General features: G+C 36.7%; 7 protein-coding genes across 24 annotated transcripts; 3 read left to right on the top strand and 4 right to left on the bottom strand.

The window, feature by feature from the left end:
* Positions 1-23481: 23481 nt before the first annotated feature.
* On the bottom strand, positions 23482-33021 carry klf5a (Kruppel like factor 5a). The gene is made up of 4 exons (XM_079813453.1): positions 32599-33021; positions 29089-29983; positions 27782-27841; positions 23482-24948 (listed from the first exon to the last, which is right to left on the bottom strand). The coding sequence occupies exons 1-4, from the start codon at positions 32767-32769 to the stop codon at positions 24770-24772; spliced, it is 1305 nt and encodes a 434-aa protein (XP_079669579.1). The 5' UTR covers positions 32770-33021; the 3' UTR covers positions 23482-24769.
* Positions 33022-34379: 1358 nt separating this feature from the next.
* Positions 34380-80948, bottom strand: pibf1 (progesterone immunomodulatory binding factor 1). 2 transcript variants are annotated; one of them, XM_079813451.1, is made up of 18 exons: positions 80887-80945; positions 80336-80665; positions 80105-80205; positions 78019-78217; positions 77729-77848; positions 72830-72963; positions 72458-72566; positions 69766-69947; positions 69331-69456; positions 67190-67288; positions 62409-62574; positions 58959-59109; positions 57424-57514; positions 57207-57309; positions 48540-48670; positions 41245-41329; positions 34869-35033; positions 34380-34597 (listed from the first exon to the last, which is right to left on the bottom strand). In XM_079813451.1, exons 2-18 carry the CDS (start codon positions 80582-80584, stop codon positions 34544-34546), a joined length of 2265 nt encoding a protein of 754 aa, XP_079669577.1. In that variant the 5' UTR covers positions 80585-80665; positions 80887-80945; the 3' UTR covers positions 34380-34543. The 2 variants fall into 2 exon arrangements, with proteins under 2 accessions (XP_079669577.1, XP_079669576.1); XM_079813450.1 differs by having other exon boundaries at positions 80336-80948.
* A 112-nt stretch (positions 80949-81060) lies between these two features.
* gpalpp1 (GPALPP motifs containing 1) lies at positions 81061-85901 on the top strand. 6 transcript variants are annotated; one of them, XM_079813454.1, is made up of 8 exons: positions 81061-81245; positions 81444-81573; positions 82260-82406; positions 82516-82668; positions 82778-83042; positions 83656-83820; positions 83973-84074; positions 85200-85901. In XM_079813454.1, exons 1-8 carry the CDS (start codon positions 81164-81166, stop codon positions 85416-85418), a joined length of 1263 nt encoding a protein of 420 aa, XP_079669580.1. In that variant the 5' UTR covers positions 81061-81163; the 3' UTR covers positions 85419-85901. The 6 variants fall into 6 exon arrangements, with proteins under 6 accessions (XP_079669580.1, XP_079669582.1, XP_079669585.1 ...); XM_079813456.1 differs by having other exon boundaries at positions 81063-81239; XM_079813459.1 differs by having other exon boundaries at positions 81066-81245; positions 81444-81589.
* Positions 85902-86699: 798 nt separating this feature from the next.
* On the top strand, positions 86700-99161 carry gtf2f2a (general transcription factor IIF, polypeptide 2a). 5 transcript variants are annotated; one of them, XM_079813460.1, is made up of 9 exons: positions 86735-86909; positions 87075-87148; positions 87252-87270; positions 87358-87502; positions 94434-94481; positions 94792-94873; positions 98044-98143; positions 98235-98378; positions 98587-99128. In XM_079813460.1, the coding sequence occupies exons 1-9, from the start codon at positions 86844-86846 to the stop codon at positions 98704-98706; spliced, it is 798 nt and encodes a 265-aa protein (XP_079669586.1). In that variant the 5' UTR covers positions 86735-86843; the 3' UTR covers positions 98707-99128. The 5 variants fall into 5 exon arrangements, with proteins under 5 accessions (XP_079669587.1, XP_079669588.1, XP_079669590.1 ...); XM_079813461.1 differs by lacking the exon at positions 87252-87270 and having other exon boundaries at positions 86700-86909; positions 87075-87167; positions 98587-99160; XM_079813462.1 differs by lacking the exon at positions 87252-87270 and having other exon boundaries at positions 86700-86909; positions 87075-87167; positions 94443-94481.
* Positions 99162-101661: 2500 nt separating this feature from the next.
* Positions 101662-105891, bottom strand: tpt1 (tumor protein, translationally-controlled 1). The gene is made up of 6 exons (XM_079812688.1): positions 105759-105891; positions 104416-104489; positions 103947-104134; positions 103505-103610; positions 102460-102576; positions 101662-102124 (listed from the first exon to the last, which is right to left on the bottom strand). Exons 1-6 carry the CDS (start codon positions 105784-105786, stop codon positions 102122-102124), a joined length of 516 nt encoding a protein of 171 aa, XP_079668814.1. The 5' UTR covers positions 105787-105891; the 3' UTR covers positions 101662-102121.
* A 13932-nt stretch (positions 105892-119823) lies between these two features.
* Positions 119824-137597, top strand: LOC307123892 (nectin-1). 4 transcript variants are annotated; one of them, XM_079812691.1, is made up of 9 exons: positions 119898-120012; positions 121317-121380; positions 121873-121948; positions 123508-123840; positions 124500-124531; positions 124724-124829; positions 128960-129241; positions 129359-129464; positions 135668-137597. In XM_079812691.1, the coding sequence occupies exons 2-8, from the start codon at positions 121345-121347 to the stop codon at positions 129445-129447; spliced, it is 954 nt and encodes a 317-aa protein (XP_079668817.1). In that variant the 5' UTR covers positions 119898-120012; positions 121317-121344; the 3' UTR covers positions 129448-129464; positions 135668-137597. The 4 variants fall into 4 exon arrangements, with proteins under 4 accessions (XP_079668815.1, XP_079668817.1, XP_079668818.1 ...); XM_079812692.1 differs by lacking the exon at positions 135668-137597 and adding an exon at positions 129599-130916; XM_079812689.1 differs by having other exon boundaries at positions 119824-120012; positions 124500-124829.
* On the bottom strand, positions 136705-140781 carry LOC307123893 (B- and T-lymphocyte attenuator-like). 5 transcript variants are annotated; one of them, XM_079812694.1, is made up of 7 exons: positions 140570-140753; positions 140371-140467; positions 138132-138455; positions 137984-138031; positions 137709-137831; positions 137555-137595; positions 136705-137077 (listed from the first exon to the last, which is right to left on the bottom strand). In XM_079812694.1, the coding sequence occupies exons 1-7, from the start codon at positions 140570-140572 to the stop codon at positions 136985-136987; spliced, it is 729 nt and encodes a 242-aa protein (XP_079668820.1). In that variant the 5' UTR covers positions 140573-140753; the 3' UTR covers positions 136705-136984. The 5 variants fall into 5 exon arrangements, with proteins under 5 accessions (XP_079668820.1, XP_079668822.1, XP_079668823.1 ...); XM_079812695.1 differs by having other exon boundaries at positions 136706-137077; positions 140371-140434; positions 140570-140781; XM_079812696.1 differs by lacking the exon at positions 137984-138031.
* Positions 140782-144179: the final 3398 nt, after the last annotated feature.

The following is a 144179-nucleotide window of genomic DNA, read 5'->3' on the forward strand; positions in this document are numbered from 1 at the left end:
GCTGGTTGATTCTGGAACTGCACTATTCTATTTCTTTATGGTTATATTTTGTTATTTTACAGTACGTGTACTTACAGTGTAGTTACCCAAGAAAGTACTGGTAATATAAGGTAACTACATGGGTTAAGGTTAGATTTAGGGATAGGTTCAGGGGTAGTACCTAGTTATAACCAGTGTTTGAAAGGTTACTTTGTAAATGTAATAGGTTACAAATTACAAGTTACCCTATTTAAAATGTAATAAGTAGCATAACTATTTCAATTACTTTATTAAAGTATTGTAACTGATTACATTTTATTACTTTTCAACACATTTTTATTACTCGCCATGGTGGCAAATCTTAGAGAGATTGTAGCCTAAAGATTTCAGAGGTAATGTGGATCGGCAAACAGGCAAAGCAACAAATTAATATTATTCAACATAGTCCAAGGGTTCTAAGTGGTCCCCAGAAAATTGCAGAGAATAAAAAGACAAAGCAAAAATGGATAAAGTCTATCGAACATTCTGACTGTTTCAGTTCTAAATATTTCTCTTCTTTTCTTGCCGTATATAGGCTATACTTTCCAGAATTATATATGTTTGCTTTGTATCTTTCTAGTGAGTTTTTCTCACTATAGTCCCTTTTGTCTTGCTCACTGGGGTTGTAAGGGAGTATTCTTAACGCAGTACATAAGCTGCTTACATACATTTATTGTGAAAGTTGCTTATACAAATAGTTTTTAATTGAAAACGTTCTTCTGAAGAAAACACATGCAAATAGAAAAAAACCCAGCAAATAAAGAAAATATCTTCATCAGTTGGACAACACATGCGCTGCAAAAGTTCACAACACCTGCAAATACAGAAACGCGCTGCAAAAGTTCACAAATGCAAATACAGAAACGCGCTGCAAATACTCACAACACATGCAAATACAGAAACGCGCTGCAAAAGTGCAAAACATTTTTTGCATGTGTTGTGAACTTTTGCAGCACACGTGTTGTCAAACTGATGAAGATGTTTTCTTTATGGTGTTTTTTCTATTTGCATGTGTTTTCTTAATTTGCAGCGCATTGAGCTCTCTCGGCCACCATATTTCTTCAGGTTTAGATCTAACATTAAAGGGTTAGTTCACCCAAAAATGAAAATTCTGTCATTAATGACTTACCCTCATGTCGTTCGACACCCGTAAGACCTCCGTTCATCTTCAGAACACAAATGAATATATTTTAGTTGAAATCCGATGGCTCAGAAAGGCCTCCATTGGCACAATTCACTGTATACTCTCAAGACCCATAAAAGGACTAAAGACGTCGTTACAAAGTCCATCTCACTACAGGGGTTCTACAATAACTTTATGAATCGACGAAAATAGTTTTTGTGCGCAAAAAAAAAACTAAATAACGACTTATAGTGATGACCAATTTCAAAACACAGCATCATGAAGCTTCGAAGCGTTATGAATCAGCGAGTCGATTCAGCGGTTTGGATCGGCAAAGTCACGTGATTTCAGCAGTTTGGCGGTTTGACACGCGACCCGAATCATGATTCGTAAGACGGAGGTCTTACGGGTGTCGAACGACATGAGGGTAAGTCATTAATGACAGAATTTTCATTTTTGGGGGAACTAACCCTTTAAGCATAGCCAAGTTTGGAAACAATATGTTGAATTTATAATGTCACACTTACTATTTATCTAACAGTTTAAATGTTTTTCCATACATAAATATATAGATGGATTTTAGGAAGGGAGTCCCTCATAAAAGGTTCATCATATTTGGGGGTCCTTGGCATCATAAAGTTTCAAAGCCCCTTACAGAAAATATTCAGAAGTAACCCCCTTTGAAATCGTTAACATTTTCATATGTAACTAATTTAATTACAGATTTTTTTCTCAGTAACTGTAACTGATTACAGTTACATTTACATTGTAATTAAATTGCGTAACTCTGTTACATGTAACTAGTTACTCCCCAACACTGGTTATAACCCAGTTATTGTAATTGCTATAATAAGTACATTGTACATACGGAAGAGGACTATAAAATAAAGTGCTACCTACTTTATCGAAAGCCATTCAGAAGTAACAGAGTATTCCAAAAATGATTTTATTTTTGCAAGCAATATATAAATGACACATATTTTATTATATTACATGTTGTCAATAACAACTTTTTGAAGGGCTCAAAAAAGCTTGAAATGGACTTATTGTTGCCTCTGTATACTGCCAACTAACTCTGAGGCAGCATTTTTCATTTTTGAACCCAGCAAGTGGCCATGAGTGCCTAGTCACATACTTTTAATGCCAGCCGAGCAGCTGCCAATGAGAATGCTAACCTTTCCTCAGGTTAGCCTAGACTTCCTGGATCCACTGTATGATAGTATAAAAGTTTATTTATATAAAATGCATTTATATTGCCTACATTGTCCATATTTCCTATATTTGGCCAGGATTTTGCTTTAAATATTCAGTATATATGCGTGTGTGTGTGTGTGTGTGTGTGTGTGTGTGTGTGTGTGTGTGTGTGTGTGTGTGTGTGTGTGTGTGTGTGTGTGTGTGTGTGTGTGTGTGTGTGTGTGTGTGTGTGTGTGTGTGTGTGTGTGTGTGTGTGTGTGTGTGTGTGTGTGTGTGTGTGTGTGTGTGTGTGTGTGTGTGTGTGTGTGTGTGTGTTTGGGCATGTTTTTGTGAAATATCAGGACACAAATGTGTATAATGACATATGACATAGGTATTACAAAAAGAGGGTGAAATATGAGGACGTTCCCCATGTCCTCACTTTTCAAAATGCTTATAAATCATACAGAACAAGGTTTTTTTTCACAGAAAGTGAACTGCACAGTCTCCTGTGAGGGTTAGGTTTAGGGGCAGGGGCAGTGTAAGGGGATAGAAAATACGGTTTGTACGGTATAAAAACCATTACGTGTGTGTGTGTGTGTGTGTGTGTGTGTGTGTGTGTGTGTGTGTGTGTGTGTGTGTGTGTGTGTGTGTGTGTGTGTGTGTGTGTGTGTGTGTGTGTGTGTGTGTGTGTGTGTGTGTGTGTGTGTGTGTGTGTGTGTGTGTGTGTGTGTGTGTGTGTGTGTGTGTGTGTGTACTTCTTCAAATTGACCACAAGGGCGCAGCAGTAGCCTACACTAGACAGTCAACTTGTCAGGCATACACTGGACCTCACCATGCAGGCCAGTTCATGACACTCGATTTAACCTTTACCCTGACGAGCATTTTAACGAAAAAATGCCACCCGTTTTCCTTGTCAGTTTACGTTAAGTGATGATAAAATAGCCTACCTTTCGTTACTAACGTGCTTTTGTTATTAGTGAAGGTGCGCGTGGGTTAAATCACCAATGAGGGATGTCTTCATATTTTCTCCTCGTGACTGCACTTATCTGAGACTGGCTCATAACATTAACAAGATAAGAGTATGCTTGACAGACCAGTGTTTTAGATTTGCATATTGGCACAAATTATTTTCATTAGAGATGCCAAAATGTTTCAGCCCCACAATAAATGGTCAAATTTTCTAAACATCTGAATAAAACCTCCTTTTGCGAATGTCCTCAACGATAAAAAGTTATCAATAGGCCTAATCAAATAAATATTTAATGGGTAAATTAATAATCTATTGGCTATATTTAGATTTGAATGGACATCATAACAGACCTACCCTTAATTAAAAAATAAATAAAAAAAAACTCATCATTTTGACCATCATTTCAGGATGGGAAATCTTTAAAAGTGCCTCTTCCTCATTATGTGTTTGGTTTTGGTATATCCCAAAATATAATAGAAATTATTAATTTAGCTTAAAATGGCACGATGCAATTTATTACAACTTTTAATAGGACATCTCTTTATCTGATTAAGAAAAAAACACGTTTCCAAAATGTAGTTTAGTAATGTCTAATTTATCATCTTAAGAAAACAAAAAGTGTGTTTGTTCTGCTGCGGTATGCTAGAGATGACCTTTAAATGTTAAGACCAGAGTAAGACCGGTTTCTCAGAATTTGATTTGAATGAAAACGATGATGTTCCTGCTATCATTGATTTTTACTCCGTTTTGTTAGTTAAAACAAATTATTTTAGCTCTTTCTTGAAAATAAATATATGCTACATTAATGGGAAAAGGCCAGTTCATAGCTGCAGCTTCATAATGCTGTTTTACATCAAGATAAGGGCCAGTGTCACACTTCCACAACCGTCAGGAAGAGAGGTGGACACACAGAGTTTGTTTGTGTTAGTTGGAAATAGATCCTGCATGTATCAATCAGTCACCTCTCTCTGATCTGAGAGGATGAGAAACACCTTATGAAAATATTGTTTATCTGACAGTAAAAACAGCAGTAAAGCTTGTTGTTCCCCTTTCCTCTGCCTCATAATCCAAACAAAAGAATCTCTGTCATAACACAACCGCTGAGCACTCTTCAAAACAGAAAGAGAGAGAGAGAGAGAGATCGAGCATGTATGTGTATGCGGAGAAAAGAAAGAGAGATAGAGAGAGAGAATGTGGAGGCAGGATGTTCATATTTTAGTTGGCACAGGTTTTGCTCACTTGTCTTGCTTTTGCTCTTTCTTTTTCCTGCTTTATCTCTTCAGGAAAAAAATGTTATAATTTTGGCTCTTGACAAATGATTCAAAACTCAAATTCCAACGCTGAACCTTTGAAGACATTGTCTAGGGCCTATGCCTTTTAAAGTTTGTGCAACAGTGATCAAAAGGCGCACTTACGTAAGTCACATTACAACAAAACCGATGTCAACGGCACGCAGATGCAAATGCACACGGTTTAATGAAGCATTTGCAGGTTTGAGCAAGAATCAGGTGTCCATACAAATCTCTGGTGCAATGCTACAGGTTTCACAACAGACCCCAGGGCATTAGGAGAGTGCCAAGTGAACACAACGTGATTGCAGTACTTGCACTGCAGGCTGCCCGACTCCACAAAGTCTCTGTCATGTTTTAGTCACAATTATACTGGTGCCATTATAGCTAAATTACAGGTTCAAAGGCTAAACTGATAATTGTAAAGGTGTGCTTTTTATAACCACCCTATGAGTCATTTTTTTGTTACTGCACAATGCTGGTACATGAACAAACATGAAGGTTTTATCGAGAGAGAGAGAGAGAGAGAGAGAGAGAGAGAGAGAGAGAGAGAGAGAGAGAGAGAGAGAGAGAGAGAGAGAGAGAGAGAGAGAGAGAGAGAGAGAGAGAGAGAGTAAATGTTTGAGAAAGTCAAAGAATGTTTTTGAAGTTATATCATAATCTGAAGTTTCTGCACTAAAGACCTTTAGATCCATATTCCACACAATAGCGTATGAAGTCTTGTGTGTCAAGCCTGCACGCTAGTTTACAGTGAGCCTGTTTTTACTAAATACTGGAGAAATGACACATAAGGACACAATGCACCTTTTAACTGCAGTGTGTCACTCGCTTTTTTTTTTTGTCTCTGGGATTTGCAAAACCCTCCCAGTAACTGACTAACTGAACGAAACCATGTACAAGCAGGAACTGAATTCTGTGATTGTGACGAAATGTTCCAAAGACACTGTCTTCTGGGTAACCGCAGAGCAGCTAAACAAATGCAGTCACTTAATTGTTTACTTCCCATTTACTCCCATTACAGGCTGCTCTGAGACTGCATTTATAATACAGATAATTGACCTTGGGGGATGGGAGTTCTGGTAAATATTTGGCAATTCCTCTTTATGTCAGGAACAAGGCTTATAATATAGTTATATCAGAGGAAGCTGCTGTTATTTAATATTGAATATTTTTGGCACAGTGAGAGTTTGTTACGCCACAGGTGAAATGATCCACAGCAAATGATAGTTGACAAGGTGAGGAAATGTGAGGGGCGGTTGTGTCTGGATACTGTTTTTGTTTTCTTTTTCTTTCATGCCTCTCTCCTCTTTTTTCTGTCTTTTTTTCACTTTCCTTATTGAGTCATGAATGTTCCCACGGAAGTGAGGGAATCCCTGTGATCTTGCCCAGGACAGAAGGTGTCTGTCTACAGTGAGATGCCACATATCTCTGCCTTCTTTCCTATGTGTACATGCATCATTCTTGTTGACTCACTCATCCACCTCCATGCTGCCTTTTCTAGATGAGCAGGTTATTCCATGCTATTCAGCTACAGGCTTAAGACCCGAATCCTTAACGAACTTTTTTGGAAAAGGGTGGGTTCATTTACCAGCCATAAACAGTTCATACTGTCCTTTTCAATAATAAATATGTTAATACGTTCCAATATTATTATAAAATAATATAAGATATTATATTTGCATATTGTATTTATAATTATTTTTCATTTTACTATCAATATTTTGATTACATTGTGGGTTGTTATTGCTTTTTTACTCAGATATTTCTTATATATATATATATATATAAAAAAATATACCTTATAAATATAATATGATTAGTAAAATCATATAGGAGATTATCTAAGTAAACACAATGCACCTATCACAAAAACACAAAAATATGTTTATATTATAATTCATTATATTTTTTTTGTGGCTTAATGCAATAAATATGTTATTTCAATGAGTACTGATAAAAAGGGTAACATTTGTACATAAATGTTTGAATGTATATTTTTACAACAAATGTCAAAGTTGGCTGAATTTTTGGGGTCAGTAAGGAAACATTTATCAAAAGTGACAGAAAACACGTTAAAATATTTATATTTCATATAAATTCTTTTTTTTTTACTTTTGTTGATCAAAGAACAACTTATTTTTAGAATTTTAATAATAAGAAATGTTTCTGGTGTATCATAATAGCATATTAGATTGATTTCTGAGAGATCATGTGACAGTGAAGACTGGAGTCTACTAATGATGCTGAAAATACAAATTTACCATCACAGGAATAAATTAGGTTTTAAAATATATATTAAAATAGAAAACTTTATATATGTAGCCTATATAAATATATTCAAATATAATCAAAATATTACTGTATTTATGATCAAATAAATACTGTTAGCATAAGAGACTTCTTTCAAAAACATTCCAAACTATAAACGGAAGTGTAAATCTATAAGAGCACTATATTGCCAAAAGTTTTGGGAAGTCTGCCTTTACGTGCACATGAACTTTAATGACATCCCATTCTTAATCCATATAGGGTTTAAAATGGAGTTGGCCCACACTTTGCAGCGATAACACCTTCAACTCTTCTGGGAAGACTTTCCACAAGGTTTAGGAGTGTGTTTATGGGAATTTTTGACCATTCTTCTAGAAGCGCATTTGTGAGGTCAGAGACGAGAAGGCCTCCACTCTAATTCATCCCAAAGGTGTTCTGTCGGGTTGAGGTCAGGACTCTGTGCAGGCCAGTCAAGTTCCTCCACACCAGACTCGCTCATCTATGTCTTTATGGACCTTGTTTTGTGCACTGGTGCGCAGTCATGTTGGAAAAGGAAGGGGCCATCCCAAAATTGTTCCCACAAAGTTAGAAGCATAAAATTGTCCAATTTGGTTTGCTGAACCATTAAGAGTTCCTTTCATTCGAACTAAGGGGCCAAGCCCAACCCCTGAAAAACAACTCCACACCATAATCTCCCTCCACCAAACTTTCCACTTTCCACAATGGAGTCAGACAAGTACCGTTCTCCTGGTAACTGGCAAACCCAGATTCGTCCATCAGATTGCCAGACAGAGAAGCGCCATTCGTCTCTCCAGAGAACTCCACTGCTCTAGAGTCCAGTGGCGGTGTGCTTTACACCACTGCATCCGACGCTTTGCATTGCACTTGGTGATGTAAGGTTTGGATGCAACTGCTCGGCCATGGAAACCCATTCCATGAAGCTCTCTACGTACTATAGGGCTTGGGCGTCGTGACGTCATTACTTGGCGTGGCGGCCATGTTGATGGCCTCCTTTACTGCTACTCGGACTACTACGCGCTGTTTATAGACGTACTCCCTCTCAGTCGTGTGTCTTAATTTGATTAATTTGGCGTCGAAAATGTATTAACTTTCCACCGCTTTCCTGCTTGGAGGCGCAACCACGGAGACCAAGTATCCGAGGTAACAAAGAGTCGTCGGCTTTCACAAAAGAACGCTGTCAGCTGGATGCAAGAGATGTGGAGAGCACAAGAAAAAATGCCCACCTCCGAATTCACGTGGAAAGGGTGATTGGAACCGTCCGCAACAAGTACACTATTTTGTCAGATAAAGTACAGATTCACATGGTGTTGCCAAGCAAGGATGAAGACATGACATTCCTCGATAAGATTGTGTTTGTATGTTGTGCTCTGACAAACATGAGCCCTAGTGTTGTGCTGAAATAAATGTGCATTAAATACAGCCATAAGTGTCTGTTGCATTCATACCCACAATCTTCACAACAAATATACTTAAATGAAATGCATGTGTCTTATAAACAAGACGCAATGACAGTATAATGTGCAAAAGCAAGAAGTGCCACACAATCAGATGTTTTTCAGTGTTTATTTGCAAGTAGTGCAACCTGAGAACACAGAACGGTGCAGAATGCTTCATTGTAAAAGGTTAACGTTACATAGGCTTAATGATCTGCAGCTCCTGAACCCATCCATTTGTGAACTGCACATTTCATATGGATCCAAACCGTTAATAGTTCCGCTTTTGTCCATATACCGGTCCCTGGCTTCCCTATTTAACGTATCCCTGTAAATTCCACATCCTTTTCGTGATTTTAACATAGTTTTTCTTTCTCCCAACTCTGCTTCTCCTCGTTCGATTTGCTGTATGTTTACATTCGCGAGGCCATCAACAAAGCCCTATTCTTGAGCTAATCTGAAGGCCACACAGTTTGGAGGTCTGTAGCTATTGACTTCTGTGCACCTCAGCATGCGCTGACCCCGCTCTGTGATTTTACGTGGCCTACCAGTTCGTGGCTGAGTTGCTGTTGTTCCCAATTCACCCTTCGCCGCAAGTTTGATTGACAGGCGATCTGACCGATCACATCGCCGAATCTGCCGTTTTGTCCGACAAAGCAGTCAGGAGAGTTAGTAGATTAATTTCGGCGGATTTAAAGTTGGAAAAACGGTGTGTATTGACGTCTTTCTGCGGTTGAAACAACATTTCTTTTAGTGTTCATTCATGTTTATTTCATGCTTATCAATGAACTATAAGGAAGAGATGATCGGTTCACGAGCAGCTTTAACTGAGGCGCTACAGCGATCACGACACATTAAAGAGCCACAAAACGGTAATTGTTGTTGAAATTTCTTTAAAAAATTAACATTTCAAAGTTGAGACTTTGTTTCATATCAAAATTAACTTGCTCTGTCCTGTCTGTCGGTGTGTTGTCAGTGTCCTCTTTGCTCTGTGATGTATTTTCTCAACGTGAGAACATGTGTTTGGTGTGAGAGCGCCATGGCTTGTCGGACATATAGTAACTAAATGGGGCGGGTCTTTGCGAACGGTCAGTTGCTTCCACTTTGTTATAATAACAGTTGAACATGGAATATTTAGTAGTGAGGAAATTCTACGAATGGACTTATTGCACAGGTGAAAACCTATCATTGTACCACGCTTGAATTCACTGAGCTCCTGCATGCCTCAGTGCTTGATTTTATACACCTGTGGCCATGGAAGTGATGGAAAACACCAGAATTCAATGATGTGAAGGGATGTCCCAATACTTTTGGCAATATAGTGTATTATGTTGCGGTTCCTTTTAAAGTTGCTGAAAAAACCTGCAAATATTTATTTTTTTACTTGTCTATGGCATTTTTTACTTGCATTTGCCACTTGTATTCAAGTGTTCATTTTGAACCATGCTTATGGCCAACCAGTCAAACTCAAAATACATGCTGAACAACATGTAGCTATCATTTACCATGAGGCATAATTCCCATGCAAGAGGACAGATATGGATTAAGATATGTCAGATATGCCTGTTCAGCTGTGACGGACCATAAGGACATTCTATGAATTGTGACGTTAAGCCTGATCTGGCCAGTGATCCTGATGGAAGTGATTGAGGAACATCTGCAGTCTTTCTTCTGTGGTATGAGCTAAGGAGCTTCATCCCACTCAGGTCAGTAAGTCAGTGAATGTGTGCGTGAGGGTGGGAGGTAAGGGTTCAGGGGTTGGTAGCAGAATTCTGTTTAGTGTTTTTTATGCTATTGTGTCTAAGGTCCCTAACGTACCATTAGAAAAGGGAGTTTAGAAGGCTGTTTTCCATCAACACTGGACACAATGTGGACAGTGAAAATGCGACAGCTGTGCGCAAAGGGGAGCGAAAGAAAATTGGAGAAATTTGCAGCCGTCTGATCCATCAAGTAGACATGCAGACTACATTTGTGTGGTGTTTGTGTGTGCAAGAGTTCTCATCCACGTGTGTATCGTGTGTGTGCGTGTGTATTAAAAATGAGAGCTTCCAAGAGCATGGGAAAATGAGAGCGGTCAGTTCATATTAGGGAGCCCCCAGGAGAAGAGTGAGGGGGAAGAGCAATTCACTCTGAAAGTTTCGGAATGGCTGTCCGCCCGCGCACACAAATTGCCTCGCCACCTTTGAGACATATATGCATACCATAAACTAACAGAAAATAAATGTCTTGGGACTTTGAAAGTCAAACAGTCCTTTCTTACATCCCTACCACCCACACAAGCCCAGCTTGCTGGAGTTCCGGTTGGATAAAGTGAACATTGCAATATTTTTTTAGATTTTTTTATTTATAGAGATGGAAAGCATTTACAGGGCTTCAAGCACATTGTTTATGCCTCATCAATCCATCTAAATGTCCTTCACAATGGGTTTAATGTTACAATTTTCAACCTCCCTATTAATACAAATGTAGTACCAGAAATCAGGTCTTGGTGCATAATGACCTAAAAATGTGCATATATACAGTGTGTGTGTGTGTGTGTGTGTGTGTGTGTGTGTGTGTGTGTGTGTGTGTGTGTGTGTGTGTGTGTGTGTGTGTGTGTGTGTGTGTGTGTGTGTGTGTGTGTGTGTGTGTGTGTGTGTGTGTGTGTGTGTGTGTGTGTGTGTGTGTGTGTGTGTGTGTGTGTGTGTGTGTGTGTATACTGCCTTAAATTTCTAAGTACAATCAACTTGATGTTTAAGTCATTTCAACTTAAAGTACATTAAACCTCTTTAATAAAAAAAAGTTGAAAATTGATTAACTTATTTTGATGAGTTAAAGAAATTGAAAACCATATGTTGTCATAACTTATTGATCATATAATTGTTTACAGTATATATATATATATATATATATATATATATATATATATATATATATATATATATATATATATATATATATATATATATATATATATATATATATATATATATATATATATATATATATATATATATATATATATATATATATATATATATATATATATATATATATATATATATATATATATAAATCTTAATTTTCTAGTGACTGATCACATCTACATTTTTCAGCTGGCCAAATTGAATTTCTGTGAATTGATGCAATTTAATTCACAGAAATTCAATTTGGCCAACTAAAAAAATTAGATGTGATCAGTCACTAGAACATTTTCAATTGGAGACCTGTTTTTTTTTTTACAATGTCTTTACATAACAGCTTCAACTCTTCTGGGAAAACTTTCCACAAGGTTTAGGAGTCTGTTTATGGGAATTTTCGACCACTCTTCGAGAAGCGCATTTGTGAGGTCAGACACAGAAGTTGGACGAGAAGGCCTGGCTCACAGCCTCCACTCTAATTCATCATGATCAGGTCAGGACTCTGTGCAGGCCAGTCAAGTTCCTTCGCTCATCTATGTCTTTATGGACCTTGCTTTGTGCACTGGTGCACAGTCATGTTGAAACAGGAAGGGGCCATCTCCAAACTGTTCCCACAAAGTTGGGAGCATGAAATTGTCCAAAATGTATTGGTATGCTGAAGCATTAAGAGTTCCTTTCACCGGAACTTAGTGGCCAAGCCAAACCCCTGAAAAACAACCCCACACCATAATACCCCCTCCACCAAACTTTACACTTGGCACAATGCAGTCATAAGTACCGTTCTCCTGGTAACTGGTGATTCGTGATTTGTCACTCTAGAGAACACGTTTCCACTGCTCTAGAGTCCATATACTGTATATGGACTGTATATAGTGTATATACTGTAAAAAAAATAAAAAAAATTATATATATATATATATATATATATATATATATATATATATATATATAGATATATATAGATATATATAGATATATACTGTATTTATATATATATATATATATATATATATATATATATATATATATATATATATATATATATATATACTGTATTTATATATATATATATATATAGATAGATATATCAAACAGAAAAATTCCAGATTCTTATAAACACAAGCTACGCCCAGGTCTGTTTCTTTTCAGGTTGAGTAAATAAAGGGAAGAATCTGAAGAAGTAGCTTCTCTGCTGCCCTGTGGCAGGGTCACTGACATCCAGTCGCGTCCATTTCACTCAAACATGCATATATCTATTAACAAAACACATCTAACCTATTTCTTAGCAGAGACACCTTGTGCATCTGTTTTCTATAAACAAAAAGGAGGGGGGGCAGAGAACTTGTTTGTGGGCATTACACGAACGTTTAAATCTTTAAAAAAGAGTCAACACCTTTAACCTTTGCTGTGTGTGTGTGTGTGTGTGTGGGTCTGTGTGCATGCTTTATGGCAGGTGTGTGGTCACTAGCCGATAGTGAGGGTGCTCACCTTACATAGAGATTACACACATAAATGAATAAAATCATTATGAGAACCCATTAGCTTCAATTATCTGTTGTCGTGGGAGCTTGGGCTGCTGCCAATCATCATAAGGATTACTCATTAATAGAACTTAGCTATTCAAGATAAACTTTTTTGTTGTGTTTTTTTTTTTTTAAGCAAGAAAGATGGACTGGTTGAACTTATGTGTCAAGTGTGACAAATCTTGAGAAGTTTACTATTTACGTGACATTTGCTTGCCATTTGCTTGTCTATTGTGCATGATTGTGCATTTTAAACTATCTTTGCTTTGGTGTTCTTTTTTCAAAAACTCCTTAATACCCAGAGAATGTATGCCTAGCCTATAAATAACCCATTGTAACTGATGCTTAAATGCTTTAAATATAACAAATAAGATCTGCAAAACATTTAGACATACTGAAGAATGAATAGTTCCATCTGTAAAACATTAATATGTGTGGGTTGCATTCTGATTATCATATAGGCGATGTACAGTAGACAGTTGCATGGGAACCGGAAAGTTTCTTTTTGACGTAATGAAAACTTTGTTTTCTGTTTAAAGGGGGGGGGGGGGTAGCTTCATCCAACAAAGAGCTATTGAAAGCCCTCAGTTATGAAATTTATGGGGTTTTGGCTTAAACTACCCTTTCACCTCAAACTAATCTAATATCTGAATCACAAGCATTAATCATGTATGTGTGCTGCAGGTAGTGAGTGGGCTGTTTACAGAAGGAGGAGGTCTCCTGTTCTCTGTGACTCCCTGTTCTACATTTGATAAGTGTTCATTGAGAAAATCCGTCAGGTTTATGGCACATGTGTGTCTATGTGTGTGAGACAGTGGATAGTAAATCAGTAAATGCTCTTATTCATGTCTTGATTTTCTGTAGCTGTGCAGTGTTTGCAGGCAATGTTTCTTTCTTTCTTAAGAACACTCAAGAGGGTCTTCACCTTAGTTTTATATTTACATAAACATTAACAGATAAAATGGTAACTTATTAGAGTGTACTTTGAGCAAAAACCTATAGAAATCAATGTAGAATGATGGTTGAATAATTATTAATGGAGTTTTGGGAGAAAAATTATGTCACCCACCTCAACAAACTGCAAAACATACCGGTACTGACATGTAATAACTTTCGGTGAGCAATAACTATGAGGTGAATTGTCACAATGAGAAACCTGCATGCTAAAACAACATCTTATAGGCTTTCATTTACTTATAGTGAAACAGCCAAAACATAAAAGGAATTCAGCTTTAGGGCTGTAACCACCACAGGTAATAACCTTTTTTTGTTTTTGTTTGTTTTTTTGCTAAACCAATCTGTGCACATTTGATTTGAACACACAAAATGTAATTACTCTCTTGCACCAAACATCACTATTGGACTGCATTCATAGATAGTTAGTTAGTCCAAGCTGAACATTGTTGTTTTAGGTTCCAGAAATGATAAAAGCACTGAAGCACTGCCCTGAAACAGTGCCATGTTTGATGTGATTTGAAATTTTAGTTTAGTGGGGTTTCACCAAGGTTATTATAGTTTAAAACTAAAACCATAAAATAGCATGGTTTTTGTACTTGAAATAAAATAATCAAAATAAAATGTTATATATAATTACATAAATACATATTACATTATTTCAGCTGGTTGCCAAGGAAACATTTCTCAATTTTTCATTTAGTTTAGCTAAATCTTTTATTAATAATAATAAAAATGACAATAAATGTTACCTTTACCTTTATGTGACCTATTGTCAGAGATCAGCCAGGCTCCACCATCACCCAATCACAGCGTTCAATGTCACCTGAGTTCTAATCACCCGCACCTGCACCTCATCTCACCATCAGCACAGATTTATATAAGCACACTCCTCACACACCTCACACAGTCACATTGTTTGGTATCATTCATGAGTAAGGACTCACCTGACTGATTCTACCTACCTGATTCCTGCGAAGATTACCTTTCTCCATTGTGTCTCCTGTTCCTCCATGTCTTCGTCGTCTCCCTGGTCCTCCGTGTCTGATCAACGTCTCCATTTCCAAACCAGTCTTCAGTTCCTTCACCGAGGTGTGTGCACCCGCTTCCATCTTCACCACCATCCACGACCTCCTCATCTTCAACAACAAAGACTGTCCCATTCTCCATTCATCTATACCAACCATCTCATCTGATATACTCACCATCCTGTATACGAATCCTTCTGCTGTTAATAAACTAGTTTTTATATTACTCCATTCTGGTTGTGAGTCTCTGCTCCGTAACACTTACAGTGGCATGAAAAAGTATGTGAACTACTTGCAGAATCTGTGAAAATGGGAATAATTTTAACTAAATAAGAGGGATCATACAAAATGCATGTTATTTTTTTATTTAGTACTGTCCTGAATAAGATATTTTATATAAAAAATGTTTACATATAGTCCACAAGACAAAAAAATTGCTGAATTTATTAAAATAACCCTGATAAAAAATTTCTGAACCATTGATTCTCAGTGCTGTGTGTCGTTCCCTGGATGATCCACGGCTGTTTTTTTTGTTTTGTGATGGTTGTTCAAGAGTCCCTTGTTTTTCCTGAGCAGTTAAACTGCCCAATGTTCTTCAGAAAAATCCTCCAGGTGCTGCACATTCTTCAGTTTTCAAGCCTCTTTTTCATATTTGAACCCTCTCCAGCAATGACTGTATGATTTTAAGATCCATCTTTTCACACTGAGGACAATTGAGGGACTCAAACACAACTATTAAAAAAGGTTCAAACATTCCATAATGCTCCAGAAGGAAATTATGCATTAAGAGCCAAGGGGTCATAAACTTTTTTTATCAGGGTTATTTTAATATATTCAGCAATTTTTTTGTCTTGTGGACTATATGTAAAAAAATTCTGCAGATTCTGCAAGCGGTTCACATACTTTTTCATGCCACTGTATGCCTCCAAACCCACACTGTAAAAAAAAAAAAAAAAAAAAAAAAATTATATATATATATTTGTATGATTTGTTATCACAACTTGTTTTCTTTTGTCAAATCAACTTGGATAATGTGGTTCAGATAACATAATATTTTTAATTTCTATATATTAAACCAATCTCCTTCATTGTATTAACTCAAATTTTTCATTTCAATGAAAGGGCAACCAGGTAACTTACTTTTTTTAGTTAAACCAACAATAATTTGTGAGGTTTTCTCATAGTGTTGTTGTTTTATAACAGCTCAGACAACATTTATGCTTATCACTTTTAGCTGTGGTTTATGTAACTTCAAAGGGTTTCCTTTAAAATGACACCAGAATTGTGTATTTAGACCACTGTATGTGGGTATGGAAAGCTTTTCAATTTAGGTAGGCCAAATCCAGGCGGAAATCCACCCAAAATGGTCCCAGAGCATAATGTGAATGATTCCCTATCATTTAATTGAATTATCATTGAATTTACAAGTCTCATTTCACTCTTTTTGGGCACTCTTTAGTTAAGGTCCAATGCTAAGCTTTTGCCTAATAAACTCCTAATTAGCTTATTAATAGTTAGTAAGATAGTTGTTGAGTTTAGGTATTGGGTAGGATTAAGGGATGTAGTCAATCAAACCATCTATAAATAATCTGGACCGTCCCTACGACTTTGATGGCTCTTGAATAAGATCCTGCTCATTACACAGAGGACTAATTTAAGTGTATTTAATAAACAAAGAGTCAGAATTAACAAAGCGGTCACCCCATGTGAATGTGTTTCCGCCATGACACAATCGAACAACTGAGGCTATGAAGCGTTCCCATGCCGCAGCTGTTTTAGTACATCAGCTCATGAGATTGCCTCTCAAACTCGCAGAGTTTCATGGTTCGCCGTCTGCCATTTTGTTTTCCTCACGTTGAGGTGTGAGAGTACCGAGAGACTGAATCACGGACACGGACCCTGCAGGCCACTGAATCACCCTCTGTTTAACACATAGATGCGTACCAGCGTCCAAGCTGTCTTCTGGAAGCTTAAGTTTGTCTTCAGCTATGGCAAACAAATGTCAAGATTAGCCATGAGCAACCCACACCCCCCTGAACCCCCCCTCAGGAGCAGCACTGTTGATGTTTAAGAGGGGAAAGTACCCATTTGAAACCACTGTCCATTAAGGTATTAAGAACATGATTAGAACCATAAGCTCAAGCTCCCATGTGTTCATTCAATGCTTATTATGTTTCCACAGTGTGTTGGGAACAGGTCCTCCTTTCTGTGTGGGTGGTCTGTAAAGCTACACTGGAAAAATTGCACCAAAAGCAGCATGCTGTATCGGCCTGCGGCCAGAAGCCCAGATGTGACATTAATTGTTTTTAATCTGCTCATTGAGCCAGTAGTCCTTTTCACACTCAGTAAATATAAGGTGCACGTGTAAGTTAAACAATATAACTTCATATTTACGTTCCATAAAGATGAACAGGAAATTGTAATATTTTTGAAGTAATTCAACCAGATGGTTACACGACTTTCTGCTTTCAAGAAAAGACCGCTCAGCTGTGCTCATGGCCCAAATTGACATGCTATTCTTTAGAAGAATAAAGTTTGTTTTTTATGTTTTGTTTTGGGATTAAACTATTGTGACTGTGTTTATCTCCTCATTTAAATATACTTATACATGTATATATAATGTCCACATTATCATCTACGGCAAGTAAATTGAGAAAATATAGGGTAAACATACATACTGCATATCCCATCAGCCAAGAAACTGAATTGTGTGTTTTTTTAATATTGTTTGTCTTTTAAATTTGTCACAAACAGCATAGTTACATTCATTCATTAACACTTATCTAAAGTGAATTAGAGCACCACAGGAAGAAAAAAAAAAGAGAAAAAGGCTGTTTCTTCAGAATACATTATGACACATCATTTTGGTAGCATAATGCGAGGATCGACACATGGAGCTCTAGAGAAGCCTAGGCAAACATCGTAGGATAAACCTTCTACAAGTTTGAGTTAGATGTTTTCCTTGATAGACAGTTTGCATGTGTTTGATTTGAATGTATTATATTTCTATTCGTGATAAACTTACCAGACAACTGGCGAGTACAGTTTTGGCATGTTAGCTTTGAACCCTGACTATTGTTCTCTCATTATATTAATTTGACCAAAATGCAGAATTATGTCATTTATGATTTCATGCTATTGCAGATGTACTTAAAAGGAGAACTTAGTAATTTATCCAAAAGAGTGTGTGTCCAGGAAACTCCCTCTCGCTTGCTGAACATTTACCCTGACCATCCAGTTGCATGATTAGTGCTTGAGGGAAGATGTAAAAGTTGGGTGATATGTGGAGTGCTGTAAATCAGACTGGCATTTCTACCCCAAAAACTGACACCTTGACTGCTTGAACTTTACTGACTTATATAAAGGCCAAAATAATCGTCACTTTTGCTTGATTGGTCTAAAGTGAAGCTGAATGTCTTTAACATGTCTTTGACCTTTCCCAGTCCGAATAACTACAAACTTCAAACCTTCAAGTGTTAGTGTTGGGATTGATTATGCTAACTTGTTGGATTAACATGATTTAATCTTGTACATTGGTTCCACGTGAATCAATTTAAACATAATTTACATCGTTAAACATAATTTTTTCATGTAACTTCAACTTCAAGTCATTTTGTGACCCAATTTTCTAAGTGAATTTTATATGGCTCCCTGACATGATTTAGGCATTCTATTTCATATATTCGTTCATCCAATTCAATTTCATATATTTTAGTGTCACACAACTGAATAATAAGACTGTAGCTAGTTAACAACCCTTTAGCTAGCAATAGCATACATTAGCATCATAAATGCGAAGCATTAAATGCTCCTTCAGCGAAGCAATTATGAAATTAACTATATCAGTCCACACCCCAAGCAAATGCTCCACTTTTCGACACAATTTTACTTTACTTTTCTCTGAAGTTTTCAACGCTCTAGCGGTTAATAAACAGAAGGAAGAACATATAGCCGGAGCTACTTTTCTCTGTTTATGTCTATGACGAGTCACACAGGTACTGTGCTACTCCGCAGTGGTGAAAAAACGTATTATATATGTGATGTAGTTATTCAGGATAAGACAAAAACATGGTTTGGAAAATGGATTCATGATGTACTTGCTTATTAAATACATTTTGAACACACAAAAAGTTACAGACTGCAGATTTAAACATTACACAATATTAAGTTCCCCCCTTTTCTCATCTTGCTTAAAAACACATAAAATAACAATTAATATCAACATTTACTCTCTCTTGATTCAGCCATGTGTAAAGCATGCTGGGACCTAACAAGCACCGTCTTGTTTCAGTTAATGCAACACAAATCATTCATGTAATCCGAACACAAACGGATTAAGTACATTTCAATTTGATATATTTCAGTGGATTGAACACAATCTAATTAAGTTAGGACAAAATGTATAGAAATTGTGTTGCTTTAGCTCATTTGAATTCAGCAAATTGAACAAGCAGCAAAAATCAAACCATTTTTGGATCCTCAAAGAACCTTTCAGTGATCAGGGGCCCATTTCAATAAGGAGGTTCAACCAACTCTGAGTTTAAACCTGAACTCTGAGTTGACTTACTCTGAGATGGGAAACTCTGAGTTTTGGGTTTCAGAACAGCTGAATTGAGGTAGTTCAATCAACTCTGAGTAGACTGGCTCTGAGTTAAGTACATGCACCCCAACTATGAAAAGCCACAATCAATGGAGCTCTGAAATTACGATTCACCATGGCAACAGCACCCGACAAAAAGACGTTTACATACTTCTGGGTCAAGTTTAATTCTTAATTAGTTTAAGTTTAATTTTCATGGTATCCAAAAGGCAAAAAAAGAATGTGGCAGCAGCTAAAAATAAAACACGTAATTCGATCAGGTAAATCTTTAAGCATGAAATGTTCATGGGTGTAGGTTTAATGACTTAACAAACATTTGACATATTAAATAAACATCATTCAGTGTCCATTGTGCAGCAGCTTTTCCCACATAGACCCTTTTCACAGACTTTGACCGTTTTAACGGTCATCAATATCGTAAATCCTGCAACGTTTTTTGTATTTTTATAATGTATGTACATTTGTAACACTAATACTTTGTATTCTATTACATTTGCATCAAATTACAAAAAACAAGTTACCGCTGCTGTAAGGGTGTTTCTAATACAGCGTCTTTTGGAGTGATGGTGAAAAATAATATCTTTCTCTCTTTTCACTTCCGTTATCAATCTCACTCTATTTTTTCCCTTTTTTTGAAAGTTGTGAAAGCACTATTGTGGCGTTTTTCTTTTGCTATTTGAGCAAATGGGGACAAAAAATATATTATTATATTATATTCTCTCATTCACCACTATAAAAGTTAACCCAACTATGACGACTTCCACTCTGAGAAACCCGGAAATGTGAAAAGGGCCTATGTTCTCTGATCCCACCTGTTACATTTATTAATTATGGTAATGACATTAACATTTTACTAAGATGACCATAAAGATGGTGGTGGTTATGGCATATATCTCGTACTACCATCTGACAGCATTTTGATATTTGTACTTGAAATATGACAAAATACTACAAAAAAAAGCATTTGTGCTGTTTGAATGAATGAATAAAGTATTTAAACACTGCTGGCGCTTTAAAAAGAGAGAGGAGACCGAAAGAAACTCTGGGTTTACCAAAGAAAACCTGCTCCTGACCAGGTTAGGTTCACAGAGTAAGTTACCCTGGTAACTGACTCTGAGTATAAGTTACCTCTCTTTTAGAAACGGGCTTGACTTGCCCAGCTTTCTCAGGTTTGACATTCCTCCCATTCTGAAACAGAAAACCCAGAGTTTCCCTAATTTCAGGGTTAACATACTCAGAGTTTTCACTTAACCTCCTTTCTGAAACGGGCCCCAGTTCTTAAACTAACATTTTTTCCACTATAAACAACCTTCTATGAATGTTAAAAGTTCTTCGTAGAACCATCAAGGCCAACATATAACCTTTATTTTTAAGGTTGATGCCCGTCCATGTTAGCCCTGTCTGGCACTATCCAGATCATAACGTATAAATCTGTGAGAAATAAAGCTGTTTCCTTTGTCTTTGGCACTTTTGTTTGTTTACAGCACAGGGAGACTCATTTGTATTGATCTGGCTGGGACAGGTTATGAGAAAGTGCAGCTTATGATGTTTTGAGGGCTAAAAAGTGAAGAAAAAACTAGGGGCCCTATGCATTAGAGAAATAATGTTCACCCTGGGGGTTTAAAACCTCCATGTAGGCTACGGAAAGGGGGAGGTAGGAGAGGAAGAAAGAGTGGAGGAGAGAAGAGGACTTGTAGGAGTTACAATTCTCAGGAGGAACCTTGAAGAACCTCCTGATTGGGTCCAGTGGAGCTCCCATTGTTTGCCTGTCTTTGACATCTGAAGTTCATTACGTCCAGGGGCTGAGGTTTGTCCGAGAAATCAAACTAAGAACATATGTAGAAGAGAGGGAGAAATTCCCCTTCTCTTTAAAAGCAATGAAAGCATTTATTTTCCTTTGTGGTGTTTCCTGATCTCATATCAAAAGCTGTATTGTTTCTTTGCTCACAGGGGTCCCCAACGTTTTGGCAGCTTGTAATTCAGTTGCACCCCAAGAAACCGCTGATGCCTCTTAAAGCAAACAATGTCCATCCACTCTGATTGTTTCAGGGTCTGAGATTTTGAACATTACAGATTTTTTTATTTATTCCAAATACTGGTTGAGAATCTGAAAAAATAATCTTAATTCCAGAATTATTGTGAAGAGGTTCAATCTGAGACATATATAGGATGTTTTCAGTCGCATTGGACTCTGGACGGGATCTATGAGCCTGTGAGCAAAGCAATCATCTGTTCCGGCAGTGATACCATTGAGATTCCAGTGATAAGATTGATTTTGAAAGGCTCCAATCTTGAGTTTGTGATGTTTGTGGGATCTGTCCTGAACATGAGCTGCGCACCAGCTATTAAGTAACAGTCTTGCCTATATTAAAAATAGAAATCTTGAATTACAATCAAATTACTTTTAAGGAACTAAATTTCAACACTTAAATTTTTTATGGGTCACCAAGGCCGTCTGGAATCTCTGAATAACATCAAAATATCAATTATTATGTAGTGCGTTCAACCAAAAATGAAAATTCTTTCATCATGTTGCTCCAAACCCGTTTCATTCTTCTGTGGAACACAAAAGAAGGTCTTCTGAAGAATGTTTGTAACCAAACATCGGATTGCCGTTGACTTCCACTCTGGATCAATGCATCTCAAAACAGACAATTCTTAAAATATCTTACAGGTCATACGGGTTTGGAACAACATGATGGCAAGTAGGCTAAATGGAACAGAATTTATTTCTTTTTTTTGGGGGGGGGGGGGGGGGGTTTAATGTTTTAGTGGGCAAGGTGTAAAAATCTAAATGGGTTGCACTGGACAATAAAAAAAACATAACATTGAGGTATTGCGCTGTTACATCACTCACTCTTATTTTTGACATTTGTTGACATAAAAAGGAATTCCCATTAATTTTCCTTTTCAGAGCTTGAGGGTTTGTTTGAGTTGTGAAAAATGGTTCCTTTACGATGTCAACCATCAGATAAGAGCACATTCAAAGTTTGTGGCATGGGTCCAAGTGATCTTTGAAACGCAACTTTCTGCTTTGATTTTATCTTTACTTCTTTGTAGTATTTTTTTCCTTGAACCTTAGAAACATCAACAAATAGAAATTGGTCAACTACTTTATAGTGACTCTAAAGGGAGTGAACAGGAAACAATCGGCATACAACAATGTAAACTATAGAAATGTAGTTGATCTGCTTTGAGGGAGGATGATTAATGACATTATATTCCACCAGTGTAGTAATAGCCCCTAAAGGGCCTTAATATACAGACCGTCACACGTGCACATGAATGTTAGTCAATCGCACGTGAAAGGCTGTATATTTTTTTGTATGTATATTGGACTTCGCAAAGAAACTTTTAGCATATAGTGCGACCGAGAAAGTGGTGCTTCAAGTCGAACACATCTAAGGCCCTGTTTACACCTGGTATTAAGATGCGTTTTGGTTGATCGGATCACAAGTGGACTACGCTAAACTCAGGTATAAACAGGGTCTAAAACGCTTTGAGCTTGTGCACCACATCCACAGGTAGAAAATGCATTCGACCGGATTGCTTTCGTAGTGTAAACGCTCATGTGGTTGAATGTGTTGGGACACCACAAAAGACTGCTTACTGCCAGACAGGATTTAAACTTTGTCGGCTGGAGACCCAAGTTTGGTTTGAAGACGAAAAACGTACCGATGTTCTTTCACCATTCCTGATTTCTAACACACACTCACAGCGTTCAGTGTGATCTTGCGGCTATCAAATAAGCGAAAACTGATGTTCTCCGTATGTTTTTTTTCCCATCGCATTCTGTCGTGTTCATATGTAAATCTTATTTTATTCATTAGATTTAAAGATCTGAAAAATCCCATACATATACCCGCCAATAGACCCTCCCCTCAAAGAAATCATGACAGTGGTCAAAAGATATGGATTAAAGTACCAGGTGTAAACGGGTGTCTCTCTCGTTCTACTTGTGATCCGATTGACCAAAACGCATCTTAATATCAGGCGTAAACATGGCTTTAAATCTGCAGCGGCCACCTGGTACAAATATTTCTCGTACGTGCAGAAAGTCCAAAAGTCCCCTTAGGGGCTCCGTAAGTAATAACTCACTTGGAAACACATTATTATAATCTTGTAAATAAATGAATACAGTAGAAATTTAACACAGAAGAAAACGTGTAAGGGAAGTTCAGTTTGTAAAAAGCATTATGAAGTTGATTTTATTAGAATTCATTTCAATCAGTAGACAAAAAATGTTTGTCATGAGGACAACTAATTTAGAAATATAATCTACAAAATAAGTTTAAGTGAAATATAAAAAAATTCAAAGAAACAAAAATAGTCACACAGCCAGTATCCAGAGCAATATGATGCCCTCCTTTTCAAAAAAGAAAAGAAAACAAAAAATTCAAAATAATATTTACAATAAAATGTCATAGTATTTACATTAAGGCATTTCAATTACACAAAACTTGTCAAATTCCACTTCACAAAGCCAATGCAATAAATACATCGATTTTACAAGAAAGATCCAGGTGATACTTTAACCCTCTCTGAAACGTATGAAAGGCAGCCGAATCGCGGTAATAGTGAAATAATGGTAATCTGCTGCATTTTTATTGAACAAGAAGTCCTAGCTGCTGATAAAAAACAAACATGAAAAGGCACTTTAAGATGAAATGTGATCCAAAGGCATTATTTCAAAAGAACAGTCACTGTGGTCTCGTACATTCATATGAGCTTATGCATCAATGACAGTAGGAAAACAAATGGTCGGCATGCTTCTGTGTGTGTATAAAGGGGACTGTACAAATCACACAGCTGTCTAAAGCCCTTTTCCACTTCTCATTGCTTTTCTATACCATCGTTTAATAATTCATGAAATAATTGCTGTTCAGTAGCAGCACATTATCATCCAAAGCTATAAATACTTCAGCAACTAAAAAGAGGGAATCGCAGTATAAGCTGTGTACTTGAAACCCCAGTATGAGCAGTAACTATTCCAGTGATATATATATATATATTAAAAGTATTTATCATACATAGATATTCATCTTTTCCAGTCGAATTCAAGTGCAAAGTAAAAATGGGAGATGTGTCTTAGTGCTTTGCAGATGTACAAGAACGAATCCTGTATATTTTACAGTTCCATTTCATTAAAAACATTTCATTTTCCAATTAGAGGATGAGAGCCAAGTCTCGTGTACAATAATGACACATAAGGCTCTTAACAGAAATGTGATCTTTACAACCAAAAGAGAGAGGAAAAAGGAACGGGCATCATGATAGGTACCACAAGAAATTGGCTTTCATGGCAATATCAAAGTTTTTTTTTTTCAGTTTATAGTCGACAGCTCAACGCTCTCGACAGGTCAGAGAGAGAAGATTACCCTAAACATTATAAGGTTCGTCGCGGCGTAGAGAAAGAAATAAGTTGTTCTGTTATCACTTCATGTGCATAATAATAAGCATGTGTGTCTAATTCTGGTGCCTCTTCATATGCAGGGCGAGATGATCGGAGCGAGAGAAGCTGCGGCTGCACACGGCACACTGGAAGGGTTTGGCTCCGGTGTGCTTCCTGAAGTGACGCGTCAGCTCATCGGAACGTGCGAACCGCCAGTCGCAGCCCTCCCACGTGCACCTATACGGCTTCTCACCTGAACACAGGGCACAATGGACACCAAGTTAGGTTAAGGTGAAGCACATGGCGTCACGACTAGAACGTGGAAGGAACTATAGCATTCAAAACAGGTTTCTTTTCACTAATACGTTAGTAATACTCTAAATGAGTAATCTGTGTGGGTAGTGTTTCTCTTTCTGTCATTGCTAGTAACCATAACAAATATACCGAGAGGTGTGGAGCTACCTCATAGACTTCACTTAACTAAGATTAAAGTATTTCAGGATTTTGGTATGTTTGTGGAGGCTGACAAGACTAAACTCATAGTCGGTCATAAATAGCAGCACGATGTTTGCCTTTCCAGAACTCAGATTTAGATGCTTTAAAGTGTGTTTTTCAAAAGACGACACGGTTATTTCTTCCTCCCGAATTCAAGTCGTTTTGTTAATCCCTTTGGAAAATCCTGCCAGCTCAACGCATGCATTACAACCCTTTCAAAGCTTTACATTTGGATAGTTGATGACAGATGCAAATCTTATATTTAGACTACTTAAAGGATGATTTACCAAGCATTTTGTGTCCTATAATAGATAACATAATAGATAAAACGGATAATTCACTCAAAAATTGTAATCATGTTGTTCCAAACCCGTATGACTTTCTTTATTCTATGGGACACAAAAGAAGATATTTCGAAGAATGATTTAACTCCATACAGTGAAAGTCAACGGGGTCCAAAACAACATTGGACCACATTGACTTAACGGACAAAAATAAAGAACAACAAACTGCATACAGGTTCGGAATCGCATGAAGCTGAATAAATTATGACAATTATTTGTAGTTTTTGAGCTGTGCATTGTAAACATTAAGCGCTTTAAGCATTTGAATTATTATTCGATTATTTGAAATATCAGCGCAAATGATATCAAACTGAAAACATCATCACAATGTTATCATTCAACTGGGCTATTGCCTTTTAAGTAATAGAAAATGGGAGCCGAAGGACTATAAAGAGTGATACTGCAGGTTCAGCTGTTTCAACCTCATGCAGTAGGTGTGGCGCACAAAAACAATTAACTAGCAAAACGTCAGAACATGTGCCGGTCTTGAGCTTTAACGTTTGTGAGGAGAGCCCTGAACAGGGATCCTGTAATGACTTGTTTGGATTGCGCATATCATGCGTTGTGTGCCTGAGGCTCCTCTCTTCTCTCCAGGGACTGGTTGGATTGGGTTTTATCTTGAGTGGTTATCTGGACACGGTGTGGTTTTCTCTTTATATTTATATATATATAATTGAATAAATATATTTCAATTAAATGAATACTTTTATTCAGCAAGGATGCATTAAATTGAAGGAAATAAAAAAAGGATTTCAAAAGATTTCAGTAACACTTTACAATAAAGTACATTTGTTAATATGACCTAACCATGAAAAACACTTCTAAAGCATTTATTAATCGCAGTTCATGTTAATTTGAACATTTACTAATACATTATTAAAATCAAAAGTTGAATCTGTTAATATTATTTAATGGACCTGAGCTGACATTAACTAACAATGAACACCTACTGTAACAAATGCATTACTCATTGTTAGTTAATGCATTAACTAGCGTTAAGTAATGAGACCTTATTGTAAAGTCATACCAAGATTTCTATTTCAAATGCTGTTCTTTTAAACTTTCTATTCATCAATCCTGAATAAATATGCATCATAATTACAACAAAAAAAGCAGCACAACTGTTTTTAACATTTTTAATATTAATAAATATTTCTTGAGCACCAAAACATCACAGGAATAAAGTACATTTTAAACATATGAAAATAGAAAGCAGTTATTTTAAATTGTAATAATATTACTATTTTACAATATTACTGTTTTTACTGTGTTTTTTTTATCAAATAAATGCAGCCTTTGTGAGTATGAGAGACTCCTTTTTAACAAAAGACAATATTTTAAGTGTGAATAAAATAAAATATCCTTTTTGTAGGAAACTTCCATTTTATTTAGTAAACGCTGTATAAATATTATATGATTTAGATTTGTCTGTGTGTGTGTGTGTGTGTTAAACTGACCCACCTGTTCTCAAGAAAAAACAAGGGGAAAAAAACAGTTGTCTACTAAAAGTAATTATGAATTTGAAAGTAGCACCTGCACTGTAATTGTAAATCTCACTCTGACATGATGTTTATTCAAATACAGCAACACTGTCAAAAGACTAAATCATGCCACGTCAGGACTTACAGAAAAGAGTGGGTGTTGTTATCTTATCATAATAATGCTTTACAACCAGTATAAGCAAGTAATACAGCTCAGGACTTTGGTGACATAAAATATAAATCTATAGATGGAAAAATCTCAATCTTTTGATGGCCTGATAAGTACAATAGTTTATCAGTTTGGAATGTATGAATATTCACTACTCTGGGTCAAGTGAGGTCTGCTCTTTTCTGTTTACTTCCAGATGCTAAATGTGTATCTCCAAATATATATATAGATATATATATATATATATATATATATATATATATATAGAGAGAGAGAGAGCATAACACTGAACAATGAAAATTGTTTTCTACTGATATTTTCAAATGTTGCCAAGAAGTAATTCATATATCGGGCAGTAAAATTTGATATGGAAAAAGGAAGTCGAAAAGGCTGTTCCTGCTGATGTATTTGGGCATGGTTTTGGTGCAATCTCATATTAGGAAGCGACGCGGGATAGCTTTCAGGCATCGTGCAAGAATGAACGCATGTGCATGCCAACAACGCACTTCTGCCCGGCAACATGACAGTAAAGTGCCAAAATAGGAGGACAGCTTTATCGAGCATAAATAAAACCATTTTTAATTGGAGAACTCTTACCAGTGTGTGTCCTCAAGTGAGCTTTCAGGTGGGACGACTTGGTGTAAACTTTCTTGCAACCTAAAAAAAGACAACAGCTTTTGTTACTCACAACAGTAAAGTACGGTGTTTAAAAAATTATAAAATAATTATAAACGCTTAAAGGATACATTATAAGAATTAAAAAGGCAATTATTATATCTGACGCATACACAGTATGGCAAGCGTATTTTAAGGCTGTAAACATTGTTGTGGGGCTATTAATAAAAATGATAATTATTAAAATAATTATACATTAAATATTTAAATGATAAATATTAAAAACAATGCAATTATTATGTTGGATGCATTAACAGCATGACAAGAGCATTTTCATTATGTTAGGAGGCTATTGAAAACGCAACATACATCAATTATAAATATTGTACATTTTTAAGTATTTAAATGATAAATTATAAGTGTTAAGTACAATGCGATTATTTTGATTGCATTTGCAAAAAAAAAAAACTGATAAAAAATATTATTAATGTTATTATAAATGATTAAATATTTAAATTATAAGCATTAAAAAAAACTATGTAATTATTATGCTTGACGCATGAATAGTATGAAAAGAATGCTTTCATTTTCTTGAGAGATAAAAATGTTGGGAGGCTATTTATAAAGGGGAAACTATTTAAAAAAAAGTTAAAGAGATAAAACATGCTGGGAGGCTTTTGATAAAAAGAATTATTCAGTTATAAATTATAAAACCAAACAATGACATTTTAATGTTTGATGCATCAACAGTACGACAAGAGAGCAATTTATTCTTTTAAGTCACCAACAGAGAAATCGGTTGGTTCACTCCTCACCACAGTCACAAATAAGAGCATCCTGTTATTTGGTTTCAGTATGCTTTCTTTTCCAATTAGGAATCCAAAGCCCATCTCATGTCGTTAGCAGTAAAACCCCACTCAGTGAAGAAAAGCAGTGATGGGTTCTTAATTGCGAAGCACGTCGCTTCAGACATGCAGCTTCTTAGCGTAAATGCACTATTAATGGCACTGTGAGGCTTGTCCGTTTTACAATTTGCCCAGTCAATTTGATGCAACAGGATTCAATAACAATTAGCCTGACGTCAACTCTTTGGCATTCGTTTTGAGCACTGGTTAAAAGGCTTTGCCCGTCTCTGAATTATTTAACAGTGGATTCAAGCGTGTGAGTAAGAAAGCAGCGTTGTGCTCCAGAAAACACAAGAGCATCTTGTGAATTTGGCTATATGCTTTTTAGCTTGCCACAATTTACTTACTTAAGTTCAGCGGAAACAATTTGTTTATTCTCTGTACCTGGAAAATCACAGTGGTGTATCCGTCTTTTCTCGAGGTCTGGGTTTGTCCTTCGGTTGTAACGGACAGGCATGGACCCATTGGCCGCGGAAGGTCGTGCCGAGGTGGGGGTCGGGTGACTGGGCACATGGACAGCCATTTTGGAGGCGATAGTGGCGGCGTAAGATGGTGGTGGTGTCAGATTGTGAAGCAGTTCCTTCTGTCTGTCAGGACTGCCAGGTTCCGAAGTGGGAGGCGTAGGGGGAAGATAGGGCATTTTGAGCTGCGAGTGAGCCTGACCCTGAGGATGGACAAAGTGACCTGGGCCGAGAGGGTACCCGGCGGAGGGCATGCCACAGTATGACTTGGAAGCAGTCTGTTGGCTCGCTAAGTGCAGGTCGTGGAAAGTGGCCATCTGTGAGGGCACAGAGTGAGCGTGAGAGTGAGAATCGGCTTGATGGGGGACGTCCAGCTCTGAGTTGAGGAGCTGGAAGAGTGGCCCATCCTGCGGGATGTCAAAGCCTTGCATCTCCTGCTTGACAAAGACCCCAGTGTTATCGTCCATGGTGTCCATTCCAGAGCCCGAAGTGGAATTCGAGTTAAAGATGCTGGTGAAATCTGGTAGCGTGGATGGAGCGGAGCCGGTTGTGCTAACTGGACACTCTGGGTGAGAGAAAGGCGCCGCTACAGGTTCAGTTTTGACCTGGCAGGAGACCGAAGGCCGTGCCGGCCGGCACAAGCCCGTTCTTAGATACGCAATGTCGGGCAGGAAGACATTCATGTTGATGCTGTATGGGGAACAGTGGTCGTCTCCGAAAAACTGGTCCATTACGGAGATGCTCTCTCGTCTTGACTTCTTTAGGTCGGGGAGAGCCACAGGTTGTGGAGACAGATATTTATCCATCTCTAATTTAGCCTAGGGAGCAAAAGAGAGAAGCACCAAATTGTAAATGCAGTTGTAAAGGCCATTAAATGCAAACAAGGTAAACAGATTTCAGAATAATAACTACTGGAATATTGCATACGCTGCTTTTGTCAGCAAAGCTGGCAGGATCTCCCGGGACTGCTTGTGTTGGCAGAGTACAAACACAGTATACATAAAAATTTTAGAAAAGCTTGCAAGAATGCAAATGTTCACTTACTCTTACAACAATGGCCAACCTGCCTGCTTACTCAGCTAAGCTAACCTGGCTCTGAGTACAAATATATGGACTGCTCAACGTGGTAGACACTTACAATATAAATATATTAAGCATTATGTTTAAAAAAAAACAAACATACATTTTAGCATGTATTCTTCAGGACACTTGTGCTATGTGATTATTTGCTAATCTGTGTTATGAAATAATGCATTATTTAATTGTCCCTCATATGAATAGACAAGCATGTTGGAGCAAGTAAAAATAAACTGACAAACCAATTTATTGGCCAGGCGGAGTAATTGGCTGATATTTATTTCCTTCCTCTTTAATTGAGGACACTTTGACTTCTTGAAATCTTGAACAATGACGAATTATTATTATTATAATTTTTTTTGTATTTGGAGAAAACAGGATGAGCATTGGACTTGCTAACACAACAAGTTAACTAGCAGTCAATGAACCTAGAACGTGTAATAATACAAAGAAACTTAAATTTCTTATATAAAAAGGCAAGCATGTTGGATCTATATGGAAATATGGCATGTACATCTATAGTGATGGCCAGACTGAGGAATTGGTATTTTGATGTAACCGATAACCATGTCAATGCTGGCCGATTAGGTTACTTGCCCTTTTTGCCAATCTTTAAATCTTATCAATTAATAATATATCATTTCAATTTTTTTTCTCTCTCTGTAAATTTTGAGCAAATATTGTATAAAATCTAATTTAATTTGCCCTTATTATGTTTATAGTATAACAGTATTACCTACATGAGATGATCGCATGAAAGTATAAAAATGATACCACCAATTTTACTAGAAATGTGCAGGTAAAGGTATTTTACCTGCAAATGCTTTGTGTGAAACCTAAAAACCAGCACTTGAGGTTAACACCTGATCTGTGATCATGAAGTGGCTGTGTTTCTGTATGGAGCAGTCAGAGGTAAAGCATTTATCAAGTCTTCTTCAATATGTCTCTGCTACATTCCGCCTAAGACTGTAAAACAGCGCTCATACCACAAGCTCAAAACAGACTTTGCTGACAGGTGGAAAGCATGCTGGAGAGATTGCTCAGCCTTTCCAAATAAATGCCACCCAATTATCATAAAATCTTAATCAGCAGAAAAGAATAAATCAAGACTCGTTCATTACTCCCTCCTGAGTGTAACATCTATAGAGTCACTAGAGGAATAAACACGAGGGGAAAATAAAAACACTCACTCACACACATACGTAGTAGCCTGCATACATAGCCTACACACACGGAATGCCAGAGCTCTTTAAGTGCTCTTTACGCGGCTGCTACGCATAGCTATTTCTGGATTTAGATCTTCCAGCTGTTCGCCGGACATGTATCTCTTTCACAAGTTTTCAGATTGAGGCTCGGCGTTGCTGGGAAGTTTCAGTTCGGAGCGCGAGAGCAGCGCGCGTGGGTGAGTAGGGAGGGGGAGTCAGTTGTTGACGGTTCGGTAGCCAAGAAACCAACTGCAAGCAACTGACACGAGTCTGTGCGCTGTCCGACCCAGCCCAAACTCTCCCCTGCATTACAGCCACGGGGAAATCCCCCCATCCCAAAAAAAAAAAAACATCACCAAAATCATTTTGAAGAAGCAATGACAGATTATTCAAATTGAGGACGCTTTGGAGTTGGACAACGACGATTCTTCAAAGCTATACGTTAGGCCTATGTTATGAGTGACGGTAATGACTGCTATGGTAATGTTTTTTGTTTGTTTTTACATTTGGAGAACACGGAATAAGCACTGAATTTGCGAAGTTAACTATACATTAATTAACTTTCAAATAACAACCTACACTTTGGATGTAGCACCTAGAAAACTCAACTTAAAATTGTAACTTTGCCTGATGTAAATAACATTTTCGAGAGAACCAGAAAGTCAGGTGAAATGAGCAGAATATGTTTTGTTCTCTCTAAAGAACTTGGTTTGATAGTAATGACAATGACAATGAAAAAATAAAGATAAACACACAATTAACTAATTCAGTGAAATATGTTCAAGTTCTTATGGTAGGCTAAACGTGCAAAGTAAAATTGTCCTGCGTCCATTGAAAATGGGAGGTTTAAAAATCTGGATGAGGGACAACATACTATTCTTAATTTCTATTATTTCAACTTAAATGTATAATATACATTTATTTGAGGGAAGAAAAAAATTATCTACGAAATAGAAAAGTTCCTCAAATGAAAGAATCGCTTAACGCGTTTTATGAGGCATGATGCTGATGGGACTGCAGGCGTGCAGCGTGCCGCATCATCTACAATGGCCCACCTTTCACACGACTGATGCATATGATCTTTAATTCACGCAGTGATACAGTCATATCTTCTCGAGCACCATGCAGAGGAACTGATAAAAACAATTTACCTGAGAATAGTCGTTTGATATGCCCCTTTCCGTATCGGGGTTCTTGACTTCAAAGGAAAACAGAGAGGAGTCTTCCTGAAAGCCGTCGGATAGTGAGGGTTTGAGAAGCGAGAGAAAGTCATCTTGTCCCGGTGCGAGCGCAGCGCTCATCGTAAGAAGCGTAGCGGCCATAAACCCGTGGATGTGACGGAGAGAGCGTCCGCGAAATGTGTTTTGATAGACGTTGAGGAAGGGGAAGTCAGTGTATGGTGCATGGAATGACACCCGTGCGTGTATGTGTGCGCGCGGTCGGTAGTAATATCCCGTTTTGTCTCGCTCCGTTCCTGGAGCTCCGGGATATATGTAGCCTATAATCGCCGAAAGGGCGGGGCCCGACTCTGTCAGGGACAGAGAAAGTGAGACGGCTACACCTTTACTACTGCTGATACTACACAGCGGAACAAACCCGTCAAAACAGACGGAGTTAAATCTGTCCAGCCTTACGTGTTCCCCTTAGCATTTAAATAATGACGGCAGTGCAGAATAGCCTACTTAATATAAAAATCACAACAGACTATAAACAGCAATAATGTGTTCTGCAGGGTAGCCTTTTTATTATTTTTATAGGCCAATTAAGTTAATTCAAAGTTCATTTTGTTTTGAAAACATTCTTTTTTATTTAGTTCTGTCAAAATAACTATAACAGAGAGTGAAGAGTTCATAACAAGGAAACCTGTTCGTATTCAGTCGATTCTCGAGCGAATGACTCGTGTGAACCGGTTCTTTTAAGTGATTCAACAACATACATTAATCGTGGTCAGGGTAGTCTGATTCCCGACTCTTATGAGACGGTTCTTTTAGTGAATCAAACACTTTATGAATGGATTTGTGAATCAGTTACTCACTCACAGAATGCAAATACCACTATGTTATGCTGTAGATGACGTGTAGTTAAAGATAGGCCATACATTATAACATTTGCTATAATAAGTAGCCTACTATTTAAAAAATAATAAGTGCTATTTAAAAAAAAAATAAGTTATAAAAATTATTGTTTTTTACATTGGCACTTGTTTGGTAGCCTGCTTGTATTAATGCATAGGCCTATGCTATATATTCGATCGCATTATGCCACCTCTAATAATACATTCTGTGCAGGAACATATTTCTGATTTGATAGGCCAATATCTGGTTTATTAATCTGAAATGGTCTCGTTATTTAGCAACTGACTGTAAGGGAAATGCAAATAGAATACTTTCTTAAATAATAGTTAATGGAACTGGAATCCTCAACGAGGTACAAATGCTACCAAAATATGTCTGCCAGCGCTTCCCGTTTATAAAGCTGGGAAACAAAGGCTTATTTACAGACGGTAGGCTATGATCCGTAAGTAAATAAATGTTTACCATAATTTTAAAAGCAACACAACACGGCAAATAAAAAATATCCATCTCAAGCAGACTGAATCAATGAAATTAATCAATAACTTGCAGATCACTGCCACCCCGCTGTTCTTGTTGGACATTCAAGCCTGTGGTGCATAACATTAAGATGACACAAATAAGCGCGCGATGCTGCTGCGATTAAGGTATGCATGCGCTCGTCTATTTATATCAACAGCTTGTCTCGCGTGTTACGAATCAAACGGAAGGATAGAGATGTATATACCATCAACTGATATAGATATGTTTTATAGATTTTACAGATACTGTATGCAGGTTTAAACATCCGGAACTACTAAAAACTGATATACTTTTTAAAATTAAAAATACAATTCAATAAAAAAATTCACACACCTATTAGACTACATAAAATGATTTATTACCATTTAAAAAAGGTTCACATTGTTCATAACAAACCTGTGTAACTAGTTATGTAATAAGTCTTCTACAACTTAAACAGACCTTTATCCGTGATTGCATAACATGGAGCATCCTAAAACTCTTAAACAAGTTAAACAAGTCCCTACTTAGTTTTCCGTTTGAGTTTTCTATACCATTCTGGAGCTTCTTTATTGGTCTGTTAAAAGAAAAAGAAAAAGAAAAACATCAGTGTTAAATATCATTGACCATTTCTTTGGACTTTACTTTGAGTAAAACATTTTATAAATCTTGTAAAAGTTCATGTGAAAGTAAATATCAGCCCCAACGGCAAGCTCAATAAAAAAAAAGTTCATTCAATTTATCAGCAGTTCAAAATAACTTTAAAACATGTCCCTTTTTGGTTCCCAGAGAAGATATTATTTGCCCTTTTGAAAGGCTCTCTTCATGTATATACGAGTAAAACTTACAAACACTGTGGGTTTGGGACCATAGTTGTATTGCTCCTCGTCTGTGCTTTTTACGGCTTTGGGTCTGTGAACTGCTGTCCCCGTGCCATCGGTCTCGAGAGACAGAGGTCCACCGTGCTGCTGCGAGCGCATGCTAATAAGTACTTGCTTCATGACAGAAAGCTCCTGCAACAGAATAAGAACAAATCAATGGAAGCCAGGAGGTTAAAAGAGATCTTAGTTTGCTTCCCCTTCACAACAGGTATAAAAAGAGCCATTGCAGTCTTGTTGTGCCAGCAGTGATATGCCCTTATGTAGGGTAATTAAAATTAAAACGGCAAACATAAACACCCCACGTGTCCTGATGTTGGATGTCAACATTATTCGCTCATAATTTCTCACAAAAGGGACATTTTGAATTCCTGCATTTTTTTTCCATTCAACAGTTTATAGTGATCATATCTGTAAAGCTAAATATCTGAAGCATATAACAATTTAAAAAAATATTATAAAAAGAAATTTGAGTCATCATAGACTGAAAACCTTTTCCTCCGCCAAAGTTCTGAAATTTTACTCACAACTGTGTTCAGATTTAAAAAAAGGCATGGCACATCACAAACGCCATATGCCATCAGCTCTTGGTGCCTCGTAACTGAATTTTTGCAAAACAGTTGCAATAAAGCTATCGTAAGGCTTCAGGAGACTATAGAATATAGTGCGCAAATTGCTTGGGCTACTTTTATGGGTTATTTTTTTGTCCTTTTTGGAGATTGACAGATATTAAGAGTAAAGGCCATTTCACACCAAGAACCTATAAAGATAACAATAACTATATTAGTGACCACACCACACTTTAAATGCTCATGCTCATGAATTGCATTCTGATTGGCTGTCAATGTTTTGTTCACCTCACAGAAAGTGATTCCGACAATACTGTTTCACTGGGCAGTTAGTCTCGCGTAGCCAGACCTTCAGACTGACGGCAGAAGGTCTGGACTCTATCGCAACTTTCATTGGCCAAGGACCGCCCAAGAGGACGTTTGACTGACATGTAACACAACCAATCACAGTTTGTTTTGTTACATGTCATGTTTAGGGACGTGAAAATGTAAAGTCGATGTCCCTGCAATAACAGACCGGCGTGCTTCTATAAATTATTAATTCAAGAACGCTGTTCAAGTTTAATGCAACAATGGAGCCGCAAACTTCACATAAAACCCAGCGTATAAACGCTCATTGTCACAGTTATAAACACAATGTCGTTCTTCTTCCACAAGAGAGTTTGGAGTTGTTTCCAGGTGAACCGTTAAAAAAAAAACGCAACACACGTCTTGCGGACATCCTGTAGAATTCAACCAATCAGATGAAGACTTTCGAAACTCCTGAAGTGTTTCCAGAAAAGTGTACCATATGCATCAGACGTTCAGCCAACGGTCCGTGGGTGTGACGTCTGATGCTGAGACTACTGTGCCATTATCGTTAGAGTTGTGGTGTGGACTTTTTAATTTTTAGAAGAATTTTTAGAACTATATCTTTATCATTATAGTTATCGTCCTTTGTGTGAACGGGCCTTAGTACAGACTACTAACAGTAGTATTTTTATGGCACAATTTTTCCTTACTGGAGCTTGACAGACAAGGTCAGTGTCACTGTATGGAAAGGAGCTCCTTCATAAACTCGCTTTGAAATGACATGAGCGAGAATAAAAATAACTTCATTTTTGGGTTACCCATCCACCTTATTTTTTCAACGCGGAAGTAAGCTATTTTGTGCGGATGTGCAGAGACTTCCGATTCATTTGCCGCTATAGGTAAATAACTTGAAGAAGAAAACAAAAATAACAAAGAAGCATAACAGACAATTTTTGTATAATAAGCCTCAACACATTACAACACGTTACAATGGCCGCACCCGCTCTTGTTATATTGCTTTATGCATAATTGGTCATTTGCTGAAACTTTTTTTCCTTCTCCTTTTTTAATCGAAAGTGGCTTACGATACACCACCTGAACGAACAATATTACAGAAGACTCCTGAAGCAGCCTCGGGGTTCATGTAAACACTCCGTTTAAAGGTGCAATGGTAATGGAGGCGTATCTTCATAACCTACAAGGGGTGCCCTAAGAGCACCTCTACAAAGCACACAGCCCTGCTTTAGTGTAAATAGTTCTGAATCAATTGAAGGAAACGCCCTAAAACTACAGTGTTCTTTCATTATTCTGAAGTCATCAGTGTAATACAGCTCTGAGAACAGATGAAGGTCTGCCGAAAAATGTTTCTGCATACATGTCATTAAAAGAGAGAGTAAAGAAAATAACTCATATTTTGAGGATTAAAAGCTGCTTTAAAACAGCGAAGCTACAATATCACTTACTTAAACATTTTCTTTATATTTGAAAATAAAAAAAAATAAATAAAATAAATTGATAAAACAAGACAAAACAACAACAAACAAAAAATATGCAATAGTTAACATGAATTAACAATGACATTTTTTTTTCTCCAGCATTTATTAACCTTATTTCATATTAATTTCAACATTTACCAATACATCATGAATCAAAAGTTGTATCTGCTAATGTTATTTAATGGAGCTGACATGAACTAACAATTAACTTTTATTAACAAACGTAAAAAAAAGAATAATAAATACTGTAACAAATGTATTGCTTATTGTTAGTTAAATGTTAGTTAATGCATTAACTAATGGGACCTTATTGTAAACGGTTACGAACAAAACAAATAGGTTACACTTTTTTTGGTAACACTTTATTTTACAGTGTCCTTGTTTCACATGTTACATGTACTTACCATAGTAATAACAGTAAATTATGCATAATTATATGCAACTAACCCTCAACCAAACCCTAATCCTACCCTAACCCTATAGTAAGTACGTTAATATTACTCCGTACTTAAATATATAATTACACTGCAACAATGACACCTTAAAATAAAGCGTAACCCTTTATTTTAAGGGTTTTTTGTTACACTGTAAAATTAAATATACTTTTAAGTACTGAGTAATATTAAGTAACTACATGTACTTACTTACTATAGGGCTAGGATTAAGGTTTGGTTTCGTTTAGGGTTAGTTGCATGTAATTATGCATAATTTGTAGTTATTACTATAGTAACTACATGTAACAAGGACACTGTAAAATAAAGTGTTACCCAAATATATTAAAAAATAATAATAAAACAAAACAAAACAAAATTCTTCATATTTATTAAAAGATAAATAAAGGTAAAACAAGATTATGAAGATCTGACTATTTGCTTTTGTACTGTAGGATTATAATGAAAACAAATACATGCTGACAACTGTGTATTAATGAGCGAGTTAATATACGTTTATGATTCTTGTGTCAAACCACGGTCTTGTCTCAGCTACAACTCATCAGCAATTTGTGGCGGCATTGAAAGAAAAAAAAAGCTTCATGTTTTTACTTGACTGGTGTGTATACATTAAAATACGTTTAAAGAAAACGACTCTCTGATGTCAGATCACGTTGTGAGTTGCTGTCAATACTCGTGTTCCAACATGCTGATAAAAATCACAGACGCCAAAAAGCTTTTCGTACAGAAAAGCACTGGTGACAGATATAGAAGTCTGTTAAAGGTACAGTATTTTGCACAACGCTTTAGGTCTTAAAATAAAACTGGGCAAAAGGGGACAGACATTCCATACTACGCAACAGGAATGTTTTACAAAAATGTACAGAAAAGACTGCTGAAAGAAATGCAAGTCTTGGTGTCAAAACAAAAGGTTAACTAAACGAATACTATTCTCGCGTACGACGGCAATGTCAAATATCCCCTGCTAGCACATGACCGCCCACTTCAGCGGCGAATGTAGATCAGCCCGATGCGCAAGAGTCATTCAATATTTCTATTTATCACTGCACGACCATATGCACTGGCATGCCAAAAAGCACCAGTGAGGAGCAGCTGTCTGTGAGGATTGCATGCTTTCTGCCAACATGCCACTGGAAGTTGTGAAGTCGGCACAGTGTGTGCCAGCAGTATTTGGTTGAAAATAGCTCCATATTGCACTGGTGCTTAATCAGTTACACCCTGCCCTTAATATTCGGAGAGTTCAGAATGTCAGAGGAGGTGTAGTGTACCTTCATGCGTCTTTCAATATACAGGATCACCATTCATTTGAGAGAAATGCTATTTGACATTATTAAAATGAGTAAATGAGTAAATCAAACAATTTTTCACAAAGATGCACTGACTTCTTGTTCATTGTTCCCTACCGCGTCTATCAAAACACTATATTCAGAAACCATTGGTCAAGTAGATTATGGCGTTACACATCGGTTCCCCTCAATGAGGCAAACTATCAGCTGTCTGTCATCATAAGCAACCACAAGATGCAAGGTTATTGCTAATCTGATGACTTGAGCATGGGAAACAGTTGACCTGAGAGACTGGATTTTCTAGTTACAGAGTGCCTCTCTAAACTTCTAGGAAAGTGGTTGCCGCAACTGAGCTGAGCTGCACTGTATTCAGGCATCCTAAACATACAAAACTGAGGCATCTTAATTTACAATTTTTTCTGATGAAGGTATGACTTGTTAAGAGAATAAACTGTAGGTACGCAGTGCAACCACTGTTTGGAATGGCAGGCTGGATGACTGGATGACAATGAAAGAGGACACACCTAGACTAGACTGTGTGCTTGCGTGTGTGGGAACTACTCTCTTACATTGTCACCTTTAATGGACAACGTATGATAATGTTGCACACAAAAGCAGTTTTTAATTAATAACCTTGGAGTAGTATTATTTTATTTGATCAATACTTATTAACTACTTCTCTACTGAATTCTCTATAAGCATCAAGATATGGACCTGCTTTAAAATGGAACCCACTTTCCACTTTAAAAAGTAATAAAGCAAGCGAAAAAGGTTTGTTGTAAAATACAGCAGCCTATATTTGACAGACTAAAATTAATAAAATGTAGAATTAATCAAAATGTCACTCGCATTACCACATTACAAAACACTGTAATTACTCAAGGAAAACAGTTAAGAAATTCATCCTTAGAAAAAAAGTCATGAGGGAGATTGACTGACCGAACAAACAATCAGTAACATTTTATTCTGTATTTACAATATGTTACATTATCAGGGTTTTTGAATGGTCATTTTGACCACCGTTATAGTAGGTTGTTCATCAAATTACTTCTGTATTATGTATAATACTATAATACTTGCCTTCATCATGAAATTCAACTCTCTCATTAAGTTAGTCAGTGGTTACTATGATCTGTTTGCTGTAATAAAATGTAACACCTCTGACTCAAAAGTCAGTCAGTCAAACAAAATGTATTTTTTTAGGTCCTATGATATAGACCTTGTGCGAAATGAGAAACAAAATAAATTAATATAGCAAGATAGACTTAAAGGGATGGTTCACCCAAAAATGAAAATTATCCCATGATTTAGCTACTCTCCCTCAAGTCACCCTAGGTGTATATGACTTTCTTCTTTCAGACGAATACAATTGGAGTTATATAAAAAAAATATCCTGGCTCTTCCAAGCTTTATAATGGCAGCCCAAAATTTGAAGAGCAAAAAAGTGCATCCATCCATTATAAAAGTAATCCACACGGCTCCTGGGGGTTAATAAAGGCCTTCTGAAGATAATTGATGGGTTTTTGTAAGAAAAATATCCATATTTAACACGTTATAAAGTAAAACATATAGCTTCCGGCAGATCGCCTTCCGTATTTAACTTAGGAAGAAAGTGTAATGCCTCTCGCAGTTCAAAATGCTTACCCTTAATCCGACAATACAGACGGCGGTCCAAATTTTGGGCTGCCATTCACTGCCATTATAAAGCAGATTTTTGGGTGAACTATCCCCTTAACATATTGATGAATTCCATTTTTTTGATGGGAATGCAACTACAATTGTGAAATGACAGATCATTGCTGACAACTTTTTTTCAATCATTAAAGAAAAGAAAACAAAACAAAACAAAAAATGTAATACAGCAGACAGCACAATAATTCATGTATGATTCACAATGTTGCAACTTAATCATGTAGAACTCTGTCCACCCAAGACAATCATTTATTTATTTATTTTTGTATTGTGGTACTGATCTGGCCATTCTAACACACCCAAATCTAAATGTTGGGTTTGGTATAATTTACAACAATAAGCAAGGCAATTAACATTTAAAGCAAGTATTTTTTTTTATATATTCTTTTCTTTTATTCTTTTATTTAAGTTATTTTCCCCCAAAAAGTATAAAAAGGAAACGGCATTATCAAATGTATTTTGGAACATAGGGAGTTCAATCGTATTCTTGAGGAAAAACAAACAATCAAAGACTTAAGGCACTGTGCGATTTTCTTTTTATCTGCTGACACAGCATTTACCTCTCTGTGGTTCAGGAGTCTCTCCAAATCCGCAGCCATGTTGTTTTTCACCTGCAGTAGTGCAGTCTTCTCTTTCCGTAGTGCACTGTGGACATTTATACAAAAAGAGTGTAAGCGCTATTGAAAGGTTAGTATCGTCTGATATTTCATTTCATTTTTATGACTTAACACAGGGGTTTTCAAACTGGGGTCCGGGGACCCCCAGGGGTCCTCCAGAAGGTTCTAAGGGGTCCCCAGAAAATTTCAGAGAATAAAAAGACGAAGCAAAAATGGATAAAGTCTACAGAATATTAATTTCTAAATGTTTCTCTCCTTTCTTGCAGTATACATTAAAGAATTGCATATGTTTGCTTTCTGTCTTTAATTTGTTTCTCTCACTATAGTCCCTTTATCTCACTCACTGGGGTTGTAAGGCAGTATTCTTAACGCAGTACGTGAGCTGCTTACATACATTTATTGTGAAAGTTGCTTATACAAATCATTTTTAATTGAAAATGTTCTTCTTCAGGTTTAAACATCCAACATTACTAGCCAATTTAAGTTGGGAAACAATATGTTGTATTTATAATGTCACCCTTACTATGTATCTAACAGTTTAAATGTTTTTTTGTACATAAAAATAGATGGATTTTAGGAAGTGGGTCCCTCATAAAGGTTCATCATATTTGAGTTTGAAAACCCCTGACTTAACCCATTAAAGTCTCAACCAATCAATTATTTGTGACTATACGTATGGATTAAACAATGTCATACATGTAGACAACTTTAGGATAATGTGTCCTGTCCATATACAGAAATGTGTGCACTGGCCAGTAACAAATATTAAATCATATTTATGTGAAAAATTGCAAAATAATTGAACAATAGGAACTAAAGAAGTTACAGCAGATTAATGAGATGTAAATAACCGCAACCATTCAATACAAACAACTGATACATTAGTTATATTTCCATCTAGGGATATTGCATAAAAAAACCACAAATGGAAACGTTGAGATGTGCATAAATTCTACAAATGTGTATAAAAAAACGTATGCGCTCAATTATCTTTTATCTGATACGAAAACATGCACATAAACTACGATGGAAACACATTTACCAAATAAATTCCTTAATCAAAAAAAGTCATGTGACTTTCATCCAAATGGTTCGGAATAATTACCTCGTCTTACACAACTGGTATCCGCCTCCGAAAGCAAGATAACATTACTGTGATTATTGTGTTTCGTCTTTATTATTATACATGAAAAAAGACCCTCAGTGGCTTGCATTTTTCTAGTGATATTTGGCGGCAGTTTATTAGGAAGTGACAATTTTGTTCTCTTTGACTCGCTGGATTGAAACAATGCTTTATTCGCAAATGTTTTATGCAATACTCCCATTTTGCAAGTTAAATTCACAACTTTGGATGGAAACATAGCTAATGTATTCTAATCATCATACATGATTTTAAAAATCACCTGCAAATCATGCGAAATGCAGCACTGAAGGTCATACATGACAAACACTGTATTTCAACAGAGCAATACCTTGTCATGCATATCGCATGAGTAATGAGAGGTGACAAACATAATGAGCAGAAGGTATTTATCTCTTAGTATACTACCTGAGAGTCCATTTATACAGAATTAACCACTGAGCTGTAAACAAACACAACCTGTAGGGCTTGATAGAAGCAGCTAAGAAAAGAAAGAAAAAAAAACCTCTTCAAATAAAAGTAATATGAATTGCATACACCTCACTGACTGCCAAAAACGCATTGAATTTACAAATTGAATCAAATTTGTACATTTGAATTTTCATTTGCATTCACTTCACAACTGTTAAAAAAAAAGTATGCTCTATATAGTATGAATATGGGTAGTATGAATGAAGTTCTGACGGTCTACATAAATAAAGTGTCCATCGAATGCGCACTACAGAATCTTGGCGGAAGTAGTACGTAGGTCATCTGGGGACTTTTCACATACTGTTTTTTGAATATTATATAGTAGGGACGTATTACATTTTGGATGCGGTGTAGATGGTGCTGATAGAACAGCAGAAATGCAGCCGTTACCCAGGTAACCCCATAAACAAAGCAAGCTGCGCTGCTTTCTGTTTCTGAACAGTATTTAAATGTTTCAAACAGATATTCAGATTTTTGTATTCGCTATGGTATTCATCACAACTCTAAAATACTTAAATACTTAATAGACTATTTCTTTTCAAACTTAAACATTTTACATTTTAATCTGGACTAAAACACGCCCTAGCCTAGATATTGTTTGAAAAAGTTCTGATTCTTTTGTATTGTTCGGTAACACTTTACAATAAGGCAGAGGTTTTCAAACTGGGGTCGGGGGAAAAGCAAGAGAGTGAAAGGGGGTCCGTGGAAAAGTCTAGAAAAAAACTATAAACAAAAAAAATTTATAATAATAATTAGATTAAAATAAATGAGTATAAATTAGATCTAAATAAAAAAAATAAGATATTAGTTAGTTATTAATCATCAACATTTTATGAATTAAATTTGAAAGAAAGAAATGTATATAAATAAATGTTATATAATATATATATATATATATATATATATATGTAAGGAATAATTGACGACGGGCCGTTCAATTATTAGAATGATAATGCACACCCGAGGTGGTGATGCGGTCACGACGCGAAGCGGAGTGGCCGTTACACCTCGGGTGTGCATTATCATTCTAATAATTGAACGGCCCGGAATCAATTATTCCGCTTATACTACGGTTACCACACCTCAAGACATCGATCCGATTATATATTTAATGATATTCGTCCGGTTTTTGTACTTAAATCGCTATTGTGAGTAGGACTATTTCTTCCGCGTCTCATCCAACAGCTCTTTTGCTAGTTATTTTACGTCATTTTAAAGCTGTTAACGAAGGCTTGAGCCGTTGATAGCATTCTACTGCAGTTATTAATAAAGTTATTAGAAAGAGAATGAGAGCGACAGAGAGAGAGAGAGAGAGAGAGAGAGAGAGCGAGAGAGAGAGAGAAAGAAAGAGCGCTTGTGTGAAGAACTAGGCTCCCTCTGTGCGTCTCTAAACAGCGCTGTTATTACCTCGCTAGTGAAAAAATGTCATGTGTAGCCTTTAAGTTGCTCCACTATATAGGCTAACTGATCAAATCGTCAGGGCAGCGCTGACAGCTTTTTGTGCAAACTGTAGTGCGTGTGCGAGCATGTGTGATTTCAGTAATGAGACAGAAAAGCTTGCCTTTGTTGTTTTTCATCTGGACTGTCTAATACTGCTGCCGCCCAGTTGTTGAACGTTTTATATTCACTGTAAATATTAAGATTTACTTTAGGAAAATCGTCTGTCATATTGTTGTTTTTTAGTCCTGTAATTTCCGTTATTACAGTTAACTATGCGCAGTGATATGGAACTGTAATGCGGTCAAGAGAGCTGCCTGGAACTACGTTCGCTGTGCGTCTCCCAGAAAATAACTGCACACCTCAGAACGTTCATCAGCCAACCAGATTCAAGCATTCAACGGCCCCGTAGTATAAATATATATAATAACTATTAGATTAAAATTAAATAAATAAGAAATAATGATACATTACTACATGCAGAACAAAATATATAATAATGTAAATGAAACTAATTTTAGATTATTATAATTTTTTGTTCATAAAATTGAGTGTTGATAAAAGAAAGATGCCTTTTAAATTTTTGTATTAACAAACTAATACAAATATTTTTAAAACATTTATTAATCTTAGTTAATATTAATTTCAACATTAACAAATACATTATTAACACCAAAAGTTGTATCTGTTAATATTATATTTAATGGATCCGAGCTAACAATAAACCGTTGTGTTTTTATTAACTAACATTACCAAAGAATGTTAACTGTTAACTGTAACAAATGTAGATATTGCTCATTGTTAGTTAATGTTAGTCAATGGATTATAAGGGTTAGTTCACCCAAAAATGAAAATTCTGTCATTAATTACTCACCCTCATGTCGTTCGACACCCGTAAGACCTCCGTTCATCTTCGGAACACAAATGAAGATATTTGAGTTGAAATTAAGCTTCGAAGCATTATGAATCAGCGAGTCGAATCATGATTCGGGTCGCGTGTCAAACCGCCAAACTGCTGAAATCACGTGACTTTGACGATCCAAACCGCTGAATCGACTCACTGATTCATAACGCTTCGAAGATTCATGATGCTGTGTTTTTAAATCGGTCATCACTATAAGTCATTATTTAGGGTTTTTTTGGCGCACAAAAACAATTCTCGTTGCTTCATAAAGTTATTGTAGAACCCCTGTAGTGAGATGGACTTTGTAACCACGTCTTTAGTACCTTTTATGGGTCTTGAGAGTGTACAGTGAATTGTGCCAATGGAGGCCTTTCTGAGCCATCGGATTTAAACTAAAATATCTTCATTTGTGTTCCGAAGATGAACGGAGGTCTTACGGGTGTCGAACGACATGAGGGTGAGTAATTAATGACAGAATTTTCATTTTTGGGTGAACTAACCCTTTAACTAATGCTAGCTAATGGGGCCTCACTGTAGTATTGTTCTCCATAGTTCTTTTGCACTTTAATCTTTATACATTTTTGTGTATTGTTCTTTTTGTTATATGAAAAAAAGTTATTACTTTTTGTTAACTTAATTCAATACAGGGATGCTCCGATCGATCGGCCGATAATCATATTTTATGACTGGATCGGTACTCACTAACTTGGCCGATCTCACAAACCGATCGATATTTGATTACGTCATCGCGTGTGGGCATACATAACGCGTGGGGTAGATAGTAGCAAATATTCAAACGAGAGCTTTGAAGGCAGAAGTGGAAAAGGGTTCCATGTGAACAGCAGTTGAACATGGGTCAGTCGGTCCTAAGGGATGGGCGAACGCCGTTCGGAAGTATCGATATAGCCTACAGTAGTTTGATACGAACGCATCTGAAAAATAGTGGAGTACGCAGATTGAGCATGCTTTATATTAAGGGCTTTAAAATAACTGGTAAGATATTGTTTACACGTTTAGTTTAAAGCAGCTTGCCCGGTCAGACGCTCTGAGAGATACTTGTGCTGACAGACAGACCTGCGGTGTTTAATGCGTTTGAAATGTGGTGCTTTCCTCAGTGCATAACTTACATTTCACAAGGATATTTTCCATCTGTAAATGTTAGAAAGTCATGCAAATATGTCTATTTTGCTGTCAGGAGAGGACGAGCTTCTTCATGTGAATCTCCATGTGAAAATTCAGACTTCCGCGAGCGCCACCGCGCGCATCTGCGTCAAAAAGACGGAGCGCAATAGAACGCAATAATTCTGACTAAAATATACATATTTCAATAAATGTGCCATATGTAGAATTTTAAACCTACAAGTATGTATATTTTTATGAAAGTGACCATTATAATTGGGTAATCAAATATAGGCTAATATGCTTTTGTTTTTATTTTCATTTTTAGTTTAAAAACAAAATTATGAATACATGCCTACATTACATTCACTGTATTTGTTTATAGCCTTCAATATCAACATTGTTTTTAGGACATCATTGGGCAAGATGTGAAATAAAATTATTATTAAAATAAATACAGAGTTTATTTTTTTTATCCAAATAGAAAACCGTAGAAAATACAGCCCTATTAAAGGCCCACTGAAGTGCCTTGGAACACGCAGCATTATTCAATGTGTTGACGTAATTTCCATTGAAACGGCTCCAGCTGTTAGCAGCTCCTTCCCTTTTTTGAAACAGCCAATAGCGTTTCGTTATTACCACAGTTTGCCTTTCAGTTTTTTTAAAGCCAGTTTCCTCCGAATCTAACCGTTTATCATCATAATCTCTTCCATATCTCTGAAATACAGCACTCTGTGCAGCATTTAAATGGGTCCGATATGTTTTGTTGTTTGCACCGACTTGCGCTGCGCTCTCGTGTCTCAAGTCAACGGTTCTGGTCTAGAGTACGGTGGGCGTGAAACTATCGTGAACCCAGACTTCATTCCCCTCAAGTGAAAACATATTTACACTGTCTGAATCATTTCCTATCGCATATATAGTGTGCTATGTGCCATTCACCATGTAGAAAATAGTAAATGTGTGAACAACTGACCGTTTTCAGATGCAGTTCAGGGTCTATTTATAATGCAGGGGACGGGACTTCAGATTCTAGAGCGCATTTGATTGGACAGAAGATTTGATGAGAAGGTGAAGTCTGTGATGATGTCATCAAAATCTGTGATTCGTTTTGAATGCTTATATCTCCTAAATGCAAATTTTGTCATTGTTTTGGAACACACCAGCTTATTCATAACTTTAAGGCTAAGATAATCATACTAAAAGCTAAAAAACTTTATTTTGATTTCAGTGGGCCTTTAAGTATCCTGATATGCACAGTGTTATGCAGAAACTCCATTTTAAAGGCATATTAAAAGGCACTGTATAATGAATCATTTTTGTGATTATTTAGTACCCTGTTAAAACAATAGTTACATTACATTACATTACACAATTACCATAAAAATGTAACAAAAATATAATAAAGGCAACATCTATAGTTTTTTTTTTTTTTTATCTGAAAAAAGGTTAACAGTTATCAGAGAGCTTACAAATCAGTGAAGCATTGGAATCAGGATTGGTATCAGTATCGGCTGATCACCATGACAAGAAATCCGTACTCGGTATCGGCAGCAAAAATCCTGATCGGCGCATCCCTAGTAATAATACGTGAAAATTTGATGCCAACACATGCCTATGCAAGAACAGTCCCCCTGGCCATAGTTGCCTTCTAATTAAAGCTGATATGCTGAAATTTAGGAGATCAATTTGCATATTTTTCCCATTAACCTCAGAAGTACTGCTAAAGACACTTATACAGGAGAAAACCTGCTTTGCATATAGAGGTAGAGAATTAACCTGTCATTGATATGTGACACTGCCAAGAAAAACTTTAAAAAAACGCATCCAGCCACCCATGAATGCACACACATGCACTCCTACTTAGAAGCTGCCAGGTGGCATGGCTCCTGCCATTTATTGGCAGGTGCATTACCTTTGCTCCTCAATGTAATGCATTCAAGATATTTCAAATATTGCCCATCTTTCCTCAGTCAATACAAATGCATACTATGGAACACATTAACAGTCAAAAACCGTTGTGACTATTGTTACAAAACAAATGCTTCTACCAAGACTCCACCTGTATTCTTTCAAAATAAAAGCTCTGTAAAGATTTCAAACGGTGCTGTTATATAAAAAAAAAGGATGCATCTGTGAATCTGTGATGTTTATTTACTTCCCCTTTACCTCACTTCCTCTTCTAATCGTGTGAGACGGTCTTTCAGTGTGTGGATCTGAGTGTCTCTCTGCCGTACGGTCTCAATCAGGTAGCTGTGTGGCTGCTGGGCCTGCTGAAGAAGCTGGTTGGCTGCCTCCAACTGAAAGAAAGTAAAAAGATATATATTATATAATATTTCACATAATTTCTTATAGGGATGTATGACATATTAGTAGCTCACTGGTTATCGGCTGATATTCCATATATATTGTAGGCCAATACTAGACATTTAATTTAATTATAAATATTTTAATCTCAACATGAATATCCTTTGTTAATGTCTGAATTTACATGTAGCATTTAGAATGACTGATTTTAATTTTAATTTACTTTTAATATATAAAATATGTACACACGCATACATAGAGTTCAATAGTTAGTATGATTTTAAAAAGAAAGTAACACACACACACACACACACACACACACACACACACACACACACACACACACACACACACACACACACACACACACACATATATAACCTTGTAGTAATTGTGCAAATTGGATATAGCAAAATTCCTATTTTCTTTTGTTTTGTTTTTTTTACATTACATTATTATGTCAAGCCATCAGTCAGTGACTGTGAGGAATGATAAGATAGATATCGAGCATGACACTGAAGATGACTTGTGGACCAGTTCACAGGTAAGATCTTGCTATCTCAGGGTGGGGTTCTTAAAGTCTGCTTGCAATCTGTGCCGCTGTGTGGGTGACTAAGCGAGCAATCTAAAGGAATTTTGTAAAGAAAACTAGGTTGTTTTCATCCTCAGTGAATTACAAAGACATACAAGTGCCAATCATGACACAGTAAAGCGGAGGCCAGGTTCACGGTAAACTCATTAACACAGCTCAGCGGCTCTTCCAATTGGCTGAGGATAAGCCGGAGGAGTGTGCGTGTGATAGGGCAAAGGAAAAGGGCGATCACTTTCCTACAAGGTATGAAACACGCGACTGAGGAACCTGATGCATGTAAACACGGCATAACCATACGGGCCAAATACAGCACATCAACACATTTATGTTTCAGGTGCTTTGTGAGAACACCAAGCATGACAGTTACGGTCTGCTATCATCTTGTTATGACAGCTTTAAACGTCAATGAAAGGAAAAGCTGTCTGATGTTATGTCTGAGCAGAAAGTTTTATATATATAAAGTGATTTTTTTTGTAGATGGTTATGAAAGATGCAATTAAGTTTTCCTCCCTCTGGCCATTCCCTATTAGCCTGGTGTGCCAGATCAACTGATCACCGTACTGCACTTTTTATCTCAGCACCCTCCTAATAAGACAATGATAATTACCTTGGTGACAATGTATTATTACCCCTTTTAAAAAAAGTACATCTATTAATTTATGTATGAACCATTGTACTTTGGGCCAAGAACAGCATGTACCAGAGTTAAAATGTGGTGTAAAAGGGCAGAAAGCAACAAGTGTAGACTTGTGATGGCTCTTTATTAAAAGATGATCCAAACTAATCCAGACGACTGTGTCTCTCATTTACAGGATTTACTGTATACATATTGTTTTATATGAATTTATATAGGTCTTTCTCTGGATACAATTTAAAATAACTTTTCTAATAAGTTTTTCAATGTAGTTTAAAATGTAATTTATTCTCGTAACAGGAAAGCTGAATTTTCAGCATCATTACTCCAGTATTGATTTGGTGCTGAAGGAACATTTTTTGATGAATAGAAAGTTTAAAAGAAACCTTTTGTAAAATATTTTTGATCAATTTTAGGTTTCCTTGCTAAATAAAATACAACATCAACAACAACAAAAAGACCCAAACCTTTGAATCAAAGTATATAAAAGTGTCACTCTCGCATCAAAATATTGAAACACTAGGGAAAAAGATTGTTTGATTTTCTTGATTATTCAGATGTGGAGCAGACTTCAGATGATGTTTGTTCAGGAGTTTCTTTCCTCCACAACACTGTTATGGGAAAACAGATTATCCATGCTTTATTTAGAATAGGAATTTCAAAATATGGGCTGATCAAAGAATCGTTTTGAACATTGCAATAAGGATGGGGGTTCACTATTTGAGCAGCATAAACAAAATTATAATTCATGTAATAAGGTTTTTAAATGCCATTGTACAACTAACAAGACATTCAGAAGGTCAACCCAAAACCCAGTGGATATGAACTGCCAGCTAAAGGGTTAATTCACCCAAAAATGAAAATTAGCCCATGATTTACTCACTTTCAAGCCACCCTAGGTGTATATGACATTCTTCTTTCAACACAATTTGAGTTATATTAAAAAATATCCTGGCTCTTCCAAGCTTTATAATGAGAGTGAATAGTAACTGAGATTTTTACGCCCAAAAAAAGCACATCCATCCATCCATCATAAAAGTAATCCATACGGGTCCAGGGGGTTAAATAAAGGCCTTCTAAAGTGAAGTGAAGTGAAGCATTTTGTAAGAAAAATATCCATATTTATAACTTTATAAACCATAATCACTGGCTTTCGGTAACAGCCGTATGCGAGTCTAGTTCCGTGGAAATGAGTCACATCCTTCTAATTGGAATGTGCATTTTATAAATTAACAGCTACATAACATCCTGAAAAGATCTACAAAATACGTCTTATTTTGGACTACATCAAGAACATCAGGACCAGATCAATTACCATCTCTCCCTCTAAATAAATACCATATTTACTTTCACGAGTTCGCACTTACATATAATTTATGGAGAGTAGATTTAAATGCGTATTTGGCGTGCTGTCCAGCTCGGAATTTGGCCCAAACCCAGAGTACGCAATGTAATGTTCGTGTATGTAAATGGTTAAGAATTAAAAGTGTGAAGAAGGGGCGGTGGAGGGATGCTGATAAACTGTCAATGAACGGAGGTAAGACTGCTGCGTATATATATATATATATATATACACACCTCTTATTGTTGATTAGCTGAGTGCTCTCCACTCGTGTCAATTATCAGAACGTGCTTCTCCCGAACCTTGTTAATAAAACATCATTTACGATATATTACAATACAGTAGCTATTCTAACCTACATAATTCTCTATCCCCCCTTTTTAGTGTGTATTTTTACGTTTTTGTGATTTGATTCATTTTTATGTTATAGTTGTATAAATGTAAACAGGCTAAAGTGTTATACATTTAAAATGTGTAGTAAAAAAGATCTCCCTAACGTTTTCCATTGTAAACTGTGTAATTCAGTGCAAGTAGGGTCATATTGATTGCATTTTTTTTTTTATTGCAGCCTTGGACTGAACAACAATTAGCAGAGAGAATACTTGTTGACTATACAATCTAATCTGTGGGTTGGGGATAGCCAAAAAAAAAAAAAAAATGCTATCACAGTAAGTCTGTTGTTAACTTATGTTCCAGTGAATACAATGCACATTATCACATGTAATATACATTGATGACTGTTCACTAAGCAGTATCACAGGCTATGTATTCTATCTAAAGTCATCATATTATCATATTTATTTACAGCGCCTATTAAAATACAGATTCCCCCTTTGTTTATTGGTTTACAATATAAACCACTGAAGCATTAGTTTGGCTATTTTGATAAAAAATACCAATATTCCAATCCATATTATTGCACTTTGATTTTAAGGCAGGAGGCCAAAAATAGGTGATAGCATCTACAATGTAATAGTCAAAACTAAAAACATTTGACAAAAACATTTTCTCTTACAAATTGGCAACAACTCTAATCTTTACCACAGCCGAGTAGATGATCAATGCATGTAAAGCATGAAGTTGGACTTTCCAAAGCACTATTTTAGATGAAAGCTGATCCTTGAATGTTTCTGTTACAGTCTGTAGTACTTTCTGCTATTTTTGAGACCACATTACTGACCTCGTGAACTAGCAAAAATGCTGCTGAAGTTACTGAATATCTGTAAAAGCAAACATAATACAATGATTTAAAAAGAGAACTTAAAAACAGAAAACAGACATTGTGCCAAGTTAAATGTAAATGCTGGTTAAAAAAAAAACTGTTCAATAACAGTTCAATATTTCAAAATGTTTTTCAAACTATAGGGAGGTTTTTCTCTCGCCATTTTAAGCAGAGACTGTTGATTGTGGTTTTGTTTGAGTTCTGACCCTGAGCTTACCATAAAGACAAATGCAAATAGAACAGATCTTAAGTGAAACTGAAATCTGAAAGGCAGTTAGGACAAGAACTTTGTGTACCACAGTACCAGAAATGTAAATTCTGTTACCATTTACTCACTCTCATGTTGTTCTAAATGCATTCTTCCATGGAACACAAAATTATGCAATTTTCAATTAAATTCCAATGAATGGGGAATGAGGCTTTTAAAGCTTTAAAAAAAAAAAGTTGCAAAAAGAGCATAAAACAATATTTTAGTGTGATAAATATAGGATCATGTCACCAATAAGAGATTGAGCCAGTGAGCTATTAACCATTGCGAATGGATCATTGAGTAATCAGATTAGTCATATCCATGAACTAAATGAACAATGACTGAAAATATTCAACGCAAAATAAACACATATTTCACCAATCAGACTTCTCTCTCTACTTCTTCTACAGACTACTTCTCTCATGAACACACCGCAGAAATCTAGGCGAATGTACCACTTTTTCTGATACTTTTATTGTGCTTTTGCATACTTTAGCATCAGTTCCCATTCATTCAAGAATTCCTGTACTGATGCAAATGACAATTTTTTAATGTGGCAAGCAGGACGGGGCCAAGAGCCGCCAAATGGCGCGATTGCTAGTGAGCGTCACCTGCGTGCTGCACCGGCCTCGAGTCTCACGGAGGAGCACCAGAGGGATAAAAGGTGAAGCGAGAACAATGCAGGATGAGAGAGGACCAGGCCTGGGACTTAATGTTGTTGTTTTGTGTTTGTTTAAGCACCAGTCGTCTGTGAGGGGCTGTCGCTGTATTTTCGTATTGTTGTGTGTTTATTTTTGGATGAAAGTTTTATGTTAAACGTTTGCAGGTTCCCGCCTCCTTCCATGAACTACAAATCTTGCTACATTTAAGATTTCTTTTTTTGTGTTACATGGGTTTTGAACAGCATGATCTAGGTGAATGCACTTATTAATGGATGAAATCCAAAATGTACATGAGTGACTCTGCTGCTGGATTAGGTTTGCCCTCACTGAACACAATATTGAAACACACTTAGTGACCTCTCGGACAAGAGCAAACAATTATTTATACCAACATGAAAAAAAGCAAGGTTATACTGTGGTTTTACAGATCAAGCTTTTGATTTTTCTATCTTAATATCGAATATAATGTGTTCTCAGGGTAAGTCAAACCTCAAATCACAGTCTTTGTTGTTCAACTGACTTAATTGATAGAAGTGAGCATGTAGTCCATTGTAGCATGTAGAACAGACTGTGTCTGGTCCCTGAATAATGAGGTCAAATACTAGATTTACTGCAGGATTTAGAAAAAAATCTGATTATGTTTAAACTAGAAAAACACAAAACAAGTGAGCAAAAACAATTGATAAAGCTTGAGCTCCTGAACATTATATCGCTCACACCTAAAGCAGATATTGTAAATGAATTGATCACAGATAATAGTTTTAATGTAATCTGCCTTACTGAAACCTGGCTTAAACTACATGACTATATCTGTGTACATGACTCTTCCACCAGATTGGTCTGATTGGTCATGGCAGTGGTGTTGCAACAATCTATAGATATATTCTTAATGTTACTCAGTGAACAGGACACAGGTTTAATTCATTTGAAGTGCTTGTGCTCAATGTTATACTTTCAGATATCAGTAAAAATATTATCTAAAATAAAATAAAAAATATCTGCTACCTCTTGCTCTGGCAACCATGTATAGACCCCCAGGGCCCTATGTTGAGTTTTTTTGTGGATTTTATCTCAGACCTCAACAATCTCAAATTGTCTGAGATTGTAACATTCACATAGATAATACAAATAATACATTTGGAGTTGACAGTTGACACTTTAACAGACTAACTAAACTCCTCAAGCAAAATGTCACTTGAAGCATATGTTATATGTTTTAATCATATACTAAAAGCTTTAATCATATCACATGGAACTGATCTTACAGATATAAATATTCTACCACAAAGTGATGATGTCACTGATCACTGCCTTGTAACGTGCATACTGCTAATATTTGCCTTATCACTCCGCGTTATTGACCAGGTAAAACAATCATCCCAACCACTAAATATAGATTTACAAATAACCTGCCTAATCCGTCTCAGCTGACTAGCAATATGGGCACCATCTTCTCTTGTACATTAGAAACTGTTGCACCCATCAGATTAAAGAACATTAGAGAGAAAGGTACTGCACTGTTGGTAAAACAGTATTACTCTCAAGAGAGAAACTCGTAACCTAGAGCGCAAATGGAAACAAACTCATCTAGAGGTCTTTAGAAAAGCTCTAAAAAGACGCCAGGGGCGAGCAGACAGTTGACGGTAGCCATTGACTTTCATAGTATTGTTTTCCTAGCTAAACTGGTGCATTGATATAAAATGTAATAACCCCATCTAGAAAATGATAGAAGGGTTAAATTAATGATTGATGGTTGGTTCAGGTCAGGTCTTATAAAGTGCATAGGTACATATTGCTAGCACTTAGAATTTCATAATTTCACTCTTTCTTTCTTTTTGCAACTCGTGTGAATGTTTGTGTCCGTCTTAGTTGTATTAGTTTTATGTGTTAGAATAAATCAATAAAGTCTTGTTTGTTTTAAAGAGGAGTGTCTTGTGTTATGTGCTTACAAATTGAACGTCTTAAAGTATTGATCTTGTTACCCTGCTAATAAACAGTGTTTTTACTATAGTTTGGATATTAATATCCACTAATCAGTTGATCAATTGAGAGCTAGACAATTCATTTGTTCAGCCGTAAAATAATTGACTCTTTCAAAATTCCCTATAAAATTAACGAATTCCTTTTGAGCTAAATTGACCGGTTTACCTTCCACAATCCTGATCCATTAAAACTTAACTAGAGAGAAGCTGGTTTGCTTTATCCAGCTGAAAACTTAGTTTGTGTATTATCTGGCTATAAAACGGTGTTCCGTTCAGTCTGTATTTCACACAGCTCGATGGGTGATGGCTTGTGCTCTTCAGAAACAATTACAGAATATGACAGAGTTTGTGTTTTAAAGCAAAGCATGCACGAGTTAAAGGGTTAGTTCACCCAAAAATTAAAACTCTGTCATTAATTACTTACCCTGATGTCGTAAAACCCATAAAAGGACTAAAGACGTCGTTACAAAGTCCATCTCACTACAGTGGTTCTACAATAACTGACGAGAGTAGTTTTTGTCCGCAAAAAAAACCCTAAATAATATCTTATATAGTGATGACCGATTTCAAAACACAGCATCATGAAGCTTCGAAGCGTTATGAATCAGTGAGTCGATTCAGCGGTTTGGATCGTCAAAGTCACGTGATTTCAGCAGTTTGGCGGTTTGACACACGATCTGAATCATGATTCGACTCGCTGATTCATAACGCTTCGAAGCTTCATGATGCTGTGTTTTGAAATCGTCATCACTATATAAATCGTTATTTAGGTTTTTTTTGCGGACAAAAACTATTCTCGTCGCTTCATAAAGTTATTGTAGAACCTGCACTGTAGTGAGATGGACTTTGTACGACGTCTTTAGTACCTTTTATGGGTCTTGAGAGTGTACAGTGAATTGTGCCAATGGAGGCCTTTCTGAGCCATCGGATTTCAACTAAAATATCTTCATTTGTGTTCCAAAGATGAACAGAGGTCTTACGGGTGTCGAACGACATGAGGGTAAGTCATTAATGACAGAATTTTCATTTTGGGTGAACTAACCCTTTAATAATTCACTGAAAACGCAACGCGAGTCTTTATTCTCTCTGATATCTCTGACGATGTAATCAGCCTGGACAGTAATTTATTTGCGTTATTTGCATTAAATTATTTTAATGCCTTAAGGATTTTGAATTAGCATGCATTAACATTGACAGACCACTCTGATTAGCTGGAAGGTGTGCAATAAAACTGTTTAACGCACTGGTATTTCAAAGTCAGTTTAATCACCGTTCTATATTAATGCACGAAGCAAACACACGCATACGTCACTCAAAGATCGGCAACAAGGGGGTAACATCGCTGGTTTTGAAGTAAATAAACACAGCTTTTGTTAATAGAGAGCTGAAAGAAAGACGTTGAACATACACAGGTAATTCACACGCGCATCTATCTCTCCCGCTGATTAATTCAGTTTACAACATTCAATTTAAATGATATAATTAATTCATTCATATAAATGTAATACTACGCACCAATTTATCTCTGTGTGTCTGAATCAAAGTGGGCAGAATGCTAAACCTTTCGGTCAAATATTGCGCTGCAAACACCAGTAACAGCTTTCTGCTGGCAAATGACCATGGTATAAGTGGGAAAATCCATGGCTAGCTGTGCATGAACGATTTGGGTTCTTTGCCTCCACGTTGTGCATTAAAATCGTTTAATGCACAGCTAACCATGGATTATCCCTTACATATATACACAAAAATGTTTTTTAATGCCAACTTTTTTACTCCCACCCACCAAAGTACTGTATGTGTACATGTGTGTCTATGCGTTCTTGTCAAAAGAGTGAAATGCAGCACCTTTTCAGAGATCTGGCTGCTGTGCGCCGTCTGTCTTTCCAGGTCTCTTCTAAGCAGCGTATTCTGTTTCTCCAGCTGCAGAACCCTGCGTGCCAAGTGAACACTATACACACACATTCAGAAACCTATGATTAGAGTCACGCAGACATAAAAACAGTCAGTAAACACAGAGATGAGCTTCTGGTTTTCAAAGACGAGTGACCTCCTCAGACTTCACCTTTGCTTCAGTCTTCTCTTGGCAGTTGTTGGAATGTTTGCACCATAACCATATGAAAACAGCACCCTCTCTGCCTCATCTTCATTTTCAACTACAAAAAAAGGAGGGGGAAAGTATGTTTAAGAGCAAGCATGTCTAGACCACCCAACTAGCATCATGGCCAGAAGGGAGAGCACTAATAGGACTATAAACAGTTTTCTATTTTCTTATAATAGATACTGTGTAGGAGAGTTTATGTAGACATGAAAAACGGTAAAGTAGTGTTTAAAGAGATAAAGGCGAGCGATTCAGAATTTCAGAATTCAGAAAGAATTCAGCGATTCAGATGAGAATGCACACAGAATGAACAAAACACACATTTCTAATCCAGGCTGGAATCAAACCCACAATCTTTAGATCACATGCTTGTTGCTAATTCAGTTCAGTTAAGAATTAACTTAAAGTGAAGATTTCGTATATAAATGCTTCACATGTTAGATAATTCTCAGAAAGACACAATGTCTGGAAGAGAATCGACTTTTGCACCATGCGGTCTGGGCATGTGCCACGCAGGAGTCAAACCCACGACTTGAAAGGTTCGGTGCTTGTTGCTTATAACGCACGCCACTAGTTGACACACGTTCAACAGGTTGCTGAACAGGCTGCTGAGGAGAGTTTCCAAGGCAAGAATGAGTACACAAAAACATTACTTAGAATTTTAAATTATTAGCATGCCAAGCTAACTTAACTGCTAATGTAGCTTATGGTTAACCTGATTGTTGTAGAGCCACATTAGAAAGAATGGCAATTGGTTAACATGTTAACCGATTAGCATACAAAGCTAACTAACATAAAACAACAAACACGGGCACGTTAAATTCTGAGGGGTATTTCTTGGGAACGGTAGTGAATAACAAAAAATAGTTTAGTCGTTTCTGTGTGGCTCGGTCCAAAGATCATCAGATCAGATTTTGGACAAAATTTGTAGAAGTAGTAATGGAAAAACTTTTTTCATTTGACATTCTTTGCACTAGGCTTTCTTTTTAAAGTTTGATTTATGCAGTTTTGATGACGTTAAAAACCTGTTGTTAACCTGAGGGATTTTAAAACCTGACTAGGCCAGCCTTTCGCATCACCTCAGTTCAGTGTCAGCATATTCACTGACGTTTAGAAGAGGGTTGTTTAAGGACAAGGCCCTAAGGACATTTTTTCAAACCATCAACAGGTCTAATGTAGTATGGCATTTTGAACATGCAAAACCAGTGGAAAAACAAACATGCTGCCTGTTTTACATTTTTAAAGCTATTACTACATTGCTTACATTAGTTTTTTGCAGCAGAATTGTTTCTCAAGTAGTCATAAAACAAACATTTTACCACAGCTTTGGCGTCTTTAAATCTACAGAATCATATGCAGAAATAAGGCCCTCATGTCAAAATTCAAGGAAAATTTGGCCTTACAGACCATTTAATTTTAGTGTGCAACCTTGCTGATGTTCTGGTCTTATCTTATCTTTGGTCTTCGATTGCAATGACTGAACCAGTCTCCTTTCTTACTCTCTGCAGCCTGCATGGTAACATCGTCCAGCTCCTTTTCCAACCACTCGTATGTCTCCAGTCGTGCTTGCCGTTCAGAATTCTGGGCTTGCAGTTCTGTGATGCGTTTGTCTGATGATGTCTGAAGCCCGTAAAACTCTTTTGTTAGAACCTGCATAAACAGATCAAGAGAAGTACAAAGATATATAACGACAGAACTTGAGTAACAAGGGTGGTGTCATATCATGTTCAAATAACCTTTATGATGCTGACAAATATGTACAATCTTTATTTTATGAGGCTGGTATGGGGTTCAACCCATGTCTGGTGTCTGAATGTGTTGAGAGTCAGTGTGGAGCTCATTACAAGAATAATATATTCAATATATGACATTGGAACAATTACTAAAACTACTATCATATACCCTTATGTCATTCTAAAAATGTTCTTCTCTCCGTGGAACACAGAAGGAGAAATCGTGAAGAACGGACTGGCCTTTGAATTGGGATCCACGATGCTGAGCATCAAAATGACAAAGAATCACCACTAAAGTAGTCCATATGTCTTGTTAAATGGTTAGCTCTCCCAAAAATGAAAATTCTGCCTTATTTTACTCACCCTCATGTCATTCCAAACCCTTGAGACTTCCATTCTCTTTAGAACACAAATGAAATTTTGATGAAATCTGAGAGATTTTTGACACTTTGACACTACAAAAAATTCATAAAGAGATCGTAAAGCTAATCCATATGAATTGAGCGGTTTAGTCCAAAATTGTCTTAAGAGACTTGATCGCTTTATATGATGAACAATATTTAATTTAGGCTTTTATTCACATAAACATTCATCAACTCACACATCAGTTGTGGTAAACCAACGGAAGCTTAAGCATGTTTGTTTACATCCAAGAACAAATGAGGTTCATTCTCGTGTGTTACACAGCACATTGAGCTTCCGCAAGAGGTTTGTTCATGTGCATCAAGCTGGTACGGTTGAGTTTCTGTTTATGTTCGCTGATTAATGTCGATATGTGAATAGAAGCCTAAATTCAATCTATTCATCATATGAAGTGATTGAGTCCCATCAGACAATTTTGGTCTAAACCGCTCAATTCATATGGATTAGATTTACAATTTCTTTATGAACTTTTTGTATGCGATGATTTAAGCCTCAAAATGATTAATAAATGCACACACAATTATCCATGAACTTGATAAATGTCGCAGATATGTTTTACTATCCACAAACAAATGCCTTTTAACTTGTGTGTGCAAAATCCAGATTGACGTGCATCTGCAGCGATTTGTACAAATAGAGACATAGTTGTGAATACAAAACTTTGATTTTGTATTAATGTAAGTCAGAATTTGTACGTGCAACGAGTAAGATGTGCATTTGTGGATCCGGTGACACGCATGCATTCATTGACTCGTTTGTGAGCTCATAGCTACTCTCCTATTCTTTATTACTGAGGTACAGTATGTACAGAATTTGTTCTTTTAATATCCCTGTCTGTAATTAAGCCACGTTAAGCATGCAGGAAAATGCTTTAAACGTTTTATTATAAACGCGTTGCATTCATATTCTAGGCTTATCTGCTTGTTTTTTGTTTTTTTTTGCACATGCTTTATTAATAAGAGTTCTTGCACAGTCTTCTTAATGCATTTTTCACATTAAGCTTTTTAAAATATTCCAGAGGAAACAATGTGAAACTTTGAGCATTTTGGGTTCATATTTTTATACTTGTAATTATCGCTGTCTTAATGCATCCTGGGCTCATCATGTAAATAGTAAGCGTTTTCTCCCATAAAGTCTATTATAAAAGAAAACGCTTAATGTGGCTTCCTGCAGTAAAATGGTGATATTAAAAGTAGGCTATATACACTTTATTGAACATGCGCTATATTGCATATTAAGCATTTTATAATGGTTTTCTATGGGAAAATTTTTTTGTGACGAACAATGTTGTGTTTAGAACCTGATTTAATCGGCTTGCCTATACAAAGTAGCCTTTGTAGCCTCCTTTTTAACGTTAGCCTACTGTTGTTTTCCCCATCTTTATAACGAGGACACAAAGCGTCTTGTAGGCAGAAAAACGCTTACGGTGCCGTTATCTGTTTTGTCAGAATACTGCCACCTAGTGGCAGCAGGTTTTCTTAGACAGCTGTGTGTGTGGATCGTGCAAGGCCAAACCGGCGAAATGAAAGTCTCAAAATCCAAATGAATCAAATAGGATCGATTCACAAATGAGTCAATGAATACATGCGCATCACCGGATCCACAAATGCACATCTTACTCGTTGCACGCACAAATTCTGACTTACATTAATACAAAATCGAAGTTTTGTATTCACAACTATGTCTCCATTTGAACGAATCGCTGCACATTCACATCAATCTGGATTTTGCACACACAAGTTAAAAGGCATTTGTCTGTGGATAGTAAAACATATCTGCAACATTTATCAAGTTAATGAATAATTGTGTGTGCATTTATTAATCATTTTGAGTCTAAAATCATCCCATATTTTTGAAGCGTCAAAGTTTGTTGCATAGCTGTCAATGGAGGGACAGAAAAGATTTCATAAAAAAGATCTTCATTTGTGTTCTCAAGATGAACGAAAGCCTTACGGATTTGGAAAGACATGAGGGTGAGTAATTAATGAAATTATTTAAATTTATGGGTGAACTATCACTTTAATGGCTTAATGTAAATGCCAGTCAGTTCCTCAGCGTTCCGACGTGTATTGTGGTTGCGCTACGGGTGACCCAAGTTCGAGTCCCGACTCGAGTCCATTCCTGATCCCACCCCCCTCTCTCTCCCACTCCGCTTCCTGTCTTCTCTCTGTAACATAACTGATAACTGCATTATCAGAATAAAGGCAAAATAAAATAAAAATAATAATACTAATAATAATTATTAATATCTTTATTATTTAATTAATATCCCTTATATTTTCATTATAAAATGTAGAGTATAAAATATGGATATTCATTACCAAAGATTATTTTTAAAAGGGTTATTAAAATATTAATCTTTTTTTTTTTTATGTAAAGAACAACTATGAATAAGATGACAAACATCTTTATTAAATTAACAAAAAAATGTACGTTAAAAATGATCTTGACAATTAAATATCCAATATTGACTTGTACTGATAAATAGTTGAATTTATGAGCTTGACAGGCACCTCAGATCCCATTTACTTCACAATACAGTAAAGAGTGATCAGTAACTGATCTTTTCTCGTTCCTTGGAAAAATGAAAGTCATGCTGGTTACAAATGACAAAGGTGCTGTAAATGATGACACAATATTCCTTTAAGGAATTACCAGCTTGAACTATTAAGCAATTAACAGGTTTCAACTTGCAGTGAGGTTAAAAGGAATCACTTTGTTCAGGTTGCACGTGCATGGCATCTTTGCCATATAGATTTAACCAAAATGAAACATTATTTTATAGAGCCTTGCCTCCATTTTTTTTTGGTGTTTCTCACACTCAATTTGACAAAGGCTGAGGTTCCTGGCTGTCTCCTCCTGGACCATCTGGGAACGGTCCAACTCAAACTTTTTCAGCTTCACCTGGTTAAGCAGTTCTGCCATCCTGCTGTCTGAACCCAGCTGCAGCTGCCTGAACCTGGACACAAGCACAAACAGAGGATATAAGTGCATCTGCATTCACTCATTCTACACACTGTCCATCACTGAAAACCGATAGAGCAATGATTCTGCAAAATTATCCAATGCAAAGTTATTTTGAAATCAAAATGACACATATAATTAAAAATGTTCAGTCCTGTTTCCTATGCTTGATAAAAAAAATGCTGTAAAAACAGTAATGTTGTGAACTATTATTGTGTAATTTATTCCGGTGATGGCAAAGCTGAATTTTCAGCATCATAACCCCAGTCTTCAGTGTCACATGATCCTTCAGAACTTGTTCTAATATACTGATTTGCTGCTCAAGAAACATTTATTTTTATTATCAGTGTTAAAAGCAAAACTACATTTATGTGGAAAATGCAGTACCTTTTCCTACAGGATTCTTTGATGAATAGAAAGTTTAAAAAAATGCATTTATTTGAAATAGTATTTACTGTCACTCAAATTGTGATTTAAACAAAATGGGAGACAAAACTTGAAATATGTACATTCTTTGCTGTAGCTCACCGTAGGCTAAGCTAAGCTTGGATGCCATTGCCTCTGACGTGCTACGTGTATTTCCTAAGGCAGAAAGTCACCCAAAAATCAAAAAAGAAATGCCAAATCTCGACATGTCCAAACAGATTAAGTATCTGTTTGCGTCCTTCAACATTTACAGCCAGGTCTCTGAAGGATTAAATCATTTTTCCAGAATGTCAGAGAGCTCCAGGGGGTTTTGGTTGAAACCATAACCACACCTATGGAGGGGCCAAACTGGCAGGTCAAGATTTTTCTTTTGTTTGTGCATTGTGCGTTACCACTAACATGCAGTCTAATGCAGGCAGTTTTGTAAAGAACACAAAAGAAATGTCATCATCGTGGTGACCAACACCTATAGAAATAATTGTGACAAATTGTGTGTAATTGGACCACTCCTATCATACATTATGGAGTAAGGCTGGATATTGTTCAGCTATTTATTGGCTTAAAGTATATTAAAATTGTTTGTTTACATAAATTCAGGGAAAAAAAGGAAGGGTGAGGAGGCTGTCAGAACACTATGTTGAAAGGAGTGGTTGTAATTCATATGTAATTCATACATTTATTTACTTTACTATATAGGCATGAGATCTTGGAGTCATACCTCAAGCACATTTGACACAAATTGAATTCTGCTTCATTCTTTTTCCTCAACATGACACAATCCAATGCAACACTCATTTCTATTCTCCCTTCCCCCACTTTAATTTGTCAGCCCAAAATAGAGTCACTGGACAACAATTTCACGGACTGTAGAGTTGACCTCTCAAAAGCAGGGGAAAGAAGCATCTGTCATTTTTGCCCTCAATCGAGCTTCTCTGTGAATGCAAGCAATCCGTTCCATGGGGCTGAAAAACGTGGGGTATGTCCAACAACTGTCTGCAGAGTATCTGCTGGTATGCAAGGCATGTGCCAGGAGATCAGTGACACCGTAAGCTTCTCACATAGGCAAATAAGGGCTGACCACTCAGGAGAAAGGGGAGGGGCATCAACCTGCACTTCAAGACACCCCTATCAGCCAAATGGATGCATATTAAAATGTAGAGACAACAACATTAAAATAGGCAAAAAAGAAAGAGAAATAATCTGTTAAATAATCGCAAGATATGTTGTCATTTTGACAAAACTGTGCCCACCATGCCCATTTTCAAATATTTTTGTGAATTTTCATTTGTTTAATGCAAATTTCTCTTTAGTATTGAATTGAATCGAATTGAATTTTTTGGGGTCAGTCAGATTTTTTTGGTATGAAAGAAATGATTGCATTTATACAGAAATGTATCAATAGCAATTTATAAATCCATTTATCAAAAGTAATACATGTACTTTTACATGACTTTTACATTTGAAAAAAAAAATAACCAGAATAAATGCCGTTCTTTTGAACTTTCTATTGATCAAATAATCCTGAAAAACAAAAAAAAACAAAATGGTTTCCACAAAAATATCAAGCAGCACAACCATTTTCAACTGTAATAACAATACGAAAATGTTTCTTGTGAACCAAATCAGCATATTAAAATGATTTCTGAAGGATCATATGACACTGAAGACTGGAGTAATGATGCTGAAAATTCAGCTTTGTCATCAGAGGAATAAAATACATTTTAAAATATATTAAAATAGAAAGAAGTCCTTTTAAATTGTAATAATATTATTTCACAATATTACTGTTTTTACTTATGATAAAATAAATGGAGCCCTGGCGAGCATAAAATACTTCTTTCAAAAACATGTTTTAAATCTTACCGACCCAAAACTTTTTACATTAGTGTATGCTATGCCTACACTAGCTCTACATTTCAAGTATGCAACTTTTCAAGCCTGTGCATCAACTTTCTATGTTTTGGCTGCAGACATGCACCAGCAGAGCATACCAAAATGGAAATACCCGTCTTTTCTAGCCAGTTTAGCATGTTTTCTCACTCATGATATTTACCAATGCTGTTAAAACCAAAGCTCACATGTTAAATTAGCCTGTCAGAGAGGTTCGCTGAGCTGTGGCGACTCACTGCTTATTTTTCTTCTACTCGTCTAACTATAATTCTAGTCATGTCTTAACTAGCCACATGTTCTTGTTTTAGATGATCTATTTTCACAGTCATCTACCACAACCCAGTGTCCAGAATCTGATACTGCTTTCCTTCAAGTGCAGGCCCTGATCACCACAGTGTAGACACATGGATTCAACTGTGTTTCATCACAAAGGAAAGCTTAACAAAGGCATGTTCATCACCTCTGTCACACTGGCTCTACAACCGTGGGAACATACACTGTACAGCAAATTCCTTTTCAAGAACGCAGGCTCCAAAATAATTATATCTATCATAAGCAGGAGAACAACAATCAGCATATTTTAAAATCTTTGCTTTGATTGTTTACTTGTCATTGACAGGCAGAGAAGAACACTTTCTTTTTCTGGAGGCAGTAACATAAGTTAAATATGTCTCCCTGCAACTTTTTAAAGATACATAAAAGTACCTATTATGGTAGATCATACACACATAGCAGACAAACATGACTACACCCACTTTTACTTACAGTGACAATATATGGTCATGTCTGTCATCAGTTCACTAAAAGATATGGAACTGGAATCCAGTCAGGCTTGAAATGTTTGACTCCAAGAAAAAACAAACAACATGAAAAAAAGTGTCCTTTTCACAGATTTACAAGTGTATGCAAATGCTAGAACATTGTTAATGCCACATCCCATCTCTATTGTGTACTTATTAATGTAAAGGTTGAGCTAATAATTTTATTAAAGTTACCCGATAATATTATTTAAGAATTTTTTTAGGGAAATAATGATCCAATTACACTGCAGTTCACGGTAAGATTATTGAAAGAAATCTCACCAAGGCTGCATATATATCTGAATACAAAAATACAGTAAAAAACTGAAATACTATAAAATATTACTACATTTTAAAATAACTATTTTCAGTTATAATGCATTTTAAAATGTTCCTCTGATGGCAAAGCTGAATTTTCAGCATGATTACTCAGGTCTTCGGTGTCACATAATCATTCAGAAATCAATCTAATATGCTGCTTTGATCCTCCATAAACATTTTTATAAATGTTGAAAATGGTTTTGCTGCTTAATATTTTTGAGGAAACTGTGAAAATTTTTTCAAGATTCTTTAATTAATAGAAAGTTCAAAAGAATAGCATTTGTAAGACATTGAAATCTTTGTTTTTACGGCCATTTCTGATGAATTGAATGAAACCCTGCTGTATTTCTTTAAAAAAAATTGTACTAAACCCAAACTTTTGCACTGTAGTTTACTTTGATATCATATTGGGACATATCAAGCATTAGTACAGCGTAAGTAGTTGTCAACGCCAAGGCCAAATTATGAATGACGTTTTCTAAATGGCCACACTGATTCCTAGAAAGTTACCACATCATAGACCCTTTTCACATTTCTGGGTTTCTTAGAAGCTGAAGTCGTCATAGTTGGGTTAATTTTTATAGCAGTGAATGAGAGAATACATTAAATATATTTTTTGGGTGCCCATTTGCTCAAATAGCAAAAGAAAAACTCCACAATAGTGATTTCACAACTTTCAAAAAGAGGGAAAATATTTAGCGAGATTGATAACGGCAGTGAAAAGAGAGAAGATGATCATTTCACCATCACTCCCATAGACGCTGTATGGAGACACCCTCACAGCAGCGGTAACTTTTTTTTTTTGTAATTTGATGCAAAAGTAATACAATACAAAGTATTAGTGTTATAAATGTACATACATTTAAAAAATAGATAAACAAAAAACTTTGCAGGATTTACGATATATTTACGATAAAATCTATGAAAAGGGTCTATTGCATCTGATTTCACTCATTTCTGAAAATTCTATGATTCAGACACATTTAGCAAATGATTAACAAATGATTCACAAACATTCAGCTATCACGCTTCTTTCCACTGAATTAGGAGTTGACTTGAATTCCTGCACATGCATTTGCTCAATAGTCTTTCAAAACACTCAATCAGTGTCAGTCAGAAAATTATGACATCTACAGACTGTCACACATATGTGAGAGGTGCATAAAAACTTACTGGTCTAAAAGTTGATCATATTTGGCTTGGGAATCTCTTTCTGCGTTCAATGCTCTGTCTTTCTCAATGACAGCATTATCTCGGGTTTCACGAAGGTTTCTGAAAGATGAACAAACACATTTCCTGAAACAAAACTGTACAATATGTAGCACAGGATAAAGTTAAGTGACCCAAAAATGAAAATTAGCCCATGCTTTACTCACCCTCAAGCCATCCTAGGTGTATATGACATTCTTATTTTAGACTAATACAATCAGAGTTATATAACAAAATGTCCTGGCTCTTCCAAGCTTTATAATGGCAGCCCAAAATTTGAAGCCCAAAAAAGTGCATCCATCCATTATAAAAGTAATTCACTCGGCTCTGGGGGATTAATAAAGGCCTTCTGAAGATAATTGATGGGTTTTTGTAAAAAAAAAATCCATATCCATATCTAGGACGTAGCGTAGGTGTTTGAACCGAGAGAGGCGTTACACTTTCTTCATAGAACATGGAAGGCGGTCCGCCGGAAGCTATATATTTTATTTGATAAAGGTTTAAATATGGATATTTTATCTTACACAAACCCATCGATTGGCTTCAGAAGGCCTTAATTAACCACCAGAAGCCGTGTGGATTACTTTTATAATGGATGGATGCACTTTTTTGGGCTTCAAATTTTGGGCTGCCATTTACAGCCATTATAAAGCTTGGATTAGCCAGGACATTTTGTAATATAACTGATTGTATTCATCTGAAAGTAGAATGTCATATACACCTAGGATGACTTGAGGGTGAGTAAATTATGGGATAATTTTCATTTTTGGGTGAACTATCCCTTTCAGTGTGCTTTATAACCTTGACATTTGAAACCATATAATATCATGAACTTCCATTACCTGTATTATTACATATAATACAATACATTGTCTCCACTGCCACTTTTTTTCTGTATAATTTACAGAATGTGAATTACATTTTTGTCTGACTACACCAATATTTTGCCGCTGAGAAGTGGTAGAAATCCACTTTTATGCCACTTTTACAGTTACACAGATATTAAAGTCCCACAAAAGTGTGGAAATAATAGCTATGTTTACATGGACACCTTTTGTTTCAATTGGAATGAATTCATTCTGATTCTGCATTCGGTCTTAAAGTGACAGAAGCCTAATTTTACTACTTCAGGCTGTGTCATTAATGTTAAGCAAACAACAAAAGACAAAGACAATCTCTCACTGCTCTTGAACGAATAACTTTTGTAGCTTTAAAAAGTATTAATCTATATTTAATGTATACAGTGAAGACTATGTAGTGATATTTGATTACTTTCCGTTGTAGGCTATTACTTAGCTGAATACCACTGTTAGTACATCTTCCTGAAAAACTTAAAGCACTGTTTATTTATTACATTTTTGTTCTGTTTTATTTATTTGTCCATTTTGTTTGTAATTAGTTTATTTGTTCTTATTGTATTGCTGGCTGTTTACTTATCTTCTGTAACTGTTTTGAGGACCTTTTACATAGCTACATTAGTTAACCTAGTATTAGTTTTGGCTGAAGTACCCTATCGATACTTGTGAAATTTTACTGACATCTAAAATAACTCATATAATGAAATAAGACTTTGATAATATCGCCCACCAATAATCATGTTAATTAATTGTGATTTCAATATTGACCAAAATAACCAAGCATTTTTAATCAAGCAGCCCTATTAGAAAATGATTTAGCACTATAAAAGCTCACTAAATCCAGCATCTAGTTGCATTTTAAGGCAACTGAGCTTTACATGCGAGCAGTAGCTGTGTGAGAAGACCAAATGTTCACTATAGACTGAAGTTTCAAAGATTGCAGCTAAGTAACCGGTTGTTTTTTTCCGTTTTTTTCCCTGTAACTGGATGCAAATGTTCAGATTATAAAACATAAAACATAAAACAATATTCAGACTTTTTAACATATGCATTCCCAGTCATTCATTATTACTAGACGGTTAAAATAATTAATTTATTAATTTAATAATTTTTATTTTAATCATTAAAACTATTTTATAGAGATTTCAGATTTCCAGGACTGGATTTTAAACTTCCCCTCACATTTCCAGGTTTTCCATCGTAAACAAGGATAGAAATCTGCTCAGAAGCATGAAGGCTTGCTCTCACCTGTTCTCTCTCTCATACATCTCTTTAGATGCCCTCTGCAGGTTCTCGATCTCATGACTGGTCTTCATTCGAATGCGCTCCAGTTCATCACGCAGTTTGTTTTCATACTCGGTCTTATAGTGATCTCTGGTGGAGGGATGCAAACAGCACAACTGTTACATTGTGATGACTACACAAAAAGGATGTGAGACATTAGAGTCTTAATGGATCTCAGCTGGAAAGAAAAGTATATTAAGATTCTTAAAAGGTTGCGTAATATTAGAGTCAGATCTGATACCAGACCGGACCTAGCCCATTTCTTCATATTACGCAACACTTCTTACTACAGACCAACTCTATATTGTTCAAATAACTGAACTGAATACATTTAGTTAAGAGTGGGAAAAAGTAAGCAGGAAGCACCATTCTCTGTTATACATTATTTATCATACATACCTAGAAGCAACATATTTTTCATAAGCATCTTCCCTGGCCTTCTTTGTGTCCTCAAGCTGGGTCTGCAGTCTGTCCAGACGGTCTTCTTGATGAGCACAGCGCACATTAAGCTCCATGTTCTGCTTATTTAGATATTCCTTGTCCTTCTGCATCAATGTTACAGACTGCAGCAGAGTGGCTACCTGCAGATGAAAAGGAAAAGGTGGCGAAAAAAAAGAGGTAACATAAGTAACAGAAGAAGAAAATTTAACGACAAACGGAATAATAGGGTGAGATTATAAACATCAGCTGATAAGTTGCTTGGCTAGTTAGCAGAAGTGAGCTGGTTACAAACTATGTAACCTTGTTACTGGATACACACAGATCAGGCATAACATTATGACCACTGACAGGTGAAGATAATAACACTGATCATCTCTTCATCACAGCATCTGTTAATGGGTGGGATATATTAGGTTAGGTTAGGGTTAGGTTAGGTTAGGTTAGGTTAGGTTACTTTATTGATACCCGCAGGTAAATTTGTTTTGCAGTATGATGACATAATGAGTAAAAGGCATCCGTAACTAACAAAAAACAAACAAAACAAAAAAAAGGGAAAAAAATAATAATAATAATAATAAAAATAATAATTATTATTATTATTACATGATACATGTGCTCAAGGCTCCACCACTCAAGACTTAGTATATAAACCTGTACCTTCATATACAAATACACATCCCTACATATCTACATATACCTATACCTATATAAACATACATAGACAGAAAAAACCCTATTTATTATTCAACACTGTTAAAACTGCAGGAATAAAGCTGCTTTTATACCGCTTTGTTCTGCATCTTGGGACTAAAAACCTCCATCCAGAGGGAAGAAGCTTAAACTCACTGTGCAAAGGGTGGGAGTCATCATTTAAAATAGAGGTAGCCATCCTCTGTAACTGTCTAGTATACAGGGATGCTGGATACAACTGTGACTCTCCAACCAACCGACTAGACCATTTAATGATCTGGTTTAAGGAATTTCTTGCTTTTAAGGATGTATGACCAAACCATGCCACCAAGGAAAAGGACAAAACACTGTAAATATTAGACAAAACACAAAATTCTATGCAGAAAGTGAAAATTTTGTTGTCAAAGTTTGTGTTAGAAGTTTTGACAAGGGGGCAAATTGTGATAGTTAGAAGACTGGGTCAGAGTATCTCCAAAACTGCAGCTCTTGTGGGGTGTTACCGGTCTGCAGTGGTCAGTATCTATCAAAACTGGTCAGAGCTAGGTCCGATTAAACAGACGAGCTACTGTAGCTCAAATTGCTCAGGAAGTTAATCCTGGTTCTGATAGCAAGGTGTCAGAATACACAGTGCATCACAGTTGTTATGTATACACTGATCAGGCATAACATTATTTCCTAATATTGTGTTGGTCCCCCCTTTGCTGCCAAAACAGCCCTCCACTAGTCCTTTAAGTCCTGTAAGTTGCAAGGTAGGGCCTCCATGGATCGGACTTGTTTGTTCGGCACATCCCACATATGCTCGATTGGATTGAGATCTGGGGAATCTGGAGGCCAAATCAACACCTCAAACTCGTTGTTGTTCTCCTCAAACCATTCCTGAACCATGAAAGGGTGTACATGGTCTGAACACTGCTTAAGTGGTGGTATGTGTCAAAGTAACATCTACTCGGATGGCAGGACCCAAGGTTTCCCAGCAGAACATTGTCCAAAGCATCACACTGCCTCCGCCGGCTTGCCTTCTTCCCATAGTGCACCTGGTGGTGCCATGTGTTACCCAGGTAAGCCACGCACACGCACCCGGCCATCCACGTGATGTAAAAGAAAGCTTGATTCATTAGACCAGGCCACCTTCTTTCATTGCTCCGTGGTCCAGTTCTGATGCTCACGGGCCCACTGTTGGTGCTTGCAGCGGTGGACAGGGGTCAGCATGGGCATCCTGACTGGTCTGCAGCTATGCAGCCCAATATGCAACAAACTGTGACGCACTGTGCATTCTGACACCTTTTTATCAGAACCAGCATTAAATTCTTGAGAAATTTGATCTACTGTAGCTCGTTTGTTTGATCTGACCACACGGGCCAGCCTTCGCTCTCCATATGAATCAATGAGCTTTGGCCGTCCATGACCCTGTCGCTGATTCAGCATTGTTCCTTCCTTGGACCACCTTTGATAGATACTGACCACCGCAGACCAGGAACACCCCACAAGAGCTGCAATTTTGGAGATACTCTGACCCAGTCGTCTAGCCATCACAATTTGGCCCTTGTCAAACCTGCTCAAATCCTTAAGCTTGCTCATTTTTCCTGCTTCTAACACATCAACTTTGAGGACAAAATGTTCACTTGCTGCCTAATATATCCCACCCACTAACAGGTGCCATGATGAAGAGATAAGGCCCGTTCACACCAAGAACGATAACTACAAAGATAACTATATTAGCATCCACACCAACGGACGATATTGTTCTGTTTATTCTAAACAGGTGCTTGTCTGTCGCTTTAAATGCTTGAGCTCGTTACAGCAAAATGGATTTATATATATAAACTGAAAATTGTTTCTTTTCCAATAACAAAACTGTCAGTGCCAGATGTCGATAATTTAAACAATAGGCCAATTAATTAATTGACCTAACTGACCTGCTGATCTGTCAGTAATCCTATGCGTGTTCAGACCACATTACCTCTTTATTTAGCTCATTCCTCTCTTTGGTCAGGGCAGTGTGTGTGAGGTCCAGTATTTCTAACTTCTTCCTTAACTCTCTCACCTCCGTTTCATACCCATCTCTCTCTCTGTGGACAACATATACGCAGACACAACCACAGTATTAAAGGACTGAATATTAACAATTCATACATCATTAAACTTTTATTCTAATCAGTTGATTATAATATTGCTTATAACCCAGCTGGGTCACCTGGAAGAGGGTGTATGATGTTGTAAGACCTTAAACAACCAATGATTTCAGGAACATCACTGAGGATGTGTCCAGCGGCATCAGAAGTTGTATGTGTACAACTCAAGAAACAAACACAACGCAGGATATTCCACTCACCGTTTGATTTTGTCATAGTTCTCTCGTTTGTAGTCTCCTTCCTGAATAAGTTGCTTGGTGTCAGCAAGTTCCAGCGTGAGTCTCTGACAGCGGATCTCCAGCTCGGAGCGCGCTCTCCTCTCGTCCTCATAACTCTGGTTGTGAAGAAGTGATGAATAATGTTCACATAATGTTTAGTAGTTGATGTGTAGGTGAGAGTGTATTTGTAAATGTATGTTGTAGAATGAATGTAGGGTTTGATTATTTTAATGTTGTTCTGGGATAAATGTTTGTTGTTTACATCAGTCTGTCCAGGGACTGCAAGGGCCCGTTCTTCGTACCTCGCTTAATACATCTAAGATGATTTGACAGACCCCAGATCTTTTAATCGTGATAACTGATCTCTGGCTAATTTGGTTCTTCAAACGAATTTGCGGATTGGATTAAAATAACTGGATTAAATGATCTAAGATCACTGCGCGTTCTTGTGTTCCCTGAAGAGGGCAGATGGATCGATACTCGAAACCACGATCAGCAATGCAGCGATTGGCTGGCGTCAAGACAGCAACGTAATGACATCATATAATTAAAAAGCCACCTGGCAAAAAAACTTGACAAATTACACAAAAAAAACCCACGAATTTCTGAACCTTTATAAGGAAACAGCCAAACGACCAAACCAACATAAAAGTTATAATAGATAAATTATAAATCAGGGCTCCAGACTAACTTTTTTCACTAGGAGCACAGTGGCCCCCAACTGAAAATTTTAGGGGCACAACCAGAAATTTTAGGGGCGTACACTGTAAATCAACATGCTAACCAAATCTACTAATTTCCACTGTATTACAAATAGGGATGGGTATCGTTAAGGTTTTAACGATATTACTACTCTTACCAATACTGCTTATCGATCCGGTACTTATCAGTTCTTTTTATTATACTGTATTTTTTTTTTTTTTTATGAAAAAAAAAAACATCATTAAGAACATAATTAACATGGCTTTATAATCTGAAAAGTAAAATATATATAGCAAAAGAAACAGCAATGTTTGAACAAAAATATAAAACATCTATTTGTAAATGGACCAGTGTGCAGGCATTCGGAAGGTCTGCTAACATTAATATTACAGTAAAGAACAAACCTACAAAGAAATCTGATAAAGTAATGAAATATAAAATAACACTGCATAGTTTTCACTGTATAAATTGATAGATTAATGTTTATAAAAGCTAAAGTTATTCATTCAAGAGATGTGAATATTTTCTATTTGCCTTTTGTTCGTTTCGAATTAATGGCTCAGTCGTCTGCAGGTTTATTAGACGCTGCCCCTTTAAGACCGAATGCAGAACTAAAAATATCATATTCTCCTATTTCTCCAAACTATTTACGCCCATTTTAGATATAAACTGTTACAGTAACTACTCTCCAATCCGGTCATTTTGACACAGGCTATTTGTTTATTTGATGGTTTAAATGCGCACACAAAGTCTAGTGAAAGTCGGTCCATCCATTTCGTAGCACACACGCATAAGCTGCCTTGAAGTTGGAAACAGCGTCTCTTGCGCGGATTATTGTGCATTTAATAGCTCTTTATTATCAAACACATCCCGCAGTTTAGCAACAGTAGAGACTGCAGTTTACAACAATCACTGATTCTGACATTTAGTTTAGGTTTAGGGAGAAATGACAGCTCAGCTGTGAAGGGAAGGATGAGCTCGACGGAACACGGCTATAGGAATAGTTTTACCTCATATCATCTTTTTATAATTCTTGGAAGCCGAAATTGAAAATAAATTTATTTTAATATCACAGCACATCCCTAAAGTTTAAGCAGACTAAACTTTTGTGTAGTTCTCTTGTCCATCGTCACTCATTAAGCTGACTGTGGTGTTGTGTTCGCTGTAGCTCCACGTGAGAGAGAGAGAGAGAGAGAGAGAGAGAGAGAGAGAGAGAGAGAGAGAGAGAGAGAGAGAGAGAGAGAGAGAGAGAGAGAGAGAGAGAGAGAGAGAGAGAGAGAGAGAGAGAGAGAGAGAGAGAGAGAGAGAGAGAGAGAGAGAGAGAGAGAGAGAGAGAGAGAGAGAGAGAGAGAGAGAGAGAGAGAGAGCTTTCTCTCTCTTCTGGATTGCGAATAGCAAAAATGCATCACGGACAAATAGTTTAATATTATCTCATATAGAAACGGCTGGGAAAGATAGAATTTGACAGATATAACGTCTATCAATTATAAATAGTAAGTGTATTTTCTTAATTTCTCCAGTATGACAGCAGGCAAATTTACTGGTCGCACATGTGCAACTGGATGTAAAATTCAGTCGCACACTCTCAAATTTTAGTCGCAAAATGCGACCATTTGGTCGCAGTCTGGAGCCCTGTAAATGTTTTTTTTTTTAACATGATTACCAATTATTTATATTCAAGATTTTATACAGTATTTGTACACCCTTTACATTTTTATTTCAATGTTGTAATTTAATTTTTAATTCAATTTGAAGCAGATTTGTAACGTGACAGTATTCAAGTTTCTTATGGGTCAAGATCAAATTATCAAATTATCCTCTCTTACGCTGCATCAAGCCACTCCCACAATATCCGTGATCACTTAATGCACGGCTCAGATTAACTGTACAACATGTGTGTAAACCAATAAAAATAAAATTATATAAAATAATTATTCCATCACAAATAAATCGCTCAATCAAGTGGCTGTCTATAGTATTATACACAACATTATACATTCTCATATACATATACAATATAACATTTTTATATTATTATTTAAAATTATTATTATTGCCCCTGGTTCAGTAATGCACTCTTGTAATAAAGTAGCAGTGGATGGGACAGATTTTAAGTATCACCTCAAGATGCAATATAATCCTGTTTACATGAAATAAGCCTGCTCCGAGCAGGTTTAAGCTTACGGACCTGTTACTATGACAACAAGTCCAGGATGAGCTTCGAAGAACCAAACAATCCGAGATCATGTCAAATCGTCAACAATCAAATCCAGCTAACTGAGTTAGCGAGGTACGAAGAACGGGCCCCAGGTGTAAATTAGCACAAGTGCTACAGCCTGGTAAAATGCATCTCTCCTTTTTAAGGTTTAATGTATATTTTACACTGTCCCTGTTTAAATAAATGAAATGAATGTCAATAAGAAATAAACAGTATAATAATTAAACATTTTCCACAGCTGTCTGGAATTATTGATTCTGCGATCATACCAACGCAAGCTAGAATAGCAAATCAGGATAGTTGTCATCTTGCAACTCAAAACTGTTAAAAGGGGTCATGAATTGGGAAATCTAATTTCCTTGATCTTTTGACATATAAGGAGGTAATATTCTGTAAGTTTCAGAAATCAAAACTTTCTCGTTTTCAACAAAAACAGCTTTTATTGAAAGCACAGAAAATTACTCGTTTCAGATTTTGTCACATAATAGGGATGGTATCGAGAACCGGTTCCAAATGTCCAAGAACCGGTGATTTGGTAAGAAACGTGCATTTCGATTCCACTTATCGGTTCCTGTGTGCACATTTTAATGTGATGTTAAACCATTCAAGCGCAAAAGGTTTACACGCTGTTTTCTGTGCTGCAGTGCACACACATCCAAGAATGCGTGCGCACAGAACAGCTTATCATAGTGATGAAATAAGTTCTCTTCCTTGTCTTTTTGCACATGAACGGACAAATACACACAAAAATATGTAAAAATATTTTTATAAAAACAGTGTTGCAGTGTTATTTTACATTTGATCAGTTTCTGTACCTGAATAGCTGAAAATGTTTTTATTTCAATCATATATTTGTTCAGTTGTATTTATTTGTGCAATTGCTACTTTGTTTATTTGTTCTTTTTTAATTACTGAGTGTTTACTTGTCTTTAACAATGCTTGAAATGTATATTAGTTAGGCTAGTTGTTTTTGCTATGGTATTCTTAAACCACAGGCAAAAGTTCCTTGTGCAAGTGTTCTTTAGCCCGTTGATTTTTGTTCATGGTATTCAGATACAATGAAATGTTCTACAATAAGACTTAGAATAAATGTGAATGATATTTAAGGTTTTTTTTTACCTTATTGGAATCAAAATTAGGAATCGATAAGAATCGGAATCGTTAAAGCAAACCGCAGTCAAACTGAATAGTTGTGATTCGCTGTTCTTTCCTTTGCTTCAGCATTTATGGGTTTAATGCATTGTATTATCGGATACAGAAGAAAGCATGTAGAGAATGTTGCATTTGTTGTTATGATCGAAGCCATTTGCTGTAATTCTGAATAAAAGCTTCTGACATCTTCTGTTTTGTCATCAGTAAGACATTACAACACGTTTCATGTTATTTAAAACACAACACTGCAAATGACAATGTATATGTTTTTCACTTTATCGAAATTAAGGAACTATGGATAGCCTATATGTACGACAGTGTGACAAACAATTCATAATTCCATTTACACGAAAAACTGTATGTCATCCTTTGTCAAATATGACTGTGGTAACTCCAAGTACTTACTTATTTTAATATGCAAAACTGTTACCCAATTATAGCAGTGGGCGTTTACTTCCAAGTCTTGAATGCCTGGCTATCAAAACTGAGTGTTCGAAAGGGAGTTCAAAAACAGGATAGAAAAGAGCTTATTACTTTTAAATTAGTATGTTTTTTTATGTAAAATCTTAATCAAATTAACAAAAAATGCAGTTAAATGAGTTGAAGTGGACTAAAGGATGAAGAAGTCCTGAATATATCTCCAGAAAGAAGTCTTCCGTTTTCACCAAATGAAACATACCGGTATGCATGGATGATCATTCACAATAAGTTCTATATTATACATTTAGGAAAAAAAGGTTTCATTTGGACTTTAAGACTTAAGTTTTAAAAATGGTATCCAAAAAGGGAAGAAAATATTTTTCACACACCTCCATTAGTGATCTAATTTGGTTGCGGTGACTGTCCATATCCTCGGTCAGGTTAGCCTTTTTCACCTGTAGCTCAGTCGCAAGAGTCCTCAGAGGGGTCACAACCTCATAGAACCGAATCTATATAAAGAAAACATACATGTACACAAACACACACACACACACACACACGCACGTATTATAGCTTTTAAATATCCTCGGCCCACAAGTTTGTTAATGGGAGGAACCAACAGCACCCATAAATATATCTAAAAATCTTCATTTCCAACAGTTTATAACTCAGTGCTCACCGCCACATATTCAGGGATGGTGAGTTTGTCCTCAGGCAGGTCCTTCAGCTCAATGTACTTCTCCTCAGACAGCTCCAGGTCCCTCAAGCTCCTGCGGAGATCACCTGCTCGATCACACAGCTGACTGTTTGTCTCTTCCAGCTGCTTCTGTCTGAGCATGATGGTGTCCATCTCCTGCTTCCTCAGGGCTTGCTGCTTCCTGCATAAGCAGAAGCCAAATAGGCTTTATGCTGAATGTCACATGAACCAACAGGACAACAGGTCTCATTGCCTCTGCTTGTTGGAGAAAGTGTTAACGGCAGCACAAACAGGTGGTGATATCTATGGACTTTTAAGATAATCAGCTAACCTAGGTAGTTCTTTATATTGTTGCCGTTTTATTTTAATATCTAAATGTTAGTGAGGAGAAAAAAATATTTTTTTTTTTGCATATACACTGTCTGGACATCGGTTGTGCTCATCTTTGCTCGCTCTTTTAAAAGTTTCTTGAGTAAAACAGCTCTATATTTAACGAAGCACTTACAAAAGACCTAAACCGTAAGCGAATCAACCTGTTTTACAGAATGTGGAAGTTTGTTGCGTATATCCCTCATTAAACTCTATAAAGCCAGCTATATCATATTTGCTACTAATGCCTCTAAATGACTAACTTGATCAAAACTTTGCTGAAAAACCTGACCTCGGCTCTCTGATTGATTATTGATTACTGATTATTAGCAAGTAAAAAGGCCTTTTAGTATAAAAGCCTCATGGTACATGTTTTTGCTGTGAAGTCTTTAATGATTTTTTAATAAAGTAAATGCAAGATTTTTTTATATATATATATTGTTATTAATATTTCAAGATATATACTTACCTGACTGTAGCAACTTAGATTAATGCGATTATCCATGTGTGATTTTTTTTTAAATTGTGTTAAAATGGTGATGATGTAGGATACAACAGGCTTTTGAGGAATGTTTATTTGTACATCTTTCAATCATCATTGATTTCTTTTACTTCTATATTTTGTCTTCAATAAACGGTTACATTTCCCTAAAAACATTTTTGTCCAAGACAGGGTATTATTATTAAATAATCTTAAATTATAATTATACAGTTGCACTCAAAATTATTCAACCCCTTGCAAGGTTCTATGAAAGATTTTTTGAAAACAATTCAACAAAGGAATCAGTAAACTATTATAGAAAGATTATTAATACACATTAGAGTGATTCTGAGAATATACAAAATTATTCAACCCCTAAAATTTAAATTGTGCACATTTTTAAAATTTAAAAACGCTGTCTCTAAGTGCTTAGAAGCTTCTGGACACCTCTCTTCTACAATCTTGGCCCATTCATCGCTTGAATACATATATTGATATACAGTATATTGATATTTCTGAAAGAAGTCTCTTAGGATCACCAAGGCTGTATTTATTTGATCAAACATATTATAAATTATTACAATTTAAAATAACAGTTTTCTGTTTAATATGTTTTAAAATATAGTATAATTTATATGATGATAAATCTGAATTTTCAGCATCATTACTCCAGTATTCAGTGTCACATGATCCTTATATATTAAAGAAGTGGTTCACTTTAAAATGAAAACTAGCCCATGATTTACTCCCCCCTCAAGCCATCCTAGGTGTATATGACATTCTTCTTTCAGACGAACACAATCAGAGTTATATTGAAAATATCCTGATGCTTCCAAGAGAAATACTCAAGGCGGTCTGGTGGAAGCTAGATATTTTACTTTATAAAGTTTTAAATATGGATATTTTTCTTACCATACCCCATTGATTTGCTTCAGAAGGCCTTTATTAACCCCCGGGAGCCGTGTGGAGTAAGTGAGGGATGGATGCACTTTTTTGAGATTCAAACTCAATGGACCCTGACATAACTCTGATTGTGTTCATCAGAAAGAAGAAAGTCATATACACCTAGGATGGCTTGAGGGAGAGTACATCATGGGTTAATTTTCAATTTAAAGTGAACTACTTCTTTAAAAAAGAAAACAGCTATTTTAAAGTGTAATAATAATTCACAATATTTACTGTATTTTTATCTTTTTTTTTAACTGTATGTAAATGTACCTGTTTTCATCCTGCTGTAGTTTGAGCTGGCTGTCCAGACGCAGAGTGAGCACCTGTTTTTGATGGAGAGCATCATTCAGCCTTTCCTCCAGCTCTTCTATCTAAATTATTGTGAAAATAATAATGTTAACACTCACAGGTAAACAAACAAGGGTCAAATACTCCTCAAATACTTTTCAATGTAAAAAAAAACGCATTTTGTGTATTTATTTTTTATTAATCCACCATTACCTTGGTAAGGTGGTCCACTTTCAGGTTGTCCATGAGTAGATTTTTCTGTGACAGCTCTATCTTCAGTTTTTGAAGGTTATGAAGCAGCTGTTTTCTTTCCAGAAGCTGTTTTGTGACCTTTCCTGCCCCATCTTTCTCATCCGAAGACGATATGTCCTCTGTGGGGACTGTTGTCTCCAGACTGATGTCCTCAGACTCGATGGAGCTGGAGATGTTTGCCGTTGCGTCCTTTGGCTTCTTGGGTGGCATATCGACAAATATCCAGTCAACGCGTCCTTACAGACTTGGCATGTCAGGAAAGAAGACTGTTCCTCAAAGCTGGTTTTAAAACTGGGAAATGTGGATTATTAGTAGTCAAGTGTCAGGACAGGAGATCAGAAGCTCAAGGAAAGAATTAACGGATAAGGCGCTGGTCACTAAGACAGTTGGGCAAATTCGGTTATTTTAGGTTAACAACCTGACCTTCGTAGCCTCATGACAAGAAAAACACGAAAAAAGTTTAAATGTATGTGAAAGCTGAAAAAAAAGTGTTTTATGATTATTTATCATACCGACTGTTTAAGCGTCCCGCCGCCCATAGAAACAACAACGGATGACAACAGAGAAGAGAAGTGAAGTTTGCGTTAAAGAGCGTCTCTTCAGAAACCCTTATGATACAAAATAACGCGCCACCTATAGGATTCCGCCTGAACAGAACTCTTATTTTGAAATTCAGCTCAAATTCCAAACCGGAAATAAGAGATTTGTTCATTCTGTCGTAGCATATTTCTGGGTTTGTGAACAAATAAATGTCTGTTTTTATTATTTTTCTAACACGATAATTTGGCGATGTCTAATCAAAACATTGGACCAGCTCTGCCACCGACGTTGGGAAAAAGCAACAATGATGATTCAGATGAAGAAGGTGCAAGTATGTTTACACATGCACGTTGTAGTAGCTGCTTTGTAAACTTCATTTTTTTATTATTATTTTGCAAATGCATAACAAGGCTGGCTGCATTTGTTTCTGTCAATATTGTTTTGCAAAAACGATTAGGTCATTCAATTCTTTAGTTTAGATCTGAGTGCAAATAATTACACAATAAATAATAAATGATAATAATTCCAGTCATAGGTCCAGCTTTGCCTCCACTGTATAAAGCTTCAGAGTCATCAAGTTCATGTGAGGACAGTGATCAGGAGGAGGTCGTGTTCAAGAGAGCCAAATACTCATCATCTGGGAACCGGCCTTCTTTAAAGTATGGTAGTTATTAAGTATGTTTTTTCTTGTCTCTTAGGGATTCATAGCTAATGAAGTGTTTGGTCAAAAATTAACCACTTTCAATGTATCCATGTATAGCCTAAATGTATCCAAGTAGTATAATGCCTACTGTATCATATTTCAGAATTTCTAATCTTTGTAAATTATGTTAATATATAAGTATTGAATATTATACAACCGGCTTCTGAGGAATGTTTATTTGCACATCTCTTATTCGTCATTATATTGCATTGCATTCTATGTTTTGTCCCACACAATTAAAACTACTGAGCTTTGATCAGGAAACTAAGCACTTAAGGATATACAACTGATATTTAAATGCAGTCTCATAGTGTTACAAAAAAAAAATTTACATTACAAGCTATCAACATTTCATCTTACTTTTTGGCCATGTAAATAACAAAAACTACACTAAATTGTATAATGTTGCTCAGAAATGTTCTTTCTCAAGTGTGGACATAGGTCATAAAAGCCTGATGTATCAAATATGATACAAAACATAAAATACAAATAAAGATAATTTCCTTAATATTTTGTCTAAAGGTTCAATACAGTGTTATATTAAAACAACTGTCTATTATTTAATGTCAGGCTTTACAGGGTCATTTTGTCTTGCAGAAAAATGTATTTGCTCTTACTTTTACTTGTGTGATTCTTTAACAGCAACAGAGGCATCGTGAAAGATGAGATGGATATAAAGCAAACCGATAAGCATGATGATGAGGAGGAGGAGGAGGAGGAGGAGGATGATGGTTTCTTTGGTCCAGCGCTTCCCCCAGGATATCAAAAGCGAGACAAGTCACCAGAAGAGTAATAAACACTATTACTACGTTAATAGTATCACACATGGTCATTTATATAGCAATTTCAGCATCCCAATCGATCGAAGTCTTGAATGAATTACATTTTGCATCTCCAGGCCACCTTTACTAGGACCTGCACTCCCTCCAGGATTCAAAAAACAAGATCATGAGGAAGATGAAGATGGCAATGGTGCAAAAGATGATACCAGAGGGGTTTTAGGACCAGCTCTACCCCCAGAATATCGGAAGCAAGACAAATCTCCTGAACGGTAAGAGGAACTAAACGGTTGGTAGTATCACACACTGTTATATTTATTCTAATTTTACGCCTAAATGTAAATGTTGATTGAATTAATTTTAGTTTTTTGGCTTTTCCAGCAGGCCAGCTGCAATAGGACCTGCTCTACCTCCAGGCTTTAATAAACAAGATGAAGATGAAGATGAAGAGGGGGAAAAAGAAGATGCCAGTGGATTTTCAGGACCAGCTCTACCACCAGGTTATACTCCAGATTTGTCAAGCAGTGAAGAAGATGATGATTATGTTATTGGACCAATGCCATCAAAAGGACCGTCCCAGGCCTCCGTGGCATTGGACATTGAAAGAAGAGCTCAAAGAATGAAAGACAAACTTACAGGAGTGGATGTAAGTGCATTTCTATGTAGCTTTTTTCTCCATTAATTCAGCTAGTACAGCTGAATATATTTTTAATAATAATTATAAAAATGTATTAGAAGTAGTAGCCAGTGTTATTCATATACTACTTTCTGTTTTCATTTTAATTTTAATATTTTATTTGAGTATTTTTGTTAAATGATTTTGTCTTTTTAGTTTTAAATAATATTACGATTTAGGTTTAATTAGATTTTTATTTAGTTTTTATTTTATTTTAATTCTTCAACTTAAACTAAATGAAAATTAGAAATGTTGCCTTGGCAACTAACTGAAATAATATAATAATATTTTCTGTCTAATATTTCTATATTATTTTATTTAATCTTTATTTCAATTAACAAACAAAGTAAAAATAGTAATACTTTTAATAGTTTAAGTTATCGATATTAACCCTGATAGTAGTAGCATTTACTTTTTCTAGTTCTATTTTGTATTATTTCAATTTTTTTCTATTTCATATATATGTATATGTATGTATATGTGTTTTCCGCAGTACTTGTACAACATCAATGAAGAGGCTGATTAATTTGTTTTAACACTCAATGTTCATTTATTCTCTGACTCGGGACTCTTCTTTTGTTAGACTGGCCCAGAAGTGATCTCCAGAGAGAGCTGGATGACAGAGTTGCCTCCTGAGTTGCAGCATGTGGGCCTGGAAGCACGGACCTTTAAGAAAAGATCAGGCCCTGAAAACAAAGACCGCACAATCTGGACGGACACTCCCGCTGACCGTGAGCGGAAAGCTAGGGTGAGTTAGCGATTCAGATGTGCAATGTGGAGATTGTTGTGTGGATACTTACTGTAGATTTACCAATGATATCATTTATGATTTTGCAGATGATTTTTTTTTTTTTTACATTGGGATTGTTTGGAAATTCCCTTCTTGTTTGTCTTTCTTAGGAGCGACGAGAGGCTAAGGAAAAAGGTGAATCCACCAAGGATGATGGGCCTCGTCTGCCTCAGAAAGAGCTTGAGATGGCTGAGAAAGTGTCAAAATATAATGTAAGTTATTTTCAGTTAAATACAACTTTAAAGTCTTCATGAAATCAAAATCGATCTTATTTACTTTGTTAGCACACATTACAGTTCTTAGGGTGAACAATTAATCCGTGCAAGTTAATACACAGAAAGAAATGGTTTGCCGTGGTAATCTTTAATCGAAATCTGAAAAGAAACTTCCGGTCTGGAATGGCGTTCCCTTTCTGATGATGGCAGTTTGACGGCTTGGGTTTTAATATCCTTAACCACTCCCCTCCAACCGTTAGTCTGCTATGAGCGTGAGATGGAGAGGAGGAGCGCTGAAGTAAAAGTAGAGAAGAGAAGTTTATCCATTTAGGGCTACTGAAACATTACGGCGCAAAATGGTGACTTCACTGTAAGGGGACCTGTGGTGTATGTAGATAGAAATGGATCATTCTAAGGTAATAAAAACATAACAGTTTATTATGTAAGGTCTTTATACTCCACTGAAAACATAGTTATGCATATATTATATTGCATTTCTGCCAATAGATCCTCATAAATACTACACACTGCACCTTTAAAATGTATTACAAATGTGGAAAACAGCTTATAAATCTTTTTTGTTTTCTGTGATGGGTTCGTGGATAGAATATACAGTTTGTACAATATAAAAACCATTATGTGTGTCTTAATTTATTTATTGTAAATAGTATATTATTCACAGATAGGTAAATGGACCACTATCCATTTAGTGATGCCAAAAGTTTAGTGATGCAACCCCCTTTGCTTTCAAGTTTGCTAACTGAAACTAAAACTATTAATTTAGGTAATTAAAACTAAAATAATATAAAAATTTAAAAAAAAACTTATACAAATGACACAATTACTAAAACTTTAACTACAATTAAAATGAAAACAGAAAATCTAAAAATAAAAAATAATTAAATCCATAATCATATCTAAATGATACTAAAATAGCAGTGGCTCTTGGTCCCCTGTTTGAGAACCAGGGATCTAGGGGAAATTTTATATCAGATAATATCCGAATTGGAGTAGCTCACTCTAATGGGCCTTTTGAATGGACTACACCTTTAGTGTGCTAGATGCAGAGTTGTTACTGCTTGAGTATAAAAACATTTGTCTCAAAATGCCATCTCTTTTTAGGAGTCCAAGCGAGGTGAATCTCTCATTAGTCTGCACACTAAGAAGATGAAGAGAAAAGCTGAGGAGGATGCTAACAAGCCTGTGGAGAGAAGACCTTTCGACAGAGACATGGACCTCCAAGTCAATCGCTTTGATGAGGCTCAGAAAAAAGCTTTGCTCAAGAAGTCAGAAGAGCTCAACACCCGCTTTTCACACAGCAAAGACCGCATGTTCCTATGAGGGACATTAAACGCATTCATCTGATGTTGTCAAGAACGTTGAGACGTACTGGGCTGGAATCTTTGAAACATTATCATCATCAAAATATTATGGGTCATGTTGATAATTATATGTAAAATTGGAGGACTGACTGTTCCTCTGCAATTTGCTTTTTATATACCAATGTCTAATTGTAAGAGATAATGCATTAAAATAATCAGTGATTTTTGTGGCTTATAAAAAAACAATTTAAATTAAAAAGTACTTTAGTATTGGTGTTCATGTTCAGTGATATCCTGTCCTATCATTCCACTGAATAATGGTAATAATAATACGTTTTATGTTTTGGGGTCATGTATTGTTCACCAGTGTGTATTTTCCTATATGTTTAGAATATGTCAAGTTCAGGTCATATTTCAACCCAAAATTAAAAGAAAGATTTTATATTTTGCTTAAAGAAAATGATTATTACCTTAGAACCATTAAAACGTTTTGTATTGCGTCATTGTTTTTGTCTCATTATTATACAGTTTTTACCCCAAATTATTGTGAACTTAATGCAAAAAAAGTCTCATTATCATAACTGAATGCAAAACCATCACACTTTTACTATAATGTTACAGTATTATTATATTACAGTAATGACAGTCACCATTCATATATAGTTGTGCTGCAATGCAAATAATCTTACCCCTGGTTTCACAGACAAGGCTTAAGCTAGTCCCAGACTAAAATGCATGTTTGAGCTTTTTTAACTGAAAGTAACTTGCACTGACTATCTTAAAATATGTCAATGCCATTGATTTTTCACAAGATGCACACAATGTTTTTTTTTTTTTTTTAAACACGTTTATAAAATCTACTTAAATGTCCTAATTGCACTAAAGCCTAATCCTGGTTTAGTCCCTGTCGGTGAAATCGGGCCATAAAGATCCTTAAAAAATATTCTTTCTCTTTTGATGAATGCAATGTATTATTTACTCTTTTTGATACTTTCCTAAAAGAGTAGGATATAAGTAATTTATAAGTACACCTATCAAGGCTCTTCTGAATAGTTTTTTTCTGTTCTTATGCTATCGTAAATGGCCTAAAGTGTGAAATTTCCTTTGAATAAGTACTTCTCCAAAACATGTTAACTAAATATTGCATTTACCAGCTATGAGGGCAGTGTTTTGTCTAAATAAAATGACAAGGCGGTGTAGAAATGTTTAAAACCTATAACTGGTTAATCTAACAAATAGAAGATTCTACAATGTGGACCCATAGGTGGCAGCCTAACTAAATGTAATCTGTTTCGCGCTTCCGTTTTTTTTGTCCTAACTGGCCACCGTTAAACCGAATCTGTTGTTGGTGATGTACCACTAGCTTAAGTGCATATAGCGTGGAAGAGGTGTAGTAAAGCCACATGAAATAATTATAATATACATTTTTAAACTATTAACAAGAATGTCGGACAAAGGGGAGGTGGATTTAACTGGGGCAAAACAGAACACAGGTGTATGGCTGGTCAAAGTAAGTGCTTTATTAAATAGTCGGTGATGAACTGCTAACGTTATGGCTAATGTTTCAAGATGGATTACCATGGCTTAAGCATCTACAAATAACGTCGCCACGATAGCAATGTGATTTATGCGTTGCAGTGTAATTATTACATTGTTTTAAATCTTCTTCATAAAGGTCCCAAAGTATTTGTCACAGCAATGGACAAAAGCAACAGGGAGAGGTGAAATTGGAAAGCTCCGAATTTCCAAGTATGTGGCAAAACTTAATGTTATTGAGTACTACAAACACATCGTTTATATTAAACATTTAATATTTATACATTTATGTTCACACGTGTTTTTTTTTGCACAGGAATCAAGGCAAAGCGGAGGTAACTAGCATGACTTTAAACATTCAGTCTTTTATGTTTGGGCTTGTGTCTTTTGGTGGATTCAGTGTTTTTCTGATTGATTGACAGGTGTCCTTCACACTCAATGAGGACCTGACCAACATAGACACCATTGGGGAGAAGCCCTCTATGGTACGAGCCCCTAGAGAGCATCCATTCACTCTGCAGACTGTCGGTGGACAGACTCTGGCTGTTTTTACTGAAAACTCTTCAGGTGAGTTCCAGGATCTCGCTAAATGCAGTGCTGTAAATTGCAGTGCTGAATCTCAAATAAAAAATTCTTATCCTGGTTTCACAGACGAGTGTTAAGCCTATTCCCAGACTAAAATACATGTTTGAGCTGAAAGACATATCTTAAAATATGTCAGTGCCATTGTTTTGTCTCAAGATGCACACTAGTATTATTTATTTTTTTATTTTTTTTATAAGGCATGTTTATAAAAGCTACTTAAGTGCTTTAATTGAACTAAGGTCTAATCCTGGCTTAATCTAAGCCCTGTCTGTGAAACAAGACCTTAGTGTTCAAAATAAATGTAGAAAACCTGAAATGAATGCAGTTAAAGTACAGCTTTTGTCATTAATTGATATGAGTATTCATGTACTACATTAGTGTTATATATTACATCATATCATATTATATGATATGATATTTAGCTGCAGTCCGTAACTTGTTTCGGTTAAAAATGATCCTTCCAAAATATATTTGAGCAAGTACATAACCAGCCAGTGTTCAAAGCTATCTCCTCTTACCTTAGCCCGATTCACAATGGTAAGTTTGTAATGTGTTAAAATTTGAGTGGTACTGGTGGATTTTCACAGGAAATTCAAGCATGTCTTTGCATCATTACGTCACGTCTGTATACTTAAAGAAGGAGTCCAGCTAGTAGGCTATTGCATGTGAGGATGCTGCAGGTGGTGGATCATTTATAGCCTTTTTTCACAGCAGCAGGAATAGTTCAATTTGTCATTTTGATGGCGGACTATAATCCAGAAAGGTCCAAACGACAATCATCAGTGACAACTGGGGATTGACCCGTCAAAAGCAAAAGATTAGACTGTACAGAAATTTAAATCTGCAGGTAACGCTAATATACACTAAATACACGTAGTCACGCAATGCTGATGTTGTTAACATTAACAATTTGAGAACAAAGTATAACAATAATAATAATTTACACCGTTTGATGTGCTTTTTACTCTCAGTCGGTCTGAACAAAAGTGGCAGACATGTTACTTGTTCAGATGACATTTTCTGGGGAAAATTCTTATTTTGGTCATACTACCAAGATGTAGAATCTGTGATTCCAAAGTACAATATCCACTTCGGTGTGCGGGGACTGACAGCCACACATACTTCTCAAAACATTAGATTAATCCGCGCTGAGGAGCCGTGCCAATGCACAACCCACATAAAGATGATAATTCTGCAAATAACTGCAATTGCAGGTTTCAAACAGAGATGGTAACAAAGAGGCAAAACTTATGGACTGCAGCTTTAAAGGGTTAGTTCACCCAAAAATGAAAATTAGCTCATGATTTACTCACCCTCAAGCTGTCCTAGGTGTATATGACATTCTTCTTTCAGACAAATACAATCAGAGTTATTTTAAAAGATGTCCTGGCTCATCCAAGCTTTATAATGGCAGTGAATGTTGCTCGGTTTTTGAAGTCCATAAAAGTGCATTTATATCCATCATAACTGGTCCACACGGCTCCGGGGGGTTAATAAAGGCCTTCTGAAGCGAAGCGATGCATTTGTGTAAGGAAAATATCCATATTTAAACTTAATAAAGTAAAATATCTAACTTCCTGCGGACCGTTTGCTGTATTCAACTTACAGAAAAAGTGTAGCGCCCGCGCCTCTCGCAGATCAAAATGTTTACACTATGTCTGACGACATTGCACACCAGTTATGCTCGTCAGACGTAGCGTAAGCATTTTGAATATGTATATTTCCCTTACACAAACGCTTTGCTTCAGAAGGCCTTTATTAACCCGTCCGGAGCCGTGTGAAGCTAGCCTGGATGTAGGGCTGTACGATTAATCGAAAAATAACCGAAACCGACATTCAGAACTTCTAACCGACGTATTTTTCCCATGTCGGTTATTTCGGTTTTCACGTGACTCCGCCCCGTCAGTCACATCAAGTGCAGTTTGCAGGCACACAGAGATGCAGGAGCGGTTATCTGTGTATATAGATGCCCAGAATCACTATAGTAGCTGCATGTTTTACACAGTTTAGGTCAGTTAATTGCTGTTCTTATAGCCTACGCGCTGACACACACACACACACACACAGACGGTGCGCGCAAGCCCCGAAGCCAGATCGATTTCACTTTCATGCTCAAGTTTGTCAAGTACATGCGTTTAAAGGCTTGCCAGTTTCAACATTTAAAGCGATTGTGCACTATTCAAAAACAACAATACATATTCGTTTAGTGCTCAGCTTTTTTTCTGTGACACAGAGAGCCGAGTCGTGTCACGTCTCTGACAACACGCGCGCGCACCCTGAAGGCAGACCTCTTTCACCTAGGTCCTCACAAAACTCGCCAGTTTGAACAGTAAAGCGAGTTTCGACCATCAGATGTGTATTATGTTGAACTAATGCCTGATATATTGTGACAAACGAACACTCAGACAGAAGCTCGCACATCACGCGAAGATCGCGCGCAGAAACGCAGTGTCACCGCCGTCCTGTGACTAAAGTAAAGTCACTTAAGGAGTTTAGAAACTCAACCGTTATAGGCATATATTTGAATACCTTTGCAGTAAGTACAAACCACAGCTTCATAATGAATAGAGACGGTATGACTAATTCACACACACAATCACTCTCATATCTCTACTCCCATAGACAATAACTGCTAAAAGTGAACCGTTTCCTTCAAGTATTTTAAAATCACAAAGAAATGCACTTTTTCATTAGAAAAAAAAAATCCACCTTTAATAGTAGAAAATATTTACAGTACAAACCTTATCAGTGAACTTACTCAAAAACCTTATGAGGGCAAAAAAAAGCAACAAAAAAAAGCAAAATAATCGTTCATTAATCGTAATTGAGGTCAAATGTTCAATTAATCGAGGTTTTTATTTTTGGTCAAATCGTTACAGCCCTACCTGGATGCCAGCCAAACTTGGCCCCATCCACAACATTTGAGGTCGGGAAGTTCGGTCTGGACTTGATCCGTTGTGGAGCAACTATGCTCGAATGAGCTGTTCGGACCAATCAAATTGTCAGGGCAGGCTTTAGACGATGATGGACAGATGATCAACAGTAACGTAATCATGCACATCACCAAAGAGCATTTGGGTTGAATTAGTTTACTAAACGGAGAACTTGTTCGTATATGCATTCACCTTTACTATTTCTCTCAAAAATGATGATCGTGTTGGTAAGTTCTCCGTGTATCCTTAAATCATTTTTTTTCTTCTACTTCCAGTATGCGTACAGTTGTGTTGACAATTATGCTCCATTGCTCTGATTGGTTGTAGGTCTATCCAATTGAGTGCAGAGGCATTTTCTTTCCTGGTTCGGTTGAAACACGCCCCATAATCACAGCCCAATGGAGCAGAATCAGAGTATGACGACATCAGGCTAGTGTGGAGCAGTTATGATAGATAATTTTTTTTTATATATATAACTCTGATTGTGTTCGTCTGAAATAAGAATATCATATACACCTAGGATGACTTGAGGTAAACGAACACTAGGGCTGCGCAATATATAAGAATTATCGAAATATCGCAAATGTACATATCTCAATATGCATATCGCAAGGGCAAGCAATATCTGAATGATTTTAATAGGAAACTTCAACATTGTGAGACGTGTACGTTTCAGGCCGATGCATATAGCAGAGAATAGACTGAGCACACGACTGTTACTTACGTGACTTGCTTGACGTTAAAAAGAGTTATTAAACGCAATAACTTGCGAAAAACAACTTGCAGTCTCGTGCCGTCTGACACACACACCGAAACGTGCGCACAAGCTGTTCTTTTTTTCGTGTCTTGTTACACACTCGAACTGTCAAATACACACACAGTTATGTCAAAATGTCTTGATGAGTATTCATGTAAACACAGTCGGTTATGCTTTAAGTGAAGGATATCAGTTGGGGGAAGAAATAGATTTTACACACTTAAAGCAATATCGTATCGCATATCGAATATCGCATTATTTAACAAGGATATCGCATATCGCATTTTTCTTCAATATCGCACAGCCCTAACGAACACTTTAAAAACAAAAATATAAAGTAAAATGGGTAAATCAGATTTGTATTTTCAGTAATACATAGTGAACTTTTTCATCAACAAAATGATTAATTGTTTTTTATCATTACTATTAGTAATTAATTTTATTTTTTATTTAGTATTATATTTACATCTTTTCATTTTGATGTTTGATTTTTTTTTTTAATAAAAACTGTTGTATTTTAGTTTGGGGCACTGCACCTACCTATAATACTTTAAATTATATACTTGCATGTTTTGATAATTTTGGAATATTAGTGTAATGACATGTTAAGAATTATATAATGGTTGTTTATTAATTAATAATAAAAGTATTATAGTATCACTGTTTTTTGTTAACCAAACTTTTGCTTTCAGTTTATTTGGTAAGTAATTTTGTGCAATTTCTGGGATGTCCTGTACATCAATTTCCTCATACTCACTCTTCCTCCAGTTCTATTCAATTTCTTTCTCTACTCTGTCTGTTTTGTGAGATGAATCAGATATTATAATGTAATGGCTTTCATCTGGTCTCTTAAGCTTTTGCAGTTGCTGACCTCTGCCTCTTAATCGTGTGTGTGTGTTTGTGTGTGTGTGTGTGTGTGTGTGGTGTTTTGATGGTAGAAGACATTGGGCCTTCAAATATCGCTGGTTTTGGAAGCCAAATCTACTCACTGCCTTTATTTGATTAACGTTGATTTGTTTTGTGTAAAGTTTGGGTGCTGTGTGTGCATGAGCGACTCTGTATAGTTGCCATCCTAATCCACCTTTTTCAATATTGCAAGTGTTGAATCGGATGATTTCTTTAGTTGTTACAATGTGCTTGAGTGCCAAATTGCCTGGTCACTTCTCTGCTGAGTGTCCTGGGACTAGTTTTTCAAAAAATATTTTTTCGGGATGAATGAGATCATTTGATGATTTAATTGCTAGCTCAACTGAAATTGTATTAGGGGTGTGACGAGATCTTGTTCCACGATATTAGAATGTGACAAAATATTTCCCGTTGAGGTGAAAAGTTGTCTTGCGATATCAGGATGACTGAGTTGAGTTCGTGGCATCCTTTTTCAGTGCTTAGATTATATTGTTCTGTCTTTTACTGCATATGACAATTAAATAAACAATTCACTGCATGTTTCAGAGTGAAGCACAATGCTTTATTTAAATGTGATTTTCTCTTATGTGTTGTTGGGAACGCATTACGTCTGACGTACTTTGTGTTTTATGTGAAGTGTTGTACTGTTATTATTTTTGTGAGTGGAGCGCATCTCGGCAGTTTGGTTAAACTCCATCTCTGCATATGTAGTGAGTTTGGGTTGCTTACGTTGTGCGCCATTTCATCAGATTTGTAACTTAAATCATTTATAAACCTACGCCAACACAGGAGAATACATCAATAGGTTTCTAAATATGTAAATTGTTGTTCATCGTGATTTCAAAGTGAAAGTTTAAACCCACTCTCCGAAATAACTTTTTTTTTTTTATGTCTACATGTTTTAGTTCAAGAAATTACAGTGGCTCTAGCATTTCTATTGTAAAGTAGTGGTCAAATATAAAATATTAAGCGGACATTCATGCTGTAAAGTGAAACAACAACAATCACCAGGCCGTTTGTGCCATCTGCTGGAATTTGTTATAATACGTAATGTACATAAGTTCATTGCTTATAAAATGTTTATTACATTATGTATTTTAACAGTGTTGTTTAATAAATCCCTATGATCACTTTTTTATATACTTTATTCAAACCAATTATTGCTTTATATTTACCAATTTATTGTATTTTAAGTCATAAGTCAAGGCTATTGTTCACTTAGGTCTTTCTATTACCACCACCAAAAAAAAACTATGAATATTGTCAAATCGTTTAAAGCATTTAAATTGCATTTTATGACTTTCAGTCAAATAAGAGAATTTTTCCAGTCATACAATTTGTCATTGAAGATTTCTTATAATGTTAAAATGTCTTCTCGTGAACCCAATATCATGTTTTATCTCGTGAGCTAAGTGTATCGTCACACCCCTAAAATGTACTGTTTATGCCAGTATTCTAACCTTGTGTGTCAGTGTGTGTGTGTGTGTGTGTGTGTGTGTGTGTGTGTGTGTGTGTGTGTGTGTGTGTGTGTGTGTGTGTGTATTGGGATTTTTTTTATTGGGATGTATTTATTTGATCAAAGACACAGGATACAGGATACAGGAATAATGTGAAGTATAATTAAAAACAACTGTTTTCTAAATTATTATATTTTAAAATGTAATATATTCCATCCTGTGTTGGTAAAGCTGAATTTTCAGCAGCCATTAATTCAGTCTTCAGTGTCACATGATCCTTCAAAAAGCATTTTAATATGTTGATTTTGTGCTCGAGATACGTTTATTATTATCAATGTTGAAAACAATTATACTGCTTAATGTTTCAGGAAATGGTGATGTTTTTTTTTTTAAGGATTCGTTATAAAAAATACAAAAAACAGCATTTATTTGAGCAATATTAGAGCAATTTTGGTAACAATGTAAAAGTCTTTGCTGTCACTTTTGATTGATTGATGCATTCTTGATGAATAAAAGTATTAAAGAAATCTTGCTGACCCCAAACTTATAAAACTGTAGTGTATATGTATCAGTTTTTTGAATGATAAAACCACCACAGTTTTATATAAATCTACACAGCCCTAAAGATAGTGTATGGAGCTTTTGTGTGTGATTTTGGGATTAATTTGGATACTTTTCCTTATTGGTTTCTGATTGATCCGAGATTCTGTGTGGCTTGTTGGTTGCATCTGCGTGGTTTGTGTCTATTTGTGCGTTTGCTTTCGCTGACTGCTGTGTAAGAAGCTGGCGTGAGGCTTGGCCTGCCGTGATTACTTTGGCATGTACCCCCCCTCGTTCTCATGTTGCCATCCCTCTTGTAGGGCAGTCAGATGCCGAGGCCAGCGGCTCAGGTACAGGTACAGGCCCAGGTGAGTGTTCACCGTCGCCCCCTGCTTGAGTGGAGGTCCAGGAAGGACCTAGTCAGGCCTTGTACTATTTATAATGGTCTGATGGCCTTTGATTTGACAATCAGCCAACAAAACAGCAATTATAAATAATCCTTTCTATGGCCTAATTTAAAGTATTGAATTTGTGTATTGAAATGTTCACCGCTTGGAGCAGAGACTACAGAGAACGTACTGTTGCGTCTCTCACTGCTAGTGTAATAGGCTGTGTGTTGCAGCAGCGATTGCTTCGCTACAACTGTCATTGAGTATTAATGTCTCTTCTCTCACATAGATAAAATTGCACTGGAAGGATTGGTGGTGCAGAGAGCTGAATGCAGACCGGCCGCCGGTGAAAACTACATGAGGCTGAAGAAGTATGTTCATATATGCACACACTAGCTCTGTTACAAAACCTGTTGAGCTGCTATTGATGCCCGTTCACACCAAGAATAACTATAACAGTAACTATTTCAGAGTCCTCACCAATGCACAAGAACATTTTGTTTATTAAAGCATTGCGCTGTAGTTATGTTGTCCACCACTTTAAATGCTTGAGCACGGTCAATATTTTATAGTTACTTTTGCAATTAATTCAGATTCCAACAATATCGTTCCTCTGTCTTTATATTTGCGGTGTGGACTTCTCTATTCTCATGGGATTACAAAACTTGTATTATTGAAACTTTATAGTTCATAGTTAATTATAATCCATGTTATAATATAAATGTATAAGCCAAACGCACAAAAAACAGATTAGAAAATAGTCAATCACCATCTTTATTTGGCGTACAGTGTGTACACCAAGTGTGTCAAGTCACGTTACCTTCATTCATATAGTGCTTTTCACAATATTGTTTCAAAGCAGCTTTACAGTGATAATAGGATATTAATGGAAGAGAGATTGTTTTGGCTGTACATCAGCTCTAGAAAAAAGTTATTGTCCAGCTAAAGTAAGTTTTTGTTTGATTCATTTCCATTGTAAATAATCATTAGTTATTACTTTGGGGCCATTTTCAAGAGTCCTGAAAAGTAAAGCCAAACTCCTCGATCATCCGCAGGTGGCTGGATGCAGTATAGGTCATAAACCCCGCCCCCTTGTGTAATGTAATATAGACAAACTAAACAATCAAATTACAATTCAAAGACATTTTTTTCAAAAGATGGTTTCTGTCATTTTAGGCTGTTTTTATCACGCTGATGTTAGTTAAAATTTTTCGTTCTTTAGAGGGTTACTTCAGCGATTTAGCATTAAGCTTTATATCAGTAGAAACCTGGTAGTATATTCAAATTATGGTACTTTCCCCCTCATATCCCCCTGAGATGAGAGAATCATGCAATTTATTTCTGGAAAACATTTTCAGATGATGCAAATATTGTCATTTTGCGTCATCTGAGGATTTTTTGGCCAGAGGCTATAGACTACAGCCAGTAGTAGGAGCTGTTCCGCATGTTATCATCCCACCCATAGGGGTGGGATCTCACTCACTGAATGTAAATGCGCACGGCCGCTGCCGCTCGGCTTGGGCATTCATAACGGAGCGGTGCGGAGCAAAGTGACTGTTTCAACTTTTCAATTAATTCCTATGAAAGTTAAGCTTCAATAGGCATGATCTGATAACGCACCAGACTGGACACGCGTTGTGAATGACTGCCGCGCTTACCTCAGCTCTGCTCAGCTCTTCGCTCTCGTGATGAATGAAATCTGACTCCTGCTGCATTTGTGCCGTGACTTTCGTTCGGCTCACTCACACTTTATTGAAAAGACGTGTTCAGTTTTTAATTCTAGTGTCTGTTCTCTAACTGAACAAAATAATTGTATTACTATGAGTATAAAAACGACGGTGGGGGTGGAGCCGCGGTGGGCAAGAGATGTAGCCGTGGCTTTGGGAGTGACCTCGTAGGGCAGCGAAGCAAGTGCATTCTGGGAGTTGTTGTCTTTCATCCACATGAGACAATACATTTTCTGTCTTTTCTCGGTCTAGAAGGCACCAAATTCAAAAATAACTTCACATTTCTACTACATAAATGACCCAGTTTAAATACACATTCATCTTCCCAGCGCTGAAGTACCCCTTTAAATAAGTTTTGTTTTAGTTAGTTATTTGATGCTATAAAAACATTGTGAATGACAGCTGAGATTGACAGCTTCACTGAGTGACCAACGGACATTTTTCGGGAACTTCGGGAAGAGATTGGAGCTTTAACTTTATTTTCTACATTCCCATAACTGTTTATTCACAAAAAGTTGTTGATTAGGCGGGAGTGTGGGTGGGACCTTGATATCACTACTGCACACACTCGAGACCCAAGATGTCAGTGCCATATTTGGACACTAGTGGCTTCACTTACTTCAATGGAAGAGAGTGAATGCATGTCGTCTATCATGTACACCAACAATCATGTATACATGCAACATTTATTTTCAATGTATTACCTTTATTTTACATAAATGTTGGTTTACACTTTATTTTAAGGTGTCCGTAATTATACATTTAAGTAATGTGTAATAGTAATTAACAACATTTACTAACTATAGGGTTAGGAATAAGGTTTGGTTTAGGGTTAGTTGCATGTAATTATGCATAATTTAAAGTTAGGTTACACTTTATTTTAAGGTGTCATTGTTACAATGTAATTATATATTTAAGTGCCGAGCAATATTAATTAACTACATGTACTTACTATAGGGTTAGGGTTTGGTTTAAGGTTAGTTGAATGTAATTATGCATCATTTACTGTTATTACTATATGGTAAGTACATGTGACCTGTGTAAAAGGGCACTGTAAAATAAAGTTTTACCAAATATTGTAATAAACCCTTTTTAGAATAAATAATTTGAGTTTCTCAACACAGGCTATTTGATATGTAAACTATAAATACATAAATTATTTATTTTTGTTAGCATGTTGCTAAGCTAACAGCAAGATTCTGTCATTAGAATTCGAATATTAGCAACACGCAGACAAAGGTTGTGTATATTCAATGTTTAATTTCATTGAATTGTTTTAGCGCTGATTTTCTGTAATGAATGAAAAATAAATATGCAGTTTAAAATTTTTCACATTTTTCTTGACCAAATGTTTTGCAATGTATTCTGGGATTATCTTTTACATGAAGGGTTCATGAGATGAATTTGTCCAAATTGAGGTAAAATAAGCAGATGCACAGGTGATGCCTTAAAATGCTGCCTGCATAGGCAAGCCCTATGAAGTGAGCACTAACTCTAAACCTTAGTCACAATGAAACAGAAGTAGCAACAGATTTTTTTTTCATCCATATTATGACGTACATCTGAGTGTAATGAATTATTGAAAAAAAGGAAAAATGTAGGTCAATTGACATTATTGTAGGTTTGATTAAACATTACAAGGTCAAGAAAACCTACAACATATAGGGTGACTTTTTATTTCATGCTAACTTTTTTTAAATGGAAGCCTACACAGGTCCACACACAATCTTTATATGTACATATGTGCTGTTTGATACCTATACATTAATGTGTTCATAGCTAGAGCTCATAAAGGATGTTGTCTTTTGTTGCAGACTGCAGATCGAGGAGTTATCTAAACCGCTCCGGTTCTCTCAACAGCTCGACAAAGCCGTTACCACCAACTACAAACCTGTGGCTAATCACGCCTATATTGTAGGTCAAGCTTTTGTGTCGTCAAACGGATATCTTTAGTATTATACAATAGATTGTTGATGCACACTCTCTTTGTTCCTCTTTTTCTCAGCTGGACTATGAAAAGAAGAAGAAAGAAGAAGGGAAGAGGGCACGTGCAGATAAACAGCAGGTGCTCGACATGCTGTTCTCAGCCTTTGAAAAGCATCAGTATTATAACATTAAAGATCTGGTGGACATCACAAAACAGCCTGTGGTGAGTTACACTAACATTCAAAGGTTGGAATTTTCAAAACACAGCATTTATTGGAAATTAAATTCTTTACGGTCATTTTTGAACAATGTAACGCATCCTTGCTGAATAAAAGGAGTAATTTCTTTAAAAAATGTCTTACTGACCCCAAACTTTTAAATAGTAGTGTATGCTACAAGGCTACCTATAAAACCTTTCTCATTCTCTACAGATTTACTTGAAGGAGATTCTTCGGGACATTGGCATATATAATGTCAAAGGCACCCACAAGAACACCTGGGAGCTAAAACCGGAGTACAGACACTACCAGAGTGAAGAAACGACTGAGTGACTGGTCATTTTCACCATTGGACTCGTTGTGGTTATGAGAACCTGAAAAACAAACTTCCCCAAAAAGTTCAAAATGTAATTTCTGGATATTTTTTTTTTTTGAGGATGATTTGGTTGTTTTTAGAGGTGTATCAGAAACCTATGAGGCATTTTACAATGCTAAGCAGTCTTATTATGCTTGTTACATTGAGGAATTCCCATGAGAAACTAGTAATAGAATTGTCAGTTCAGCTCTTCAGTCATCAGTTGAATCCTAATCAGTTGTTGTGTATAAAAAGGTGATGTTGGATTTTTTTTAAAGAAATTGTATTGATAGAGTAATGGTAAACAGTTGTTTTATTCAGATTTAGTTTTCTGATTGAAATGCTTTTATTTTATATGGTATTTCACTTTATCAATCTCTTAAAATAAAGGTTTTTGTACAAAAAGATAAACCTCTTTCCATGTTGTATCTGCACACATTGTGAGACTTTTTATGATTCACACAGGACTGGGATAAATGTTCAAATAATCAAAGTATTTAATTCAATTTATGATTTATTTAATAATATATATAAATAATGTTAATGTCCTTTATCCTTAGCAAATGACAGAGTGCAAATTAACCTTGATGAGGGTTCTACATGATCCCTACAATGTATATTATGTGTATGGAATTAGAAATCTATTTCATCAAATGGGTTTGATTTGTAATAAGAAAGTGATCTTTTTTTTTTAAGCAAAATGTATGGCATTGTGGAATTTGCAGTCATGAAAGAAATATATTACTAATGCAGAGTAGAATGTACTTCAAGTAATATAGGAATATGAACACTAGTTTTTGTTTCAATTTGAACGGTAAACTTGTTTTTAAATAAAACTAAATGGAATTATTAAATTTTGAGAACAAAATGGTTAGTTGATTTGATTACCACCATTTTTGAGTAAAATTGTATTTGAAAATACGTTTTGTATTCCTAACAGTAAAATAAGCTACTATAAACACCACAAACTATATAAAGGACCAGTTATGAAAAGAAAAAAAAATAGTGATATACTGTGAAACCGTTAGAAAAATGTGATGAGATTTTTGCTCACACCGCCCCGCACTACTTTCAACTTCATTGTGATTATTTCATAATGTATATGAATAATGTTAATGTTCTTTATCCTCAGAGTGCAAATGAACCTTGAGGTTTCTACATGATTCCTAAAATGTTTATACTGGAGAATTTCTGTCATGGGAATTAGAATTATATTTAATTAGATAGGTTTGATTTGTTGATTAGGAAGTATGAACATTTTGAAAGCAAAATGTATGGCATTGTGATCATGAAAGGGGTGAAAAGGCATCAAGAAACTCAAAGCAGCTTATTACCAAAAACAGGGTCATTATTTGGCCTTTCTTAGCAGCCAAAAGACCCAAGGATCTTTAAGTGAATCCATTAATAAACTCATCTTATACCATTACACTTAACACACACACACACAAAAAATTCCTAGGTGGGGTTACAGATGGGCACATGACAAAATCTTACGGTAACACTATTTCAATGTTCCACTTTAAAAATTCTACTGAGTCATTTTGCAACTAAATGTCAACCATAGTTAGTATAAGAGACTTACTATAGCTATAAGTCTCAGACTATTAGTAGACTGTCTGCTTAATGTCTGTTAACTCTTTGTTTTGGTGCTCCCCTGAGACATTCTACTGACTATAACTTTGCAATTACATGTCAACTTATTTTACTAATCCTACCAAACCCTAACACCTAACCCTGAAGTAAACAAGGGGTGTCCAAGGGGTGTACCAGGGGTGTCCAAACTCGGTCCTGGAGGGCCACTGTCCTACAGAGTTTAGCTCTTACTTGCCTCAACACATTCTAGTATGCCTAATAAGACCTTGATTAGCTGGTTCAGGTGTGTTTAATTGGGGTTGGAGCTAAACTTTGCAGGACAGTGGCCCTCCAGGATCAGGATTGGACACCCCTGGTCTATACTGATGCTAAAGACTCTTTCATCTGCTTAACAAAGACTTTAAGAACAATTCACCTCATTGCTTTCGCATGTAGATGTAAAACACCCATCTTCAGAAAACAGGCATTTGTATTTCCAATACACGTCTGGACAAGTCATTTACTCGCACAAATGCACTTTTATCCCTACCTGTAATTTAGCATAAATTCTGGAAATTGTGGCAGGTTGAGCAGAAATGCAACACTCAATAGTGAGACCCAAGCATTCTAAAGAACAATGTACTAAAACATGTGTCTCTTCCCCATCAGAAAAAACACAGGATCTGGAATTTGTGTTTTGCTCACTTCTAATACAGCAAATCTACAGAACAGGATATTTACAGCACATTTCTGTTTTTGATGGCTTAGTTTTGGGGTCTTGTATTTCATTGAAGCTAAAATTGTTTCTCATTCAAACCCTGTGCAAGTATATGGACACGTGCTTTTGTTGTAAAGTTACTTTCTTGCAGACAATTCTCCCTTCAAACAGAGTTTTAGAGTGAATTCAGGTAAAGTGGGACATTGAGATGACTGGGGAAAAGGTCCCATTGATCCTCAATTAAGCCTATATAACATTTTTGTATTAACTCAGAGTTTCCAACTTCAGTACAACCTACATCAAGTCATTCTCCAGCTGGTTGTGATTGCAGGTTCAAAATGGATGTTCATCGTTTAGGGAACAGATGGCCAAATCATGCCATGGTATCTTTCGAATATACCTTTAACTTTTTACACTGCATTGAAATGTACCGAGAAAGTTAATTTGATTGTTTTAGAAAGGTCCTTCATATAGTAACTTTTCAGGCACCTTTGTAGAGCTTCTAACTTATCTTGAAAAGGAGGCATATATCCTTCACCCTTTGCATTTTTTTCCTTAATAATTTTATCAGACATCTGAGGAATGGCTAATTGGACAAAGAACCAGGTTGTGATGAAACTTGCAAGACAATTAAGGCAAAAACTTTAATTAGCCAGCAGCTTGATTTTATTTTTCAATAATGATGCCAAGAAATCCTATACAATCCTGTGAATCAATGGAACGGGGAAAATTACAACTGTACATCTGCTGAAACAAGAAGCTGACATGCACAGCAAATGAGAAGCCAGCAAGTCAACCTCCATAATGACAAAGAAATAAAAAGAGAACCCCAAAATTACTCAGTTTATTTTTTACCACAATCTTTTCACATTGCGGTTCGGCTTGCTAAAAGTCCCGTTTTTAATTTCATGAATGGATTCTTCACGTCTTCTCGCTATGGACGGACGCAAGCCAATCAAGAAAAGAAAACAGCGGCCTCGTAATGTTAAAAGAGCCTCTGGTCCTGATGGAAAGAATGAGGGGAATGACTGTTTTAATCCATGGGCCCAATCCACCAAGCAGAGGCCAGAGTTGGAGGGGTAACTTGTAGACATTTGGGAAATTTACTATGGCGAGAAAGAGAAAGACAAAAGAATCAGTTTTGTTTAAAGTTAAAGCCATCAAGACCCAAACACTTAAAAAAAAAGCTTGTTCATGCTTATGCATTTGTCCTATACTCCTCAATTCAATCCTTTCCAGCTACCATTCAGATAGACAGATATAATGAGGAAAATTACTTTTGCATCCTTGTGCAAGCCCAGAGGCCACCGATTATGGCAACAGGCCTATCAGTGGATGCGATGTAATAACTTCAGAACAGCAATAACATTTCAATTCTCATATACATCTCTACAAACATTTTAAACAGAAAGGCAAAAAAAAAATGACTTTATAAACTTACGCATTTCTCAATCTCCAGACCATCCTTGAAAAAGAGCATGTATGGTGTAACGCCATCCTCACGGAAGTCAAGGAGACCAATCATGCCGTCCGGGTTCATTGATTCGCCAGTGAAAAACTAAGATCAAGGAAAAAATAAATAAGTTATCAGACCACACAGGCCGTTTCGTAACCCAAGACAAAAGTACTTAAACAACAGTTGATTATGGGAATTTATGCAAATTAACATTACTAGTCTGCAGTGGGTTAAATTGTTAACCTTAACATTTAAGAGTGGGCACTATCAACTTATCACGTTACTTAACATCCACTGGCAAATCAACACAATAGGTTTGAAAAGCCTGAACAGCGTTTTTAAAACTTCGAAACTTGGCTTAACAGTGAATACGACCATCACTTAAGTACTTTTAAATTTGCTGACATATTGGAAGTGCTCTGAATTGATCCGTAAATCATAGTACATAGATGCGTCATATCATTGGAAAGGTCTCAACTAGCAGAATACAAGCTTTATTTGTTTCAGACTAACTATACCAAGCATTTGTATGAAAAAGTGCCGCAGACACGCATGTAAATAGTATACACGTCTTGGTTTGTAACTTCAAAGACAATCCATAGATTGAATGGCATGACATGCTGCTTGGCTAAAGCTTTAGGACTTTCAGATCCGATCGCAATCATGAGTGTTTAACGTCATTTGAAAGTTAAACCAATGGAAGCTGGATCTTGGCAGTTGGTAGGGAAGATGTGTTGAGCAATCAGATACCATTATACAAATGGTGCACGCTTGTATTGGTTTAATTGTTCAGATTGAATAATTTTCTCTTCGAAGACAAACACTTTAAATTCAGAAAGGACGCATTAAAATGCTGTTCTTTTCAATTTTCTATTCAAAAAGAGCCTAAACAAAAAGCACCCGTTTTAATATTTGTGTCCATTTTGAATTGTAAGCGGTAACCATTACGGTTTGTTAAAGATTACTAAAACTAAAAAACTTTAAATACCAACCCCAAACTTTTGAACTATCAGCAGTTATGTCAGCCTACCTGAAAGTTTTTGATGTTGCCTAGAATTTTCTTGACCTCAGCCGGTGCATTAGCCATGAAGGGGTCTACTCTGTTAGGTGCAATTTCTTGTAGCTTGCCTTTCACTCTGTCATGACAGGGAAAAAAAAAAAAAAAGCAAATATTAACAAAATATTTAGGTTTCATTAAACGTCGCAAACTGCCAAACAGTGGTTTCAAAAACAAATTCTGTAGTCCCCAATTCAATCTTACATGCCACTTGCTGGGCAGGCAGAAAGCGCAGGGACCTTTAATTTTGCATCAAAATATTTTGAAACCCAGGTGGCCACAATGCAAGACTCTGAGCTGTCAATGATGCAGAAACTCAACCATGACACAGGAAAATTAACATGCACCATTATATTTACAGTACACCGAGTCTGTTGCAAGGTACAACATACTTCATGACTGAAAACCAACTTACGCCTTCATGTAGTCCTTGATGTGGGCTGTGTAAGACTTCTTGTCAAAGGAGGTCTCCTGAAGCTTGTGGTTGAGAATAATATCCACACCACTGACAGTTGCACTGTCACAGCCCTCATCCTGAACTTCTGCTGACGCATTGCCACCAATCAGTGCATCGTCTATGTCTCCCTCTGACCTGCTGATCATCTGCAAAAACAAGAGACAATGACTGTAGCTGATAATCACAAACATTGATTGGCAAATGTACAACCAATGCTAACATCTGCAGAAGTGATTAGACAAGTGTATCAACTGACACACGGGTCACCATTTTTATTTTGCTAAAGCCCATCAAATATCGTACTCAGAATATGGCTGTTTCATAGGTCATAACCTTCAAAGGTGTCCTAAGTTGTCATCATAGTACGTTCATAAGAGGGCTGCCGCTCAATTTTAAAAAGCTGTTTGTTTAAAGTGAACCTGCATACCTTCCCCTCCACTTCAATCATCATTCCATTCTCAGACTCTTTGATTTTGTAGATGTCCGAGAACATCTCATCCCCTGTGAAAGAAAACAAAGAAAAGTTAGATTATCAGCACAATGCGTTTAGTTACTTCTGATTATTTTATTTCTCTTTTGCAATGTCACGAAGTGGAAAACAACAGATAATGGAATGCACCAAGAATCTCACTTTCAGCCAAAATGCAGCCTGGTTTCACAATAATTCTTTAAAACGTGATTTTCTAGCCATTTTCACATCTAGTCTCAAACAGTAAGAGCGTTTACTGGAATGCTTCCAAAGAGAAATACAATCGTTTTTACCAAGGAGACGGAGAGCACTTTAAAGTCATCAACGGTCCAGAAAATGACGGAACATTTGTCACTGACGCAACATGTACGTTATACAACAGCCTTATTACAACAGTGGGATTTGACACGTCGACAATGTTGCTGAGGAAAGACTTGTTTTGAACTTTTCATCTGTCTAAAGTAATTTCTTTAATTCTCCGTATGGTGTTTAATGGTTGAGGGGTGAAAAGAATGCCCCCTCATTATATCCGTTTTAGCGCAACCGCTTATTACATTCATGCACCGAACCTTTTAAAGAAACTTGTCGCTGTTTGGAGTTTAACGGATGTTACTCACCTAATAATTGCGCAAAGCGTAATGGGGCGTAGTAAAAAAAAAAGGAACGATAATTCACAAATATGAAAGAACGGTCCCTTTAAAAGGCCCTCGGGAGTGAGCGATGAGTAGTTAAAGTGAACTGGCCTGGACTAGCAACACGCCCTGTTTAGCGCTCATTTCATCATCTCATAATGGGTTGTGAAAACGAAAAAAAGGCAACTTGGATTTTCAAAATAACCCGTTTCCGTTGTTAAAATCAAGTTTACCAGGAGATAATATATTATTTCTCATAACAAATAGTGTTTTAGTGAAGCGTGAGTGTCAAAACTACAAACAGCACAACTTCTAGCCCGCACCAAACCGGCCGACCGGCGTTTTAACTCCGCTGCTAACACTCCCCTTTACCGCAAACTGTGTTTAAATATAAGCGAACACTTCAATATCCTGAAATAGTTTTGATTAAATGCATTCGCAATGGCAAGGAATACAAAAGAGTAACATTTAAAACCGCAGCAATGAAGCGAACGCCTTTATAGTTAACAGCTTGGTTAGCCACTATGCTAACAGCATTCAATAAAGTTAGGCCGCGGTGAGCCGGGAAAGACCGGCCCTTTAAAAACAACTCAACAACATTCGACGACAAAAATATCGGCAAAAACGTAACATTTGGGTATGCAACGTTGTGTTAGACACTATTCTTACCGGTGATGATGTCCTTGTAGATGATCATTTTGTCGGATTGTGTTTGGGGTGTCAGGAGGCGAACAGCGCTGGCTGTGACCTGATCGCGGACTCAGCTGAAAAGACCGGCGCCTGGATTGAGCATCTTATATATGCGCTGAAACACACGGGCGCCCTCTAATGGATAGACATGAAATCACTCTACAGGTATTGCCAGTTTCCTAAACTTCTCTCATTGGTTCCCACTGAACGGGACAACTATTTTAGATCTTGGATAATTACAATTTTAGGGAAATATACTAATTACTAATTACTTTCTAAATCCTATATCAACCTCAACTAGTTAGGCTAAGTGATTCGATGAAAAAGCTCTTTTAATTCATTTTAATAAATAATATAAAACTACATAAATGATTTTTATTTAGGATACGTAACTATGGGGCGCCGTTTGTAAAGCGGCTCACGCTGAAAATAACAGCAACATTTTGACACATTTAGCTTCAAACATTGTTTAAAAAACTGGTATGAATTTTTGGCGGTCACTTTTTTAGCACATTTACAACAATATTTGTCAACTTAGAGATATTTTAAATAGTTAAATCTAAATGTTAAATAGTTAAATCTAAATGTTAAATCTAAATCTAAATGTTATATCTAAATGTTAAATCTAAATCTAAATGTTAAATCTAAATCTAAATCTAAATGTTAAATCTAAATGTTAAATCTAAATCTGAATGCTAAATCCAAATCTAAATGTTAAATCTAAATCTAAATGTTAAATCTAAATCTAAATCTAAATGTTAAATCTAAATGTTAAATCTAAATCTAAATGTTAAATCTAAATCTAAATCTAAATCTAAATGTTAAATCTAAATCTAAATCTAAATGCTAAATCTAAATGTTAAATCTAAACGTTAAATCTAAATGTTACATCTAAATCTAAATGTAAAATCTAAATGTTAAATCTAAATGTTAAAACCGGTTATCTGCATTCTGAATTTGCATATTAGTTAAATATTTAGTTTCACCCGAAACATTTAGATTCAACATTTATATTTAGATTTAACATTTAGATTTAACATTTAGATTTAGATTTTGTATTTAGATTTAACATTTAGATTCAACATTTAGATTTTACATTTAGATTTAGATGTAACATTTAGATTTAACGTTTAGATTTAACATTTAGATTTAACATTTAGATTTAGATTCAACATTTAGATTTAGATTTAGATTTAACATTTAGATTTAGATTTAACATTTAGATTTAGATTTAGCATTTAGATTTAACATTTAGATTTAGATTTAGATTTAACATTTAGATTTAGATTTAACATTTAGATTTAGATTTAGCATTTAGATTTAACATTTAGATTTAACATTTAGATTTAGATTTAACATTTAGATTTAACTATTTAAAATATCTCTAAGTTGATAAATATTGTTGTAAATGTGCTAAAAAAGTGACCGCCAAAAATTCATACCAGTTTTTTAAATATTGTTTGAAGCTAAATGTGTCAAAATGTTGCTGTTATTTTCAGCGTGAGCCGCTTTACAAACGGCGCCCCATACGTAACAACATGCATTTGAATGCATTTCAATTTTGATTTTATTTCCACTGTTGTATTATAGGCTATAAATGTTCTACAGTATATTATTTAGTTAATTACATCAGAAGTAACTGAAATTAAGTTAGAAGAAAATAAGAGTAATCCCTTACTTTACTTATTCAAGGGAAAAGTAGTTAAATTACAGTAACTAATTACTTCGTAAAGTTACTCCCAACACTGCTCAGTATAGATATAATATTATACTCTCTGTTTGTAAAGATCATATTAGTTATTTTTATTTTATCCCATATATCATATCAGTTTGAGTGGACAACTTTGCTATGATGGCTTTATGCACTAAATTCTTGCACTAAAACATGAACAATTTATTAAGAAATATTAGTTCTATATTCAAAATATTTAATGTTTTATGGGAATGTTTCCATTTCCAGAAAATTAGGGACTTTTTGTAAAATGCAATCTGTGATTTGTTGATTCTCTTTCACCTTTATTTCACTGACAAAGTACAAAGAAAAGATTTCCATTGTTTTCACTGACCAAATAAAACATATTTTGTAAATATAAACATATTTAACTTTTGATGGCTGCATCACCTTTCCTTTTAATTACACTTTTTAATTGTTTGAATGTTGCTGTTTTAAAAGCAGAATTTTTGCACAATCCCGCCTGATATAAGACAGCTGCTCAACAGTCCGGGGTTGCCGTAGTCTGTTTCTCCTTTTCATGATGGGCCATGCATTTTCAATAAGAGACAGATCTAGACTGCAGGCACATCCATATGATGTACAGTGTCTGGAAACCACTCTTCTTTAGCATGTGCAGAATGAGGCCTGGCATTGTCTTGCCTCCCAGGAAAGAGGTCATCTTGATGCCGCTATACTATATGTCTCTGTAAAATATGCCTCCACAAGGTGCCTTCACACATATGCAAGTCACCCATATCGTTTGTACAGAATCTAATGCACCTGCTTATTGTGGGCTGTTTCAAACAGTTTAACTGGGATATTCTAGAACTTTAACACACAGGCAGTGTAAACACACACAAAGAAGGTGAGCGTAAACAGGCAGTCTTTAATACTCCATGGATAGGTAATCACACAGGTAATCCAACATAAAGGCATAGCACAACAGTAGAAATGAGACCACTACAAAGCAGAACTGATTTTCAATAGTGAGGGGATGATGAGGTGATTGATGGTGCACAGCTGAACCTAAGGAGTTTTAATGACAACAAACTAACTAAGGGAAAACGTGCTGACTGAAAACAAGAGTCCATGTGGTTTGATAGTGTGCCCTTTTCACTTTTTTTTCCCTCTGTCCCAGCTTTTCTGGAGAGTGTTTTAGCCAACAAAATCAAAAATCCTTTCTTTGTACATATGTTCAGGTTCAAGAAAGTCTTGATTACGTAACCATAGTTCCCTGAATAGGGAACAAGACGCTGCGTCGAATCGCTGTGAGAACGCATCTGCGTGTATGTGTCATGAAGCACGTATGAAATCAGTCTAATGGCGTGACGGAACATCATAGGCGGGTGACATCATCGACCGGAAACCATAAAGCACACACACAACAAACAGCATTAGCTTCTGAAAAGCCTGAAGCAAGTTGATTAGGCATGCCGGGAGTATGGCAGGGCGACGCAGCGTCTCGTTCCCTATTCAGGGAACTAAGGTTACATACGTAACCGAGACGTTCCCTTTCAAGGGAACTCGAGCTGCGCTGAAACGCTGTGAGAACGCAATACCCACATAGCCATAAGAGCAAGTGTCCATCCATGTGAATTCAGAGCGCACACTAAGACGCAAGCACCTGCGCCCCTGGAGTAGAGCCTAAGTCAAGTTTGTAGAACCTGATGAATGTATGCAGTGAAGACCACCCTGCCGCATCACACACATCTTGAAAAGCCACTCCTGACAATAATGCCTTACTGTGCGTTCACACCTCCGCCGGTGAGAGCGTCAAAGTGGCCGGAAGTCATTCATTTTCAATGGGAGCCGGCAGCGTGCTCCGGCAAGAGTGGCGCGGCGCGTCTTGGACGATTTGGCGTCGAGGCGATTTGAAATCAGGTCAACTTTATGGTAATGAGCTATGACGCGGTTCGGCGGCAACAAATCAGAATGTAGAAGTGCTCCGCTAGAGATGATTCCAGAGAACGCATTACTTTAAACTTTGGTTGCCACCACATTCGTTCCCAAGCAAAAGGTTGATCATTGCTGTGGCGGGTTTGATAAGAAGGCGCGCAACACTATTTATAGGCAACATTTTCACTCTAGAACACTTGTTTTTTCAGCGGGAATGCAATTAATTTGCTCAAATCAACACCGATTTGACCAATTGCATTAATGCTGCACTTCAACCAGGACAGTTATTGTAATGTAGGCTGCACACAAATGAATGTTAATGTTAATTAAAGACAGAGGCTAACAAACTTCTCCTATAAACTGCATGTTGAAATTAGACTAGCACTTAACCATGAACACAAACGCCACACCACACAAATGGCTTTTAATTGGTTTATTTCGTTAGCAAACATGTTAAGTTCTTTCAATCGATCAGTTTTTTTCTTACTTTCACATTTAAATTATTTCATGAGGTTCACTTATACAGTTATACCCTACCTGTGGTCAGTCTGCACAAATGCCGAACAACATGATTGTTTGCTTTGCAGCTCCTTTAAATAAAGTTTAAAAAAAGACCAAGCATTCGATCTACGTCAGAGTGTCAGCGCGTCCATGAATCTTTCAACTGCGTCGTGGGCAGGGTGGCCAGAGCGAAGTTTGACGCTCTCGCCGGCGGCGGTGTGAACATACAGTTAGAGGCAGCCATACCCCTTGTAGAGTGGGTCTTTACAGCCAAAGGTGACTCATAAGCAAGTGAGATAGCCTCGACCACCTACTTGCTCATCTGCTTAGATGCCTTGAAACACAATGGCCAAATCCCAGGCCGGCACCCTCGTGCGGACTGCAGGTGTAAGCCTCAAAGTTCCACGAAGAAAATTAGTAATAAATGGGTGTCTCCCCAGTGACACCAGCAATAGGCGCATGATAAGCCGCCGATGCCAATCTCTCTTGCAGGAATTCCATTACTGTGCTAACAGGGCAATTAACAGGATCCAGCTGTTGATTTTCACACCATGAAGGGAACAATTTCCATTTCAGGACATACAGTTTTCTTGTGGAAGGAGCTCTGGAGTGTAGAATGGTCTCTACAACCTCAGTTTAGAGACCTGAACTTATGAGCTGGGCCCCTTCAGAGGCCAAGCCCACATTTTCCACAACTCTGTGCGGGGGTGGAACAATCGGCCCGCTCGCCTGAGACAGTAGGTCCCTCCTGATCGGAATCTCCACAGGAGAGCCGTCGAGGAGAGACACTATGTCCGAAAACCATACTTGGGCCGGCCAGTCCGGGGCTACTAGCTGAAGCATGACCCCGTTCCACTGAACTCTCTCCAGAACTCCTGGGAGCAGAGCAATCGGGGGAAATGCATACAGACATTGCCTCTGCCACGCCTGTACCATAGCATCCAGTCCCAACCGAGCTGGTTGTGTTAGACAGTACCGGTCCCTGGGAAAGGAACCAAGGATCTTTCCACATGTCAAAGGCACGAAGGCATCGCCGCGTAACCTTGAATGTGTGGAGTGGATTTCCCCTCAGGGAGAATCCCTTGGTTTTGAGTCACCACTGCAATGATTTCATGTACAACAGGCCAAAGGGTATCATGTTGGACGCTGCTGCCATCAGACCTAACAGTCTCTGGAACTGATTGACAGTGAGTGACTGGCCCAATTTTGTCTCCTTTATGGTTGGGAGGATTGATGTAATGCAGGCTGTCGAGAGCCGTGCTTGCATTGTCATCGAATCCCATATTACACAAAGAAAAGTGGTCTTCTGTATAGGTGTAAGGACACTTTTCTTTGCGTTTAACCTCAACCCCAACTTTCTCATATGCGCAAGAACGACATCTCGATGCCAAACCGCTAGACCAAAAGGAAGAACTCAATATTGGTACGCTTCGCCCCTGAAAGCGAACCTCAGACACTTCCTGTGTTGTGGAAGGATGGATATGTGAAAGATCTATCGTGACAAACCAGTCCTCGGATCGGATCTTTGACACGATCTGCCTGAGAGTAAGCATCTTGAATTTTAGTTTCCCTACAGTGCGATTTAGAAAGCGCAGATCTAAAATTGGACGCAACCCCCCATCCTTCTTTGGAACAATGAAGTAGCGGCTGTCTGTTCCATTACCAGAGCCTGCTCGGGGCCCACCACTGTAGGAAGGACCCTGTCGAAACGAGGGGGATGCCACCTGAACTGAATCGCATAACCTTTTTCTATCGTCTGCAGGACCCATCAAGATATATTTGGTAAAAGTTTCCATTCTGCCAGATAATCTACTAAGGGTACCATTTCTTTGAGCAATCAGCACAGTGCCCTGAAGTCGTGAACTGGCAGGGAACAACTGGCCTGACTGCTGCAAAGGAGGGTGCGAGGCCCACTGAGCCCTTCCACGCCCCGGCATAAAGGCGGGGTTGGCAAATAGTCAGCTGAGGGCACCAAAGGGATACATGCACAGTAAATTGAGGTGTAATCCGAATCCCCCTGGAGGGGTGCACCCTCTGCTGCCTGACACCGGTGGCGTCAGGACTTCTTTTTAGATGAAGCTTTGTCTTAAAGTGCTGCGCCACCTCTCAGTTCTTCTAAGGAGGGGCCCTGGTCGCAACACTTTGTTTTTGCTGCACCCTGTGTGAGGAGCTAGTCGACGGCTGCTTTTTCTCCTCCTGAAATCTCTCAGCGACAGTGTTGATTGCGTCACTGAAGAGGCCAGAAGGAGAAAGAGGAGCTTCCAGGATAAATTTTTTCTCTTTCTCTTTCATGCCCGCAAGATTGAGCCACAAGTGTCTCTCCGTGGCCACCATAGCTGCCATAGACCGACCAACAGATTTGGCCATCTCTTTGGTGGCCCGTAGAGAGAGGTCGGCAGCCTGACGCAGTTCGCAAATTACGTCAGGGCAGATTTTCTCACTAGTACTCACGTCCCTTAGTAGGTCAGCCTGGTATGCCTGCAGTATTGCCATAGTGTGCGGACACGTCGCAGAAGCAGGACACGAGCCATGAGGAATGCAAGCCGATGCACCCTCCTCAAAGAGTGCCTGGCGTGAACGCAGCATTCTGAGAGAGAGACGCTCGCAATGAGAGCTGAATGAGCATGCTGCTCTCCCAAACAAAACACACACAGCAGATGTGTATCCCCACCCCGTGAGAAAACGAGGACACACTGTCTGAACTGCGGTTCACTCGTCATAATATCTCTTTTTTTTCCTTTTTTTTAAAGTGATAAACTCCTGCCTTGTCAGAAACTAACGACAGACAAAAACACAGAGAGACAGATTCCACATGTAGCGCTTGCTGAAGGCACAGAAGCTAATGCTGTTTGGTGTGTGTGTGCTTTATGGCTTCCAGTCGATGATGTCACCCGCCTATGAGGTTCCGTCAAGGCATTGGACTGATTTCGTACGTGCTTCACAGCCATCACGCAGCGTCTCGTTCCCTTGAAAGGGAAGTATGAAAGGTTGGATTCTGAAATCCACTGCCGCTTCAATATAATTGTATATATCCTAATTAAGTGTATAATCAAAGCCTTAATCAATATTTATCTTTCTATTATATTATTATGATTTTTAAAGAGCACCTATCATGGCATCTAAAATGTTCCAAATATTGTTTTAGAAGTCCCCAACAACAGTTTTGCATGCATGCAATGACAAAAAATACTTTAGTTTTCTTATAATATGCATTCATTTTTACCTGTTTTGACAGCGATTCTCAAATGATTCCTTTAGTGATTCACTTTTCAAAACCCCGCCTTTACGTGACGCTAATCTGCGGTGATTGGTCCGATGACCCAGTCAGTTGTGATTGGTATAGTCTGTGCAGATATTTTCGGAAACGGAACGCCCATCAAAGTTTTATAGTGACAGTAATTTGTTAATATGTGTCAGGAGTTATGAATATGAAAACCGCGTCTGTACCGTTTGATTGTAATATGAGCCTCAGCTGATCTCATTCATAAAAAACTCCTCTATTCTCCTCACGAAGACTCGCGACAAATCAACATCCCTCAGGGCTTTTAGTTCAAAAGTGTGCAGATGAGGAGACATATTGATAGATTCTCATATGTCTGTGTCAAATTTCTAAACAGAGGAGTATTTTTTATTCAATACTTCCTCAAAATGCGCAGATATAGCCTAATCATGAGCGATTGAGTCTCTTATGTGTTGTTTTCAATTCATACTGGCAGCCGGAGGGCGCTCTGTGCACATGTAGTCCATGTACAGACAGACGAAGAAGAACAATGTGCCATAATAGAAGTCCATAATAAAAGCTTCCTGAGATCGCGAAACATACATTTGACGACTAATAAACACTCAATCGCGTCGATGTATGGTTTGTCTTCAAGCCACTTAGTCTTCAAATGCTCATCCTTGGGCAGATGAAAAAAGTTTGCTTTTGAGTCGCACTTCAGAACACAGCGTCTCGTGGCCATGATGTTTTCTAGTTTTCACTGGCGTCTTGGAGTGCGCAATAAGTGGGCATATCGTATTCAAATAACTTGACAAGTTGACGTCATCTAGTCAGAGAAAAAGCTTCGGTCTTCTAACGATTCTTAAAAATGACTCAGAGTCGACTCTTACTTTTGAAAGAAAATAACTATATACGGTGCACTGTCATATTTCAAACTATACAGGATGTTTTTGTTCACTTAGATCTTTGTTACACACTACATGAAAGGTAAATTTCAAAATTCCATGATAGGTGCTCTTTAATTATTCTTTCCAGTTATTTTGCTCAATCAATCGGACCAATGATTGTTTTTGTGTTTGGTCTCTGAGTGGTGACTGAGGGTCTGTCCTAGGGATGTGTGATGTGTCACTAAAACACTTGATTTCAGTCATGTGTTTGGATTTTGGAGGTATCACACACCTCTTACTCAACAGGAGTGCAGTAACAGTGCTTGCTCACTTAGCCCGGCTTCCAGATATGAAATAAGGATTTGTCTTTCATTTTATTTACAGTATTTATTTATATTTATATTTCCTTTACTGAAACCCTAAAGAATTGTGTGAATATGGCCTGTACTGTTGTCTGTACCTCTCACTGAGAGAAAGCACATGTTATCAGTATGTTTTGGGAAACTTTTTCTTGTCAGGACCAGAGCTCACCAACTCCAACCTTGAAGAGAATGTGTATCTGTGTATGTGTGCAGTATTCTCTGTTAAAGATCAGTATTGGAGGTGGATTACGGCCATCCTAAGAGATGGGTTGACTTGTTGTTCTGGGCAAGCTGGCGCCTGCTCCAGAACACTGTAAAAAAAAATCAGGTCTCCAATTGAACATTTTCTAGTGAGCGATCACATCTAAAATGTTCAGTTGGCCAAATTGAATTTCTTGAATTTTAATTTAATTAAATTGCATCAATTCACAGAAATTCAATTTGACCAACTGAAAAATGTTCATGTGATCCCTCAAAATTTTCAATTGGAGACCTGAATTTTTTTTACAGTGAATCTGGAAGGTCACCACGTGCCTAATTCCGGGGGGAAAGCGTCAACAAGTGATATATGTACACGTGAATCTGATTAACTGACAATGGGTCTCATTCATGAAACTCGAGCAGAACAAATTTGTGTGTAAATGGTTCGTAAAGTCACTCTGACGTAAATGTTCGTATTCACGAAAATGTTCATATTTTCAAAATGTTAGTTGGTACGAAAGAAATGTACACCTGCTCCTTACCACCTGTAAATGGTGCGTAAAACATTTGAACGTTCTGTGTTCTAATATAGGCGAACTGACGACATTGCATTTTGATGCACTATGTACCATTATAATATTTCAAGAGTTGATTTGCCCCGTCTTTTTTATTATCATTTTTTTTACTGTTCAACGTTGGGTAATAGACAGCGCTCGTCACTGTCACTTTTTACCAAGCCATCCAATCACAGTGGAGGAGGGCGGGACAAAAACTACACCAACCAATAATCTGACTGGTACACTGACAACAATAATAAAGAAGTTAATACTGCTTTTTACGGAATTTTTTATATTCAGTAATATTATTCAAAATGAGATTCTAGTAACACATTACTGCCATGGATATTCTGTATCATAGCAATCAAAGTATCTCAGCTGGAAAAACGCTGCCCTTGCAAATATATTTGTTCAATAGAGTGTTATTGTATTTTATGTAGGTGATTCTCGTCATGTTTATTGTAAATAATGATAATAAAAAACAAAGCAGAAGCTCGATGTGGCATTAGTCAGCTTTTTCCAACTTTAAACCCCATACTGCAGAGCTATAAAAAAAAACAGCATATTCAAAAGATGTAGGCTACTAACCATGGCTCAATACCTCATAGGCATGGATAACTTTATTTTGTCCTGTTGAGTGCCTGAATGTAACCAAAATATATATGAAAGTTTATTTTTAATTGGTTCAGACTGGTATTTTACCAAAACTGAGATATTTTTGAGTGTGCACAGCCTAAACACATGCCACTCCTCTGCATAAAGGTGACCACAAAATTCAAAAACATTACAGAACCTCCTGTCCAACATAACTGAACATTAAACACTAACATTAAAGGGATAGTTCACCCAAAAATGAAAATCCTGTCATAATTTACTCGCCCTCACGTTGTTCCAAACCTGTATGAGTTTCTTTTTTCTGCTGAACACAAAAGAAGGTATTTTTAAGAATGTTTGTAACCAAGCAGATAGAGCAACGATTGACTACCATAGTAGGGGGGAAAAATACTATGGTAGTGAATGATTGCTCTCTCTGTTTTGTTACAAACATTCTTAAAAATATCTTATTTTGTGTTCAGCAGAACAAAGAAACTCATACAGGTTTGGAACAACGTGAGGGCGAGTAAATCATGACAGAATTTTCATTTTTGGGTGAACTATCCCTTTAACTAACATCTTTCCCTTTACTGAAAAACACATCAAATAACACTTTAATCCCTAAATTTACTCTCCAAATGCAGTCCCGTGCAAAGCAGATCCGCTGCCCAGTTATGTCAACAAAAATGATTCATGTAGTTTTGACACAAATTAATTAAAGGGATAGTTCACCCAAAAATGAACATTATCCCATGACTTACTCACCCTCAAGTCATCCTCGGTGTAGAGTCCTGTACTGTCTCCTGTCTCCATCAAGAGCCCTGTGACATCCCCTGTTTCCTCCCAGTGTTCCGTGACGTCACCGATCTCCGTCCAAAGCCCAGAGAAATCCCCTGTCTCCGTCCAGAGCTCGTTGACACCTCCTGTCTCCGTCAAGAGCCCTGAGACAACCCCTGTTTCCCTCCAGAGCCCAGTGACGTCCCCTGTCTCTGTCCAAAGCCCAGAGACGTTCCCAGTCTCCGTCGAAAGTCCAGAGTGGACACTGGTACTGCCGGGGTCTCCTGAAACCCCACCCAGCCTCCCTCTCCCGCCTCCGCTCATCTCCGTCCTTCCAGCCTGTCTTCCGCCACTGTCTGTCAGCCCCTCTGCACACCTACCTTCCACCTTTGGAGTGGGGTGGTCACCGTGGGTCTGCCAGTCCGCAGCTACATCTGGGCTGGTTGATCCACGGTTTCCGCCTCCGGCCTCCATAACCAGGACTCCACCTCAGCCCTTCTATCCTTTGACGCTGCCCTGGCTCTTACCTCCCTCTGCTCCGCCATGGACCACCAGTCCACCAGTTCTGCCGGTCTCCCTCGCCCCTCCGATATTGTATTGGTCGCTTGTCGACCCGCCCTCGCCTTGGGACTCCACTCGTCCGGCTGCGCCTCCTCCCTCCGTCCCCTGGGCCGTCTCGTCTCGGGGCTCGGTCGGTCTGGCTCCACAGTGGCCTGCTGTGTCACCACCGTCGCCCAGGTCATCGCCAGGCTGTGGTGCGTCGGCCCAGCGGCTACACCAGGGCATCCACTGGCTCCGCCTCTGTCAGTCGGCCTCCTGGAGTCATCAGCCCTACCTCCTCCATGGTTCCTCCCTCCATCAGCTCTGCCCTGGGTCCTCCATATAGACGGTTTACCCTTCTCCTACCAGTTATGTTCTGTTTTGTTCCATGGACTTCCTGTTTTCATTTGTCACATGTTCCTTTGTTCAGTTTCCCGACACTCATCTGTCCCCATTAGGGTTGCCACCCTTCCCGTAAAATACGTAATCGTCCCGTATTTACAAGCAAAATGACGCATCCCGTATCAAACCAAATTGTCCCGTATTTTGGTCCACACATAGTTCAATAAACACATAGGCCTATGGATTTTGCAGTGTGGAGAATATAGGCTATTGATAGCAAATATAAAGAAATCAATTTCACAATAAGTAGTACAGGAGCTCATTTGTGCGTGATTGCGTTTTAGCGGCTTTGTTGCCATAGCGGCAGAGTCTCGAGAACATGCGCTGTAAACTTGCGCGTTTTTTTAAAAAACATGTCGAGCTCGCGTCGCGTCCACCGTTTGAAAGCAAGAGGATCTCCAGATATAGAGCTGAATATCAAAAAGGTATCAATTGGTCTGTCCACTCATGATGAACCTCAGGCCAACTGCACACTTTATGAGAAGCATTTCAGTTGCTCAGACTGTCTGACTTAAAGCAACAGCGCTGACAGACACATCCGTGCTTCTAAAGGTAGGCCTATAGTTTTTTTTAATGGACAATATATTAATATAATATTCCATACATTATCAGAGCTTGGCAGACAGAATTATTATTTTTAGACAGGTTAACTAATAGATTATAGCCTAATAAATGTTATTATCAATTTATAATTTAGCTAGGCTATATTAATCATACATAATAAATATTCCTGTCATATAAAGTTTATGACATTTAAAAAATATTTAGATAAAAAAGGGATAAATAATTACATGATAATATAGTCATAATTTAAGTAAATTGATAAAAAAATAAACATTTTTGAAATTCAAAAAAGTGATTACTGGTTCAGAATGACTGCTTAAAGGGACAGTTCACCCAAAAATTTAAATTCTGTAATCATTTACTCACCCTCAAGTTGTTCCAAACATGTATACATTTCTTTGTTATGTTGAACACATAGGAAGATTACTATGGAAGTCGATGGTGCCCCCAAAGCAGCCTGGTTACAAACTTTCTTCACTCTATCTTCTTTTGTGTTCAGCAGAACAAAGAAACTCATACAGGTTTGGAACAACATGAGGGTGAGTAAATGATGACAGAATTTTCATTTTGGGTGAACTATCCCTTTAAAGTGCACCAAATAGGCTACTAAAGAGTTAAATAAATAAAATAATCAAATGTAAAATAATATAAAATGTGTTCTGTTGCAAGTTCACATACTTGATCTCATGTTTTCTTATGGTTTATTATTGATCTGTCAAGTTGTCAATGTTGAAATAAATGACGTATTCTTTATTTCTGTCCTTTATGCAAATGTTCTTCTTTGGGGGGGGGGGGGGGGGGGGGGGTCCCTTATTACCCTAGTCCCCATAGTTACCCTCGTCAGTTTAGTTCTGTTCAGCTGTGTCTTGTCAATTATCTCGGTGTGTTCCCCTATTTAGTTCTCCCCTTTTTCCCAGTCTGCGTCAGATCTCTGTTATGTATAGAGTGTGTGTAACGTGCCTGTATTGTCTCACATGAATATCCCTCATCAGTAAACTTTGTTTTGAGTATTGTGTTTACCTGTCCTTGCCTTTCTGCCTGCACATACCGTTATTACAGCTCAGACAACATATACTTACATGTTTATCACCTTTAGCAGTGTTTTATGTAACTTCAAAGGGTTTCCTTTAAAATGACACCAACATTTTGTATTTAGACCACTGTATGTGGGTATAGGAAGCTTTTCAATTTGGGTAGGCAGAAATAGTCCCAGAGTAATTTAGTGTAAATAAGTTACTTTGTGTAAAACAAATGCCAAAGTGATGCATGTTTTAAGAAAGTAGAGACTCTAAGCGTTCAAATGGTACCACATATGAGGTCAAAGCTCCGCCACAGACTTAACATTAATACTTGATGTAATTCCGGTCATTCCCTGTACAGGGTCCGCAGAGTTTAAGAGGTTAACCCCCCGGAGCCGTGTGGAGCACTTTTAAGATGATAGATGCACTTTTATGGACAGAAACAACCATTCACTGCCATTATAAAACTTGGAAGAGGACATTTTTTTAATATAACTCCGATTGTATTTGTCAGAAAGAATGTCAATATGTCGTACCTAAGATGTCTTGAGGGTGAGTAAATCATGGGGTAATTTTCATTTTTGGGTGAACTACCCCTTTAAGTAAACGTCAGTTTTAAATATATTATGTTGACTGAACACAATTAAATTAAGTTGACAAAATGTTAACAAAATCGTGTTACTCTAGCTCATTTTGATTAATTAAACTGAACAAGAGGCAAAAAATATGCTTTGAGTGTAGATATTTTGTACAGATGGCTCAAACCACTAGATGTCGCTGTTTACTTGGTAATATTAATTGCATGCTTCCATACACTGAACGTCACTAGGCCTTTCTAAACACTGATTGCTATGCCTCCCACGATTGGATGGCCAAACTTCCTCACTTCCACTTCCATTCGTATCCCGAATCACACACATGCCAGAATAACGCTGAGGCACAGGATTTGCCAACGCTTGTGTTTTTACAATACGAATGAACGCAGCCATGTTTTGCAAGGTGAGTCGCATATTTTAAACATTGTATTAAACGTAGTTTAATAGTTAAGTTAAGTTAATAGTCAAGTTTAATTAATACTAAATAGATTAATAGTTAATTCGTTTTAGTTAATAAAGGTTAAATCAAAATTTAAGCAATCATTTAATATTCTTTTTAAGATACAGTAGACAGGCTAATAGTAATCCATATTTTCATAGTCGACTAATTTAAAATGTAGGCTACTAACGTTACTTGTAGACACATGCATACATTCTAGTTTGTTTCATGTCTAGCCTACTTATGCAGTCTGTTCGTTATTCCTCCAAATTACTCGTTAAGGAACTTTTATTGATATGTTCTATTATAATAAAGGAAGCAGAACGCATTATTGTGAGATACTTTGTGTAAATCACATAATTGTCTATCTATCTATCTATCTATCTATCTATCTATCTATCTATCTATCTATCTATCTATCTATCTATCTATCTATCTATCTATCATCTATCTATCTATCTATCTATCTATCTATCTATCTATCTATCTATCTATCTATCTAGCAAACTATATAATGTTGATGGATAATAAATGATCTTATAAAATGATACCATGATAAAAATAATAGTCAGTTTTTTACAATTTAAAGAAAAAATAGAATAAAATAAAGTTAATCTATTTTTACTTTTTTCAAATGGGCTGCTAACAACAAGAGTGGAAGAAAACAACCCCAGCGAAATCAAAATTGGCCCAACCATGATCTTTCATTTGAGGTCAGCAGGGGCGTGTGGCTGCCTGGAATTATTTGCCCTGTGGCCCAAAAATCATCTGCTAGCACCAGTCTTTATGTCAGTTTACTGGCAGAGTTTAGCCACAAGTGATTTTAATCATATAGTTGTGTAAAGAGCAAGAGAAGCTATTTCCTCAAGTTAATGTTAGCCTAGACAACAAAGTGGGAGTTTGATGGCAACGTTACCCAAACTGTTGTTAAAGCGCCAGAAATGTAATAAACCATGACAAGATGCAGGTGGTTAGAGATTTTTCTTTTCATGCCATAAATAAACCTGGAAAATAATAATCATATTACCACAAAAAATTAAAAAAATGCTGAATTGCACTACTGCCCCTGAGAATTCCATAAATAGTGTGTTGAATCCTCAAATTCCAAAACAGACCAGACTTCTAGGACAAATATTTTCCTTTAAGTCTGAACTTGAGCTGTATGCTAGACTTCTCTTACCAAATACAAATATATCTGTACACCAGAACCAAAACTTCTTATTTGTTTGACATTGAAAGTTATCTTATTTATTTACTTCTCTATAAAGCAATGGCTGTTGAGGAGCTGAACTACTGATGTTTGGATTGTCTGCTCTTTACAAACCTGCGGCCGTAAGTATATTGTATTGCCTGACTTAGTGCATTTTTTTTTTTTGATAAGACATTTTTCAGAATGTAGCAATACTCATTAAGGCGGTACTGCCTTGATTATTTATTGTAATTAACTATGCCGTTGTGAAATTAGTTTATGTAGAGTCTGCTTTAATGCACACGGCTAATACAGACAGTATTCTGCACTGTAAAAAAGTCGGCACAAAATAGGGCACAATTTACTGTATAAATATGAAGGAATTTTCCATAATGTTTTTAAATAAGTGTTTCACTTGTATTTTGAATGACGCATTGCATTGTGTTTTAGGGTTAACGGAAATTTTCGTAAAATTACTGAATAATGTCCTGGCAGAAAATTACCAGTACATTTTCTGTTATTATTTTTTTTTTACAATGTGGAAATCTGTTTAGTAAAACACTCTTTGTCTTCTTACTTGAATGTTTGTTTGGTCCATTACTTCATTGACCACAGTTAAAACGATACTCCTGCAGGTCAAGATGTGTGGATCTATGTCTGCAATATCCCTGCAAGTCTGGGTGACACTGATGTTGCTCTCTCAACTACAAGGTGCCTGTCCAGCCTCCTTCCTGAGCATTGGATCTGAGCTCTGATATATAAGAGTGTCCATGATAAAGAACAGGAAAATATTTTAACATCTAGAAATACTTTACATAGAATTTTTTTTATGCCATTTTCAAGAAAAGATTCAATTTAGTGACTATATCATGTGGTGTAAAAAAAAGTAATAAGATGGTTTCCTTGTGAGTGTACATATCCTAATCATTATTTAATTTTTTTATCAAATTAAACGTTTTTTTTTTTTAACTAATATGATGAAATGATTCATAAATAACATGATATTTTTAGAGAGTTTCACCACTTGACATTTTACAGCCTTGACACACAGTCATGAGGGTCTTCAGGAGTCCTTTATGACAGGGGTTTTCAAACTTTATCATGGCAAGGACCCCCAAATATGATGAACCTTGTATGAGGGACCCCCTTCCTAAAATCCATCTATATATTTGTATGTATGAAAAAACATAGAGATAAATAGTAAGTGTGACATTATAAATACAACATATGGTTTCCAAACTTAAATTGGCTATACATAATGATGAACGTATAAACCCGAAGAAGAACATTTTTCAATTAAAACAAATTATTATAAGCAACTTTCACAATAAATGTATGTAAGCACCTGACGTACTGCGTTAAAGTCTGCAGACCCTGTACAGGGTCCGGAATGACATCATCATGTATATACTTTCAATTTTAAATGACTGTGGAGGAGCTCTGACCTCATATATGGTACCATTGGAAAGCTTAGAGTCTCTACTTTTTGGAGATATGCATCACTTTGAAATTTGTTTTACACAAAGTAACGTATTTACACTAAATTAGATCTGAATAAATCTTGCATACAACATGACACAGACAAAATTCTTTTTTCCACTATTTTCTGGAATTTAGCGGAAACAGCCCAAACTATCTGCAGGCTGATAGAGCACACTCAGGCCGAGTTACACACTTTCAAAACTGAATTTAAAAAAATAATAATTCAAAGTGTCTTTTTTGGGGGGGGGGGGGGGGGGGGGTTAGGGGGGATTACAGCTTAGACAACATATACTTACATGTTTATCACTTTTAGCAGTTTTATGTGACTTCAAAGGGTTTCCTGTGAAATGACACAGAAATTGGTCCCAGATCTTAAGAGGTTAATAATAGCCTACTGCTTTACAACCCAGTGAGAAAGATAAAGGGGACTATAGTGAGAAAAACTCACCTGAAAGATAGAAAAAGCAAACATATAAAATTCTAGAAAGTATGTTTCCGGCAAGAAAGGAGAGAAACATTTAGATTTAACATGAGATTTAACATTTAACATGAAACAGATAGCATGTTCGGTAGACTTTATCCATTTTTGCTTTGTCTTTTTATTCTCTGTAATTTTCTGGGGACCCCTTAGAACCTTCTGGAGGACCCCTGGGGTATTTTTGAATAAATCGTACAAAAAAATTAACATTGACCCATGTGCTCTGTCATATCATTGTTGAATATTATTAATTAAATATTTACAAAATGATACCAGTTTAAATGATATCAGTTTTGTTGATATATCCTAGGTAAGGTACTCGCACCATCTCATCTGCAGGCGATGGCTGGGCTTCCCTTTGTGCTGGCCTGCAATATTACAATGGAGACAGGGGAGGCGTTAAAACAAGTCCTGTGGTTGGATATGACAAATAAAACTATACTTCACTATCAGCCTGATAAGTATGACCACATCACCAAAATGGATGGAGTCGAGCTTTCACAGCAAACAGCAGGTCAACAAGCTCACACCAGCATCATCACCATTGGAAAAGCCGAGCCAGCCAATGAGGGCTGCTACCAGTGTCTTTTTGATGTCTATCCAACCGGGCAGCAGAGAGGAAGGACATGTCTTTCACTTACAGGTGAGGCTTCATAATCACTTTCAAACTTTCTAAAAATATCAACTATACTGTGTATATATTTTCCCACACACTCATGATTTAAAAATATGTATTTCGAAGGAAATATTATTCATCACAGGGTCGTCAAACAGGAAATGCTATTTTCTAGGCCTGCACTAAGATGGTTTCATAATGAATAACTGTTGTCACATTGCGCTCGCAAGACATTGAAGAATTGTTATAAATAATGCCCCAGCAGGAAGTGGTGAGAACCACTTTCCTGCCTGGCCTCTTTTACAGACAAAAAACTATCATGAAAACCACTTGATCAGATAAAAACTGCCATTGGGTTTGTGATTTAGTTGCATATTATCAGCCTGACCTGAGTGTGGTTTGAAAGCAATGAGTGAATGCTAACTTAATGTCACGCATAGTACAAGTATAATGAATAGTTCACCCAAAAATCTAAATTCTGTGATAAATTCCCTGATGTTGAACTTAAAAGAATATATTCAGAGAAATATAAAAATATCTTTTTAAATATTTTTCCCCCCGTTGACACAATGTAAGTCCCCAAAACCAACCTTCTTCAAAATATCTTCTTTTGTGTCATATTGATATTGAGTAAGTAGTTAAAGGGCATGTCAAATCTCTTCACTTTTCTTTTTTATTCCTTCCAGCAATGGTGGAACTGATGGACAATAAAACAGTTGTAAGTGGAAAGCCTGTTACCCTTTTGTGCAAGTACATTATCAGTAAGCGAGTCCGGCAGGTTTTATGGAAAAAAACAGCTGAGCAAGGGGACACCGCTACTGTTGCTTCTTATGTAAAGAATGACAGACCCATCGTTGAGACCCCTTTCAAGGATCGAGTAACTCTAAATCCTTCACTTGTCCAATCCAAGCTCTCCATACACCATGCTCAGACAGAGGATGAGGGCTGTTACACCTGCGAGTTCCACACGTATCCAGATGGCATTAAGAGTGAAACAGCTTGCTTGTCTGTTTATGGTAAGTGAAAATGGCAGTAATAACAGAGCTTATAGACACATTTATTTGGGTCCCACTTTATATAAAGTGTCTTTACTACTATGTACTAACATTTAAATTATAATTTCATAAAATGCACTCATTTTGTACATCCATGTTTTTACATTGTACTTATCTTTTAAAAATACCTTCATGTAATAACATCTGTAATCTTTTTGTGAAATTGCATTTATAATAACACTGTTGACCATTCCCTTGCACCTTAAAGGGATAGTTCACCCAAAAATGAAAATTAGCTCATAATTTACTCACGCTCAAGCCATCCTAGGTGTATATGACATTCTTATTTTCAACGTATACAATCAGAGTTATATAAAAAAAAAATTCTGGCTAATCCAAGCATTATAATGGCTGTGAATGGCAGCCCAAAATTTGAAGGCCAAAAAAGTGCATCCATCCATTATAACAGTAAATACTCCGTGTCTGGAGTGTCCCAACAGTCCTGAATCAGCATATTGATGAATCCCTCGCACTATATAGGCATTAGCATACTGTGATGATGAAGGCCATTGTGCCATGTTTTATTCGCATGTGTACTTTTAAAGGGATTTCTGAAGTATAGTTCTTCCCATATTCGCTCAGCCCTACAGGTCAATGACATGACATTCATTTTTTGTCATGATCTATTAATTAGTTCAAATAAAAATGCAATTCATAAAATGTTATATGTTATAATATCCACAAGAATGTTTCTAAATGGCAGTGCCACAGAATTAAGCTACTACAGATATAAAAGGAACATTTTCACTATACCGCACGTGTGTTTGGAACATTTTCACATGTGCACACAATATGTGAATACGTGTGCAAATGGCAAATCAATGTGCTTTTTTTCCATAAGGGTTGTTCTGTTATTTCACAGCCCCTTTTGTCTGTCTTCCGGGTCATATAAAGGTTTTTAAGTGTATGTGTGAGTGGGTGTTTTTGTAAGAAGTGGAAAGACAAAGTGCAAGTGAGGAAGGAAGAGAATGTGTTTGTGTACGTGTCGTTCACATTTTGCCTTCATTTTTGTCAGCGAATGTCCCTACAAAGATGATAAAACCTGAAATCACCTAATACAGAAACATACTAAATATACATTAGTATACCTTAATAAACATACTACATATTATAATTAAACATGAAAAAAAAAAAAAAAAAAAATTGTCTAAAAAATATTTAAGTAAGAAGTTTTATAAAAAGTCTTTTCCATACCATCACAATGTACAGACTGAAGATTTCAAGCTTTAAAAAGGGAAAAAAAGGCCTTTAAAGTATTATAAATGTAGTTCATACTTCTCAAGGTCTATATTGCAAATCTTCCAAAGCCATGCGATAGCTTTGTGTGTCAAACTGACCAAGGGCCCTATTTTAATGATCTAAGCGCATGGTTTAAACACATGGCGCAAATGCACTCAGGGCGTGTCCAAATCCACTTTTGCTAGTTTAACGACAGGAAAAACTGTTGCGCATGGTCTGAAAGGGTTGTTCCTGGGCATAACGTGCAATGAACCAATCCGAGTCTCATCTCCCATTCCCTTTAAAAGCCAGTTGCGCTTGCACCATGGCGGATTCGCTATTTACATGGTGGAATTTGCGAGTGGAAAGACTGAATGCTTCTCCATATTTAAAAATGTTTTTATGCTAATGTGCATCCCTGTGCTTGTAATAAGCAGAGTGTACGCACGTTGTGGACCCGCCTGCATATTATTAACGCGCTCTTTAAATAACACAAAAATATTGCGTCATTGACTTTAGACCAGGTTTTTGTAGCTCAATTGCACTGCTGCAATGCGGCAACAATGTGCCTGAACACACCTCATTTTCAAACCATGGGCGCAAATGCATTTGCTATTTAAACAACGTGGCGCTGGATGTGAAAATGATAACTGTGTCAGGCTGAAACTAGCAAAAAACTATTGTGTCGTGCCTGGCGCCGCATTGCACCAAGTATATGATAGGGCCTCAAAATGTTATTTTTTTTATTTAACTTTATATCCACTGTGACTGAATCGAGTTGCCAGATCCGTCCGATTTGTTAAAGATTCATTCAAACCTCTTTTATGAACATGATTAACTGATAAATCAAAAATATTTAATTTGTAAATTTCTTTTCTCTTGATGAGCACACCAAAGAGAGCCAGGGTAGAGGCTGTGAGAATTCATATGGACCACGTTTGTGATACTTTTTATGGTATTTTGGGTAAAGGACAGAATAAAAATGTTTGGGTCAACTGTTTAACTTTAATTTGATGGATTAGTTCCTTGTTCACTCCAAACTCTACTCTTAGAGATCTTAGATTTCTACAGAGATAACTATTGCTCAGTAGCGTTTCCTGTTTCAATGCTGTATCGCAATAAATAACTACATTCCTTATCTCATGCAACTGTTTTACAATGGTGATGTTTGCGGCGAGGGATGTTACTCTGTTGAAAACATCCTTTTCATTGGAAGGTAAATTCTCCTTGGGGAGAAAGCTCACAATCAGTCAGAGCTGAAGACTGGTTTAATGCTTGGCTGTGACTGTAGTTTAGGGGATAGTTTGGGATGAGGGCCAGTGCGATTACTGTGTCTCTGTTCCTCTAGAACAGAGCTCCACTGTGTTTGCTTTCTCTCTGTTGATATTCCCCAAACAGTCTGGCTGTTGTCACCAAAAAGCTCACACAGCCACAAAAGTGGACAGAGCCTCACACTTTCCCCTCGTCTTGTCATGGTGTGTCTCTTTCTCTTTTATCTGACTTATGTCACAGAGTCCCTCTTTGATGGAGTCTGCCGCAGACATGACCAACGTCTGACGGGTTGTAATCAGCATAACAACACAAGTGGCTTCTTTTTTCTTCTGCATGAAGCTACCACTTACAATACAACAAAGAAGTGCAACAAGACCAATACAGTATTTGTACTGGACATATTTAACATATGTGGACTGTTGTAAGGGTTCCCAGCTAAAAAGGATATATCTCAACTGAAAGTGCACGAATTCTCAACAGATTTTAAGTCTGAATTTTTAAAAGTAACCAAAAAACAGCATAAATTCAAGCTACCTTGAAACAATATGTGGAGGACTCTGCCCTACAAAGGCAAAAGACCGCAACTCGCTACAGTGTGGAATGGAGAAAAAATGACTTTAAAGATTTATAGTTGTCCAGCCATATTAATTATAAGTAGGACACTGGAAATAAAAAAATCTTGAGCTCAAACTTGACTTTTGACCCTTATCTTGAAGTTACTGTACTCTGCCTGAGAAGTCACACCAAGGCAAATGGCAGTACATTTTAACATTGTAAATTCCACATTGTCAATATTTGGTTGCTGATCTTTATAGTAACACCCGTATAAAATCTAGTGACCATGGCATTTATTTGGCCACTTTTATATATGGAGCAGTTTGGTAGCCTATTCATTGGATAGCTGACTAGCCTATTTATTCTATAGGCTGCTAGCTAAATGAAGTAGATTGTGATCTATCTAATATGTTAGTCTAATGCGTCTTTTGTTTTTCACAATTTCTTATATTGACCTTGATGTCTGTGTTTCAAAGCCATCTCAATCATCATTTTCCTTCGAGAGCAATGGGTCATCCTTAAACGCTATTCGTAAAAACAACCATTCAACTATTTGTTTTAGCTACACTTTTATTCAGGTATTGTGTGTCAGAAGTGCTTCAGTGACTGACACATGCTACACAGAAATTTAAATGCAGCAAACTTTAATGGACAGTAAAACAAAAGCAGAGTACCCTAACTCAATTTGAGCGTTCCATAACAAAGGCAAAGAGCGGTAACTAGTGTTACGGTGTTCTGCCTTGGATTCTCTTGGGCTTTTGGAAGTTACTGTTAAGACAACCCATTCTTTTCTCGATAAAACACCAGAATTGACTCAAGATACTTATCCACATGATAAAGGAGGTCTTGAATGTCCCAAAAAATATCAATAACTAATTTCCGGCCAAAAATTAAGTTACTGCCTTTTGCCTTTGTAGGGCAGTACTAAAGCCACCTAATGCCCAGTGTTTTCTTTTACCACAATTGTGTGATGTCTATGAATTAAGTTTTTCTTCCCAAAGATTATAATGTTAATGTCATTAATAAACTTCATGTCATTTTCCTAGTCCTGCCCAAACCTGAGGCCAGTTACGTCACCGTATCACAGGGCATTGTTGAGGCGAACTGCTCAGCCGTGTCACGTCCTGCTGCAGAGATCTCTTGGAACGTGGAGGGACATAATCAAACACTTGGCCCTGCCGTGACATCATTTTACCAGCTAGGGGACGGCACCACAATGGTGGTCAGTTCCATTCAACTGCAGACTGAACTACTGGACGATGAACTTGTGAAGTGTGAAGTTCATCATCAGGGCCTTGGTTCTGCCATCTATGTGTCTCTGAATAAATGTGAGTGAAACTTACTTGACTGTTTAGGGCTATACATTTTTATATTCTTCTATTTTGTCTGGTTTTGTTTCTAGATGGTTATTAGATGAATATTAATGTGTTTGTTTTTTGTTACAGCTAGGAACACCCATGTCATTCTCATTTCAGCCAGCTGTGTGGCCCTTGTGCTGCTCATATGTCTCTGCATCTGCCTAAAGAGATGCTAACTTCACCTGCTGATATGGTCAGTATAGCACCACAAAAATGTCTGTCCACTTTAATATCATGTTTCACATCAATTTAAAATCACTATGAAATCAAAATGGACAATTCTTGTTTGTTTTTTTAATGGAATAATGCAGTATTTATTATGAATAGCCGCGTTTCCACTGTTGGAGCAGTGCGAGCCAGGGCTTTCAACGGGCCGGGCTGGGCTAATAGCCTCGGACCTGTAGCACAGAGCCCAAAACCACACTCCGTTTCCACCATCGGGCCAGAAGACTTCACTAAAACCCGCCTGTAACACGCCTCTCTGGAATAACGTCACATAAACTCATCATTTCACCAACAAATGGAAGTTTTATCAGAAAACTAATCAGACAGAAATCAGCTTTATCACTCTCTCCAGTGACAAACATGATTGTGATACCCTATATGATTTGCCTGATTTCTTCAAGCGGTCATATTTACCATGTTTATTATGGTAATGGTTAGAGTGCAGTCTTTTGCATCACTATTTCTGCCTTCTATGGTGATCAGAATCCACATCAGATCACAAACAGTTGTTATTTAAAACCAGGGCTCCGAACCGGTTCAAGGAACGAAAACGAAAACCGGAAACGAACGAAATTTTAAGAGGAACAAAAACGAAAACGAAATCAAAATCAATTTGAATCGTTCTGAACAGAAACGTTAATTTGAAATGACCATTAACCGGTTAATAACGTTATTTTATCGTTCTCTTTAATATTTTAATTTGGCAGTGACCAATCATGAATTGAGTAGTACAGCATGTGACGTTGACAGATCAAGCGTGAGTGAAATACCCACGCACCAGTCATCTATGAACCTACCGTCAGTATGAGCGCGCATTTTCATGCCTCAAGTACATTTCTTTCCCCGCTGAGGTCTACAATGAAAGTGCAGGTATTGGAGGACATTCTTTTCGAACGTTTAAATAAGCAGTACGGACTTTAAGCTCAAATAGTCTGATTTAGGCTAGTTTATGGATTCCGTTTAAGCCTATCCAAGTAGGCTTTAGCATCTATCAAACATTTTTCCTATAGTCTTTCAGATTGCCAATACAGGACAGGTCAATGTTTTCTATATAGACGGTTGATGCTTTGTATTAAATGGTATGTTATATTGCATTAAATGATCAAGCTTTATTAGCTGACTGAATTTGATTATGTGATGCAAGGACGTGTTTGCTTTGAAATTAGCAGTTGACGGTGCATTAATGGTTATCCAGTTTATTTATTCTTTATTCATGCAATTTTTAAAACAAGTCGTGTTGAAAAAAAGTTATGTAACGTTACAAAGAATGTTATCACTCTTCTGAAAAGAATTAGGCATAAGAGGGCCACTTTCGATTGTCTAACGCTCCAAAACAGGTCCGCTGTTTATGCTTTGTAATTAATGCATGTATTTCTGTTGTGGTTTTAAAAATGTTATGAAATAAATATTCAAGTTTAATTACCATGCGTTATATTATTATTGAGTGAAAATAAGTCTATTTATACATATTTGTTTAAAGTATAGGCTAAATTAAAATAACGTTATTAACCGGTATTTTTTCATATCAAACCGTTTTCGGAACAGTAATGTTTATTGAGGAACGCAAAAACGGAAACGCTATAATATCGATTCTGCTCGGAGTGAACCGATTTATATTTTTTTCCGTTTTTAAGCCCTGTTTAAAACACTCACTGGTGTCTGAAAGTGAGTTTTGAGCTAAAATGATTTAAAAGTCTTTAATGCTGATGTTAGCTGGCATTTGAAATCATCTGTGGACAAACTCAGGTAAACGCCGCCTTTGTTCGTAACCACTCCTCTAACCCGAGCTGGCCAGCTTTGGACCAAGGTATTCGACAGGCCAAAAAACCTTGGCCGTTGACCCAGAGGAAGCCTCGACGAGGCCCGATGAAGCTCCGGAAGTGACAGTGGAAACGTCACTGGCACTGGCACACACTAGCACGCCCGTTTTTGGACTGACAGTAGAAACGTGGCTATTGAATTATTCTTGAACATCATTATTAAAAAAATATATATAATCTTTAATCAAAGTAACATCCCCTCCCTCTTTCAATGACACAGCAATAGCAAACCACAACAATCCAATCAATTCAACAATCAATATAAGGAAAGAAATTACTTTCACAACTTCCCTTTCATGCTGACTTTAATGATCCCAGGGAATATAATATGCTTAGAATATAAGGGTGAACACATGAAAAGGCCTGTTCACACCAAGAATGGTAACTATAAAGATAACTATATTAGTGTCCACACCTGCAGACGATATTGTTCTGTTTATTCTAAGCGAATGCTTGTCTTTCACTTTAAATGCTCAAGCTCAGGATTCTGATTGGCGGTCAATCATTTTTTTATTGTTCAGCAGCTGGTACGATATTGAAACAAAATTGTTTCTCTGTGCCTTTATTGTCTAACTCTATTCTTCTGGTTCTTCTGGTGCTATTCTTTAATGTTGAGAACGATATTTAGAATTTTCTTTATAGTTATCTTCTTTGGTGTGAACGGGCCTTAAAGGGTTAGTTCACCCAAAAATGAAAATTCTGTCATTAATTACTTACCCTCATGTTGTTCGACACCCGTACGACCTCCGTTCATCTTCGGAACACAAATGAAGATATTTGAGTTGAAATCCGATTGCTCAGAAAGGCCTCCATTGGCACAATGCACGGTACACTCTCAAGACCCTTTAAAGTTACTAAAGACGTCGTTTCAAAGTCCATCTCACTACAGTGCAGGTTCTACAATAACTTTATAAAGCGACGAGAATAGTTTTTGTGCGCCAAAAAAAACTAAATAACGACTTATATAGTGATGACCGATTTCAAAACAATGCATCATGAAGCTTCGAAGCATTATGAATCAGTGAGTCGAATCATGATTCAGATCGCGCGTCAAACCGCCAAACTGTTGAAATCACGTGACTTTGGCGATTCAAACCGCTGAATCGACTCGCTGATTCATAACGCTTCGAAGTTTCATAAAGTTATTGTAGAACCACTGTAGTGAGTTGGACTTTGTAATAACGTCTTTAGTACCTTTTATGGGTCTTGAGAGTGTAAAGAGCATTGTGCCAATGGAGGCCTTTCTGAGCCATCGGATTTCAACTACAATATCTTCATTTTGTGTTCCGAAGATGAACAGAGGTCTTACGGGTGTCGAACGGCATGAGGGTGAGTAATTAATGACAGAATTTTCATTTTTGGGTGAACTTACCCTTTAAGAATGCAAGAATAATCACAGGAAGAAAATATCCAGTGTTTACTTTGGATCAATCTGTAAATGTTTTGTTTTTAAAACTTGGCTTTTGACACTAAAATGTTTTGACTGGGGTGAAGCAACAACTTCAGAATAAATGCAGCTTTGGAATTTGATGATCACAGGCACATTAATAAAAGCTGGTGACTGTAGTAGATGTAAAATCAAGATTTACATTTATTGTTGGGGATCTCTTTGAAGGACTGAAGTATTTTAACCATTTTATGCATGTTCAACTATATAATAGTAAAATGTATCAATACAAATAGGCCTACATTCATCTATATATTATGTACATACTTTTTTAAATAATTTTTTTATAGATATACAGCTCTGGAAAAAAATAAGAGACCATCTCTTAATTTTTTTCCAGGGCTGTATATTGTCAGTCCATCCTGTTAAAGTTAAAGGTGCGGTATGTAGGATTGGAGATCGTTGTTTCCCCCTCCCCCTTCTCATCAGACTCCACGGTCACACGGGTTGCCAGCTTGAGGACACAACAGGAGCGAGCGCAATTGACAATGGAAGCCACACATTTATCCACATTTTAATATGCACTCGTTCATCAATATTTTTAGATGGATGCTGTGGCTTTTTAGATCGGATAGAATCTGTGTTCTCTGACCCAGTTTGTTTGCTGGCTTCCATGGCAGCAATACGCTGTTTTCCACCAACTGGCAACCCGGGGTGTCAAAATACTATTGGGCAAACTGGCAACGCATGGTTTCGCACTGACCAAAACAAAAACAAACATTCCAACACGGAACGTACCTTTCAAAGTAGAATAACTGGATATAGAAATGTTTTTTTTGTTTTTCCTGATAAGCAAGTATGGGTGAATTTAGCATGTGTCCTAAATATCTGCAAACATATTATTGTATTTTGTATGATTTCGTAAAGTGAAAACTTACATACAGCACCTTTAAAGGCTGAACCCCCAGGAACCTTTCACAAAGGAGACAATGAAAACAGAAGCTACTGGAGAAATGTATAGTTGGAAATGGAGAGAGAGACACCAGAGTGACTCACTAACCTCTCACTTCACACAATATGTCCAAGTCTTCCTTCCTGCTTCATTCAAATCCACTTTCCTCTCTTAGAATCTGCAGGTCACCCGAGAGGGAAAGGAAAAAAGCATTTCACATTGTTTTAAATTTAAACCAATAAAGCTAAATTCACATGAGAGGCCCTATAGGGAGAACAGAAACTCAAGACCATACGGGAAGTCCACATCATTCTGTTCAGGTTTTGTTCATTGAGCTGTCCTCTTATTGCTCATTACCGCACACATTGACATATAAGCAGTCAAGTGGCCCTAAATCTCTGTTCGTCTGACTGGTTTATGGTTTGAATTTCATTGCATCACAAAGATGCACTAAATATGTTTTGTTTTCAGATAAAATGTATGCGTAAAGTTGCAAAGATTGCTAGTGAAACCAAAGCCAAGGGCGAAGTATGTTTTACAGAGCCACGTTTATACAGAACCACAGGAAGTCTGAGTTACCACTTCCTGTCTATTGCAAGAAGCCCTCTCCTCACCTTGTACCGTGACTGAAGTCTTTTAAGTTGCCATCAGAAACAGGAAATAATCATTTAAAAGCATCATATCATCCCTTTAGTTACTTAAAGTGCTTCTAGAGTCAATGAAATGTAAAATGAATTGTGACAAACTTAAAGTCAATGTTTTTACTTCCATAATGGGAGTTATTTATGAGTGAAAATATGTAAATGGGGGAAAGAGAGAGAGAGAGAGAGAGAGACGGGAAATCATTTTATCTAATGTCTTTATATCTTGATTAAAGATTATGAAGAAAACTTTTTCCCCCTTTGGAATAACATGCTCTGATGAATCATTCGCAATAAGACTTGTATGTTTTAATTTTGATTTAATGTTGACTGTTAAAGCAATTGGCCCCTGTGATCTATGCTACAATCCATATGGCCCAAAACTGTGTTGCTGCTCCTTAAACGTTAGTGTTATATAATTTCCCAGAAGTTTCCAGATGAGCCTGGTTCCTCCCAAGAGTTTCCTCCCTCTTCATGTATACATATGAGATTTTTCCTTGCCATATCACCTTTGACTTGTTCACTAGACTTGTTCACTGTGGCCCTGTGGTGTTTTCAAAGCAATGCTCTGCTTGTTTGAGCAGTAAACCTCTGGCTCAAGCATCAGTTTGAGCCGGATTATTTGTAATAACCTGTTTAGTAGAGAATTCAGTTTGTCCAAAGAGAGCTAGTCGGGAAAAGGAAAAGGTCTTCATATTATGCTGCACATTTTCATCTCTATAACATTAGAAAAACTGGTAACACTTTACAATAAGGTTTCATTAGTTAATATTAGTAAACTAACATGAACTAACCATGAGAAATACGTTTGTTACTGTATTTTATATATTTATATATCTTTGTTTAAACCAAATTAATCTTTGTTTAGACCAAATGAGTGAAATTATTTAAAATGATCCTTAATGCTCCAAAAAATCTTTTATATTATGTTAACAAAAAACTAACTTCCTTGTTATCCACCTCAAAGGTAGTTTATTTTTCATTCTTTTTGAGTATTGATGTAATCTCAGTGGAGACAGGAAAAGGATTTAACTGGAATAATAAAATCATTTTGTGATTAGATCCTTCAACCCAACCCTGTATCAGCTCGAGATGGAGAGCATTACGTAAAACATTAGCTGGGTAGTTTATTTTTTCATTCTTTTTGAGTATTTATGTAATCTCATGGGAGACAGGAAAAGGGCTCAACTGGAATAGTAAAATAATTTTGTGATTAGATCCCGTATCAGCTCGAGATGGAGAGCATTAAGTAAAACATTAGCGGTAGGAGTTTAGCTATAGCTTTATTTGTGGGGTTTAGGTTGAACACTGGGCTTTTGCGGTGACTATGACATTAACGCTTGTCAAATTGTTTCTTTTTTCCCCCTTCAGCCTGACTGAAATGAAAAGAAATGCTGCTATGTTCAGATGTTCACCCTGACCAAACAACGGTGTGGCCTCTTTCTGAATCACAGACGTCTTCTAATATAACTGATATTCAGTCTAACAGTATAAAAACAAACATTTAATCACAACACTTTCAGCACTAAATGTCTTATTTATTATAGACTCTATATTTTAGTAAAGCATTTTTTTTCTTAGCCAAGCTGTCCTGAATCATACTCTTACAAGTTAACTAAATCGAAGCAAACTTATCTGAAAGTTGACATTCTGTAACCATAGAAAAGTCAATAACCAGACAAAATGTTAGCTTTACAGTTGTTTTGATGTGTGTAATAAAAACAACAAAGTTTTATCAGGGGAAACACTCTTAGACATGAGCACTCTTTTGGCTTTAGGTGCCAAGTTATCGTCTTGATGTTTGGAATAAAGAGATTCAAGTATTACAAACATTTTCCCACTAGAGGGAAGTACTCTCATAGCCCATAACCGTGTCACTCTAAAATGGGGTATTTCCATATCCCTTCCCCTTCACACCTTCATTTTTTTTTATGAAGTTCTCAGAAATCTTTGAAATAATAAAGTAACATGCACGTTGTTAATCAAACTGTGTGACACTGTCGGTCACAAGATTGTATTTATGTTTGCATTGTTAAAAGACAAACGAGATGTTTTGGAGGTAGTGTGTTCATTCACACACGTATAAAGGAACTAATAGTAAATAAAAACGTACTACAGCAAAGTTCATAACGTTAAAAAGTTTTGCAAAATGTTGTAATTTTTTCCTTAAAAATATGTATCTTAATTCTTATCTCTTTCTGAACACAATGGTTTGTAAATCTATCCCATGAAATTTCTTTAAAACATTTTTGTGGATGGTATATATCTTATCCATCTAAAAGCAAACATTGTATTGTAGCATCAGAGCCAAGGCATAACTGTAGTACACATGCTTTTAGCAAAAAAAATGGCCATAGTGCTCCCAGGGATGCATGTTTGTGTTAGTGTAGGTTAAACATCTTTTTCTTGATGGTTTTATATGGAATTTATTAAAGAAAAAGTTTATAACAATCAGTAATAACAACAATACAACATATCTGAAGCAATTGTGGACAAAATCTTCCACAGTCTATCATATTACTACTTTAAAGCAATTGGACCTGCAATATATGAACTGAATTTCTGAAGTATTCATTGTCAACAAAGTTAAGTCTCCAAGGCCACATGACATTGCCTTAAGAATCAGAAGCATACAAATGAGCGTTCTCTTCTTCTGATGCTGCTCTGAAATGTCACAGGTATATTTTCTTAGACACGTGTATATATAACAGAGGTCAGCAGGTCTGAGTTCAGATAGAGATGAGGAGGAAGAAGCAGATCACTTTTTTGTGTTTTTGAGGACTGTGGAATTGGAAACAGGACATGTATTAATGTATTATTCAACATATGTGACCACAAAACCAGTATATATTTTTGTGGCAATAGCCAACAATACATTGTAAGGGTAAAAATTATAATAGTTTATTTTATGCCAAAAATCATTAGGATATTAAGTAAAGATCATGGTCCATGAAGATATTTTGTAAATATATCAAACATTTATTATTAGTAGTAATATGCGTAGCTAAGGACTTAATTTGGACAACTTTAAAGGCAATTTCTTTTCAATATTTAGATTTTTTTTGTACCCATAGATTCCAGATTTTCAAATAGTTGTATATCGGCCAAATATTGTTCTATCCTAACAAACTATCAATTTAAAGCTTATTTATTCAACTTTCATAAGTTGTATAAATCTCAATTTAAAAAAATTACCCATATAACTGGTTTTGTGTCACATATATAAAGTTTCACTGAATAAAATTAAACATTTGATACCTGATTTTCATTTGCCATATCTTTTCTTGCTGATTTTCTCTCTAAAATAAAATAAAATAAATAAATAAAAAATGAAAAATAATCATATGATCATACATATGAGAAAGAAGGATTTTAAAGCAACTGTAAAGATTAAAGAACTCAAACCACTCACCTCGGCGTCTAACAACATAAATGAATGATATAAATATGAACACCAGCCCTGCTATTCCACAGCAGATGTACACATATGGCCAGAGCCACTGCTGATCATCATTTTGAAGTGTATTCAGATCACCTAATATTGTAGGTGTTGAACAAAAGAATAGTTAATACCTGCTGTACTTATCAGACATGCACATTCATGCAATTTGACTTTACCAGACCTATTAACTAATCACCATACAAAAAGTTGACAGTAATATTATGTATGGTAATGGTATTATTAACCTTTACTTGTGTTGCTTTGATTGTGTGAAACATCATCCCATTTATTGTCTATTGGAAATATTTAAAATACGTTTGTATTATATTTATATTCAACAAAATGTCCGAATGTTCACATTTGCATATACCCAATAAAAGATACTTCACTTACATGTCACATTGACGATAATAGAATGGCTAATAGATGTGTGGCCTACACATCTGTATGAACCTGCATCCTCCATTGAGATGTTCAGGAAAGTCAGGAAAGCAATCCCTTCATCCTCAGAGGTATTCTTCCACTCAGTTTTTATGTAATCTGAGTGATTTAAAGCCTTACAGTCATTTCCATACATTTTGCACCATGAGACTCTTGGGCTCCTGTGACATCCACGTACAGTTACAGTACAGTTTATCTTCAACTCTGTCATAACACAAGCTTTAAACATTGTGTTTCGTGGCACTTTGATCTGTAGAAAACAATCCTGCTCAGACCCTAAAAGAATGAAGGAAAACAGGGAAAAAATGCATACTGTAAGATTAAGCAGAGGGAGAACTTTCGGTAACACTTTATAATAACTTTCATTAATAAATCAACAAGTGTTATAATGCTTAACAGATCATTAGTTATTATATATTCACATAGCTAGAAATATAAGATATTGTGCTTGCTAATGTTTACTAATGAGCTTATTAGTCATTACATAATGATTAACAGATCATTATTTAATGTAAATTTGAATGCTTACAAATGTCATTAAACATAAACAATTCATGGGATCATGCACTTTAAAAAAATCTACAAATGAATTTGACAGATGGTTTACAATGATTAAAAGTTTCAAACATTATATAATGCTTAACGGATCATTAGGTCATGTATATTCAGAGAGCTATGAGATAACATGCTTGTTAATGTTTATATAAACTTATTAAATATTCCATAATAATTAACAGATCATTGTTTAATGTAAATAAAAGCTAAAGAAATCTCATTAATTAGCACTTTTAAGCATGTTAACAGATTATTCATTAACTCATAACCACAGTAAAGGTCATACAATTGGTCTTTGTTTATTGAGGTGTATTTTTTTTATAGAATTTTTTTTTTTTTTTACAAATAATGTATTAATTATTTGTTCATCTTTTTGCAGTACCCGATCTAAAGCTGCTGCTATAGTCATCATTTGTAAATATACCTTTTTAGTACCTTTATAGGCATTGGACTTTTAGCTACTGTAACAGCATTTGTGCTAAATGCTTGGTAAACAACAACAACACTAATTTAGGGGCAAAACGTATTTTTATTGCTTTAGAATACTATATCCTTAAACAGGTTATTCCTTGAATCATACATCAACAGGAGAAAACAAATACATTTTTCAAGAAAATACTTGTTCATTTATCAAAACAATGTAATGTTTGAACCATGTTCCCTTATACAGTTGTAATAAAATTAACCCATGTACACCAAGCGTTAAACTTAGCCATACCATCAAACCTGTCCCTAACCTTATACCCGTATCACACCACAATAGCAGCAAAGGGGTTTTGCAGTATGAACACAATAATTTTGTACCTAACAATTTTTTTATGGTTACACTTAATTACAGTGTAATTATACATTTAAGTACCAAGTAATATTAATTAACTACACGTACTTACTATAGGGTTAGGAATAGGGGTGGGTTTAGGGTTAGTTGCATGTAATTATGCATAATTTATAGTTATTATTTCAGTAGCTACATTTAAAGTGTAACAACGACACTAAAATAAAGTGTCACGTTTTTTTTTCCGTTTGTTGTGACATAAGTACGTAGTAGTTAATGAAACCTAATATAAAGTGGGACCATTCGTTCTTATATTGTTACATTTTCTGTTAAACATCCGGATCACTATAGCTACCAAACACCTTTTTGCATTTGTACATTTGTAATTGTAAAATATTATTTAATGACATTGTACATTTTCAAGAATTGCATGGTCATATGAGTTGAATATTGAATGACATTTTAAGCATTTTAATTTACATTAAATAATGATTTGTTAATCAATCAACATGTAATGTTTAATACGTTTATTAAAGCATTGTATAATGTTTGTTAATGATTTATTAATGAAAGTTATTATAAAGTGTTACCATCTAAATTGACATCCTCCACTAAAGAAAACTGTGTAGGATAAGATGAATTTTCACACAACCCTAAAAAAGGACCTTTTTTATTTCTGTATAATTAAAACTATTATCTCAACTAAATGTTTACTGGTGTTAACAACAGGAAAACTTCACTATTTTATTTTCTAATTTTACATGATAACAAAAACTACATTGCATATTGCATTTATCACATATAATGCCTCCCAAATATCACATTTATCAGTCAGTCTATGGAGCAGATATTAATACTCACCATTTGTGGTGCCGCTGACACTAAGCGATAGCAGTAGGAGAGAAACGAAAATGTTGCAGATGATCTGGAAGACACAGTTGCCCATTGTTGAAAGTCTCTTTTCAGGAAATGTGTATTTAAAAGTTAATATACAAAAATGAAAGCTGTAAATGTTGTTTGTCGAGAGTATGCGCTGTAAGCTCTTAGTATGATGTCTCACCATCTCTGTTTTTCTATTTTCTTTTCTTGACTTATATCTTCTCCTCCTTGGATCATAAGTGCTTTTCACCTGTGTAGTTTCTCAGAATGTCTTTTTACTTGTTGGTTGGCTTTGTGTCTGTCTCTGTATCTCTTGGTTGTTCTTGGTTTGCCTCCTTTGGTCATTGAGTGTCAACCCTCATCTAGTGTGTTTGTAGTGGTTTCAGGTTGTCTGAACCATGTCCAGGTTGGTTCAACCTTCATGCAAATGAAGAGAAGAGATAAATTAAGAAAAAAAAGATGATTAAAAAAAAGTGTTCAAAATGAACTTAGTGACACCTCCTTGTGGATAATAACTGAACAGCAGCACAGTAAAAGTAAAATGAGTGTACTTGCTGTCTGTTCTGTTCAAGATATAATGAGTTGATTCAAATCATTTTCTGACTTTAAAAAGATATGAGCGCATGACATCAAATCACTATTTTGAAAACTATTATTACAAATTCTGAGATTAAGCATTGACTGATTGTTGCAATTGTTACTTGTGACTTAGTCTCGCATAGCCAGACCTTCAGACTGACGGCAGAAGTCCTGCACTCTATCGCTGCTTTCTATCGCAGGCCCAAGAGGACATTAGACTGACATGTAATGCAACCCTTCACAGATCGTTTTGTTCTGCGTCATGTTTAGGGGCGTGAAAATTTAAAGGGTAACTAAACCCCAGCTCAGTTCTTAACTCCACCCACTGGCAAAATTTGAAAAAAGCTGGAAAAGTGGGCAGAGCCTAGCGGAGACAGAGGGGATGAACCGAGGGCAGGACTGAGCGGAGGGCGTGCACCTGAGACCTGCAGTGACGGATTGATTGACAGCTGTCTGACTCGCGAGTCGCAAAGATGGAGAATGACCAAGGGGGTAATCCAGCACATGGAAAGTGTACCTTCCATAGGGGCAGCCATTGCTGTTAGCATCCCATTGACTCCCATTCATTTTGGCCTCACTTTGACAGCAAATAACTTTATATCTGAGGCGTTTAAAGACTCCATTTGTCCATTGTTTATTTCTAAAGAAACACGGCAATGCATAAAAGGCTCCATTACTTTGTATCTTACACTTTCGCCCTGTAGAAGCCGTTTTTGTAAAAATAGGCTAACTATTGCGTCATAACCACGCGACTCTCTGTCGCACAGTAGAGAAATTACCATATAGACCCGTGTAGACAGGAGGAGAAGCTCGCAGGCAATCTTTTACTGTCTATGACATATTATATTAACATATTATATTATATTAACATATATATATATATAACATATATATTATATGTTATTATATTAACATATTATACTCCATCACATCTACTGCGGTCTCAAAATTCTGGCCAGTTGATAATACCGAGAATATCCAAATCAACTGCAGGCGGTCGATCCTTTTCCTATTTAGCTCCGAAACTCTGGAACAGTCTTCCTAACATTGTTCGGGAAGCAGACACACTCTGTCAGTTTAAATCTAGACTAAAAACACATCTCTTTACTGTGGCATACACATAAAACACTTTTTCAATGAAATGATTGTTAGGCTGCATTAACTAGGTCAGCCGGAACCGGGAACACTTCCCATAACACCTGATGTACTCGTGACATCATCAGAAGAATGGCATCTACGCTAATGTTAGTCTCTCTGTTTTATCCGGGCTGGATCCAGTTCAGATGGTGGACCTGCGCTTAGAGAAGACCAACACAGGACCCCGAAGTGTCTGCAGAGACCGTGATTAGACTCCCCCTGCAACTGCCTCATGGACACGGCATCTCAATAAACCCGTCTCCGGCGTGTTGACTCAGATTGTTCGAATATTACAATTAAATAATACTTAAATCGATATGTCATCCTCAATAAACCCGTCTCCAGCGTGTTGCCTCCGATCATTTGAATATTGCACTTTAATAATTATTTAATCAACATCATCCTCAATAAAGCCGTCTCCAGCATGTTGCCCCCGGTCCCTCGAATATTCTGATCTATTATGACCTCTGAGCTGTAAAGGTGCCAGAATAATAATAATAATCATACGCTGTTTGTTAATTGGCCAGAGGAGAACTGGCACCCCGACTGAGCCTGGTTTCTCCCAAGGTTTATTTTTCTCCATTAGGTCACCTGATGGGGTTTTGGTTTCCTTGCCACTGTTGCCTCTGGCTTGGCGTGCTCAGTTGGGGACACTAAATTTTTCAACTAAACATCGAAATAAAAATATTTAATAAACAAAATTAACCATTTAAACTAAATTACTGATCGAATTATTGATCTAAAGCCCACACTGTCACTGTATGATAACTGAAATTAACTGATGACATCAGCTTTTTTTCCAGAATGGCTATACAGCTGAATAAAATTATGCTGCATTATTTTCCTGTTTAACACTGTAAAGCTGCTGTGAAACAATCTACATTGTTAAAAGCGCTATATAAATAAAGTTGACTTGACTTGACTATGAGGCAATTTATTAAAATCAATAAATACTATGCAAAATTACAAAATAATTCATCAGAATACTTACCAAAAGTTGCTCCTGCTCACGATTTCACTTTGCACAACTACTAGAGGACTTACAACTGTCAGACAGGTTGCTCACGTCACATCTACGTCGTCAAGTTCAGTCTGAGGCTGCGCAGTACACTCAGCCATCAGGAAGTGAGTGCTTCTAATTGACTTCACTTTTCTCCATGGAAGTTTATGGGGTCGCTGTGTTCATTTCTTTTACTGTCTATGAGAATGACTGGAGTGACGCCAGTGGCATTCTCATCATGTGATTGGGGAAAACATTTCTGAGGGCGTGGTGAGCTCGTGCCAGGGGCGTGTCTAGTGAGCCATTGGAAGAACCATCATACGTCACAATGACCTACAACGTCCAATAGGAAAATTCAACTGCAGGAGCCACCATTCAACCTTAAGAGGGCAGCACTCAGATGGTTTTACACCATATATTATAGAATTAAAACACTTTATACCCAAATGTCAAAATATTTACTTGAATCAATGAACAGCACTAATAAAGCCCCAGTCTTGCAGATCATTAACTAAAAAAAAGTTGGTTTAGGGTTAAGTTACCCTTTAAAGTCAATGTCTCGCGAACATCCTATAGAATTCAACCAATCAGATGATGACTTTGAAACTCCTGAAGTGTTTCCAGTTAAGTGTCTCATATGCATCAGATGTTCAGCCAACGGTCCGTGGGCATGATGTCTGAGGCTGAGACTACTTGTGACTTGACTATAGACTTGAGTTAATGACTTTAATAAAGATTAGTGAAGTAGGTTCTCCTTCAGATAGACACAGTCTGCAATGATAGACTTCATACAACTCACTGAGCAAAAATTACTGGTAAACAATATCTTTTCAAAAATGTACAATATACATTATTTAGACTTTCAAAACCTTTTTTGCATCATAAATCTTATAATGATCCAGATGGAAATCATTCTTCTGTGCAATCAAAAATGTTGTGACGTGTTTCTAAAATTAACTTTCAAGTAACATTCTACTGTCTATGATAGAAAATACTGCTCAGATTATTACTTTGTTTTGCAAGTGTTCATGACTAGTGTGTAACAAGTAGGCCAGTGTATAAGATGGTCATTGTT

This window comes from Gobio gobio (assembly GCF_949357685.1).
Source record: "Gobio gobio genome assembly, chromosome: 3".
NCBI lineage: Eukaryota > Metazoa > Chordata > Actinopteri > Cypriniformes > Gobionidae > Gobio > Gobio gobio.

What these genes read in the sequence shown, in the direction of transcription:
- klf5a (XM_079813453.1), bottom strand. Translation starts at nt 32,769, where the DNA reads ATGGCCGCTACGCTTCTTACGATGAGCGCTGCGCTCGCACCGGGACAA. An exon ending in TATCAAACGACTATTCTCAG is followed by an intron (nt 29,984 to 32,598) that starts GTAAATTGTTTT and finishes TTTGCTCCCTAG; the next exon opens with GCTAAATTAGAGATGGATAA. An exon ending in ACACCACTGTGATTTTCCAG is followed by an intron (nt 27,842 to 29,088) that starts GTACAGAGAATA and finishes GTCTTTTTTTAG; the next exon opens with GTTGCAAGAAAGTTTACACC.
- pibf1 (XM_079813450.1), bottom strand. Translation starts at nt 80,584, where the DNA reads ATGCCACCCAAGAAGCCAAAGGACGCAACGGCAAACATCTCCAGCTCC. An exon ending in GGAATGAGCTAAATAAAGAG is followed by an intron (nt 69,948 to 72,457) that starts GTAATGTGGTCT and finishes TTTCATCTGCAG; the next exon opens with GTAGCCACTCTGCTGCAGTC. An exon ending in GAAAAATATGTTGCTTCTAG is followed by an intron (nt 69,457 to 69,765) that starts GTATGTATGATA and finishes TCCCTCCACCAG; the next exon opens with AGATCACTATAAGACCGAGT.
- gpalpp1 (XM_079813454.1), top strand. Translation starts at nt 81,164, where the DNA reads ATGTCTAATCAAAACATTGGACCAGCTCTGCCACCGACGTTGGGAAAA. An exon ending in CAAGACAAATCTCCTGAACG is followed by an intron (nt 82,669 to 82,777) that starts GTAAGAGGAACT and finishes TGGCTTTTCCAG; the next exon opens with CAGGCCAGCTGCAATAGGAC. An exon ending in ACAAACTTACAGGAGTGGAT is followed by an intron (nt 83,043 to 83,655) that starts GTAAGTGCATTT and finishes TTCTTTTGTTAG; the next exon opens with ACTGGCCCAGAAGTGATCTC.
- gtf2f2a (XM_079813461.1), top strand. Translation starts at nt 86,844, where the DNA reads ATGTCGGACAAAGGGGAGGTGGATTTAACTGGGGCAAAACAGAACACA. An exon ending in TGGCTAATCACGCCTATATT is followed by an intron (nt 98,144 to 98,234) that starts GTAGGTCAAGCT and finishes TCTTTTTCTCAG; the next exon opens with CTGGACTATGAAAAGAAGAA. An exon ending in ACATCACAAAACAGCCTGTG is followed by an intron (nt 98,379 to 98,586) that starts GTGAGTTACACT and finishes CATTCTCTACAG; the next exon opens with ATTTACTTGAAGGAGATTCT.
- tpt1 (XM_079812688.1), bottom strand. Translation starts at nt 105,786, where the DNA reads ATGATCATCTACAAGGACATCATCACCG. An exon ending in CTACAAGGACATCATCACCG is followed by an intron (nt 104,490 to 105,758) that starts GTAAGAATAGTG and finishes TTTCTTTCACAG; the next exon opens with GGGATGAGATGTTCTCGGAC. An exon ending in TGATTGAAGTGGAGGGGAAG is followed by an intron (nt 104,135 to 104,415) that starts GTATGCAGGTTC and finishes TTGTTTTTGCAG; the next exon opens with ATGATCAGCAGGTCAGAGGG.
- LOC307123892 (XM_079812689.1), top strand. Translation starts at nt 121,345, where the DNA reads ATGTTTGGATTGTCTGCTCTTTACAAACCTGCGGCC. An exon ending in CTCTTTACAAACCTGCGGCC is followed by an intron (nt 121,381 to 121,872) that starts GTAAGTATATTG and finishes ATACTCCTGCAG; the next exon opens with GTCAAGATGTGTGGATCTAT. An exon ending in AGCTTGCTTGTCTGTTTATG is followed by an intron (nt 124,830 to 128,959) that starts GTAAGTGAAAAT and finishes TCATTTTCCTAG; the next exon opens with TCCTGCCCAAACCTGAGGCC.
- LOC307123893 (XM_079812693.1), bottom strand. Translation starts at nt 140,572, where the DNA reads ATGGTGAGACATCATACTAAGAGCTTACAGCGCATACTCTCGACAAAC. An exon ending in TATTATCGTCAATGTGACAT is followed by an intron (nt 137,832 to 138,131) that starts GTAAGTGAAGTA and finishes CTACAATATTAG; the next exon opens with GTGATCTGAATACACTTCAA. An exon ending in ATATGGCAAATGAAAATCAG is followed by an intron (nt 137,078 to 137,554) that starts GTATCAAATGTT and finishes CCAATTCCACAG; the next exon opens with TCCTCAAAAACACAAAAAAG.